This window comes from Onychomys torridus, chromosome 22 (genome assembly GCF_903995425.1).
Source record: "Onychomys torridus chromosome 22, mOncTor1.1, whole genome shotgun sequence".
In the NCBI taxonomy this organism is placed as follows: domain Eukaryota; kingdom Metazoa; phylum Chordata; class Mammalia; order Rodentia; family Cricetidae; genus Onychomys; species Onychomys torridus.
This window is the reverse complement of record NC_050464.1, coordinates 8,929,607-9,060,323: the sequence shown is the minus strand read 5'-3', so window position 1 is coordinate 9,060,323 and position 130,717 is coordinate 8,929,607. Positions and strand designations below refer to the sequence as shown.

The 130,717-nt window shown below is 48.3% G+C and overlaps 3 protein-coding genes across 4 annotated transcripts; 2 read left to right on the top strand and 1 right to left on the bottom strand.

Moving 5' to 3' along the window:
* Positions 1-12,262: 12,262 nt before the first annotated feature.
* On the bottom strand, positions 12,263-58,290 carry Mmd2 (monocyte to macrophage differentiation associated 2). 2 transcript variants are annotated; one of them, XM_036171856.1, is made up of 7 exons: positions 58,036-58,290; positions 28,910-28,991; positions 24,456-24,616; positions 24,042-24,116; positions 19,019-19,120; positions 17,321-17,390; positions 12,263-13,782 (listed from the first exon to the last, which is right to left on the bottom strand). In XM_036171856.1, exons 1-7 carry the CDS (start codon positions 58,083-58,085, stop codon positions 13,579-13,581), a joined length of 744 nt encoding a protein of 247 aa, XP_036027749.1. In that variant the 5' UTR covers positions 58,086-58,290; the 3' UTR covers positions 12,263-13,578. The 2 variants fall into 2 exon arrangements, with proteins under 2 accessions (XP_036027749.1, XP_036027750.1); XM_036171857.1 differs by lacking the exon at positions 12,263-13,782 and adding an exon at positions 16,204-16,309.
* Positions 58,291-69,892: 11,602 nt separating this feature from the next.
* On the top strand, positions 69,893-70,376 carry LOC118572735 (40S ribosomal protein S23-like). Its single transcript, XM_036172548.1, has one exon. The coding sequence runs from the start codon at positions 69,899-69,901 to the stop codon at positions 70,328-70,330; it is 432 nt and encodes a 143-aa protein (XP_036028441.1). The 5' UTR covers positions 69,893-69,898; the 3' UTR covers positions 70,331-70,376.
* Positions 70,377-85,259: 14,883 nt separating this feature from the next.
* On the top strand, positions 85,260-118,542 carry Wipi2 (WD repeat domain, phosphoinositide interacting 2). The gene is made up of 12 exons (XM_036172015.1): positions 85,260-85,555; positions 93,954-94,036; positions 106,414-106,583; positions 109,361-109,457; positions 110,462-110,559; positions 110,860-110,952; positions 112,344-112,414; positions 114,148-114,255; positions 115,583-115,747; positions 116,748-116,855; positions 117,464-117,621; positions 118,244-118,542. The coding sequence occupies exons 1-12, from the start codon at positions 85,482-85,484 to the stop codon at positions 118,354-118,356; spliced, it is 1,338 nt and encodes a 445-aa protein (XP_036027908.1). The 5' UTR covers positions 85,260-85,481; the 3' UTR covers positions 118,357-118,542.
* The last annotated feature ends 12,175 nt before the right edge of the window (positions 118,543-130,717 follow it).

Below are 130,717 nucleotides of genomic sequence, written 5' to 3'. Positions count from 1 at the left end.
CTTCCTGGTTTTCACATCACTTCATAGCCTCACTTGTTGAACGAGGATGACTAGCATAACCCGCACAATGTCGTCTCGATGATACTATGACTCTGGAGCTACACAATGAAAGATGTATCCTCGGCCCACGCCATCTCTTAGATCATTTACTCTGAGGTAACCTGACCAACATGCTGGAAAGACATGCAAGCAGCTCTGTGTGAAAAGAGGCACCTACCAACTGCCAACACCAATGCATACGTGTCTGTGAGCTGTGCCGGCTTGGATTTTCCCCTACCCAGAGTTCCAATCCCAATGCTGTAGCCCTGATTGGTAGCCCTGACTGACATTCTGGCTGGCAGTCCTGGAGCTGGATCTATAGATCAGGCTGGCCTTGAACTCAGAGATCCTCCTGCCTCTGCCTACCAAATGCTGGTGTTAAGGAGATGTGCCACCACCGGCTGGCATTCTAGCTGAAGTTTAACAACCAATTCCATTACGGATGCATCCCACCAAAAGGGATTATGTATGGAGGGCTTGGTCCTCAATGCAAGCCATAGTCAGATCTGGAGCTTTAGATAATTGACTAGATCCTAAGGGTGCTGACTTAATCAATAATTAACCATTTCTTTGTTTGTTTGTTTGTTTGTGTTTGCTTGTTTGTTTGTTTTGCATGTGAACACATTCATACATGTGATATAGGCACACATGCGCCACAATGTGTCTGTAGAGGTCACAGGACAACTCCAGATTTGGGTCCTCACCTTTCATTTTATTTGAGACAGGATCACTTTGTTGTTTTTCTGCTGAGTACTCCAGGCTGACTGGCCTGGGAACCCTTCCAGCCTCACTTCCCATTATCCCATATGAGTGCTGGGATTGCACACTTGTCCTGTGCATCTGGCTTTTACATGGGTCCTGGGGATTCCAACTCAGGGCATCATGCTTGTGCAGTATTTTTACCCACTGAACCATTTCCCCACCCAATGGATTCATCCCCTGACAGAGTCATAATACGATGGCATCATCAGGAGGTAGCATAATGTGGGAGGTGGGGTCTAGTTGGAGGAAGTAGGTCACTGGGGACATGGGACACAGTTTGAGCAAGGGAATTTACTTAATAAAAAAAGTAAAACGCCAGGTGTGGGCACACACGCCTTTAACCCTAGCACTTGGGAGGCAGAGGCCAGCCTTGTCTACATAGAAAGTTCTAGGCTACATAGTCAGACCCTGAAGAAGGGAGTCAGCCTGGGTCCCATAGTGAGACCCTGTCTCAAAAAATATGTAAAAGTTCTCCAGGCAGTGGTGGTGGCCTTTGATCCCAGCACTCAGGAGGCAAAGGCAGGTGGATCTCTGTGAGTTCAGGGCCAGCCTGGTCTACAGAGTGAGTTCCAGGACAGGCTCCAAAGCTACACAAAGAAACCCTGTCTCGAGGGGAAAAAAAAAAAGTATAGGGCCTTCTTCCTCTTTTTGCCATCTTTGTGACTACAGAGGCTTTTGGAAACCTGCTGAGAACAGGACTTCTGAAAGGCAAATATGTCTGGAAGACTGTGGTGCAAAGTCTCCAGAAATCAAAGAGAGGATGCGGATCTTCTTGAAGATGTTTATGTCCAAAATGAAACTGAATTCCACTTAGGCAAGAGATGTGCTCACGTGTATAAAGCAAAACAATAACGCAGCTGGCAAGATGGCTTAGGGGTTAAGAGAACTGGCTGCTCTTCCAGAGGTCCTGAGTTCAATTCCCAGCAACCACATGGTGGTTCACAACTACCTATGAGATCTGGCGCCCTCTTCTGGCAGGCAGGCAGAACACTGTATACATAATAAATAAGTCTTAAAAAAAACAAACAATCAAACAAAACAAAACCAATAACAGTGATCCAGAAGCTCAGCAATCAGAATAAGAGCAATCTGGGGAACAGCGACTCGGACCCATGGGAATAGGCACAGGCCACACCAAATTCCGAAGCAACCTTCCTGGACTTAAACTAATGAAATGTAAATCAATAAAAGTGGATTTGTGCTCTGGAAAAATAATAAACAAAAAACAAATAGATAAATAAAAAGAATTTAAGAATTTAATTTTTAAAATAGAATTTAAAAAAACAAGATAGCAATTGAGGAAGACACCTGGTGTTGACCTCTTACCTGCACTCACATACGAGTGCATGTGCACCTGCACATGAATGTGTGCATTCACCCTCAAACATGTACATTTCACACACACAGGCACATACGCACACATACACATCCACACTCCCAGATACATACACACATGCACGCACGCACACACACACACACATCTATACATACACATCCACACACAGGCACACACATCCACACATCCACATCCACATCCACACCCCCACATACATACACACACACACACACACACACACACACACACACACACACACACAGAGGAAACAGAATTTTCAGCTGCTATCTTTGGCCAGTAGGTGGAGGCAGATCCCTGAGACTGTCAGGCAAAGTACTTACTGAGCCCAAAGACAAGTAAGCATCAGGGTAGGCTATGTCCCCAAACGATGGACTTTCCAGAAATAAAGAGAATGAGCTCCTGGGAAGACCAGATGTCGGCAGGCACGTTCAGTTAATAATCCAGTTCTGCCTATCACTGGCAACCCCTAGGGTAGCAGGGTTACAAAGATGAGAAAGGCAACTTCCAGGGTTGGGGTGGTCGGTTGCTGGACAAGAGCACCAGCTGCACAAATGTGAGGACCAGAGTTCAAATCCCCATCACCCATATGAAAAGCTAGGGTGGACACACACACCTGTAATCCCAGCAATGTGAGGACCAGAGTTCAAATCTCTATCACCCGTATGAAAATCAAGGTGTGGACACACACACACACACACACACACACACACACACACACACACACCACATATACATGTCAGTGTAAAGAGTTCCTTATAATACAATGGGATACCAATTGTGGAGCAGTCAGCTAATGCTGCAATAATGGTGTGTGACAAACATTCAGAGGTCTACACTAAAGAATCATTATTGCCTTGCATGTTGGCAGGTGATCTGTGACTCTGGTAAGTTCGACTTGAGAATGGGTGGGATTGGATTCAGATCTGCTCTGCCTCCTCATTCTCAGAAATGCTCTTCCAGGGAACCTGACTTTCTCCCGAAAGATGGGGGAAGTGTAGGAGTTCAGACTGTACCACGGGTGTTAGTTATTTTGCGGCGCTCTTACCCTGCGAGGAAACATCCGAAACACGACAAAACCACAGAAGAGTTTTATTAAGATAGGAGAGAAAGAGAAAGACGTGAACAGGCCTGTGGGAAACACACATGGTCAAGAGGGAAAGGAGAGGCCGGTGCAAGATGGTGCCGGCTTATAAATGGTGAGCTGCACATGTGTACAGGAACTCATGTGGCTACTCCACGCATGCGTGTAGATCACATGGCTGCATGCATGCCTTATGCAACCACGCAAAGCCACGGGGTCCTAGTCACACAGATATGTTTTGACCCGGAAATGGCTATTTTGAACCGGAAATAACTAGGCGGAAGTGTCTAGGTCCTCAGGGCATGCCCAACTGTGGGGGCATGTTGTGAATTCATATCAACAGGAGCTTATGTAAAGAATCTGCTGTCAATTCTGATGATACATGCCTATGACACCTGTACTCAGGAGGCTGAAGAAGGGACTGACTCAGCCTGGGCCACAGAGGGAGATCCTACCTCAAAAAAATGAATAAATATTGCTGTATGAGATTGGCCCATCCTTGTTCCGTCATGGACAGGGAGTAGCTCATGAGGCCACACCCCTCCCTTAAATGGCACCTGCAGAGACAGTTGAAAGAGTGCAATGCAAATGGATATCATCAAAATACCCACTACACATGTGTTAATTCATCAAAAATAAAAAAATTTCTTAGCTAAGCATGGGTGTACACCTTTAATCCAAGCAGAGGCAGCTGAACCCTGTGAATTCAAGCCACCCTAGTCTACACAGTGAGTTCCAGTCCACCTAGAGCTATTCAGTGAGACCCTGTATATGTATATGTATATATGTATGTATGTATGTATGTATGTATGTATGTATGTGTGTAAGCAGAAGTTTCTCTCCTTCCTGCCTATTCCTAAATATCCAGCAGCTGCTTCTCAAATAATTGACTCAGAGGCTTAATATTATTTATAAATCCTCAGCCAGTAGCCCAGGCCTAATACTAACTAGCTCTTACACTTAAATTAACCCATCATTCTTATCTATGTTTAGCTACATGGCTTGATATCTTTTCTCAGTGTGGTCTTGCAGGCCGCAAGAATATATTATAGAGATTCAGCTGTGTATTAAAGCTATACCTTGACTGGACCAAGGGTCTGTCAAGAGGCAAGCCATTTATTATAAATATTTGGTGCTATCCAGCCTTTAATATTCCAACTGTCTTCTACTATGAAATTCTTGCGAGCCTAGACCAATTGGCAAACAGTTCAGCTCCCCAGACCTGCTGAACCTATTAAGTTACTAACTCCCCTGCTGAGCTTAGGAGACAAGCTGGTGGGAGACGCCTAGCTTTGTTTCCTGTGCTAGTGAAGCTCAGACCATCCCCTGGCCTTGAGGAGGCCTAGTGGCTCTCCAGAGCAACTGACTGAGAACAGAAAAGGTTTTTACATGTCAAGATGGGAAGTAAAATAACCTCCCTGAGGAAGCAGAGAACCCTGTTCCTAGAAAAAGAAAGGGCAGCCATTTTCTGCATGGCCAGGGAGCAAAGAGGAAGACAGAGATTCCATAGAGGGAAAGCAGATCTTGGGTAGAGTTTTCTGAGTGCCAGGAGTAGAGAGTAGCAGAGATGGAAAGAGGGTACAGAGGATGAAGATGGATGAGGCAGATGAGGCAGGACTATGAGCTGGGGAACTGGACGGAACTGTAGTTATGGAGACAGGATTTCGTCCCAGAGAAACAGAGTAGACGGATATAGAGGCTGGTATGTCTAGAGTTATTTAGATCCCTGGGATTCCATAGTGTGACATTCCCATCTTGTTTCTTCTGCATCTGGCTGGTGGGTCCTGACTCCACCCTTCCTCTTCCCAGAATTCTCCTAGTCTGCTCACCCTGCCTATACATCCTGCCTGGCTATTGGCCAATTAGCCTTTTATTAAATCAATTCGAGTGACAAATCTTTACAGTGTACAAAAGCATTATCCTACAGCATACACACACACACACACACACACACACACACACACACACACACTGTGTGTGTATGTGCACATACATGCACATATATGAGTAGAAAGTGGGTGAGGATGCAGAGAAATTGGGACTTGTACATGTTGCTGGTGGGAACACCCAGGGTGACTTGGTGACATGGTGTATTGGTTTCTTGTCTGATCGCTGTAACAAACACCTGGGAAAAACAACTAGGAAAAGGCAGGGTTCATCTTGGATCACGGCAGAGAAAGCACGGTGGCAGGAGTGCGAGGTGGCCCATCACACTGTGTTCCGGTCCAGGAAGCAGAGAGCAATGTGCTCAGCTCACTTTCTCCTTTGTATTCAGTCCAGGACCCCAGCCTGTGAGATAGTATCACCTCCATTCCAACTAACCTATTCTAGGAATGTCATCCCAGACATCCCAGAGCCTTATCTCCTAGTCAAATCTAGATCTAGTGAAGTCAACTATCCATAGTAACCATCCAGAGGCCCAGGAAAACCCATAGTTTCTCAAATGATAACAGCTTTTCCAGACAATCTAGGAACTTCCAGGAGAATGGAGACACAGTTCTACACAAAAACTTGCATACAGTGTCTGGAGAGATGGCTCAGCACTTAAGAGCACTTGCTGCTCTTCCAGGAGACCCAAGTTTGGTTCCCACCACCCTCATCTAGGTCCTCACAATCTCCTGTAACTTCAGCTCTAAGCAATCTGTCACCCTCTTCTGGCCACTTTGGGCATACATGTGCCCCATGTGCATGTATGTGCACAAATATACACACACATACAGAGACAGACAGAGAGAGAGGAGAGAAATCAAATTCAATAAAGTGTGTGCAAATGTTTGCAGCAGCAAAAGGCTTATTATATTTACCACCTATTCACACTACTAGTATGTCTATCACTTGGCAAATGGGATTGGTGAATATTCAGTCATAAAAAGTAATGCAGATCTGACAAGATGGCTCAGAGTGAAGGTGCTTGATACACAGTCCTGATAACCTAAGTTCAAGCCCCAGAACCCACTGTGGAAGGTGAGAACTGACTCCCACTATGTATCCTTTGACCTCCACATACATGCTGTGTCATCTACGTGTCTGAACTCACAGACACATACTAATAATAACAGTCATTATTATTTTCTATTTTTATTAATGTAGCAATAAAGTACTAATACATGCTGCAACATAGATGAACCGTGGAAGTATTACACTGATGTAAGCCAGGTAATGTCATGGTTTAGCTCTGAAGTGCCCTCCCCACCAAAGGCTCATGGGATCCCTGATCAGGAGAGTTCAGAGTTGGAGGGATTGAAAGGTGTGAGGGTGCTGATTTCATCAATTAAGTAATCCTCAGTTCACAGCTGAATGCGATGTTAGATGGTGGGGGTTTTGCCGGGGGGAAGAGTTATCCTAGAAAATAGGAAGAGAGAGCTCTCTCACTTAATCTCTCTCTCTCTCTCTCTCTCTCTCTCTCTCTCTCTCTCTCCTTTCCCCTACCACCCCCACAATGCTCTGCTTCATCAAAAACTGTGAGGCCAAGTGACTATGGACTGAGACCCTCGGAGACCATGGGCCAAAATAAACCTCTCACCTCCTTTAACTTGACTTTGCCCAGTGTTCTGTAACAGTGGTGGAAAGCTACTGTGTTTAGAAAGGTCAAATCTACACAGCAGTGATGGGGGAATGTCTTTCTGTACACTGTGAATATGTGTTGCTCTGATTGGTTGATAAATAAAAAGCTGAAGCCGGGCGGTGGTGGCGCATGCCTGTAATCCCAGCACTCGGGAGGCAGAGGCAGGTGGATCTCTGTGAATTCGAGGACAGCCTGGTCTACAGAGCTAGTCCAGGACAGGCTCCAAAGCTACAGAGAAACCCTGTCTCAACAACAACAACAAAAGCTGATTGGCTAGTAGCCAGGCAGGAAGTATAGGCAGGATAAACAGACAAGGAGAATTCTGGAAACAAGAAGGCTGAGTGAGGAGACACCAGCCCTCCATCCAGGGAACAGCATGTAATGGCACACAGGTAAAGCTACGGAAAACGTGATGACATATAGATTAACAGAAATGGGCTAAGTTTAAGTGTAAGAGCTAGTCAGTAGTAAGCCTGAGCTAATGGCCAAGCAGTTTTAATTAATATATGCCTCTGTGTGTTTACTTGGGTCCAAGCGACTACAGGACTAGTGGGTAAGAGAGATTTGTCCTGGCTGCAGGCCAGGTGGGACACAGGAAAACTTCAGCTACACAGCAGGGCAGAGGAGGGCTGAAAAGGGAGCTGGGCCACCAAGCCTGATGATCTGAGTTCAAAATACCATGATCCACTGGTGAAAGGAGAGAAGAAATTCCCACCAGTTGTTCTCTTACCTACACATGTGTGTCATCACACACACACACACACACACACACACACACACACACACACAGAGCCCGCCAGTGCCAACGTTGATTTAAAGCCCATCTTGAAGCCATCTACAAAGAGAAGATTGTTGGGACTAGAGGAGGGACTCGTGTGGAGGAGCTGCCACAGCCAATGGTGGCACGCCTGATCTATCCCCAATTGCCAGCTGAATAAATCCCTCCCTGTATCCAAACCCACATCTTGAGTTCTTATTTTGAATTTTTTTTATTTATTCATTTTTTGGGGTATGTATGTGTTCATGTGTATACATACAGGTATGGTTGAACACGCACATGTGAGGGCCAGGCAGAGCATGTCAGCACCTTCTCCAGGCACTCCTATCTTATCTTTTTCAATCACATTTTATTTATATTGGTCATGGGAGACAATTTTCAGATATCTTGAGGAAAGGGGTCGGTTTTTTCCCTCCATCCCATGGGTCCCAGGGATTGAACTCATGCCCTCGTCGGCATAAAGAGCTTTTACAGGCTGATCTATCTTGTAGCCTTATTATTTTTTTTGTTTGTTTGTTTTTTGTTTTTTGAGACAAGGTCTCTCACTGAACCTGGAGCTCACCAGTTCAGCCAGACTGGCCCACCAGGGAGCCCTGGGGAGCCTCCCATGTCTCCTCCCCATCACTAGGCTCAGGCGGAGCTCTAGAGGAAAGCCTTCACTGTTCATTTGCAGGCTTAGATGGAAAAGAGAGCTCTTGAGGGCCACAAGAATATATTATAGAGATTCAGCTGTGTATGAAAGCTATACTTTGACCGGCCAAGGGTCTGTCAAAAGGCAAGCCATTTATTATGAATATTTGGTGCTATCCAGCTTTTAAGATTTCAGCTGTCTTCTACTAGGAAATTCTTGTGTGCCCAAATATTTCTAGACCCACCGAACTTCTAAGTTACTAACTCCCCATCCCTGGTCCCCCACTCCCCACCCCCAGACTTGCTTCTTGTGCAAATGAAGCTGAGATCATCTCCTCACCTAGAGGTTTTACATATCAAGGTGGAAGGTTAGGGTAGAGGAACGTTCCTTAGGAGGCAGAGAACTGCATGGCCAGGGAGAAGAAGGCAGGCATTTGGGGTAGAAAACAGACAGAACAGCATGGCGAGAGAAAGGAGAAGACAGAGGTTCCATACAGGGTAAGCAGATCTCTCAGGTAGAGTTTTCTGAGTGCCAGGAGTAGAGAGTAGTGGAAATGGAGAAAGAGGATACTGAGGATGAAGATGAAGCTGGAAGCATAGAAGTTTAGTCATTAGCAGGACTATGGGCTAGGGAGCTGGACAGAACGGAAGCTATGGAAACAGGATTTCATCCCAGAGAAATAAAGTAGACAGATAAGGAGCTTGGTGTATCTATATTTATTCTTGTCCTGAATGCCTGACGGAGGTATGGCTGTATTGATGGAATTTTATCTTAGAGGAATAAAGTTAATAGACATAAGAGCATAGTGTGCGTAGATTTTTGTTTTTTCCCTCAGGTATCCCATGCCAGACATAGCACCATCCTCAGACCCTGGGAATTCAATAGAGAGCAGGGAATTGAGGGATGTGTCTGAGCTGGATGTGTCCATGCTTGGCAAGCACAGAGCCCTGGGTTGCCTCCCCAGCACTGGGTGTGGCACTGCACCCTTACAAGCCCAGCCCTCGGAGGTAGAGGCTGGAAGATTGGGAGTTCAAGGATATTCTTGGCTATGCGAGACCAGCCTTGGCTACACGAGACCCTATCTCAAAAGAGGAAAAGGAAAAGCTGGGTGTGGTGGTGCATTCCTTTAATCCCAGAAGGTGGGTTTCTGAGTTCAAAGCCAGCCTGATTAACACAGTGATGGCTATTACACAGAGAAACCCTGTCTCAAAAAGAGGTTGGGGGGGGGGCAGGGAGAAAGAAGGAAGGGAGGGAGGGAGGGAGAGAAAGAGAAGAAAAAAGAAAGGAAAAGAAAAGAGAAAAGAAAAAGAAAAGGAAGGGAGTGAGGAGAAAAATGGGGAGGGGAGAGCAGCACAGACCCAGGCAGGCGGGAAAGGCAGGGCCGAGGGTTCCCTGCAAGCTCCTGTCCTCATCACACTGTGTTGCTGTGGGCACCAGGGCCCAGCCTCAGCCTAGGCAGCTTTGGACAATGAGACCCAGGTCTGCTTGGGGTTCCCAGCACTGTTTCCTCTTTCTTTCACCCCGGGTTCCCCTCTCTTATGCTTCCCCATGAGACAGCCACCCAACCCTACTCACACTTCCATTCTAGCTCTGGCCTGAGATTGATTCAACCCTCCACCCACCCCCGTGTGTTCCAGGCCCTCCAAGGAAGTTCTCCCAGCTGTGCACAGCTGGGAGACACACTGCTGCTGTCTCCATGGCTCTTTGGGGCATGACAATAGCGGAGTACTGGCATCTTAGGTCCCAGCATGCTCTCTGCCCCCACACTCCTCCCATGGGAATCTCTTTTCCTGCTCCTGCTCCGATGCTCTGGTGATATGTGGTGACATCTGGACTCAGGGCTGGAGTGGAATTGGATCCTGGGAGACCCTCTTTCCTGAATGATGCTAGATGATGGGCAGTGTCTTGAAATGGAGCAAGGGAAGGAAGAGTAGCCAAGGCCTTTCAGGATGCTCCCAAATGTTACCCGTAGTTGAAATTTCACCATTAGTGATTTATTCCTTGGGCTAGAAATCCAGCACAGTCATCATCTTTATCAGAGCTCACTTTCCAGGTGGACAATTAACATAACTAATAGGACACAGGCTGATGCTGCATTTTAAATTACTGTGTGTATGTGTGTGTGTTGCATGAATTCTAAGTGGTCTTATAATAAAAGCCTGGAGCCAGATATTGGGGTAAATGCTGAAAGATCAGAGAGACAAAGGAACAAGCCACAGCCACTTCTCACCTCACCAACTCCACGAATCCTCAGACTGAATGTTCCTGAGTCCTCAGCCGAAAGGCTCTCTGGTTCCTGTCTCCTCACGCCTTATATGCCTTTCTCTGCTCAGCCATTTCACTTCCTATCTCAACCTTCCTAATGCTGGGATTAATGGTGCGTGTGCTTCCCAAATTCTGGGGTTAAAGGTGTGTACTACCAAGCTGAGTGGTGGTGGCGCACACCTTTAATCCCAACACTCGGGAGGCAGAGCCAGGTGGATCTCTGTGAGTTCGAGGCCAGCCTGGTCTACAGAGCGAGATCCAGGACAGGCACCACAACTACACTGAGAAACCCTGTCTCGAAAAACAAACAAAACAGAACAAAAAAAGGTGTGTACTACCACTGCCTGGCCTCTATGTTTAACTCTGTGGTTGGCTCTGTCCTCTGATCTTCAGGCAAGCTTTATTTCTTAGATTACAAATCTCTCTCTCTCTCTCTCTCTCTCTCTCTCTCTCTCTCTCTCTCTCTCTGTGTGTGTGTGTGTGTGTGTGTGTGTGTGTGTGTGTGTGTGTGTGTGTGAGACAGAAGATAGCTTACAGAAGTCCAGTCTCTCCTACTATGGGCCCCAGGAACTGAACTCAGGTCAGCAGGTTTAGCAGCAAGTACCTTCACTTCTGAGCCATCTCAGCAGCCCCACTGGATATTTATTACCCTTTTTCTTTCTTCATGCAACCCCATTTATGAATGTATGTATGTATGTATGTATCTTTATATGTGTGGGTGTTTTGCCTACATGTATGTCTGTGCCTCACATGCATGCCTAGTACCTGCAGAGGCCAGAAGACGCATCAGATCCCCTGAAATGGGAATTAGAGATGGTTGTGAGCTGCCATGTGGGTGCTGGGAATCAAACCCAGGTCCTCTGGAGGAAGTGCTCTTAACTGCTGAGCCATCTCTCCAGCCCCCTATAAGGCACTGTCTCATTTACTTTGTTTTATAGTTGGGGGCACCTGCCACAGAGGGCAGGAGATTGATGTAAACCCTTGCAGATGGGGAAGGCCAAATTTAATGACAATCTTAGCAAGACAGCCCTGGCCTCCAGGAGCTAGGTACCTGAGTGACAGACAGGGCTCTGAGCTGTGGTGCAGATAAGCACGAGGAATGAGGGGGTGCAGAGATAGCCTCAGAGTCACACAAAATCTACAGGCTCCTCAATGTGTATTTGGGCTTTGAAGGATGAGTAGGAGTTGGTAGGAGAGAGACAACATGTGGGGTAGCCATCTAGGGCCAACTCAAATCAAATGCTCAGCCCAGGGCCACAGGAGGTGGAGCTGCTTTCACCTCATGAGCTCCGCAAAGGCCATGTTGTCACTTTGAAGTGCCAAGTCAGTGTCCTGGCATCCATCACTGTTCCTGGGGCCCTCCTTGGTCCCCTTTAGCATCCTAGTGACAAAAGATTCTCTTGGTCTGACCAGTGCCACATCTGGGAGAGTTCCCACACAGCATTCCAGATGCCCCACCTCTTCCCCAATAGCCTCAGACCCAGGAGGAGGCCAGTTATGAGGGTCCCGGTCTGCAGTCAGCTGTCTCCACTGTGGTCTTCTTCTCTGAACCCTGACCCCCCAGTTGGAGGAAACATGGGGGAGTGGGGGAGATCCATGGGATAGCATTACCCAATATGGTTTCCAGGGGCTGGAGGTCCTGTTTACACACACACACACACACACACACACACACACACACACACACACACTCACACGTGTTCATACATGCACACAGCACTCATATGCACAGGCAGGCTAGACAAAACCAATCCCAAAGCTCACTGGCTCCAAAGCCATCTTTCTGAGGAATGCATAAACTTGATTTAATACTGGCTTTGACATATGGGATTCCAGGTGCTGAAGCCCTGAAATACCTTGGAATGTGCTAGAACAAAGTATAAGGCACCCTGTCTAGGCCCACCCTCGCCCACACCCATCTGGCCGGAAGTTGTTGCGTAAGACCTTGGATTTCCAGTAGCCTCTTCCAGAGATTCTGAGGTGTCAGTTCAGGTCAGGAGCATGGCCCGCAGCTCCAACACTCAGCCAGTGTCCAGGTGGCATCTTATGACGAGGCTAGCCCAGGAGTAGAGGTGGCTGAGGATAGGCCCCTGACAGCCATGTTCTTAGCTGGCTTGTCAACTTAGAGGTTGGGGACGCAGACATTCCATAAATTCTGATAGCTGAAGACCCTGCTCCTGGGCCTATCAGAGGGACCTCTGAAAGCCATCTAAGGAAACCAAGGGGAAAAAACAAAACAAAACAACAACAAAAAAAAAACCTGCTGAATGCAGCTTCATCCTTTCTCTGGGTTCTGTGAGATGGGAAGAAATAGCCAAGTAGCAGCATCCTCATAACAGCTCTCAGCTACTCCAGTGCCAAGGACCAGCCATGGTAGACCAGAGTGTTGGCAGCTGCTTGGAATGTATGCCTTGGTTTCCCTGAACTGCCTCCAAACATCCCACACCACTGTTTCCTTGAAGGTGGACAGGAGGGAATCCAAGGTAGTTGTGTCCAGAGATAAGCATGCTCCTCCATACAGTGGTTTCTAACGGCTCTGCTGTGATCCTATCTCTTAACACACCAGGCCAGCCAAGAAGTTCCATCATGAGCACAGAAGCAATTAGTAATGTCTGCATGGGGCACTATGTTGAATTCTACCTACCACTATGCAAATTCTGCAATTGATTGGTGATGTCCGAAATGGTCAGGAATATTCCCCATCTGTCATCTATAATGCTAGGTGACTTTCCCCTGCAGCAGAAAGGGAGGTTCTCAGGATCTTAAAAATTACTTCTCAAATGGTCATCCCCAATTTTGCCCTTTTCTGAAGATGTTAATGTTGGTTATAGTAAAAAAAAAAAAAAAAAGTCATTTGTCTAAAGTAGAAATACAGTACTGAATTAAATTCTTCTCCATGGAGACAACTAAATGTTTTCTTCCTTGCTGGAGACTCAAAAGGTGGTCTGGCTGTCACTGAAAGGGACCTTAGACCCTTAAAGAATTCCATCCAGGAAAAGGCAGGCAGACCTTGGCACTATGCTCTGGGTTAGAGTTCTCAGTTCACTTCCCAAGAGGCTTTGATCCCAAAGTCTAAATGACCCATGGAGTCTGGGTCATCTCATTTGGACACCTTGGTCTGCAGTGTGCTGGGCAGGTAGAGGTACCTCCAGATGGCATAGTAGTGGGTACCAGCACCAAATGCCACAAAGAGGTGCCAGATGGCATGGGCAAAGGGAATCCTCCCGTCACTCTTGAAGAACACCATACCCAAGCAGTAGAAGACCCCTCCTGTCATCAGCTCCCAGATGCCCTCAGTGTTGGGCTGTTGGAAGAAAAGGATTGGACACAAGTCAGAGGAAGAGCTAGTCATTTCCTGCCCCCCAAATGAAAAGATATGCAAGTTGTAAACAAGTCCGGAGTCCCCTAGGAAATCTCAACACTGTGGTATCCAATTTTCCCTTATTACTTCTCCAAATCTGCAATTGGCTGATGACTGTGAACTTGAACCCCAGAGACCCAGCACTTGGGAGAAGGCAAATGCAGCAGGATTAGAAATCCAAGGTCATGCCAGGTTACACGAGGCTCTGCCTCAACAAAACAAAGCCAAAATCTCAAAACCCCTACTTTCATAGGGTCACACAGCAGGTTCAAGAATGTCAGCTAAAAACTGAGACCCTGAAAAAGGGGTAGGGCTTGAGATTTGGCTGAATAGTAGAGCACTTGCCTAGAATGTGCAACACCCTGGGTTCAATCCCCATCATTGCATACACGTACCCACAGAGTCAGTTGATATACTCATATCATGGAATGTTATTTGTTACTTGGCCTTAAAAAAAAAAAAAAAAAAAAGATGACTTCTGACCCAAGCCACAGTGTGGAGGAGCTCAAAGGACACAACGCTAAGTAAAATAAGTCAGGCATGAAAGGACAGCTACCATAAAACGTGACTGTCCCAAAGGAGCCAAGTCCACAGACAGAAGGGGCCTGCCATGGGATAGGCATAGGAAGCATGTTGTACAAACCTATCCTCCCAGCCAAACTGCTGCCATCTTCAGGAGGTTTAGCCTGCTCACCAAAGATCATCACAGCTGGGCTTGTTGAATACTGACATCCCTTCTTGGAAAGAGAGGGCCAAGGAGAGTCATGGTAGACTCCACTGAGTATCCAGCCATCCCTCCCAATTTGTCCCTAATTGCACATGGCCTTGAGGTCTCTGAGAAGGGCTAGGGGCTATAGGTGGGGAATATGGGAGGGAACTCCATCTACACAGCCATGGGGAGTCATCAAGCATGGTGGGTGCAATCTTCCAGTGCGGCTGCTTGAAAGTCAGAGGGGTAGATGTTTATATCTTCTCAGGGGAAGGAATTTTAGCCATAGAGAAGAGGGATTCTTTCTCTCTCCTGACCAAAAGGTAACATGTCCGGACCTCACCTGTTGGTGGTACATAGGCCCTGGCTGAAGGCTGAGGGCCTGGCCTCGTCCATATTGAGGCGGTGGGGTCACTAAAAGGCTGGTTCAAGAGACAGCGTCCCCGGTCCCTCAGCCGGGGGCAGATCCACCACATTATGCCCAAGGACCTGGGTGGACCTCTCTCCCTCCCTCCTTCTCTCCCTCCCTCCCTCCCTTCCTCCCTCTCTCTCTCCCTCCCTCCTTCTCTCCCTCCCTCCCTCCCTCCCTCCCTCCCTCTCTCTCTCTCCTTCTCTCTCTCTCTCTGAGTGTGTGTGTATGTGTGTGTGTATATGTGTGTGTGGTGTGGTGTGGTGTGTGGTACGTGTGCACAAATGTAGAGGTCAGAAGTCCACCTCAAGCACTGTTCCTCAGGACACCATCCACTTTTGGTTTTGTTTTCGAGACAGGGTTTCTCTGTATAGCCTTAGCTGTCCTGGAACTTGCTCTGTAAAACCAGGCTGGCCTCAAATATGGAGATCTGGAGATCCACCTGTCTCTGCCTCTCAAGTGCTGGGATTATAAACCCCCAGCACCTGACCACCCACCTTGTTTTTATGAGACAGGGTCTCTCACTAGCCTGGGCTCATCAGTAAGGCTATACTGGTTGGCCAGCAAGTTCAGAAATCCTTCCCAGTGAAGGGATTACAAGGGCATGCCTCATGCCCAGTCTTTTTAAAAAGCTATTTATTTGTTTGTTTGTTTGTTTGTTTATGTGTGTGTGTGTGTGTGTGCGCGCGCGCGCGCCCAAAGAGGCCAGAAGAGGACACTAGACCCCCTAAGCTGGAATTACAGGTGTTTGTGAGCCGCCTAACCTGGGTGCCTAACCATCTTTAGGTGAGTCGGGTTCTACTATCCCTGTCTTTCTGCACTTTGAACAGCCACGAAACAAAGTCTCTTGCAAACTGGGCAAGTGGCACCTGCCTGCAACCCCAGGACTGAGCAGGCAGAGGAAGAAGGGGTTCAAGGCCAGCCTGAGCTACAGAGCAGGATTCTGTCTCGTGCACAACACAAATTAAAACAGAAAAAAAGAACTGGACATGAGGAATGTTGTTCAGCCTTGAAAAAGCCACACTATTTTACATAATAAGTTTGAGGTTAGCCTGGACTACAAAAGACCCTCTCAAAAAAAAAAAAAGTCTCTTGGAAATATTTTTAAGATTTTATTTATTTATTTATTATGTATACAGTGTTCTGCCTGCATATATGTTTGCAGGCCAGAAAAGGGCACCAGACCTCATTACAGATGGTTGTGAACCACCATGTGGTTGCTGGGAATTGAACTCAGGACCTCTGTAAGACCAGCCAGTGCTCTTAACCTCTGAGCCATCTCTCCAGCCCCTCTCTTGGAAATCTTAAAGATCCTGTGTGGTGCTTAATTTTAACCTTCAACTCGACACAATCTAGAATTACCAGAGAAGAGAGTCACAAGAAAATGTCTAGATCACGTTGTTTGGTGGGTCTGTCTGTAGGAGATTGTCTTGATTATTATAACTGACGTCTGAAGATGAGGCCTAAAAATGGGCAGCACCAGTCTCTGGATTTGAGTCCTGGACTGTATGACAGTAGAAATGGTGAGCTAATAGGCACACACTCACTCCTCTCTGCTCTTGAATGTGGATGTCACTAGTTGCTTCAAGCTCCCTGCCTGGGCTTCCCCGCAATGATGGACTGTAACCTGCAAGTGTGATCCAAACAAACCCTTTCTTTTCTAAACCGTTTTAAAAAATTATTTCATTTTTAGTTATGTGTATGTATATGGGAGGGAGGGTGTATGTCCCATTTCTGTGCAGTACCTACAGAGGCCAGAAGAGGGCATCAGATTGCCTGAAGTTAAAAGTGTTTGTGTTTGTAAGCCGCCTGACATAAGTACTGGGAACCAAACTCGGGTTGGCTTGCAGGGACAAGAAGTGCTCTTAAGCACTGAGCCATCTCTCCAGTCCAGCCCTGCTATTTGTCACGCGACAAAACATGATTCTAGAACATTTTGCATGGTATTGTGAATAGCTCTAAGGTATCTCATCAAACACACACACACACACACACACACACACACACACACACCTCAAGAGTATTGTCGCTGTATGTTAACCCCATAGTAGTCAAAACACCCAGTGTTTCTCAGCAGGTACCATGTGCCAGGCACCATGGGTCAGTGCCTTGCCTGAGCTGTCTAGTCACCTTCATAGGATATGAAGACCTAACCTCAGACTTAGGTACAAGGGAAGCTGCGGTTCCCAGGTGAGTTCTCCCTGTTCTCTGTCCCTTTAGGTAAGCACACAGACCTACTCAGCCTCGGTTTCCCCTGCTGCCAGAGGAGAGGGCTTGACTGATAGTCTCAAGAGGCAGGTCCAGCTCACACATGTGTTCCTTCCAGAAGATAGGTGTCCTCACCTGGGGCAAGTGGGACTTACCATGGAGAGGATGACCAAGGCAGGGAAAAAGCCCATCACCACATAGCAGAGCAGCTCCACAAGCTTGTACCTGGGAAGACAAATCATGTGGTCTCAGGACAAGCTTCCAAAGAGGGACCGAGCACACAAGTTTCTGTCACTGAAGACCAGCACAGCGGAAAGAGGAGATTCTCTCTGTGTGGAACTCCTCTTTTTATATTCTGCCCAGCCACATCAATGGGTAATGGGAGTCGTGTGACCTTGGGCAAATCATATTACAAGGCCCTTGGCTTCTCTGAGCCTGTTTCTGGGCTTCTAAAGTTTACACTGTAGGTAGAACATGGGTTGCAAGTTTAAGCACAGCAAGTACATGGATATCGCCAGTGTGTGGCCTATGGCAGACATTACTAATTAATCCCGGCATCTTCTCCCACGGGACCCAAGCACCCATTCTCAGTTGTGCTGAATTGCTGGATGAACTGAGCCCTATGCCATTCTGGATTGTTTGTCTCCTGGAGGCCCTGTGGGCTCGTGGTTGTAGGGCTTGGTTATTTTCTGTTGCTTCCCTGGCTTCTCTCTCCTCCACATTTGATGACTGTCATTCCAGTCCCATAGCAGGAAAAAAAAAAGGTTTCATGGTGACTTCTTAAAGCCTTTCCCCATTACCTGATAACACAGTTTAGGGAAGGCAGGTGACATGTGACCTAGGTCACTTAGTGGGTCAAGTAACCTATGATGTCATGAAAAGGGATCTAGAGAGGATAGTGTGCTGGGTCGATGGCTCAGCAGTTCGGAGCATCTGTAGTTCGAATCCCAGCACCCACAACAGGCAGCTCATAACCACCTACAACTCCAGCTCTAGGGGATCTGACACCCTCTTCTGGCCTCCTTGGGTACCCACACACATACGTACATATACATGCACACAGACACACATACTTGAAGTAAAATTTTTTGATGTGTGTGTGATGCATGGGTGTGCAGATGCACAGATATGTGAGGTGTGAGCACATATGTATGGAAGCCAGAGAGTAGCCTCAAGTGTCATTTCACAGGTGCTATCCACCTTGAGAAGGGGGTCTCTTACTGATGGGGATCTTGCCAACTGAAGTGAGACAGCTGACCAGCAAGTCCCAGGGATCCTCCTGTTTCTGCCTCCTCAGCAGAGGGACAGCGGGCACACCACTGTGCCCAGCTTTTAAAGTGTGTCCCAGGCATCAAATTCAGTACTTCATGCTTGGACAACAGGAACTTCACCAACAGGGCCATCTCCCCAACACCCACTATGAATTTCTTTTTTAAAAAAACATTCAGGGCCCAGGGAGATGGCTTCACTAGTAAAGGGCTTTCTGTATAAGTATGAAGACCCGAGTTCAGATCCCCACACCCACATAAAAGCCAGGCATGATCACACACATCTGCAACCTCATTTTCGGATGGGAGACAGAAGGATCTCTAGAGCTCATTGGCCAGCATTAAACTCTGGCCCCTACACATACACACACACACACACACACACACACACACACACACACACACACACAGCTTTAGATATGCCCCTATGGGCCATGGGACCTGGTATACAGCCATGGTCCTCAACGGTAGGATACAGGCATTTTGGGGTCATTGTGTGGGCTCACCTGCTTGAGGCTGCTGAGCAGGTGGTACTGAAGAATTAAGGAACAACTCACCAATGTGAGTCCCCCAGCCCTGACTTACCGTTCATGGAAGAAAAAGACATAAATAGTACCAGTGGAGGCCATGATCCAGACCAGCCAGCGCATGTGGGAGGCCCAGGGGCCCAGCTCCCGGAGGTTCAGCCTGGGAGAGAGAAAGCCAAGGGCAGAGCCTGAGGGGGCCACCAAGGACAATCACTACGTGGCCAGCCTGTCACAGGAAGCTGACCCTAGGGCAGCCCAGTCCCCAATGGCTGCCCAGGTAGGACAAGGACTCTCCCCACGGAGGGGCAGAATGCTGCACAAACTGGATTGGCAAAGTTGGAATGTCGTCCCAGCACTCAGGAGGCTGAGGCAGGAGAGTCACCAGTTCCAGGCCAGTATGAGTGACACACCAGGCCAAAGCTAGCCTAATGGCTGGAAGACTTGTCAGTAAAATGCCAGTCACTCAAGCATGAGGACGTGAGTTCAGATCCCCAGAACCTACATAGTCCCTGGTGATGCGGAGGTCGAGACAGGAGGATTCCTGTGGTTTCAGTCAACCTAGCTGAATAGTGAGTACCAGATTCAGTAAGAGACCCTGTCTCAAAAAATAAGGTGGAGATCAAACAAGAGAGATACCAGACCTTCACATGACCTTTGTCCTTCACATGAGTGTATATACACATGTTCATGTGCACATGTTCACAAGAACATGCATATACACACACACACACACCTTCTATAATATATATATATATATACCTTCTATTGGTTCTGTTTCTCTAGAGAACCCTGATGCACCGCCATACCCAGCTGTTGTAATTTTATACAATATTTTGAGTACAGCTAGGCAGTGGTGGCGCATGCCTTTAATCCCAGCAATCAGGAGGCAGAGCCAAGTGGATCTCTGTGAGTTCGAGGCCAGCCTGGACTACAGAGTGAGTTCCAGGACAGGCTCCAAAGCTACAGAGAAACCCTGTTTCAACAAAACAAAACAAAACACAATGTTTTGAGTACATCTGTAGGTTTTAAATTTTTTTAAACATTTATTTTGTGTGTGTGTGTGTGTGTGTGTGTGTGTGTGTGTGTGTGTGTGTGTCCATATGCCATGGCACATGTGTGGAGAGCAGAGGACAAGTCTGGGGGGTTGATTCTCTTCTACTGTGTGGTTTCTGGGGCAAGAACTCAGGTTTTCCTTAGAAGTCAGGGCTCCTCTGCAGGCACCTTTTAAAAATCTGCTAAGTCAACTTTTTTGTTTGTTTGTTTGTTTGTTTGTTTGTTTGTTTGAGACAGGGTCTTTCTATGTATCTCTGGCTGTCCTGGAACTCACTCAGTAGACCAGGCTGGCCTCAAACTCAGAGATCTACCTGCCTCTGCCTCCTGAGTGCTGGGATTAACGACATCCCCTGCTCCTGGCTAAATCATCCTTTTTTTCTTTCCTTTTTATTTCTTTAAATTTCTTTCATTTTACATACCAACCACAGTTCCCTAAGTCATCTGAAAGGCCCTATCGGTGGTCATTTTAAAAAAGAAGGACAGACTGAACCAAGGTGGTGAAATCCCCAGAAGCTATTAGTAGATGTCGGAGTCGGGAGAGCAGAGGAGAAGAGCAAGCTTGAGTTTGGAGAATTACGAGTCTTTGCTGTGCCAGCCGTGGTGGTACACACCTTTAGCCCCAGCACTGGGGAGGCAGACACAGATGGGATCCAGCCTGGTCTACCTAGTGAATTGCAGGCCATCCAGGGTTACACAGTGAGACCCATCTTCAGAGGGGAGGGGAGGAGAGACAGAAGCAGAGAGATTTGTTGCTCTTGCTGAGAACCTGGGTTCAAGTCCAAGCACCCACATTAGCCACCTGTCACTCCAGTTCAAAGGAACCTGACCCTTTCTTCTGGCCTCCACGGGTACCTGTATGTATATGGTACACATACACACCATGTCTCACACAGACACACAATTAAAAATAAGTAAACACCCATAGGATCATACATGTCTGTCTGTAAACAAACGTATGTGTGGATACAGCGTAACATGTTGAAAAGAAAACAAGGCTGCAGGCTAGGGGATGGAAAAGAATGATCGCAGGACATCGAGGTATGAAAGAGGAGATAAAGCTGACAGTTTTCCTGCTTCTAACTCTATCCTGGATTTTTGTTTTGGGTGTTGGACACATGCATAAAAATGTATTTGATGATAAAAATGTAAACTCCAAAGTGAAGCACCACAGCTTCCATTCCGGATGGCTACTCTAACTCTATAGCAGTTCATTGAGATGGACAGGCTTGGGATATGGCTAATTTTTGACATGTGATTTTATTTTTGCAAGTTATCATAATACAGTTTATAAAATTTAAAATAAAAATAATAAATCTTTAAAAAAAAAAAAAAGAGTAGCAGGCCCAGAGAGATGGCTCAGCAGCTAAGAGCACTGTCTACTCCTCCAGAGGACCGGGGTTCAGTTCCCAGCACCCACCTGGTGGCTCCCAGGGTTCAGTTCCCAGCACCCACCTGGTGGCTCCCAGCTGCCTGTGACTCCAGTTCCAGGAGATCCAGCATACAACAGACATGTGAGTTGTGTCATGCAGGCAAAACCCCAATGCACATAAAATAAAAATAAACAAATTTGAAAAAAGAAGAGCAAACGTGGTGGCTATTACTGTCACCTTGATGAGACCTACAATCTCCCAGAAGAAGGTCCCCTAGGAGCAGTGAGCAGTGACTGCTGTAGGGAGACCCACCCAGTATGGAGGGCACCAGTTTTCGCCAAGCTCCTGCCGTGAAGGGCTGTACTCCTGAGCCTCCAGCTGGAATACATGCTTTCTCCCTTAAGCTGCTTTCATTGTGGTATCCCATCTCAGTCTGAGGTGGGGGCAAGACAGCAAGATTATATTCTTTGCACACAAGGTGAATTGTGTGTAGATGCAGAGGAAGATCTGAGCCCTTTCCCTGGCAGTTTGGTTTAGAAAAAGACAACTAATAAGGTGCCGAGGAGGAAGGTCCTTTAACTCTTCTCCGGAATGAAGTCCTTGGATGAGAAAGCCTTTGTTTTATTTTTTTAAATTCATATGGGGGGCACACGTGAGAGCAGGTGCCAGAGTGCCATTGGATACCAAAGAGTATGGTGATATTTTATCTGTGTACCCCAATAAAGCTTATCTGGAGAGCAGAGGAAAAAGCCAGTCACTACAGTAAACACAGAGGTCAGGCAGTGGTAGCACACGCCTTTAATGCCAGCACTTGGGAGGCAGAGGCGGGAGGATCTCAGTGGAAGAGAGCAGAACTGGAGTTAGAGGTGGTTGTGAACTGTGACATTGGTGCTGGGAACTGAACTCCAGTCCTCTGCAAGAGCAGCAGGTGCTCTCAACACTGAAGGCAAAGAGGGGAAATGAAGAAAGCAGGAGGGTGGGGGCGGGGGCGGGGACACTCTATCAGTATCTAGTTGTCATCACAGGAGGCAGAGGCAGTCGGATCTCTGTGAGTTCAAGGCCAGCCTGGTCTACAGCGTGAGTTCCAGGACAACCAGGACTGTTACACACACACAAAAAAACCCTGTCTTCAAAAAGAAAGGAAGGAAGGAAGGAAGAGAGGAAGAGAGGGAGGGGAAGAGAAAGAGAGAGAGAGAGAGTGAGAGAGAGACAGAGAGAGAGAGAGAGAGAGAGAGAGAGAGAGAGAGAGACAGAGAGAGGTTAAGTAGCAGAGCTGGCACACACTGTAGTCCCAGTTCCCCGGAGAAGACTGAATGAAGTCAGATGATCTGTTCACAGAAGTTCCTGACCAGCCAAGGCAACATAACAAGATGCCATCTCAGAAAAAGTATGGGAGGAAGGTTGTTTACCTAGCACTTGTGAAAGAAAGTCTAAGTTCTACTTTTATCACAGTGATTTAAAAAAAAAAATGTAGTTTTCTGTGTGGAAGAAATGTGGTCATCCAAAATTCCTGATCCAAATTCCTGAAGAATGATGGAGGGTGATTCCAGATACCAACACACTTAAAACACGGACACATATGTACAACACACACACACACACACACACACACACACACACACACACGAAAAGGAAAACAGGCATGTATAATAAAAAGTATAAATAGATACTTAGCATTTTGTTTTGTTTTCCAGACAGGAGCTCACTAAATAGCCAGGGTTGGCCTCAAGCTTTGCCTCAGCCTCCCAAAGCCTGGAGTTGCAAGTATATGCCACACATGTGTCTAAATACATGCTTTACAATGTACAGTATATGTATGAAACATAGAGGGGAAGTGAGACTCAGTGATAGAGAACTGATTTGATTCCCAGCACTACAAGGAAAAAAAGATAAAAATATCTTAAAAACAAGTAACTTTTTTTTGAAACAGGGTCTCACTCTGTAGCGCTGCTGACCTCAAACTCACAGAGATCTACCTGCCTCTGCCTCCCAAGTACTGGGAGTAAAGGTATGTACTACCACACCTAACAAAAAGTAATGCTTTTAAAACACACATATAAACCAGGCACCCGTGGTGCACACTTGTAATCTCAGCACTGGAAAAGCAGAGGCAGAAGGGTCAGGAATCCAAGGCCAGCCTAAGCTATATAGAGAGTTCAAGGCTGGCCTGGGTAACCTGAGATTCTCTCTCTCTCTCTCTCTCTCTCTCTCTCTCTCTCTCTCTCTCTCTCTCACACACACACACACACACACACACACACACACACACTACACACTACACACATACACACACACACACAAATAATGATTAAAAAACAAAAACAAAACTACATGCATATCTGTATATATGTGCAAGTGAGTCTATACATCTATACAGCCGTTGACATTTATATCTGTAAATATATGTAAATATATGTTAATGTATACATACGTATTTGCATACTCACAGACGTACACATTTGCTCTTTTTTGCCTACAACATCCCTGGAAGGACACTGGTCATAAGTAGGTATTTCTTGGCACGAGAGAGAGGATGAGCATGTCTTCTCACCTACTCCCTGTCTGTGTGGTCACCAGTCACCCACCCGAAGGTAGACAGAAATTCCAGCAGAAGAAAGGAAGGCAGCCAGTGTAGCGGGGAGGGTTGCTGGCACTCACCAAGGAGCATAGGAGGCCGCAATGAAGAAGTAAATGACCATCCGGTCGATCATGTGCAGGCAGTGTTCTACCATCCTAGGGTGGGTAGAGAAGGTGGCAGGTCATTACCCCTGTGTCCCCGGCAGGCACGGGAGTGCCGCAGCACTGCCTAGGGACAGCCTTGCCTTCCCCAGTGGGAGAGAGACTGAGAGACAGAGTTGAGAGAGGTGCCCACCCCACCCTGGACTCACCCCCTCCAGCCTGAGTCCCTCCACCTGTAACGGACCAGAGCAACAGTTTTCCAGGCTGCCTGCCATGCTGGGGGTTTATGAAAGGGTCTCAGGACCCCGTTACAGGGAATGATGGCACGCCTCTGACTATGTGTGTACAGAGTGTATGCCCATGTGCCCTTCCCGTGGGTGGGGTGGAGGGTACCTGAGGTGGCTCTTCTTCCAGGAGACTGTGTGGAAAATGGTGGATACTACAAAGAGGCCACAGAGGCCAAGGCCGTAGATCCAGGCAGATATGGTCTCCCAGTCATCGTCCGACAGGAAGTAGAGGTTGGAGCTGCCAAGGATGCTGGGAATGATCCAGAACTAGAGCGAGAGAAGACAGAACAGGGCCAGCCTTTTTAAAAATAGATACATTTTCTGAAGATGCATTTTATTTTTAATGTTGTGTATATGTGTGGGGTGGGGCTGGGAGCTACATTATGAATGCAGGAGTCCGTAGAGGCCAGAAGAGAAAACTGGATCCCTAGGAGCTGGACTTTCTGATGGTTTTCACATAGCTGGCTGTCTTAAATGTGGTCTTAAATATCACCCATAACATGGGTGCTGGGAAACAAACTCAGATCCTCTACAAGAGCAGTCAGTGCGTGTTCTCAACTGCTGAAGCATCTCTCCACCTGCAAGGACCAGCCCTTTTGTGGGTTGCATGGGGGGAGTCTGTGATGTGGCACACAGCAGGCTTTTTACATTACTTATTATGGCACTGGGTTACACTTTCCTGCACATGCACATGAAGGCCAAAGGTCAGCCTCAGGTATCATTCCTCAGGCACTGTTCACCCTGCTTGTCTGTCTATTGGAAACATTTTTGTTAATTGAGTGTGTGTGTGTGTGTGTGTGTGTGTGTGTGTGTGTGTGCGCGCAGGAGCGCACTATTGGAGGTGAGAGACAGGCAGGTTCTCTTCTACCATGCAGGCCTTGGGAACTGAACTCAGGTCCTCAAGCTTGTGTAGAAAGCATTTACTGAGCTATCCTCACCGGCCAGGCTCAGGGGAGTACAGAACCCCAAGATCTCTGCACTGACTGGTTCCCTTTCTCTAGATCATGCTCCCAATACCTAGACAACATGGTGCCCACCAAGTACATGAAGGCTAACAGTGCCACTAAAGAAGTGAGACATTTCATTTTGGAGGGATGGGGTCCATTTTCATCTTTCAAAAACTTGAACTAACATATTAAGACGTAAAAACTGTACTTATTGGGGCATGAAGAGACAGCTCAGTGGTTAAAAGCACTGGCTATTCATCCAGAGGACCCAGATTCAATTCTTGGCACCCACAAGTGGCTTATAACTGCCTGTAACTCTAGCTCTAGGGAAGCTGATCCCATCTTCTGGCCTCTGTGGACACCAGGCATGCACACAGTGAAAGGACAAACATCCAGGCCAAATGCCCATCGACATAAAATTACAATTACAAATGAAAACTTGTACTTAACGGACTGGGTAGATGGTTCAATGAGTGGGGCACTTGCCATGCAAGTGTGAGGACCCAAGTTCAGATCCTGGAACCCAAATAAAGACAGGTGTAGTTGATGGGAGCCAGGCAATCCAAGGTTTTCCTGAGGCCCTAATGTATGGAGAAGGAACGTAGTTCCCTGTCTAAAACCATGAACGTGCTTGGCACAGCCAGTAATGGCCTGGGGGTTGAGTCTTGGGGGAGCTGCAATTTCCGATCCTGGGAATCTAACTCTTCCCCACTAAGGGGTTGTTCTTATCAGTCCAGGGCCACCGTGTGCTCAGTCTGCAACATACTTGAGATATCTCGTGTCCCTTTGGTGCAACATTGCTTGATTATCTCCCTGCTGACTTTGTCCCACTGTGGGATAGATTTCTGTTGACTCTGTCCCATTTCCCCCTGCAAATAGTATATAAAATGCGGTGGTGGCCTTTAATCCCAGAATTTGAGAGGCAGAGGCAGGTAGATCTCTGAGTTCGAGGCCAGCCTGGTCTACAGAATGAGTTCCAGGATAGCCAGAAATGTTACACAGAGAAACCTTGTCAAAGGAAGGAAGGAAGGAAGGAAGGAAGGAAGGAAGGAAGGAAGGAAGGAAGGAAGGAAGGAAGAAAAAGAAAGAAAGAAAGAAAGAAAGAAAGAAAGAAAGAAAGAAAGAAGCCTCATGCAGCCCCCTGATTTCAGCCTTCTGTGTTTATTTCCTTGTTCCTGGTCCTCCTCCTCAACACCACGCTGCTTTGAACCCTTATTCCTGTGGTTTGGGTCACATGGTAGCACATGTCTGTAATCCCGGCACTTCTACACAATCCTAGCATTTCTACAGTAAGATGGAAGAATTCCCAAAAACTCATGGGCAAGCTAGCCTGGCCTACACCTGTCCAACAGAGACCATCTCAAACAAGGTGGGAGGTGAGAAGCGAAACCTTGCATTCTGCTCTCCACACCTGCATCATGGCACACACGTGTGCTCACACTCTGACATACAAATAGGCACACACACCTCACACACACACACACAGAGATTTTAAAAAGTTGTGCATGTTCATGTGGTTCCATGAACATTCTGTTTGAGACAGGATTTCATGGCAGGCTAGCCTCAAACTCAACTATGTCCTATCTCAGCCTCCCAAAGGCTAGAGTCACAGGCCTATGCCACCACGCCTGGCTCCATGCAGAGTTTTATCATCATCATTATTATGTAAGTATTCATATATTAATTATGTTTGTGGGGGGATGCATTGAGTGCAGGTGCCAGTGGAGGCCAGAAGAAGGCATTAGAACCCCTGAAGATGGAGTTACAGGCTGTTGTAAGCTGTCTGCTATGGGTACAGGGACCTGAACTCAGATCAAAGACAGCTATCTCCTCAAACTTGTATCCTTGCTTTAGGATAAAAACTCCCCAATCCTTCTAGGTTTGTTTGTTTCTTGTTTGCCGTGCTGAGGGTGGTACTTTGGGCCTTCCTCATACTGTACAAGGACTCTACCAACTGAGCTACATCCCCAACTCTCTTTCAAGATTTTTGAAATGTACAGTTCCATAGTTGTGTTGGAAGAAGGCTTGTGTATCATTCCCAAAGCCCTGAGTTCCTTCCCCATCACCACATAAAGCAGGCATGGTAGTGAACACCTGTAATCCCAGCATTCAGAAGGTGGAGATTGAAGGAAGAACCTTCAGAATTCAAGTTCATCCTTAGCTACATAATGAGTTTAAGACTAGCCTGAGCTACATGAGACCCCATTTCAAGAGGAGACAGAGCAGGAGGAGAGGAAGGCCACTCAAAAGCGATAGAAAATGAACCCCTGAATCCTTTACCTTTACAAATCTGTGACCTGCCTCCCCTAAACCTTCCATCTTTCCTCATGAGAGTACCGGAAATTGTTCAACAACTGAGTGATGGACAGGTCATTCTAGCATGGCAAATGTTGTGGAATAATCTTTTTGTACACTATGAAGATGTGTCATTCTGATTGGTTTAATAAAAAGCTGAAAGGCCATTAGCTAGGCAGGAGGTATAGGCGAGACAGCCAGACACAGAGGATGATGGGAAGAAGAAGGGCAGAGTTGCCAGCAGACACAGAGGGAGCAAGACATGCTAGAGGACAGGTAAAAGGCACAAGCCATATGGCAACATGTAGATGGATAGAAATGGCTTAATTTAAATTGTAAGAGCTAGTTAGAAACAAGCCTAAGCTGTCAGCCAAGCTTTTATAATTAATAATAAGTCTCCATGTCATGATTTGGGAGCTTGTACAGAAAAATCCGCCTACAGTTCTATAGTCCTTTAGACCCACACTACTGGGGCACCTGGGATATTTTAAAAAAAAAAAAAAGTCACATGGGATGGTTTGAGAACTGAGGCGATGGCCCCATCAGCAAATTGCTGGCTATGCAATCATGAGGACCTGAGCTCAGATCCTTAGAATCCATGTCAAAAGCTGAATCCCATGCTTGGAATCCCAGTATTGGGAAGCAGAAACTGGCAGGTCCCTGGGGTCATCAAGTCAGTCAGCCAAGGATGTCAACGGAGTCAGCAAGATGATTTCATGTAAGCCTGATACCTAAGTTTGCTCCCTGAGCCCCACAGAGCAAGTGGAGAACTGACTCTGTCCTCTGACCTCCACACTTGCACACCCACACTCACACATAAATAAAAAGCAAATAATTTTAAAGAAACGAGATGGCTCATCAGTTAAAAGTGATTCGTGCTCTTTTAATTCTCAGGAACTCTCATGTAGCTCAGTCTGTCCTGGAGCTTGCTATGTACAGGCTGGCCTCAAACTCACAGAGATCCTCCTGCCTCCTCTGCCTCTGCCTGCAGAGTGCTGAGACTAAAGGTGTGCACCATTACATGCAGCTTTCAGTGCTCTTTTAGAGGACCTGCGTTCAATCCCAGCACCCACACTGAGCAGTTCACAACTGCCTGAAACTTCAGCTCCAGGGAATCTGACGCCCTCTTCTGGCCTCTATGAGCACCTGCACTCACCTGCATATACACACAGATAATATATATATATATATATATATATATATATATATATATATATATATATATATATATATATATATACAATAGATTGAGGAGAGTGCCTTCCTTATCCCCCACCCTGAAGGGTCCCCATGTCAGTACCCCTTTAAGTCAACTCACAGCATGGGTAGCACAGTTGGCTGCATGTTCATATTCTGTGGGCTGGTACCTCTTGTGTGCCGGGACTCGGTCATTCATAAACCTGCAATGAGAGGCAGAAAGAGTTTCAGAAAGGCTGGATGAGGAAGCCAGAGTCCAGATTCTCACCCACACAGCTTTCCTTCTTCTCTCTCCTTCCTTCCGTCTCGATTTCTGAGTACTACAGCTTTCAATTGCGTGTGTGTGCTTGTGTGGTGCATGTGTATGTGCTTGCTTTTGTGTTCACACATGTAGGCCAGTAGCCGACATTGAGTGTCTGCCTCAATTGCAGCCCTCCCTTATTTTTCAGACACGGTCACTTACTGAACCCACAGCATGCCATTTCAACTAGGCTGGCTGGCCAGTGAGCCTCAGAGACCCGCCTGTCTCAGCCCTGCCCCTCTTGCCACTACAAGCTCTGTCATCACATGCACCTGCCTTTTACATGGGTTCTGGGATTTGAACTCAGGCCCTCAGGCTTATCCAGCAGGTGCTTTACCTGGCGAGCCATCTCCTCTTTCCCACTAAGTGTTCCGTGTCTAATCCTCAATATGATGTTTGTTTACTGGGAACGGGGAGGGGGGGGAACAACTCAGCCGGCTGAGTGCTTGCCTAGCATGTGCAAAGCTCTGAGTACCACCCTAGCACCTCATAAACTGGTGTAATCACCGCACATGTGTAACCCCTGCACTTGCGGGGCAGAGGCAGGAGGATCCTGAGTGCTGGAATTGCAGATACACACCTGACTCTTGCAGCACTGGATGGACCCCAGGGCTTCACACAAACTATGCAAGCACGTTACCACCAACTTAGCCACAGTTCTAGACTTGAATTTCTCATAAAAATAAGAATTCCTGGAGCTAGAGATGGCTCAGAGGTTAAGAGCTCTTGTAAAGGACCCAAGTTCAGATCCCAACACCCACATCACGCAGCCCACAAGCCCTGAAACTCCAGTTCCAGGAGATCTGAGGCCATCTTAGCCTCTTTGTACACCTGCATATATGTGTACACACACACACACACACACACACACACACACACACACACATGCTAATAAACATTTGTGGTACACGCCTTTAATCCCAGCTCTTAAGAGACAGAAGCAGGTAAATCTATGTGGTTTCAGGGCCAGCCTGGTCTACTCAGAGAGTCTCAGATCAGCCAGGGCTATATATTGAGACTCTGTCTCATAAATAAATAAATATTTTAAAATAACAAGCCTTTCTTGTGTGTTGGTGTACGGAACCCTCAAAACGTCTTTGCCTCCATACAGCACAGTTTGGAGCAGAGAAGTGACATCACCAGGTGGCACAAGACTTGGTCCCAGCCCAGCTGGCTTCTGAGCCTGGATCTCCCATGACATGAGTGTGAAGGGCATTTCAGTCAGCCTGCTTGACACTTGAGAGTCCGTGGGGCCAGGAAGAGGTGTCCCAGATCTTCGGATGGAAACACCTGTACACATCTGGCTCTCAGCCCAAAAGACAGAACCAGCAAGTTGTGCAGTGTTCTGGGCAGCCTCTCACGTTTCCCCTGAGCTTCACCCAGCATCCTCCACCAGAGGGAGTCAGATGTCACCCAAAGACGGCGAGCTCAGTCCCTCACGACTCCAGCTACACAGGCTGAGGAAATGCTCAGTGGGTAAAAGTGCTTGCTGCACAACACAAGGACCTGAGTTTGAATCCTGAAGCCCTCGTGTGAAAAAGTTGGCTGTGGCTGTACACTCCTCTAATGCCAAAACTGGCGGAGGAGGAGAGAGGACACACACAGACAGATCCTGACATCTCACTGGCCAGTATACCCGAGCTTCTGCTCCAATTCAGACACAGACCCTGTCTTAAGGTAACAAAAATAGAGACTGATAGAGAGAAACACTCAGGATCTTCCTTTGGGGTCCACATGCGTGTTCGCACACGTGCAAACACAATGATTACTGTGCATTCCCCCAAAACACATGGCTCAGAACAAAGACCTCTGTGCATCATGATTCTTTGAGGTTTTATTGAGTACCTGCTGGATCAATGCAAGGTCCCCGGAACATGTATTTAGCACCTTCTGTTTGCCAGCACTCTCCTGATAGATGGAGCATTTGTGGAGCACCTTCTATATGCTGTCTGCAAGTCAGGGACAGCTCAGGGACCATTTATTGAACACCTTTTGTATACTGGATTCGCGCTGGTAAATATGCTGGAGCTTTTGATGGGGGGCTTTCTGTGAGCCTGCTCTCTGCTACTATATAGTCCACAGAGCATTTATCAGATGCCTTCTGTAGGCTAGCTGCTGGCATGCCGATGTGGCAAGACAGGGACAAAGGCTGGAGGTTGTTCGGTGCTGGTCACACAGCTTGTTCCGGTGCTCCTGTGTCTGATATAGGATGATACCTCCATGACTCCAGAGACCATGTCAGCTCCCCTGACCCCATGCTCTTCCACAGCATCCACTCTTGACTGCACAGTCCTGGTCGTGTAGTCCCACTGTCACATGGACAGGGGAACGCTGAGCTCATCAGACAGGTGAGAAAATGAAAGTCCCAGAGCTTCTGGACCATAACAACCAACTCCCAGTGTTTTCCATCCCAGGATCTGGGTGCCTTTGCAGGGGCAGATTGCAAACCAGACATGTGGGGGCTGGAGAGCTAGCTCAGCGGTTAAGAGCACTGGCTGTTCTTCCAAAAGACCCGGGTTCAAGTCCCAGCATCCATATGGCAGCTCACAGCTGTCTATAAGTCTATCTCCAGGGGATATGAAACGTATAATGCAGGTGAAACACCCATACACATAAAAAATAATAATATTTTTAAAAAAGAAAAAAAAAACCAGGCACATATCTAGTGCAGATTATCTAAGCTATTTGGGAAGCTACACAGGAGAGTCACAAGTTTGAGAGCTGCTGGAGATATAAAGTGAAGCTGAGACTAACCCTGGGCAACTTAGTGGGGTCCTGACTCAAACAAAGCACAAAGAGGTTTGGAGATGTGGCTCAGTGGTAGGGCACCCGCCTAGAATCCCCCAGTGAGGGGCTGGGGTGTGGCTCAGTGGTACAGCACCTGCCTAGAATCCCCAGTGAGGGGCTGGGGTGTGGCTCAGTGGTAGAGCACCTGCCTAGAATCCCCCAGTGAGGGGCTGGGGTGTGGTTCAGTGGTAGAGCCCCTGCCTAGAATCCCCAGTGAGGGGCTGGGGTGTGTCTCAGTGGTAGAGCACCTGCCTAGAATCCCCCAGTGAGGGGCTGGGGTGTGGCTCAGTGGTAGAGCACCTGCCTAGAATCCCCCAGTGAGGGGCTGGGGTGTGGCTCAGTGGTAGAGCCCTGCCTAGAATCCCCAGTGAGGGGCTGGGGTGTGGCTCAGTGGTAGAGCCCCTGCCTAGAATCCCCCAGTGAGGGGCTGGGGTGTGGCTCAGTGGTAGAGCACCTGCCTAGAATCCCCCAGTGAGGGGTTGGGGTGTGGCTCAATGGTAGAGCACCTGCCTAGAATCTGCTAGAGAGGGGCTGGGGTGTGTTCAGTGGTAGAGAACTTTCCTGGAATCCCCCAATGAGGGACCAGGGCATGGCTCGGCATATGCAGGACCCTAGGTTCAAGCTCCAGTTCCACAAACAAAATTTTGCACAAGAACAGTACAGAGAAGGATGACATCTAAGACAGTGGCAGGGAGAAGATGGCCTCGTGTCACAGAGGTAAAGATGGGAGCAACATTTCTCCAAGCCACCAAAGATCCCAGAACCTAGAAGAGGAGACCTCAGAACTAGAAAGAACAAGCCCTGCCCACACCTCGATCCTGGAAGTCAGCCCTCCAAGAACTGTGAAAGAATAACTCTGGGTGCCCAAGCCCTGCGTGTAGGCTTCTCTATTCCTGCGGGCAGATGACACTGGCTCACGTCACAGCAGGCATGTTAATTAGCTCTATCAAAGCCCCCAAGAAGCAATGACAATTGACGCGGCCACCAGCTGGTCTGAAGGTGGGTAGACAACTGAGGGGCCCACAGGTGGGCCAGCTCGTCACCCTCTGCAGGGAGGAGGTCCTGCACCTGTCACCAGGAGCCACCTTATCCTCTCCTGTGCCTTTAACTCCAGGCAAGCCACCCATGGTGCCAGCCATGTGGGTCCAGGGTGATGTCATGGTTGCCGTGGCGACCTGGGGCAGGCCGTTATTTATTTATTTCTGTCTTCCACAAAACTCCCCTTGTCTCTCCTTTAGGCTGTAGCTATTGAATGGAGGGTGATGGAGGAGGCCAAAAAGAGAGGCTTGAAGGTGGGGGAGCATGCCTTGGCAAAAGCCCAAGAAACCATTCCCACCACCCCAAAGACCCATGGACTTTTCTTTTAACTCCTTGTGACCCAGTGTTTTTCTTCAAAAAGCCCTAGACAGGCATTTTTAAAGAGCAACGAATTCACCTTTTGTGTTTTAATTTGTATGCAATAAAAAGGTCTCCCTATTTTGTAACATAGTTTGGGGAGTTTTAATGGATTTTTTTGATCATGAACTCGTCATCACCCTTAAATAATATAGCTGGCTATAATGATGCATGCCTGTAACCTCAGGTCAGGATCAGGACGTTAAGGGCAGCCTGAGCTACCCAGTGAATTTGAGGCTAACCTGAACTACATGAGACCCTATTTCAGAAAACCAATACAGGAATCTCAAGACAAAGCACGTTCTTAGGTGGAAGGGAGCTGTGCTTTGAATAGCAAACAATCTATGCAAATGAGTCAAAGGGGAACTTGTGTATTCACAAGAAAAACAGACCACACTAAAGGAAACCTTAGGGCTGAGGATACAGCTCAGCGGTACTGCACTTGTCTAGATAACCCCAGTGAGGGGTGCAGGTGGGGTCTGCGATAGAGCACCTGCCTAGAAACCACTCCCCCCCACCAAGTGAGGTTCTGGAGGTGCGGCTTGGCAGTGGACCACATGCCTAGTGTGTATGTACCAGGCCCTGGTTTCTATTCCCAACACTGAAAAAAAAATTCTTGTTAAAGATCATTTTGGGAGTTGGGGATTTAGCTCAGTGGTAGAGTGCTTGCCTAGCAAGCACAAGGCCCTGGGTTTGGTCCTCAGCTCAAAAAAAAAAGAAAAAAGAAAGAAAAGAAAAGATAATTTTGGTCATTTTTCAACTCTTTTGTCTCCTTTCCCCATTACACAGCCTTTAAGTCAGGCTTTAACATTTAGTATAATGAATTTTACCTGCGTTGTTATATGCTCTTTCCTAATTTTTTTAGAGAGAGAGCTTGAGACAGGGTGTCCATATGAAGGTCAGCAAATCACGGAAGTGTTGGTTCTCTCTGTCGGCCTTGTGGTTCCAGGACTCAAACTCACACAGCTATGCAAGGCAGCAAGAGCTTCTCACTGACGAGTCATTTCATTGGCTCAGTGTGTTGCTGTTTTACGAAGTGTTTTATTTATTTACTTTGTGTGTGTGCTTGCACATGTATGTAGAGGTTGATATCACACCACGTTTGTACGTGGATGCTGAGGACTGAACTCCCGTCCTCAATTGGCACTGGATATGCTAACTGAGTCATCTCCACAGCCCCTCCCCTTTTTATTTCTATTGTAATTCTTTTTATTTTGCAGTACTGGAGAAGGACTCCAAGGCCTTGTGTGTGCTAGGCGTGATGGTTAGTGTCAACTGATGAGTTGACAGAATCTAACATCACCTGAAAGATGGGCCTCCAGCCATTCTTGTGGGGATTATCTTGATTTTATTAATTGAGGTGGGAAGACCCACCCACTGTGGGTGGTACCCACTCCCTGGATGGGATCCTAGAATGTATAGATGGAGAAGGAGGCCACATCTTTAATCCTATCCTCCTGGAGGCAGAGGCAGGCACTTCTCTGGGAGTTAGAGGCCAGCCTGGGCTACGTAGAGAGTTTCGGGTCAGCCAGGTATATACAGTAAGAACCTGTCTCAAAAGTGGGGTGGAGCTGAGTGAGCAGGAGCATACAATCATCTCTCTTCATTCTCCTGATCATGGGTACAGTGATCAACTGCCTCAAGCCCCTGCTGCCTTGACTTGCCTGATGTGATGGATAGGACCCTTGAACATCAGCTGGAATAAATCCTTTCTCCTTTATGTGGTCCTTGTCAGGATATTTCATCACAGCAACAGGAAAAGATAGCTAGAAATTTCCAGTGAGACAGCCAACACCCTCAGCAGGCCTGTGATAGGCAAAGTAAAGGCGGAGGCGAAGCCCTTCTCCCCCACCTCTTGAGAACAGACTTTCCATTCTGTGGCCAGCCTTGAAGCCCCATGGCCATGTGGCTGCAGCCCCTTGGCAGGCTCCCAGACTGAGCCAGAATCCAAGGCCAGACCCTGGCAGCTGAGAACAGAATGCTGAGTCCCCTTCCCGGCCAGTCAGTCTAGCTGACTTGCTGAGCTCCCGGTTTAGTGAGAGACGATCAAAAAAATAAGATGGAGGGAAATCAAGGCAGACACCTGGAGTCAGTCTCTATCAGCACGTGTGCACATGTGCAGTCGAGCTGCACACACATAGGCAAGTGTATACACACGACGTTAAAAGAGAGTGGGGCCAGTGAGGTGGCTCAGTGACTAAAGGTACTAGCTGTAAGGATTTTTTTTTTTTAAAAAAAAAAGGCAAAGTGGGTACCTCTCAGTGGGCCCTGCCAAGATATGCCACTAAGCAAACACGCCACATGCAACAGAGTTAGTGTAAGAGGTTTATTAGGGGAGGGGAGAGAGGGAGCATAAAAGAGAGAAAGACCACGTCCAAGCGGGGACGTGGGAGAGGCAGGCAGACAGACGGACAGATAGACAGAGAAATAGAGAGAACGGGAAGAGACCAGAGGAAAGGAGAGGTAAGATGTGAGCTGTGACTGGCGGGCTCTTTCCCGGGGTGCACATGTTCGCACAGCGGGTGGTGGAAAGACACCTGGCGACAGCTGATGATGTAACTATTCGGCTGCCTCTGCAGAAACTAACCCTTGCTACCAAACCTGATGACTTGAGTTCGATTCCTGGGTCCCACACGGTGGAGGAGAGAACCAACTCCCACATGCTGTCCTCTGACTTCCACACAGGTTCCACGGCATGTGTGTACCCCCACATACAAACAAATATGACAAATGAAATAAAAGAGAGAGAGAGAACTATGGACTGTTATAGTCTGCAGCTCAGGGGAACCTCAAACACTAGGCTAGGGACAGAAGGCACAGCCCAATGAGTGGTGGCCTAGCACGCAGGAGGTCCTGAGTTCAATCCCCAGCTCTCCCCACAAAAAAAAAAAAAAAAAAAAAAAAGCTATGCTAAATGAAAAGAACCAGCTCAAAAGGCAACATAGGACATGAAACACACATTCGTATCACAGCGGCCAGATCTGCAATGACAGCTTGATCGTAAGAATTATTTGAAGGGAAGGAGGACATTTTGAGTGGCCGGGTATCAGGTCCCAGTATTGAACAATGGGGCATGTTTGGTTGGAGGGGTGAGGGGGGTGTTCTGGGCATGTGGGAGAAGGTAGGTTGGTACGTTTAAAGATGAAGTGCCGAAATGTAGGCAAAGTCAGAGCAATATACTAGAGCAGGGCAAGGCTTGTTGCAAGATAGTACACCTGAGAAACCTACAGGAATGGCCCCTAATGACTGTGGACTTTTTGTAATTCTTCTATGCACACGAGACTTCCCAGACTATCTGGAACCCCATCTCTCCATCACCAAGCAGATCACAGAAGGTGTCAGAGCAAACAGTGCATACCAACTGCCTCTTTATTTTTTTTTTAATTTTACTTTCTTTCTTTCTTTCTTTCTTTCTTTATTTATTTCTTTATTTATTTATTTATCTATCTATCTATTTTGGTTTTTCAAGACAAGGTTTCTCTGTGTAGCTTTGCGCTTTTCCTGGAACTCACTTGATAGCCCAGGCTGGCCTCGAACTCACAGAGATCCACCTGGCTCTGCCTCCCGACTGCTGGGATTAAAGGCGTGCGCCGCCGCCGCCGCCGCCGCCGCCGCCGCCGCCGCCGCCACCACCACCACCTGGCACAACTGCCTCTTTAAAACAAAATTTATTACATGCATCTCGTGTGTGTGTGTGTGTGTGTGTGTGTGTGTGTGTGTGTGTGTGTAGATAGCCTCCACCACTGGTCCTCATCTTCTGCCTTGCTGAGGCAAGCTCTCTTCATTATTTGAGATGGTGTTAGCCATGACAGCTGGCCTGGAAGCTTCCAGGGATTCTCCGGGCCTCCCATATTGCCATAGAAGCACCAAGATCACAGATACACACTACTGTGTCCAGCTTTACATGGATTTAGTCCTCACACCACCACATCAAACACTTTACCCTCTGGCCATCTCCCTGGCTCCACTTTACTTATGAGATGGGGTCTCTCATTATCCTGAAACTCCCCAAGTAGTCTAGGCTGGCTGACTAGTGAGCCCCAAGAATTCTCTGCCTCCCCAATAATGGGATTACAACACATGCACTACAGAGCCTGGCTTATTTTTTAATGTGGTTTCTGGTGCTAGAACTCAGGCCCTCATGCTTGTACAGCAAGCACATTACCAGATGACAAACTCTCCGGTCCCAACTGTGGATGATGATGTCTTTACAGACACTTCTGAGAAGTCCATTCATCAAGGTGGAGGACAAGTGAAACCACAATCTATCTATTTTGTTTTTAAATAGGACGTCACTATGTAGCCTATGGATACTTAGTCCTCCTGCTTCCGCTCCCTGGTGCTAGGGTGACAGATGCATGCCACCACACCTGGCTAGTCACACAATTTTTAAGTGGTGGGGCTACTTTGCTGACCTGGAAAAGTAGGAAATATGAGGGAAAGCCAGACCGACCTCACTGTCAGCTACACTGGGAAAAGACCAGATGCAACGAGAATGAAAGATATATTAGTTTTTAGAGCTAGCCCAGGCTGGCCTTGAAATCACAACAATCCTCTAGGGTCTGCTGCCCAAGTTGGGATGATGGGCATATGCCACCACATCTGGTTAATGCAGAGCTGAACATTCTAGGCAAGCACTCAACCAGCTGAGCCACATCCCAGCCCTATTGATTGATTGATTGATTGATGACTGATTGATTGACAGTGATTGATTGATTGTGGTACTTTGGGTAGAACTTCACACTAACTACCACAGAGCCACACCCACAGCACTTTAATGAGATTTTAAAAAATAAATTCTAGCTGAGCAGTGGTGGTGCATGCCCAGCACTAGGAAGGCAGAGGCAGGAGACTCTGTGAGTTTGAGGCCAGCCTGGTCTACAGAGCAAGTTCCAGGATAGCCAGAGCTGTGACACAGAGAAACCCTGTCTTGAAAAGGAGAGAGAGAGAGAGAGAGAGAAATCTAATAATCCAGACACATTTTACTTACTAAAATTCAGGTTTTAATCAGTGCTCAAAACCAGACAGAGAAAAAACATACATGTAGGGAGGGGTTGGGGCGGCTAAAAGTAAAAAAGGTAAAGGTGCTTTCAGCCAAGCCTGATGACCTGAGTTCAAGCCCTGAGACCCACATGGTAGAAGGAGAGGACCGACTCCCAAAAGTTGTCCTCTGGCCTCCATTTGTTAGTGTGTGTGCTCTATCACTCTGAAACAAAATGTGTCACTTCCAGTGGCAGTGTTTTACACACACACACACACACACACACACACACACACACACATACACACACACTCACACACACACGAAGGGGATATAAATGACTTTAAAAACAAAGGACCAGTTTGGTTGGTTCTGCTGGGGGTGGGGGGTGGGGCTCAGTACTGGCTTAAATCGCTGTCAGAGATCCCCTGGACGCCCATCCACGGGAGAAGGGGAATGAAAGATGAGAAGTCCACACCAGGACCTGCCAGGCCACATCTGGAAGGAATAAGGGCTGAACATAGAAATATGGTGAGCAGTGGGCAAGGCTGATCGGCCCGCACACAGTGTGTGCCCATCGACTTCAACTGTGGGAGACCAGAGTCTGCAGACAAAGGTGGGCGACTGGCTATGCTGAACAGGGTCAGAACGAATGGAGATCCAGGACGCTGAGGGGGCCCTGGGAGGCCCTGCCTCGGCTTCTGTAGGTGCTCTCTCTCTCCCTCTGGCCTGTCACTAGGGTGTGTAGGAGAAAGTTACTACAGCCATTGCCCCTCCCCCGCTGGGCTGGTGCCTGCCAGTGGCGACCCTGAGTCCCTTAGACAAGAGACTAAAGAGGTTTGCCCAGACTCCTGGACAAAGAGAGTTCTGTCTGTCGGTCCCATAGAGGCCAAGGACAGCCAGGAACAAGTGGGCCCCTGGGAGGCAGCTCTCCCTCTCTTCAGAGCCCCAGGCAGTTTCTTTGTGTCCATTCATAGATTTGGGGCTCCTCCTACAAGGCTCACAGTGACCTGGCTCAGTCTCTGGGAAAGAGACCTTGGGTTTGTGCCACCTGAGACTCCTCCTCAGGGCAACAAAATTGCCAGGCAAGCCAGACCTAAGGGTGCAGGCCTGAGAGCCCAACTACTTGGGAGGCTGAGGCAGGAGGATAGCAAGTTCCAGGCCTGCCTTGGACTACAGAGTGAATTCAAGATCAGCTTGGAGAACTTAATGAGACCCCCATCTCAAAATAAAAATTAAAAAGGGCTGGGGTATGGCTCAGTGGAGACCACCTACCTAGCTAGAATCTCCTAGTGAGGGGGGTGGGTGTGACTCAGTGGTAGAGCACCTGCCTAGAATCCCCCAGTGAGGGGCTGGGGTGTGACTCAGTGGTAGAGCATCTGCCTAGAATCCCCCAGTGAGGGGCTGGGGGCGTGAATTAGCAGTGGGTCCTTACTTAGCTTGCAGGAGGCCCTGAGTTCAGGCTCCAGTGCTGGGGGTAGCACTGCTGAGCTCCCCAAGGAACATGTCACAGGCAGTCCCTTCCTCTGCGTCCCCTGGCTCTGGGAGGATAATATGGTGTTGCCATTCTACACACAGAAACACAGGTGCACACAGGACAGCAAGTTCACTCTAACTCCCCCCAGCCCCAGCAGCTAGCAGCATTGTGCCCTACCGCCAACATAGCTCTGTTGATTTAACAGGGCACCTTGGGGAGTTTTGTTTCGGGGAAGGCTTAGGTCCCAAGCTAGTCCACACATACCAGCAGCCTCACCCACAGCTCCAGTGAGAGGGTCCGTCCCAGCTGGTCTTTGTGCTCAGCTCTGAAGACCCCCAAGTCCAGCCCCCTGCAGAGTTCAGTCCAGCAAAGGAACCCCCCGACACCATGCCACAGTACAGGTTCTCAAACCACGGCTCCAAAATACCGTGTCAGCACAGCCTGAGAGGTACATGAGATGTGGATGAGAGACAAACACGAAGAGCCAAGGCTGTGGCTGAGTGAGTGGGTAGAGTGCTTGCCAGATGTGCTTGAGGGCCACAGTTGGAGCCCACCACAACTGCTCAAAACTAGGCATAGTAGTGTATGGCTGTAATGCTAGCACTAGCGAGATACAGGCAGGAGGATCAGGAGTTCAAGATCATCCTCAGATACATAGCTAGCTTGAGACTCGTTGGGATACGTGAGACCTTCTCTAGAAGGAGGGAGGAAGGGGGAGAGAGAGGTAAGTACATTAGTTAACACAACACGCAGCGACACTTGCCTGTGATCACAGCACTCAGGAGGCTGATGCAGGAAGATCACTAGTTTGAGGCCAGCCTGAGCTACATAGTGAGACCCTGCTTCAAATAACAAAAACCCAGAAGCCAGTGAGATGGCTCAGTGGGTAAGGGAACTTGCCTAACTACCTGAGTTCAGTCCTGGGACCCACATAGTAGAAGGCAAGAATTAACTCCAGAGAGTTGTCCTCTGACCTCTACATGAATGTGCTGCATCCCTACACACACACACACACACACACACACACACACACACACACACACACACAAATAAATAATAAAGATTTTAAAATTCCAGAGTCAGAGAGTTTTCTGATACATGGTGCAGATTGTTTTCAGTCCAATTCCATTCCCTCCACAGAATCTAGGCATTGGCTCTCAAATAAGGTAGCCACAGATTCCCCAGGAGACTCACATTCTAGAGCAAACTGCTCTCTCTCTCTCTCTCTCTCTCTCTCTCTCTCTCTCTCTCTTTCTCTCTCTCTCTCTCTCTTCCCTTCCTCCCTCCCTCCCTCCCAGGGGTTCACAGAACTGTAGCACCCCCATGTCTAAGAATATCCATGCTCCAAATGCATTCAAATCGATTTGTTTTCCTCTGAGACCTTTCTTTGAAATACATTCTTGGTTTTTATCTTGGCTCCAACCCCTTTGAAATACTCAATGAAAGGACTTTAGGTAAGGGTAGTAGCAGCTGGGGAAGCAGGCAGGGCCATCTTTATTAAGAGAAAATATTGGAAAGGTTAATCAGGGAACTGCAGCACCCTAATGACTAAAAGAATTGATTCTGATCTTGATAACTAATGGCCAGAGGGACCAGTGGATGTGAGGTTGCTGGGCAACAGGATACTCAAAAAGAGCTGACCATTATCTCCAACGATCAATGTAGCATAGTTGGAAGCATAGATGTCTTGTTTCCTGTTGAGCTGTGCATGAAATGCATCATGCACTCTGCTTTTCTTTTCAAAAATGTCAATTGTGAATACCATTAAGCCCCGGGTAGTACATCTGTGCTGCTATGGAGCCACCAGCCACGTAGCTAATTAAATATGAATTCATTAAAAGTAAAAAGTTGGGTATCATGATGTCTGCCTGTAATCTCAACACTCTGGAGCCCAAGGCAGAAGAATCAGCAACCATTCTCAGCTAAACATAGTGTTTGAGACCAGTCTGGGCCACATAATAAACAATAGACCCAGACAGGCTGGCTGGTGGCTGTAATGGAAGTTCGAAGGATGGATGGATGGATGGATGGATGGATGGATGGATGGATGGATGGTAGATAGATAGATAGATAGATAGATAGATAGATAGATAGATAGATACAGTAGCACATACCTATAATCCCAGCAGAAAATGAAGGCAACAGGATCAAGTTCAAGGTCAACCTGAACTACATTGAGAGTTCAAAACCAGCCTGGGCCTTATGAGTCTCTGTCTGAAAAAGATGGACTAGAAAGACGGCTCAGATTGTAAGTGCTTGTCATGGAAAAGCTGAGTGTGGCAGGGTGTATCCGTATCCCTAGCTCAGTTGTGGGGAAGAGGCATAAAGATATGGGGAACAGACATAGAGACAGGGGGATCCCTGAAGCTTTCTGGCCAGCCAGTCCAGCCAAATCAGTGAGCTGCTGGTGCACATTCATGCACACATGAATACACACACACACACACACACACACACAGAGAGAGAGAGAGAGAGAGAGAGAGAGAGAGAGAGAGAGAGAGAGAGAGAAACATATTGAATATATTGAATTACTGACAAGTAATTTGCCAGGCATGGTGTAACTCATGCCTTGGAAAGCTGAAACAGGAGGAATGTCATGAGTCTAAGGCTAGCCTGGGCCAGTGTACAGAGTAAGACTCTGTTTCAATGAATGGATGAATGAATGAGCCTCTTCTTGGTGATAAGTGCTGAGAAAACACAGAGAGACCAAAATGATCATCATCAATTACAAAGAAAACTAAAGTTTGGACAAGAGAAAAATCAACGTTGGCATCTTCGTTACTGTTTTATTGCTGAGGAGAAACCATGACCAAGGAAGCATGTAACTGGGGGCTTGCATACAGTGTCAGAGGGTGCATGGTGCTGGAGCAGTAGCTGAGAGCTTACAGAGCCTTGTTGGAATCCAGAGAAACTACCCCACGATTCTAAATGAGGAGACCCCTTACAAAGCAATGAGCCTGAGTGCTCCCTGAATACCCTGCAGGGCTGCAGAGAGCAGGTATTGAGGAGGAGTTCTGAGCAAAGAGAGGCCCGACCGTAGACAAGATCCTGGGTCCAAGCCACACTCCTGGGAGAGACAGCTGATGGGATGGCCTTTGGGTCAAATGGTGAAATTAGGCGAGCCCCAGCATCAAGGACTGAATGCTCATGCCCCCTTTGCCAAATTCATATGGTACAAGCTGATAGGATGGCATCAGGAGGAAGAGTTCCAAGACAATGAGGTCAGGAGGGTGAACCTCATCAATGGATTCCTGCCCTCCTCAGAGGATACCAGAGTTCTCTCCAGCCCTTTTGGTACTGTGTGAGGGTACAAGGACTATTTGGACATCAGAAAGCTGGAAAACACAGACCATGCTGGGAGTTTGATGTCAAATTCCAAGTTCCTGGCACTTCAGGGGAATTTCTGATTGATTCTGATTGTTGCTGAGTTTCGCTTCCGCGTTTGAGACAGGGTCCAACAGAGCCCAAATTAATTTTGAACCTGTATATCCAAGGGTAGCCTGCCTTCAGCTCCTGATCCTCCTCAGGATACAAACTCCTGTATCCACATCCCGAGTGCTGATGTTACAAGTGTGCGGCACCACACCTGAATTTCTGTTGTAAAACTTGGTCCTCGAGTGAACAGCTACTGCCTTCATCAGATGAGCTGTGCCTGCTTGCACCAGTACATCAAGATTGGGCCCATGGATTGACATCCCCTCACCAAGGGTCACTGAACACTCACCTGAGCTTCCAGTTTCTCCCGAATTACAAGTGGCTTCTATGTCCTAGAGGTGCTAGGGAGCACAGGCTGGGAGGCTAACTGAAGGGACTCCATCTATGCAGCCAAGGAAAAGCCACCATCCATGCTGGCAAAGACTGTCCAGTGTGGGTACTTGGGGTACCCCACATTCCTGTAAGCAACCTCAACCTATGTACTGTAAGCAAGCCCAATAAACTCACTGATTTCTCTAGGGAGAACTCACGGAACCATGCTTTGGCTTGTCACTGGGACCTTATGAGAAGGGGGTGGGCACTGCTCACATTTCCCCAGGGAAGAAATTCTAGAAACAGATGTTCGTTAGTTGTTCAGTCTTTGGCATTTTGGAATAGCTGCCCAAACAGTCTGAGACAATTTAAAGATGATATTGCATTATACAAACTCCATTATGAATTGAGTATGATTCGTCCCCACAGGCTCATGTGTTGAATGTGTTGTCTCCAGATGGCCTGCTATTCTGAGAGATGATGGACAGTTTTGGAGGTGGGATCTAGCTGGGAAAAAGTAGGTCACTGGGAGTGGGTCCTTCAGAGTATATTATTCCTGGTCACTTCCTGTCTCCCTCTCTCTACTTCCTTTGAATAGCTCTCCTCCACATGCTCCAACCACCATGACATTCTGTCCAAACACATGAAGCCAAATGACTTGTCTCAAAACAAAAAAAGCCAAGACCAGCCTGGCTTAAAAGTGAGTTTTAGGCTTGGGGATTTAGCTCAGTGGTAGAGTGCTTGCCTAGCATGCTCAAGTCCCTGGGTTCGGTCCTCAGCTTCCTGCCTCCACTTCTTACACTCTGAGATTTCTACCATGCCAGGCACACTCAGCAACTGCTGATGTCACGAATACATGAGATACAGAGGTGGCTCATGCCTGAAGTACCAGCCTTCGGGAGGATTGCTGTGAGTTGAAGGAGAGCCTGGGATATACAGTGAGTTCTAGGCAAGCATGGGCTACAACGTAAAACCCCATCTCATCAATGACAAAAAGGGACTGGGTAGATTGCTCAGTGATTAAGAGCACTTATTACTCTTTCAGAGAACCCGAGTTCCATTCCCAACACCCACAGCGAACAGCTTATGACTGCCTATAACTCCAGCTCCAGGGGATCCAACAGCCTTCTTGCTTCTGCAGATACTGCACTCATGTGAACACATACACACACATAATTAAAAATAATAAATCTTAACTGGGCTTGGTGATACGCATCTTTAATTTTAACACTCAGGAGGCAGAGGCAGGTGGATCTTTGTGAGTTCCAGGCCAACCTGATCTACATGATATGTTCCAGAACAGTCAGAGCTACATAGTGAGACCCTGTCTCGAAAACAAACAAACAAACAAACAAATAAATAAATAAATAAATAAATTGTTTTGTTTTGTTTTTATTTTTTTGAGACAGGGTTTCTCTGTGCAGCTTTGTGCCTTTCCTGGAACTCACTCTGTAGCCCAGGTTGGCCTCAAACTCACAGAGATCTGCCTGGCTCTGCCTCCCGAGTGCTGGGATTAAAGGCGTGAACCACTACCACCTGGCAATATTTTTAAATTTGGGTTTATAATTGGTAAACCTAACTGTTCAGAAAGAAAATGGTGACTCTGTGTGTGTGTGTGTGTGTGTGTGTGTGTGTGTGTGTGTGTGTATAAGTTCATGTGCATGGGTGCACTTGAGTGTGCATATACATGTGTGTATACATGTGTGTATGCCAGATGTAAACCTCTGGTCTTGCTCCTCAGGAACCATCCATCTTGCTTTTTGAGACAGGGCCTCCCACTGACTGGGGCTCACCTGAGTAGGCTAGCCTAGCTGGCCAGGGAACTCCAGGGATCCACCTGCCTTCATCCAACTTGGCAACACGGGGGTTACAAACACATGCCGCCATGTCCAGATTTGTATGCGGGTGGTAGGGATAAAACTCAGTTCCTTGAGCTTCTGTGGCAAGCTGATCACCAACTGTATGGCTTAGTTTTTTGTCTGCTTGACAGAAACTAGAGACACCTGGGAAGACAGGATGAGGAACCACCTCCATCAGATTGGCCTGTGGCGTGTCTGTGGGGCACTTTCTTAACTGCTTAAGGATCAGCTCCCTGTGGGCAGGGCCACCCCTGGACAGGAAGGAGAATGGACTGAGGAAGGAAGGAAGCTAACCATGAGCCTGGCAGCAAGCCAGCATGCAGTATGAGCCTGGCAGCAAGCCAGCATGCAGTATGAGCCTGGCAGCAAGCCAGCATGCAGTATGAGCCTGGCAGCAAGCCAGCATGCAGTATGAGCCTGGCAGCAAGCCAGCATGCAGTATGAGCCTGGCAGCAAGCCAGCATGCAGTATGAGCCTGGCAGCAAGCCAGCATGCAGTGTCCCTGCATTTTCTCTACTTCTGAGTTCTTGCCTTGAGCTCCTGTGTTGGCATCCTTCAGTGATGGACGCCATGTTTAGTGCATGGGTCCATGTTTAGATATGGGTGCTCACTCACGTGCGCTGTGGAGCTCAGAGGCCAACATCACAAGTCTCCCTCCACCCTCTCGACCTTATTTTTTGACACAGTGTCTCTCACTGAACCTGCAGCTCTGTTTCAGCTAGACTGGCTGGGCAGCAAGCTCTCAGAAACCTCCTGTCTCTGCCTTGGCCCCCACCCCAGTGTGGGAGTTACAGATATGTGTCACACCTGACTTTTACATGGTTGCTGGGGATCTGAACTCAGATTGCCATGCCCAGCGAGCACTTTACCAATGAACCATTTCCCAGCCCCATAAATGTGTTTCTTTATTTATATTTATTTATTTTTGGCTTTTCGAGACAGGGTCCCACTGTGTAGCCCTGGCTGTCCTGGAACTCACTCTGTGGACCAGGCTAGCCTCAAACTCAAAGATCCTCCTACCTCTGCCTAGGATTAAAGGCGTGAGCCACCATGCCTGGCTCTAAAAATTTTATCACATCTATTTACTTTTTTTTGGGGGGGGGGGGTTCGAGACAGGGTTTCTCTGTGTAGCTTTGCGCTTTTCCTGGAACTCACTTGGTAGCCCAGGCTGGCCTCAAACTCACAGAGATTCACCTGGCTCTGCCTCCCGAGTGCTGGGATTAAAGGCGTGCGCCACCACCGCCCGGCTCTATTTACCTGTTTATCTGTGTAGGGCTGCATATGTGCCTTGGCGTGTGTGTGGAGGTCAGAGGACAACCTGCAGGAGTTGGCTCTCTTCTTCCACCATGTGGCTCCCAGAGATTGAAACTGGGTCATTAGGCTTGGCAGTAAGAGCCTTCATCTGCCAAGTCATCTCATTAGCCCCATAAATGTCATCATCACCATCATCATCATCACCACCATCATCTTCATCCTCTCCTCCCTCATCACCACCATCATCTTCATCCTCCTCCTCCCTCATCATCATCATTATATATATATATTATTATATGTATATCATCATTATATGTATATAATTATATGTATATTAGGGAGCAAAAGGACATGAGTGTGGGTGTCCCCAGAATCCAGAAGAGGGCATCAGATCCTTTGGAGCTGGAGCTATGGGCTGCCTTCTGTGGTGCTAGGAACTGAGCTCAGGTTCTCTGCCAGGGCAGCATGCACTCTTAACCACTAAGCCGTCTCTCCAGTTTCCTATGAACGTCTTCTTAATGCTGCCCCATGGGGTCAGACAACTCACAATAAGACACAACCTCTCTCTCCTTCCTCTCTTTCACCAACACTAGCCACAGATGTCAACCAAAGAAGGAATTATTGGTAATTATTAACATCCAGACTAAAGAATCTTCACAGCCCCTGACCTCCCCACTTGCCCTATTGCCCCCATGGGGCCTGACAGAATCTGTCCTCATGACAGAGTCCCAAGGCTGTGGAGGTTACACCCTCAGTCTGGGAACACGGGCAGTTTGGGCTTAGGATAGATCTGAGATACAGTGAACAGCAAAAGCTACCTTGTCTCCACAGGTACAGTGACCCTTGAACCTGGGAACCCACCTGGCTGTTCCTCTGTACACTGTTAAAATGAATGCCAAAATATAAATGAGAGCCGGCAAGAAGGTTCAGTGGATAAAGGCACTTGCTGCCAAGCCTGACAACCCGAGTCGGATCTGTGGATCCCACAGGTGGAAGAACTGATTCCTGAAAGTTGACCTTTGACCTCCACATGAAGGCCATAGCACTTATGTATACATACACACACGCACATTAAATCTAGACATAATAAATATTAGTAAAGTAGTCCCCTGTTCTGGGAGCCCCAAATCTGTAGCCACATGTGCCAGTGCATGGGTAGTTTAGGGACCAGCTACTTGAGATCAACAACCTAAATGGGTGCAGTCTATGGAACCCAGTCTTTAACCTTTGGAGTCTGTACTAAGGTTTGGGGGTCTGTTACAAGCAAATCAAGGAGTTTGGGGAGGTGGCTCAGTGGAGAAAGCACCCGCTGTGCAGCATGAGGACCGAGTTCGGATCCTGAGCACTGACATAGACTGACTCAAAGCTGGACTCAGTAATGTACACATCTGCAACCCCAGTGTCCCTATGGTGAGATGAGAGGCAGAGACAGGGGAGTTCCTGGAAGCTCTCGGGTAGGACAGTCTAGTGTTCACAGCAGAGAATGAGAGATCCCACCTCAAACAACACGGAAGGTGAGGGCCAATATCTGAAGTCATCCTCTGAACCACACATGTGTGTGACACTCATGCCACCCCCAACATGCACATGAAAACACACACACACACATACACACATTACATGCATCACACAAGCACTCACACACGTATGCATGCACATGCAGACACATATCAATCAAGGTAGAGAGCTACAGAGGAAGGAAGAAAGAAATGAATTAAAATGAGAACCCCTGAGCTGGAGAGATGGCTCAGAGGTTAAGAGCACTGGCTGCTCTTCCAGAGGTCCTGAGTTCAATTCCCAGCACCCACATGGTGGCTCACAACTATCTGTAACGAGATCTGGCGCCCTCTTCTGTATACAAAATAAATAAATCTTTAAAATGAGAACCCATGATGTGTGGGGGACTCACATATTTGGGGTCTGCAGTGTTTTGGGTCTAACTGGGCCTGGTGATACATGTCTCTCAAGTCAGCCACTTGGAAAGCTGAGTCAGGAGGATCACAACTTAAGGCCTGCCTGAGCTACAAAGTGACTTCAAGGCCAGCCAAGACAGCTTAGTAAAAATTTGTCTTAAAAAAGAAATGAGTGGGGGCTGGAGAGATGGCTCAGAGGTTAAGAGCACTAGCTGCTCTTCCAGAGGGCCTGAGTTCAATTCCCAGCACCCACATGGCGGCTCACAACTATCTATAGTGAGATCTGATGCTCTCTTCCAGCATGCAGGCATGCATGCAGGCATGCATGTAGGCAGAACACTGTATACATAAACAAACAAACAAACAAACAAACAAACAAACAAAAAAACACCTAATTAATCTAAAAAAAAAAGTGTGGTTGGTAAGATAGTTCAATAAGCAAAAAAACAAAAAACAAAAAACAAAAAACCCTTGCCATATAAGCCTGAAGACCACATAAAAAGTCACATGTAAGCCAGGCAGTGGTGGTGCATGCCTTTAATCCCAGCACTCGGGAGGCAGAGGCAGGCAGATCTCTTAGTTCCAGGCCAGCCTGGGCTACAGAGTGAGTTGAAAGATAACCTGGCCTTAGAAAGAGACACTAAGCAAAGATTGGAGGATTGCCTAGAAGCTGGCGGGCCAGCTAGCCTAGAGTATGAAACATGGCAGAAACAAGAGAGACCCTCCCAAAAGATGCCTTCAGCCACACTTCTTGCACACACACACACACACACACACACACACACACACACACAGATAGACAGAGATTTTTTTTCATGATTTAAGTAAAAAGAGAAGTAGTTTGCCCAGTATGTGGGAAATATTGGTTTCTACACCCACTTTAAAAAAAAATTCTTGAGGTTGGGATTTAGTTCAGTGGTAGAGCGCTTGCCTAGCAAGTGCAAGGCCCTGGGTTTGATCCTCAGCTAAAAAAAAAAAAAAAAATCTCAGAACTCACAGGGAGGAAGTTTATAAGGCAGGCGGATCAGATCCAGATCGTTCTCAGCAATGATGAATTTGAGGCTAGCCTGGCATACATGAGACCCTGGAGAAAAAGGAAGAAGATAAGGTGGAGGAGGAAGGAGGAGCAGGGACAATGGGAGGTGACAGAGGTCATATTGCAAGCAGAGATGTAGCTTTCTTGAACACCAGAACCACCAGTCCATGGAGGGCATTGCAGGTTGGGACATAGGGGGCCCACTGTCCCTGGCGCAGATAAAGCCGCTCAAGGGTCCTGAGTACTGGGAGTCACTGGGGATGTGACATCCACTACTAGCACAGCCTTCCATAGTCAATGGACACTAGGCAGGCCCAGGAAGAGCTTCTCCACATCTCCAGGCCCATCCATGTACCTACTGTTCCAAACAAAAGATGGCTGCATATGTAGATCCACAGAGGACTATCACTCCACTTTAAAAAGGCAGGGAATCCTGGCCAGAACGACGACATGTACTCGGGTCAGTTACAAATATCCATCCCAGGGTAGCTAAATCACAGGCAGATGAAGTAGGCTGCGTGTGGCAGTGCATACTTGTGGTCCCAGCACTACAGAGACAGAGGCTAAAGAGTTAACAGACCCGCCTCGTCTGCAGAAAAGATGGGGGTGGGTTGGGGTGGACAAGAGGGAAAAGAGAATGATGGGAGCTTGAGGCTGAGGTGAGGAAAGGAGATTCAGCATTTAATGGCTACAGAGTTTCATGTCTGGAAGATAGGAAGTTCTGGAAGCAGGTGGTAGCACGAGGTGAATGTGCTTGATGTCGCTGAGTCGTGCAGTTAAAAATGATTAAGACAGAGCTGGCATGATGGTCCCCAGGGTAAAAGTGTTTTCCATGTGAGCCTGACCACCTGAGCTTGACCCCCTGGAACCTGCCTTTAAAAAACAAACAAGCGGGGGCTGGAGAGATGTCTCAGAGGTTAAGAGCACCGACTGCTCTTCCAGAGGGCCTGAGTTCAATTCCCAGCACCCACATGGTGGCTCACAGCTATCTGTAATGAGATCTGGCACCTTCTCCTGTATACATGATAAATAAATAAATCTTTTTTAAAAAACCAAGCAAACAAAAATGTGTGTGGTGGTTCAAATATGTAATCCCAGCACTCCCGCAGTAGAGACAGAACTGTCAAGTAGTCTGTGGGGGCCAGATAACCTGCATACTCAGCACAGTGACAGAAAAAAAAAACATGGTAGAAACCACGTGCTCTCCTACAATCTCTCTCTCTCTCTCTTCTCTCTCTCTCTCTCTCTCTCTCTCTCTCTCTCTCTCTCTCTCACACACACACACACACACACACACACACACACACACACTTTTTTTTTAATAGTTAAGATGGCCCATTTGGGGAGGGGCGAGGCGTGATGGCTCAGAGGGTAAGCGTTTGGTTGTGCAAGCATGAGAGGACCTGAGTTCAAATCCCCAGCAATCACATTAAAAAGCTGTCTGAAGTCACACGTGCCCGTAATCCCATTGCTGGGGAGGAAGAAATGGGCAGATCCTGGGGCTCACTGGTCAGTCAGTGGAGCGAAATTAGTCAGCACTGGAAAGACAGACTAACTTCTGTGACAGACTCTTGTCCTGGGTGCCATGAGTGTCACGGGCCCCTGCCTGAGAAGGTGTCATGTTCCAGGAGTCCTAAGGATGGAGACCCTGCTCTTGCCCTCTCAGCCCATCACTTCCAAAAGCCTCAGTCGCTTCCAGAAGGAGTGCACACGGACGGAGTCTGTCCACATCGTAGTATTCATAGATCCCTTCTGATCTAACACGGGGATCAGAGAACCACTCCCCCTCTTCACACCAGCAACTAAGACACAGAACTCTGGGTAGAGTTGTTTCATTTCCTAAAATCCAATCATATTATCACGGAAAAATAAGTCATCTTTACTTAAATACTTTCAATACTGGCTTGGAAATAGAGCTCATTGGTAGAGCATTTGTCTGATATGCATGAGGTCCATCGCTTGCCTTTTTCAGATCAAGTCTCACTGCACAGCCCAAGCTGACCTCCAATGGGCAATCCTCCTGCCTCAGGCTCCCGGGTGCAAACTACCAACAATGATCGTCACATTGTACATTTTAATGCTGTAGGTACTTGCTCTCCAAGAGAAGTCTCTGTAAAGACTGGAATGTTCCAGATCTCAGCTATGCAGAATAGAATCCACCAGCCACAAAGCATCCTGCACCCTGAAAATGTGGCCATGGTAGCTGAGATGTAGCCTTTCTCATATTAGTTAATTAATAATTCCTATTTAAAATAAAGTAGCTACAGGTGGCTCATGTTACTTTATCTGACAGCAGAGCTTCGGTTGGGGCTGTTAACGCAAATGTAAGAGAAAATTGTGGATATAAATAACAGAATAATTTTGGTGCAGTGATATCAAGAAAAAAATTAATTAGCAGGGCATGGTAGCACAGAGCTGTCATCCCAGCTTCTCAGGAGGCTGAAGCAAGTAGATGGGGATATCCGCGTCAGCCTGGGCTACAGAGCAAAATGCTGTTGTAAAAAAATAAAGCAAAATACCAGGGCATAAGATATGTGGCTCCCCATCTGCATACTTGCTGCACCCTACAAATGTCTGGCCAGTAAAAGAGTGACTGAATTAAGGAGGTGACCTGCAGGCTGCATGTTCTGAGAGCCTCACTAATTCCCACCCAGCTCCGAACCTGATTCGGAACCCCTTTGTCTCACGGGGAATGGGGATGGGAGGTGAACACTCTCTGCTATGGAGTCTGTTCTCCCTGTGGTTGGCACTGCCATTGTGGTTGGTTGCCGTGGGTGTGATGTGCGGGGGAAGCAGAAAATCGAAGCAGCAGCTTAGGCAAACCACATGGGGATTTCAAAAATATACCAAGGCTGGGGAGATGGCTCAGCGGGTAAAGCGCCTGCTTTGTGAACCTAAGGACCCGAGTTCAGATCCCTCGAGCCCACCTAAAGCTGGGTGCAGCAGCACACGACTGTAACACCAGCCATCCTGTGGCGAGACGGGAGGCCAAGACAGGAGACTGCAGAAGCCTGGGGGCGGCTAGAGTTCTCAGTGGCAAACAAGAGACCCTATCTCAAACTAAGGCCTCCACGTGTATGCTGTGGCACTTGTGTGCCCACACGTACACACAAGCAAGTATGTACACACACACACACACACACAAAGAGGGAAACAATGTGCCCAGCAGCAGGCCAGCTAGTGAGATTAGATGGGGTGAGGTTGACAAGTGATGGATAGAGTGCCTCTCATCCAGAGCCCAAGAAACCCTGTGCAGGGCCATCTGCCACAACACAGGAGAACAAGCAAATGACTCCACCGCCCATTACCCACTCTCCATACACACAGAAACCAGCTGAAGCCCCACAGGCCTATCGAGAAGAAAGAATTTCAGACAGCCCCACTGACCTTGACAGAGTAACTTTCTACAAACTCTACCAAACTCGAGCTGAAAATAGGCCAATTGTAAACAACAGTGGCACAAACACCTCAGCAGAGCCCAGGGACTCAGCTCTGTCCCTCCAGCCGCTCTAGAGGCTGAGGCCGGAGGAGGGTTGAGTGTTTAAACCTTAAGGCCTACCTGAGCTACAGGATCAGTTCCAGGTCAGCCTGGGTCACTCAGGTAGACCCTGTCTCAAAACTGAAGTCAAACAGAGCTGGGGGCATGGCTCAGTCGGTAAAGTGCTTTCCTCACAAGTGTGAAGGACTTAAGTTCAGATCCCCAGAACCCACATAAACAGTCAGGAGCAGGGACAAGGAGATGAGATTCACAGATAACTGGATCCCTGGAGGTTCAAGGACCAGGCTAGCCTGGCCTACATGGCAAAGCTTCAGACCCATAGAGACCCTGTCTCAAATAAAGCGTAGAGGGCACCTGAGGACCAACACCAGAGATTATCCTCTGACCTTGAGATGTGCACACGTGCACCAGTGTCACCGCTCCTGACCCCAGGAATGCACAAGCCAGAAAGCTGAGTATGTGGTTGTGCGGTAGAGAACTTCTGGCCATAAACAGGGCTGTGATCTCCCCAGCACCACAAAATGAAATGAAAATAAAAGAGGCTGAAGATACAGAGGATGCTTGCCTAGCAGGTGCAAGGGCCCTAGATTGAAGGACCAGCTCTATAAAAACACACCGAAAGGATACTAACCAACACTTGGCTACACCTATCTTCATATCAGACACCACGGAAGATGTCTCACCCATTTATCTTTTGGCCAAAAGCTATTTCTAGAACTTACAGCCTTCCACAATGCCACAGTTCTGGCTGGAATATGAGTCTTTGCAGTTTGGTTTGTTAGTTTGTTTGCTTGTTTATTTGTTAGCAGAGGTAGAGTCTCCTGTAACCCAGGCAGGCCTCAAACTCAATATACATTAGCCAACAATGACTTCTGATTCACCTGCCTCCCCCTCCCAAGTGCTGGGACTGCAGGCGTGAGCCACAAAATTCAGTTTATGCAGCGCTGTGGACAGAACCCAAGGCTTCGTGCATGCTAGACAAGTACTCCACCAAGTGAACCACATGTCCCCATTGTCCATATCTTAGTGTCCTTGAGGATACCAAGGAGGCCTGAACAGGGCCACAAAGAGGACTACCAACCTCATTCAGCAGCCCCACTGACAGGCAGGACAGCCCAGCAAGGACACAGTTAAAGACCAGCTCCGAGCCTTCCCACGGACCCCTCTGTGGGACGAGCTGGAACCCTATCTTTGTCTCTGTGTGGCCTTAGGAGGAATTCCAAGTCCTGCGCAAGAACTCCACTGTGGGGCCATTTGACCCGGTCACTGCACACTGGGCAGCAAGCGGATATGACCTGGAACTTGGGAACCACATGACCTGCCTGCTCATGGCCAGAGCCAACAATGGGTAATACAGGCCATAGAAGAACAATCCCCTTAATACCGTTGCACAGATGTGCCCAGCTGCAACTACAGGAGTGGAATTTTCCAAATACCCTAAAGTGGGAGATAATGAAATGAATCATCATGGAGTCATGATATGGACTTTCAGACATACGTTAAACTGGGGTTGAAAATCAGTTGGATTTTTTTTTTTGTTTTGTTTTTGTTGCTTTATTTTGACACAGAGCCTCACGACTGAGCCCAGGTTAGCCTTAAACTCACAATTCTCCTCCCTTGGCCTCCTGAATCTGCAAGTAATTATTACATACAAGGAAAATAGCAGGTCAGATTGACGTGGTTATTTGGGTTCTTTTTATTACATTTATTTGTGTGGGGTGCAGTGGGGGGGTGCACGTGCATAGCTGTGCCTGTGGGGAGGTCAAAGAGCAACTTGGAGGAATCAATTTTCTTCTTCCATCAGGTGGGTCCTATGGATCAAACTCAGGAGAAAGGGGGCTGATTGCTCAAGCTCCTGCCTCGGTGCCCGCCATGCCGTGATAGAGCATCCCTGTGAGCTATGGCGGCGGGTGGATTCCCAGAGGCTAGACGAGATGCCTTTCCTTTGCTTAATAACAACCATGCGTGCATGCACGCGTGTGTCTGTGACCCACTAAGCTCAGAGCTTAAAGGAGAAGAAATTAAATGGGTTCAAAGTGTGAACAAGATATCACACCCCATGGCTGGCTTGAATCAACTACCGATCACCAGGCGAAATGGAGACCTGCAGCCTCCCACAGCTGTGACTGAATTGAGACAACTTGAAACTCCGTTGCTGCAGAAGGAGCCTTAGCCATGTGGCCACACGATATAGACATCTGTAAACGTTTCCAAAGCAGCCCCTGTCCCAGGGGTGAGATACCTCAAAGCTGAATCGGTCTTGAAGATCTTATTGGTCACAGTGAGGACAATATGCTGACCTCAGGGCACAGTGGTGCAAGACCCTCATCCCAGCACTAGGGAGACAGAAAGAAGCAGGCAGATCTCTGAAAGTCCAAGGTCAGCCCAGTCTACACAGAAAGACCTTGTCTCAAAAACAAAACAAACAAAAAAGCCCCAAGAACTAAGTTTCAGAATACACCCTGCTATGTAACAAATTAAAAATTGTATCTCAAACGAAAGACAGGTTTTATCATCTGCACAGACCATAAAACGGAAAAAAAATAGCCAAAGAAATGAAGCTTTGTCTGTCTTCACTATTAGACACTTGGGACTCCAAAGCAGGGGCCGTCAAGATGGCCCAGTGGGTAAAGGTGCTGTTGCCAAGCCTGATGCCCTGAGTTCAATCCCTGTAACCCACATGGTGGAAGGAGAGAACAGACACCCTCATGTTATCCTGTGACCCCCCATATGAATGCCATGGCGCACACACACACACACACACACACACACACACACACACACACATAAATGTAATAAAAAAATTATAACAGAAAGAATCCAAAACTTCTTTTCTAGCATCTCCAGATATCCAATACAAAAAAGAAAGAAAGAAAGAAAGAAAATAATGTTGTTATAACTAAGAAATACCCAATGTACCTTCCCAACCTTATATAAGTTTTCCGTTATCTTTGTGTGTGTGTGTGTGTGTGTGTGTGTGTGTGTGTGTGTGTGTGTGTGTGTTTGCGCACGTGCATGTTGAGGCCAGAGGGTCTGTCCTTCCTCAGAAGGCACTCACCTTGTTTTTGAGACAGGGGTCTCTCACTGGGACCTAGGGCCTACCTGATTAGACTGGATAGCCAGCAAGCTCGGGGGATCCACTTGTCTTCACCTCCCTGGCTTCAAAAGTGTCACCACATCTGGCTTTCTCTCTTGAGTGTTGGAGTTCAAACTCAGGCCCTCAGTCTTGAGTGGCAAGCACTGAACCAGCTGAGCTCTCTTCCCAGCCCCTAGCTCTGCTTTCTGTTGCTGGACAGAATACCTGAGACAGGCTAGCTAAAAAAATCAGAGATTCTTGGGCTAGGGAACCAGCTCAGTATGCTTGTTTACCGTACACGTAGACACTGGTTTTCACCCCCAGCATTGCATAAACTGGGTGTGGTAGTGTACACCTAACCCAGCACTCACAAGGATCGGGAATTAGAGGCCTTCCTCAGCTGTTAGAGGCCAGCCTAGGACACAGAACACAGAGGCTGGAGACTGAAACTCCCAAGTCCATTTGCTGGCTTCAGTTCAAAGGTGGTAAATCTGCAGGTGTGTGCAGAAGGGGCAAGACCAGCCTCACTTTGCAACAACCAGCTCTGGGGAGAGTTAATTCAGTCTCTGAGAGCGAGCACTCACTCAAGTGAAACAGTTTTATCTCTTAAGATCTGAGCCCTTAGCTGGACGGTGGCACATGCCTTTAGTCTCAGTACTCGGGAGACAGAGCCAGGCAGATGTCTGTGAGTTCGAGGCCAGCCTGATCTACAAAGCAATTTTCAGGACAGGCTACACAGAAAAACCCTGTCTTGAAAAACCAAAAAGAAAAAAAAAACAAAAGGCATAGCAAGATGGCTCAGCAGTTCAAGGAACTTGCCAAAGAAGCCTGGGGACCTGAGTTCAATCAGTCGCTGGAACTCACATAAAGTTGGAAGGACAGAACCAATCCCACAATGTTGTCTGCCCGCCCCCCATGTGTGCTGTGGCACACAATAAAAATAATAGATATAATAATAATAATAATTTTTCAAGGCAATCAAATCAAATCAAAATGCACACAAGATAATAAAGACTTCAGTTTTTTTTTAAATGCAAAATACCTTACAAATAATGTGTTCAGATGAACTACATCCTGAAATCATGTATACGAAGTATTAATGAAAATATACTCTTGTGAGGTGTGGGGACACCTAGCCCTAATTTCAGCACTCAGGAAGCTGAGATTGGAGAATTAAGGTCAAGGCAAGCCTGGGCTATACAATTAGATCAAGGCCAACCTGGGGTAGATAGCAACACTGTCTCAAAAAACGATAAAGAATGACCAGCGCTCCAGAGCCAGACAGATCTCTGTAAGGTCAAAGGACAGCCCGGTCTATAAAGAGGATTCCAGGACAGCCAGGAATTCCATAGAAAGACCTGTCTCAAACAAAACAAAGCCAAAAATGAAAAAAGAAACCAGGCAGGGCTCAGCGAGGACCCCAGAGACTCAGATACATAGTCAGCTCCTCCTGAGTTCTCGGCCTCAGTTTCTCCACCTAAAAAGAGGAACTATCTATTGCTCTGCCTTTCCTTGAGAGTGGACAGCAGGTGAGTGCAAAACCCTTTTTAAATGTTACCACGGAGCCCCACAAGGATAGAGCAATTCCCCCCGCCCTGCTGGCGTCGCAGAATGCTTTCTAAGGATCATCTCATTTAATCCTCCCGTGGTCCCTAACTCGCAAATGGGGAAACTGTGCTCTGGACCGATGAAGCGCCTCGCCCAAGGGAGAAAGGAAACGCGGAGAATCCGCTGTGTCTCGCGCAAAAGCAGGATGATAATTTCCACTCCATTACCAAGACAGTGCTGCCTGGTTCCTGGGTTGTTCTAGCCCCGGGCAATGGGGTCTGTGCATCGAGCCCAGTTCTCCAGGCAGTAGGTACAGGAAAGAGGGGCCTCAGCGCCCTGACCCTTGTCTACCACCCCCCAGCTCCGCTGCTCACCTTGCGTATTTGGTTTTCTGGAAATCCAGCAGCCTGGCCAGAGTGAACATCGCCGCCGTTCCATCAGCGCCCAGCCCCGGGCTGGGACGCGGGAACGCAGGGAGTCGCTGCAGGAGGCGCAGCAGGTTGGAAGGGCGTCGGATCCTACCGCAGCTCCAGGGCCCTGAACAGACCCGATCGGCTGCCCCTGGAGCCTGAGCCCCCGAGCCTGGAGTCTTGGGATAGCAAATCCCGAGCAGATGGTGGCGGGGGCGGGGCGGGGGCGGGATATGGGGCGGGGGGGGGGGGACGACGCTGCCAATCGCGCGACTGGGAGGTCCCCTCTTTCCTGTTAGCGTCTCCCCGTATCCCCTCCACCCCATCGCTTTTCCAGCAAGCATAAGACAGCTTGAACTAGACTGAACCGCCCCTGTCACCGCTTGTCATCCAGGCAGCGCTTCAGGCCACAGGGGACGCTTGGGGACCGGACCAGGTGGCACCCTCAGTCTACTTGTTGCTGGCTCTTACCCCTGTGCATCTCTGAGAAGCCTGTCAATCCTGAATCCTTCCTACTACCCAGGACTCTGTGACTCTAGGAATTGTCTGCCCACATACACACCCCGTCCAAAGACGGGGACACTCCAGCAGGTCCAGGATCTTCACCTCCAAGTCCATCTTCAAACTCCAGCTGTACTTTTATTGTTACTTTATTCCATTTTAATACATTTAATTTTATTATATGTGTGAATGCGTGCATGTCCGTGTAAGGGTATGTGCAGTGCATGTGCTTGGAAGTCTGAGGTGTAGGAGTTACTGGTGGTTGTAAGCCAAATGAAGTGGGTGCTGGGACTCGAACTCCAGTCCTCTGGATCAGCATCAAGCACTCTTAACTGCTGAGCTATCTCTCCAGCCACATTTATATATTAACAACTTGCAGCAGTTGGTTTTGTCCTAACACTGTATAACCTGGGGCTGAAATTCAGGTCTTCAGGTTTGGTGGCAAGCACCTTGACCTGTTCAACCGGCTCACCAGCCCCCAAATTCAGCTTTCTGCTTTAGGGGACCTTGTTTGGAGGACACAGGAATCCAATCTGCCTGTGGAAATTCTGAACACTCCTGAGGGAGCTGCTGAAGGAAAGATGGTCTTTTGATTTTCAACTTGATGGGATCCAGAATCACCAAAGACACAACATCTGGACATGTCTGTGAGGAGTTATATTGGTTGGGCTGAGGTGGGAAGAACTATCCTAATGTGGACTGTACCTTTCCCTGGGCTGGGGGATAGCCTTGAATAAAAGAGAAAATTCGAACTCAATGCCAGCATTCCTGTCTCTCAGCTTCTTGTTGTTGTTGTTGTTGTTTTTTGTTTGTTTGTTTGTTTTTTGTTTTTTTTTGTTTTTTTGTTTTTGTTTTTGTGTTTTTTTTTGTTTTTGTTTTTTTTTCCGAGATAGGGTTTCTCTGTGTAGCCCTGGCTGTCCTGGAACTCTCTCTGTAGACCAGGCTGACCTCAGACTCAGAGATCCACCTGCCTCTGCCTCCTGAATGCTGAGATTAAAGAAATGCACCTCCACCGCCTGGCATCTCTCTCTGCTTGACCAACAGTAGATGCGATGTGACCAGATGGGTCCTCAAGTGGATGGGAAGTCAATCCCACAGCTTCCCCAGCTTGGGTCCAGTTTCCTGATCCTTTTAGTTAATTTATTTTTACCCAGTGCTAAAGAGCGAACCCTAGCCTCAGCACATGCTAGGTGGACGCTCTATAGCTAAGCTACAACTCCAGTTCCTTTTTTTTTTTTTTTTTTTTAAGAGTTATTCCTTTATTATATATACAGTATTCTGTGGCATGTTTGCCTGCAGGCCAGAAGAGGGCGCCAGATCTCACTGTAGATGGTTGTGAGCCGCAATGTGGTTGCTGGGAATTGAACTCAGGATCTCTGGAAGAGCAGCCAGTGCTCTTAACCTCTGAGCCATCTCCCCAGCCCCTTCTTTTTTATTTTTTATTTTGAGACAGTCTGGCTAAATTCCTCAAGCTGGCCTTGACCTCACTCTGTAGCCCAGGCTGACCTTGAACTGGAAATCCTTCTATGACTTCAGCCTCCTGAGAGGCTGGCATGTGTCTGCACTACCAGGCCTCCTCCTGCTTAGAACAATGTTTGTTTGGTGTCCTGTCGATTACTGAGAAAACGCCACCCACACCCTCTGCATCCAGGGAGCCAGAATAAGAAACAAACTGACAAAAGACTACCTGAATCACCTCTGCTTTCCACATGCTGGCCCAGAGTGGGCACACACGGCCCTGTCTGGGCAGGACCAGAGGGTTAGGGGTAAACAGTGGGAGGAGATCGCGGCAGGAGTGGCAGGAAGTGGGAAGGGGGTAGGGGAGAATGAGAAGGAAGAGGTAAAAGGCGAGACCCTGGGGCACTTAGGAAATAAGGCCGGCCAGCCTCAGAGGTTAGCTTAGAAATACAAGAAGATGTCTAATGTAGTTATCCCAGCGCTTGGGATACAAAGGCAGGAGAGGCTCAAGTTCAAGGCCAGCCTGGACAATTTAGTAAGATCTTATCTCAAAGAAGAAGAAATCAAAAGAAAGCAGGGCATATTACTCCAGTAGAACACCTGCCTAGAATCCCCCAGTGAGGGGCTGGGAGCATGGCTTATCAGTAGAGGGTGTACCTAGCATGTGTGAGACCCTGAATTTAGTTTTTTGGAGGGAGAGAGAGAGAGAGAGAGAGAGAGAGAGAGAGAGAGAGAGAGAGAGAGAGAGAGAGAGAGAGAGAGAGAGAGAGAATGAATTAACAGAAATGCCACAATGAAGCTCATTACTCTTTATGCTAACTTCATAAACAAATTTTAAAAATGAAGCAGAAGGAATGGCTAGAAGGCCTTTGCACAGGTGAGGAGAAGGCATGTTTGGCTATATATTTATGGGATGAAGCTGCGTGTTCATTTGCAACTTATGGTAAAATTGAGTAACAAGGCCAGATGTGGTAGTTAATGCCTGCAATTCCAGCATTCAGAAGGCTGAGGCAAGAGGGTCTTGCCTTCGAGACCAGCCTGAACCTCATAGTAAAGAGAAGGACAACCACAAAGGAACAAAAGCCCAGAATGAGGGACTGGAAAGACAACTTAGTGGGGAAAGTTCTTGCCGTGCAAGCGTGAGGACCTGAGTTTGAATCCCAGGTACCCATATATAATCTGGATGCAATGGCATCATCTATAATTCCAGTTCTGGGGATACAGAGACAGTGGGATCCCGGGAGCTTTCTGGCCAGCCAGCCTAGCCCAGGTGGTAAGCCCCAGATCTGATGAGAAATCGTGTCTCAAAGAATAAGGTAGAGCCTTTAGTCCCAGCATTCGGGAGGCAGAGGCAGGCGTATTTCTGTGAGTTCAAGGCCAGCCTGGTCTACAGAGCAAGATCCAGGACACAGGCACCAAAACTACACAGAAAAACCTTGTCTTTAAAAAAAAAAAAAAAAAAAAGGAGAAGAAGAAAAGAAAAGAATAAGGTGGAGGGGCTGGAGATGGCTCAGTAGTTAGAGCACTTGCTGTTCTTGCAGAGGGCCGGGGTTGGTTCTCAGCACCCACATGATAGTTTACGGCCACTCCTAACTCCAGTTCTGGGAAATCTGGCGCCCTCTTCTGGGCTCTGCAGACACCAGACACACATGCAGTGCACACACTCATATGCATAAAATGAAAATAATTTTTTTTTGTTTTGTTTTTCAAGACAGGGTTTCTCTGTGTAGCTTTGTGCCTTTCCTGGAACTCACTTGGCAGCCCAGGAACTCACAGAGATCCGCCTGGCTCTGCCTCCCGAGTGCTGGGATTAAAGGTGTGTACCACCAACCACCCGGCTAAAAATAATAAATTTAAAAAAGAAGGTGTGAAGTAATAGAGCAGTGATTTTTCAACCTGTGGGTCATGACTCATTTGGGGGTTCCACAGGGATCACCTAAGGCCATCCACATATCAGATTTTACATTACAATTCATAACAGTGGCAAAATTACAGTTATGAAGTAGCAAATATGAAGTATGAAATAGCAAGCAGATAATTTTATGGTTGGGGTCACCACAACATGGAAAACTGTATTAAGAAGATTGAGAACCACTGCTCCAGAGGAGGACACTCAGGGTTGACTTGTGACTTCCATGTGGACAAGCACACACACACACACACACAGAGTGAGCCAGGGTTATGTGGCCAGAGTGGTATGGTATGATACTGGGATCCAGAGGAACCAAGACATTCCTAAGGGATACAGCTCATGTGGACAGGCTGTATGCATTTGAATCTCCTTTTCTATACCTTGAGTTCACTGTCAGACACAACTCCCAGAAACTCTAGTAACTTCTACAGACCTCCAGGAGACAAAAACCAACAGACACAGGGAGAGGTAAGCTCCATGTTGCACAGTCCTGGGCTGACCCACTGACCCACGTCTCTCCAGGTCACATTAACACCTGTCTGTCCCATCACATCTCTGCCCAGCCCTCAACTTCGACTCACAAGATCCCTGCTGAACATGGCCTGCCCCTCCCTGATAACCTTTCTCCCCAGAGAGTCCAGTCCGGATCCCAAGTGACCACTGGTAGCCACAGCTCCCAAGAGGATTGAATCAAACCTCTCCAAGGCTGTGTCCTCTTTGTCCTGGGCTGTTTGTCCACACATGCTGCTGTCCATGTTCAGGCAGGTCTTGGCTCTGTGGAGACTGGTAGGAGACCCCTGGAATAAACCGCAAGTCTAGAAATGGATTTTTCCCCCTCCATCAGCTAAAGAAGTTGAATAAAAAATAAGTTACTATTTTTACTGCTGGGATGTGGTTGTTATGGCAACAGAGGGCCTGACTCTTGCTCCAGAGTGGGGGTTAGGCTATGTTTGAGGGAGAAGAGGGAGGAGGTGGCTGGTAGGGTGGTCAGCAGCAGGGAGAGGAGCCTGAGGACCACAGGCTTGCCCTCTACACATCACAGGGACTGTTGGCCACCAAATCTACATCTTCAGAGTTCCTCGCCACTCTACTTCCTTCCTTCATCCCTTCCTCTCTTCTTTCCCTCCTCCCTTCCTTTTCTTCTTCATACTTTTGCAGTGTTGCAGATTGAATCCAGGACTTACATGTGCTACCCAAGCACTTACTGTCACAGGGAGGCTGGAGTACTGGAAGAGGAATTCTGGCTCAGTGGTAGAGCCCCTGCCTAGAATCCCCCAGTGAGGGGCTGGGGTGTGCCTCAGTGGTAGAGCCCCTGCCTAGAATCCCCCAGTGAGGGGCTGGGGTGTGCCTCAGTGGTAGAGCCCCTCCCTAGAATCCCCCAGTGAGGGGCTGGGATGTGGCTCACTGGTAGAGCACCTGCCTAGAATCCCCCAGTGAGGGGCTGGGGTGTGACTCAGTGGTAGAGCACCTGCCTAGAATCCTCCAGTGAGGGGCTGGGGTGTGGCTCAGTGGTAGAGCCCCTGCCTAGAATCCCCCAGTGAGGGGCTGGGGTGTGGCTCAGTGGTAGAGCCCCTGCCTAGAATCCCCCAGTGAGGGGCTGGGGTGTGGCTCAGTGGTAGAGCCCCTGCCTAGAATCCCCCAGTGAGGGGCTGGAGTGTGGCTCAGTGGTATATATCATATTTTAAGCCCTAGTTTTCATCTCCAGCACTGCAATAAATAAATAAATGAATAGATAGAAAGATGACAGATAGATAGATAGACAGATGATAGATAGATAGATAGACAAACAGATAATAGATAGATAGATAGATAGATAGATAGATAGATAGATAGATATTTTTAAGAATAACAAAATAGAAAGGAGCCACATAAGTGACTGGTACTTCAATTTATTTGTTGAACAAAGGAACAACCAGTTTTTAATTGCTCCAGTTATAGCATGTATTGTTTTGATTTTTGTTTGTTTGGTTGGTTTTGGTTTTTTCAAGACAGGGTTTCTCTGTGTAGTTTTGCACCTTTTCCTGGAACTCACTCTGTATTCTAGGCTGGCCTTGAACTCACAGAGATCCGCCTGGCTCTGCCTCCCGAGTGCTGGGATTAAAGGCGTGCCACCACCGCCCAACTATAACATATATTGTTAAGCAAAGCTTGTTGTCAGGCTGGGGTACAACTGGGTGGCACAGCCTTCATTGAGCATACGGGACACCCTGGGTTCCATGCCCAAACCTTCGAACAAAACCTTCTTTGTAAGGTGTCGTGTGACCCTGGAGTCCCCCATTTTGACAGGTCTCTTTGACCCTAAAGCCACCTGCACTGTCCAATCAACATCAATTCCCCAATGACTGTTCCAGCTTAGGGAAGAGAAGGAGAGACGTAGGGAGTCCACCACGCGGGCTTTCTAACTTTTCTCTGGAGGCCCTGCCAAGTCCTTAGCATAGTCTCAGAAGGCCAGACCCTGCCATCCTGGAACTTCTTACCTGCTGCGTCTCTTCTTCATGGTGGCTTTAATCCACAGTCCACAGGTTCTAAATGGGCTAGGGCAGCCAGGAAGAGGCACAGGGATGGTCATCTATAACCTAGATGTAGGATGAAAGAAAGGATGGAGACCAGGCATAATGTCGTGCGCTGGCAAATCCTGGCACTCAGTAGGCTGCAGTGGCGATTCAACTTGAGTTCAGGCCAGGCTACTTAGAGAGACCCTGACTCAAAAAGCAAAATATAGGGCTGGAGAATTGGCTCAGAGGTTAAGAGCACCAACTGCTTTTCCAGAGGCCCTGAGTTCAATTCCCAGCAACCACATGGTGGCCACAACCATCTGTAATGAGATCTGGTGCCCTCTTTTGGCCTGCAGAGACACATGCAGACAGAACACTGTATAATAATTAAATAAATCTTTTAATATATATAAAGGCCATAGGGCAATTGCAAAGAGTTTGTTCATTGGTTCAGTTAGTAAGCTTCAGTGTCTGTCTCTTACCTGGCTGTTCATATTTGTTTGGCAGTTTTGAGGGTGGAGTCCAGGGTCTGATGCACGATTGGCAAGCACTCTACCACTGAGCCACACCCCAGCCCCTCACTGGGGGATTCTAGGCAGGTGCTCTACCACTGAGCCACACCCCAGCCCCTCACTGGGGGATTCTAGGCAGGTGCTCTACCACTGAGCCACACCATCAGCCCCTCACTGGGGGATTCTAGGCAGGGGCTCTACCACTGAGTCACACCATCAGCCCCTCACTGGGGGATTCTAGGCAGGGGCTCTACCACTGAGCCACACCCCAGCCCCTCACTGGGGGATTCTAGGCAGGGGCTCTACCACTGAGCCACACCCCAGCCCCTCACTGGGGGATTCTAGGCAGGTGCTCTACCACTGAGCCACACCCCAGCCCCTCACTGGGGGATTCTAGGCAGGTGCTCTACCACTGAGCCACACCCCAGCCCCTCACTGGGGCTTTCTCCTCACTGGGGATTTTAGGCAGGTGCTCTAAGAACCCTTCAAGTACTTGTCTGCCTGCCTACAGACATTAATTAGTTCATGTATCATTTCAGCAAACGATGTCATTTGATCAAAAGGCAAACCCAGCAGTAACAGAGAGCCGTGTCTCACCCCAGCTGACATCCTACAGGCTCCAGACTCTTCCTCCAGTGCCTCAGTCTTTCTATGTGGGCAAGGTCTCCATCTGGGCACTGTTCCTTTCCTGTGCAACTCACGGGTAGTTCAGAGAGTCAGAGCTGGTGGGAGCCACCACCTAGGGGCACACACAGGTCTGAGGAGGGGAGGGACTATCAAAGATAAACAGAACTGGTGTGGTCAGGACAGATTTTAATCAGTAGCTCCTACTGCACAGGGCGAAGTCCAGCGAGGACTGAGCTCAATTTGGATTTGGACAGAGGTACCTAGGAAGCTGTGGGTTTGTTTTTGTTTTGGGTATGTGGTGTGTGTGTTCACTCAAGTATATGTGCATGTGTGTGCACACTTGTGGAGGCCATAGATCAATGTCAGAATCAATGCTTAGAATCCAAACACCATAGTTTGTTTTTATTATATTTACTTACATGTTCTGGGGAGAGGCTAGCATGCCAGAGCCCAGGTGTGGGGGTCTGAGAACAATTTGTGGGAGTTGAGTCCCTCTTTCCATAGAGCAGGTTCCAGGATTCAAACCCAGATCATTAACCTTGACGGTAAGCACCTTCACCCACTGAACAATCTTGCCCTATCTTGGTTTATCAGGATTTCCCATCATCATGGAGTCTGGCAGTTCAGCTAGTCCAGCTGAGCAAGGAGTCCCAGGCATTCTCCTGTCTCTGCCTCCCGAGAGCTAGTGTTAGGAGTGTTGGTTCCCACACCTTTCTTGGTTTACATGGGTCCCGGGGGCTCGAACTCAGGCCTGCATGCTTGTGCAGCAAGCACTGTGTGGACTGAGCCACCTCCCCAGCCCCTCACCTTCTTCGATTTATTTTCACAGAGCTGAGAGTGAAGCCAGGGCTTTAAACAACCAAAACACGCATCCCACCACCAACCTGCTCCTCTCGCCCTTGTTTTTCAAGACCCAGTCCTGCTGTGTAGCCCAGGCTGCCCTGGTACTTAAAGTCTTCCTGCCTTGGCCTCCCGAGTGCTGGGGTCACAAGGGTGGGCCACCATGACCAGCTAGCTCTGGACATTTTAAAGGTGAGGAATAAGGTACTCCTGAGATCCCAGAACTCGGGAAGTGGAGGCAGGAGGATGAAAAGTTCAAGGCCAACTTTGATGCTACGGTAAGTTCAAGGCGAATTTGTGAACTACATAAAATCTAGTCAAAAAAAACCAAAAAACAAAAACCAGTTGTTTCTCAAGAAATGGAAAGACATAAAAGTGAGCATCAGGGAAAGAGTTGGGAGGAGGATCCATGGGATTGGGGGCGGGGGGAGCAGAATTGAGGCTGGAAGAGCTTTGGCCCCATGAAACCCTATTGGTCTGCTAAAGGTTTATCAGTATTGGTAGCTGCTGTTCCTGTGGGATGGAACAAACTGCATTGTTTCACAGCCTTGACCTCTCTCTGGCAGGCCCTTTCAGAGTGCCTGGGTCTCCCAGGATGTGGCCAATGAGCTGGGTGTCCCTGTGAGACCCAGACAGAGGCCAAGATGGGGAGGGGACTCACAGGAACCTGGCTGGGGTTCCCTCAAGGACTTTTTTTGTGTCAGGGGCTGGCCTGGATGGTGAGAGATGAGAGGGAGGGAGGCGGGAAGGACAGAGGGAGGAAGAAGGAGAAAAGGAGGGAGGGAGGGAGGGAGGAAGGGAGGGAGGGAAGGAAGGATAGAGGGAGGGAGGCTGGCTGGTTTCTCTGCCTAGTTTTATAAGAAAGCTAGCCAGGTCAGGAGAAGGCAGCAAGGTGAAGAAACAGAAGGAAATGGGGTAGAAGCGGGTGCGCTGAGTAGGAAGAGGGGGAAGACAGCCTGCGAGAGCATTCAAATGAAGAGGAGATAGAGAGGGCAGAGTCGGCCAGAGGAGATGGGAGAGGGTGGGGAGACAGCTAATCGATGACAGGAAAATAGACTCAGAGAGGGGAGCAGATAGTTTGGCGGGGGAGAAGTAGAGGGCTGACGTTTCATTATGGACCTGACAAACATTCTGACTTTTTGTATATTTGCTGTGGGAGCCAAAGAAGCTATGAGTGAGTGTGAGGAGTGGATGGAGTCCTGAGTGAGTGTGTGAGGATGGAGTCCTGAGTAAGTGTGTGAGGATGGAGTCCTGAGTGTGTGAGGATGGAGTCCTGAGTGAGTGTGTGAGGAGTGGATGGAGTCCTGAGTGAGTGTGTGAGGATGGAGTCCTGAGTAAGTGTGTGAGAAGTGGATGGAGTCCTCAGTGGACTGTGAGGATGGAGTCCTGAGTGAGTGTGTGAGGAGTGGATGGAGTCCTGAGTGAGTGTGTGAGGAGAGGATGGAGTCCTGAGTGAGTGTGTGAGGAGAGGATGGAGTCCTCAGTGGACTGTGAGGAGTGGGTGAAGTCCTGAGTGGATGAGTATTATTGACAAGCACAGACGCCTCAGACCCGTGGGAATTGCCGAAGCCTCCCTCTGGTCCTGATGTTGATAATGAGTGCAAACACTAGCAGCTACATCTTTCTTCTCCAGGATGCCGGCAACCTGAGACCTCCTCTCCAGACGAGCTCACCCCTCCCCCGGCTGGACATGATACCTGAGTTTCCAGGTTGTTCCAGTGTGGGTACTGCTCCACCAGAACACGTACAGCCCACATGATGCCAGCTTTTCTGAGTGTGTGTGTGCGTGTGTGTGTGTGTGTGTGTGTGTGTGTGTGTGTGTGTGCGTGCATGCACGCGTGCGCATGTGTGTTCTTTCTGCGTTCTCTCACTGCCCCAGTCAGGTTTCCGGGACCAAGCCATGGTGGACCTACAACTTGCCTCTTTGAAAGTGTCTCACAGAGTGAAGGCTGATGTAAAACTTACTACACATCACCTCGAATCACCCTCAGAATAACAACAGCCATCCTCCTGCCTCAGCATCTCAGGGGCTGGGTTACAGGCACCAGCCTCCACACCCAGCTCTATTTTTGCCTCTTGTAGGACTTCAGAGGAGTGGAACCATGCCCGTATTGGAGGGGTTTTGTTGTTTCGTTTTGTCTAATTTTCTTTTACATTTCTTTTTTTGTTGGGTGGGTGTAATACATTTGCGTGTGTGTGCCATGGAATCAACGTGGAGACCAGAAGACAACGTTCAAAAGCCAGCTCTCTCTCCCCACCAGGTGGGTTCCAGAGATCAAACTCAGGAGTGTGGGGCTTGGCAGCAAGCACCTTTACCCTGCTCAGTCTTCTCACGGGCCCCTTGTTTTCTTTTGAGGACATGATCTCACTATGCAGCCCAAGCTGGCCTTGAACACACTATATAACTCAGGCTGCCCTCGACATTTCAGGGATCTGTTGCGGAAGAGGCAAAGATGTGTGTTACATTTGTTTATGCTACATTTGTTTAACAAAGTGAGGATGTGTGTTTAATTACGTAAAGGTGAATTGTATCTGTTTCATTTGCCTACCTAAGGCACTTGATTGGTCTAATAAAAAGCTGAACGGCCAATAGCTAGGCAGGAGAAAGGATAGGCAGGGCTGGCAGGCAGAGAGAATAATAGGAGGAGAAATCTAAGCTCAAGAAGAATGAAAGAGCCGAGCTGGTGGTGCACGCCTTTGATCCCAGCACTCAGGAGGCAGAGGCAGGTGGATCTTTGTGAGTTCGAGGCCAGCCTGGGCTACAGAGTGAGCTCCAGGACAGGCTTTAAAGCTACACAGAGAAACCCTGTCTCAAAAGAAGAAGAAGAGGAAGAAGAAGAAGATGAGGAGGAGGAGGAGGAGGAGGAGGAGGAGGAGGAGGAATGAGAGTAATGGGAGAAGGAGAAGGAGAAAAGGAAGGAGACACCGGAGTTCAGAAGCCAGGCAGCCGCTAGGCAGCTAGACCCGAGAGGCTGAAAGTAAGATATACAGAAGAAAGGAAGCCGGGCAGTGGTGGCGCATGCCTTTAATCCCAGCACTTGGGAGGCAGAAGCAGGTAGGTTTCTGTGAGTTCGAAGCCAGCCTGGGCTACAGAGGGAGTTTCAGGAAAGGGCACAAAGCTACACAGAGGGGGGGGGGGGGGAGGAAATAAGCTCTAGGGCAAAAGGTAGAAAGAGAAACGGGTTAATTTAAGTTAAAAGAGCCGGCCAGTAGAACTAAGCTAGGCTGAGCATTCAAAACTAATAACAAATCTCCATGTCATGATTTGGCAGCTGGTTGGTGGCCCAAAAGAAAAAGCCTGGTACAGTGATCTTCCTGCCTCAACCTCCCAAGTGCTGGGATCACTAGGAGTAGCCACTACCCTGGCTTAGAATCACATACTCTCTACAGTGTGGTGTCTTTGTGACCCAGCAGGCAGGAGGTAGAAGTTAGATCTTCCTGCACCGGCTCTCTCTTTCTCTCGGGCCTGTGATGCCAGCGAGATGGGTAAGTGTCGTGGTCTCCATCCTGCCAGGAAGCTCCGCAGTCACCAACGGGACCAGAAGTGGCATGGTAAACAATACAAGAAAGCCCACTTGGGCACAGCCCTGAGGGCCAATCTGTTTGGAGGCACCTCTCATGCTAAGGGGAGTGTGCTGGAAAAAATAGGGGTTGAAGCCAAACAGCCAAATTCTGCCATCAGGAAGTGTGTCAGGGTGCAGCTCATCAAGAACGGCAAGAAGATCACAGCTTTCGTGCCCAATGACGGTTGCTTGAACTTCATCGAGGAAAACGATGAAGTTCTGGTTGCTGGATTTGGTCAAAAAGGTCGTGCCATAGGTGATATTCCTAGAGTCCGCTTTAAGGTTGTTAAAGTAGCCAATGTGTCTCTTTTGGCCCTGTACAAAGGCAAGAAGGAAAGACCAAGATCCTAAATTTTGACAACGGAAATGCAATAATAAATTTTCATATTCTGAAAAAAAAAAAAAGTTAGATCTTCCCTCTCCGTCACTGGCACTCCAGAACAGGGTGCGCCATGCTGCCCTGGAGGAGCGGGTGGTGCTCCCAGACAGCTGCAAGGCTTCTTCTGAACATTTATTTCTTTGGGGTTCTGCAAAAAGTCAGAGGGTGCTGGAGACAGGAGAATGAAAGGGAATTCCTCCAGAAGCTTCCTTACAGTGTCATGTCAACTTTTCCCTGAGATGCTTGCCCCACCCGGGAAACCGATGACAGACCCAAAGTCATGATCCTGCTGAAAAGTGCCTGCGAGCTTGTCCTGGGGTTGCCATTTTGCCACTTTGTCAGATGGTTTGACCCCAGCATGCTGGAATTTTTATTCTCAAGAAATTAAATGCTCTTGTTAATGGCGTACGTGTCCGGTGGTCTTTGGGGGACTTCTCATGGGCCCTAACAGAAGCTGCCACTCCCTTCTGGGCCTCCACATGCCACATCACAGCCCCCACCCACCCAGCACCAAAGGCCAACAACACTCACCTGTACCTGGAATCAGCCTACAGGATCTTGAAGTCTGAGCGCTCTGAAACGGAGGTGAGAAAAGGTACTTTCCAAATTTGGACTGGGGTGGGCTCATTGGTAGCAGGGGTTTTAGTTTTAGGCAGATGCTGCTGGGAAACAGGTAGGATTTTTTGTTCTGTGTTAACTTTTTTTTTTTTTTAAATTATGTATGCAGTGTTCTGCCTACATGCATGCTTGCAGGCCAGAAGAGGGCACCAGATCTCATTACAGATGGTTGTGAGCCACCATGTGGTTGCTGGGAATTGAACTTAGGACCTCTGGACAAACAACCAGTGTTCTTAACCACTGAGCCATCTCTCCAGCCCTGTGTTAACTTTGTATTGCATTTAGTTATTTGTCAGGGGTAGGGGTGGGAAGACAGCTTGTTGGCACCTGTTAACTTTTTCCACAGTGTAGGCCTTAAAGACAGAACTTGTCATCAAGCTTGATGGCAAGCAATTTCATCTCAGCCAGTCCTGGTTTTCTTTTCCTTTTTATGAGATAGAGTCTGGTGCAGCCCAGATGGCCTCTGATTCCCTATGTGACCGAGGATGACCTTGAACTCCTGATGCTCCTGTATTGCAATTGCAGGTGCACATCACCATCACCCAGTTTTGCCCGGTTTCGTGAATGCTAGGCAAGCACTCTACTAACCAAGCTTCTTTTTCTGAAACAAAGTGTTGCTACATAACTCAGGCTGGCCTTGAACTGGAAATCCTCCTGCCTCAGCTGCCCAAATGCTGGGATTATAACCTTAACCATCATGCCAGGCATACATGTAATTCCCCTCCCCTTCCCTTTCTTCTCCTATTTAAAAAAAGGGGAGGGATAATAATTATTTGATTTCTGAATCAGGGTCTCACTATGTTGCTCAGACTGGCCTTGAACTCACTTTGCAGCCCCAGCAGTTCGGGAACTTGGAATCCTGCCTCCACCTTCTGCCTTTCCTGTGATTCTGGGTTTATACCGCTGTTCCTAGTTAAGCTGGGCAGTGGTGATGGCACATGCCTTTGATCCCAGCACTCGGGAGGCAGAGGCAGGCGGATCTCTGTGAGTTCAAAGTAAGCCTGGGCTAAATAGTGAATTCCAGGAAAGGCTCCAAAGATGCACAGAGAAACCCTGTCTCAAAAGAAAACAAAACAAAAAACCAAACAAACGCCGGGCAGTGTTGGCGCATGCCTGTAATCCCAGCACTCGGGAGGCAGAGGCAGGTGGATCTCTGTGAGTTTGAGGCTAGCAGCCTGGCCTACAAAGCTAGTCCAGGACAGGCTCCAAAGCTACAGAGAAACCCTGTCTCGAAAAACAAAAAACAAACAAACAAAAAACTCACCAGTCTTAGCTCCTGCTGTGTTCCGTGCTGGAGCTGTGGCTCTGTGCTTAAGAGACTGACTGCTCTTCCAGAGGACCTGGGTTTATTTCCTAGCACCCACATGTCGGCTCTCAAATATCCAAAACTCCAGTTCCAGGGGATCTAACACCTGCTTCTGACTTCCAAGAGCACATACATAGTACACAGATATACATGTAGGCACATATATAAATAAATGTAAATAATTTTTTTTTAATTTTTAGTCCTTAAAATTCTGGGAACTCCCTTCTTGGAGCTCCTGCCTGGAGCTCCAAGGTCTGGGTGACTTGAGCTACTGCCTACAACAAACCCTAGCCTAGGAGGGAAGGCACAGTTCAACAATATCCTGTGCCATGGTGCCCCCTGGTGGCCAGTAGTAAAATCACACTACAATGATGACAGATAAGAATGAGACCCCTAGTTTATTTAGAGCAGTGTTTCTCAACCTGTGGTTCCCAAGACCCTATCACAGGGGTCACATATCAGGTTCTTACATTACGAGTCATACCAGTAGCGAAATTACAGTTAGGAAGTAGCAACGAGAATAATTTTACGGTCACCACAACGTGAGGAACTGTGTTAATGGGTCGTGTGTTAGGGAGGCTGAGAGCCACTGGCTTAGAGCATCCACAGGATGGTCACCTTCAGGAATTATCCACCAAAATGCATTATATTAATCAATTTCATTATCATATCATGCAATAGTTACGTTTTTCTTTATTAAGATGTTCTCAGCAAGCCCCAGCTGGCCTTGAACCTCCGACTCATGACTCTTACCTCCCCCTACCAAGTGCTGGTATTATAGGCCTGCACTGCCAGCTCCAGTTTATATGCTGATGGGGATGGAAGCCAGGGCTTTGTGCATGCTAGGCAAGTGGTCTGCCAACAGAGCGCTATTTCTATTTTAAAGATTAATGCTACAATTCAAACCCAGGGCTTCACACAGCTAGACAAGCACTCTGTCACTGAGATAAATCCTCAGCTCCCCCCTTTGTTTCAGTTGGGAGGAGTCTAACTATGTAGCCTAGGCTAGCCTAGAAATCATTAGGTACTCAGACTAGCCTGGAACTCAGGAGCAATGCAGGCGGGCATCACAAAGCCCACTTTAGGACACCCTGCTTCTAGAAAGCCATGCCCAGCTTCCCTGTGCCAGCAGCCTCCAATCGGCACTCACCTGAGCCCTCTCCTTCCCAAATGCTTTCCCATTCCACAGCCTGCCTATGGCTCTGCCGGGCACATTGGTAACCTCCACAGCAAGCTTGGAGAAAATGACAATTACTTGTGCTCACTTCCATTCCCGTGTGTGTGTGTGTGTGTGTGTGTGTGTGTGTGTGTGTGTCAGTCAGGAGTTCAAGACCAGCCTGGGCCATATAGTGGAAAAGAGAGGGAAAGGGGCGGGAAAGTAATGGCTGTGCTGGGATGGCAAAGGCTGGGGGCATTGTCAAAAAACCCAAACACTTACTCTAGGATTTTTAAGGTGGAGATGCGGTGGGGTTTTTATTTGCTTTTAAATTCTTTTTTAATAAATAATATGACATTTACGTATGTATGTATGTATGTATGTATGTATGTATGTATGCCTTGTGTGTATGCCACAGTGCACATGTGGAGGTCAGAGGACAACCTGTTGGATGGACTCTGTTCTCTCCCTCCACCCTGTGAATACTGGGAAGTGAACTTGTAAGCAATTGCCTTTACCTGAACCATCTTGCTGACCTGACTTTGTGTTTGGGGGGGAAGGGAAGGAGGAGGGACGGAGGGAGGGAGAGAGATGGTGGCGGTGCATTGCCAACTATGAAGGTCAGAGGACGATTTTGAGGAATCAGTTCTCTCCTTCCACCTTTACACGGGTTCAAGGGACCAAACTCAGACCTCCAGGCTCCTGTGGCAAGCTCCTATGCCAGGCAAGAGAGGTCAGATTTGGGTTTTTCAATTTGGGAGGGTTCCAGGTGGAACTCCGGGCAGGTGAACAGTTAGCTGGAACATTCTGCAGCTTGAAGGGTCCAAATGGATAGAAGGAAGATCCAAGTGGCAACAAAAACATAATGGTGACCCCTGAGTACTCATGTGACCTTCTGTGAAGAACAGCATTTAATATGTGTGTGTTTCTGTGTTTGTGTGGGAGTGCACGGGTGGGTATGTGCACATGAGTGCAGTTACTCAAGGAGGTCAGAAGAGGGCGTCTGACCCTATGGAGCTGAAGTTAGAGATGTTTGCCAGCTGCCCGACCTGGGGTCTAGGAACGGAACTTGGAACAGAGCAACTTGGTTCTTAATCCCAGAGCGGGAGCCATGTCCCCAGTGCTCCTGGCTGTGAATCTTGATTGAAAGAATCTTCCTCTCTGACCCGTGCTACTGCTTCAATAAAGAACCAAGACGGAATTCAAAGCCACAGGATCAAGCTAGCTCCCTAGGGAATCCGTGGAGAGGACGTGTGACGTCTGAGCTGTGGGAAAACGGCCATCACAGAAGCTTATCCGCTGGGAAACGCTATTTTAAACACAGGAGCACATCTGTACAGTGGACTAGCAGTCAAGAGGTAGAAAGAATACAGTCAATAGGAAGGGGAGGGCTGTAGCTCACTGGTATGCAGGAGGCCCTGAGCTCCCTCCCCAGAGCGGAATAAACCAGGCAGGGAGCCACGCCCCTGTAAGCCCAGCATTGAGGAGGTGGAGGCAGGAAGGTCAGAAGCTCAAAGCCAAGTACATCGTGGTGGCACTCGTCTTTAATTCCAGAGGCTGAGGCAGGAGGATGGTGACTTTAAGGTCAGTCGGCTGGGGATAGCAAGTTCAAGGTGAGGCAAACAAGTGCAACCCCCGCACTTTAGAGGAGCAGACAGAATCAGGAGTTCAAGTCTTAGGGGTTCAGAGCACTTGCTGCTCTGGCAGAGGACCCGGATGCGCCTTCCCAACACCCACATGGCCACTCACACCATTTGTAACTTCGGGGGAATCTGATGCCCTCTTCTGGCCTCCGCGGGTACTGCACACATGGTGTATATATACACACAGGCAGGCAAAACACTCATACACATAAAATAATACTTTTTAAAAGGAGTTTGGGGTTGGGGATTTAGCTCAGTGGTAGAGCGCTTGCCTAGCAAGCGCAAGGCCCTGGGTTCGATCCTCAGCTCCACAAAAAAAAGAAAGAAAGAAAGAAAAAAAGAAAGAAAGAAAAGGAGTTTGTCAGTGTTGTATTTACATATCTATATCTGTATAAAACAATGATTATAAATGTTTGTTGAAAAAGGAGAAGTGCAAATGTGAATTTAACAAGAAGTTATAGATTTTCAACACTGTACACAAACTCCTTTGTTACAAATAAATATTTATGCTTCTAAAAAATAAAAAGTAGGCCAGGCAGTGGTGGCACACGCCTTTAATCCCATGACTCGGGAAGCAGAGGCAGGTGGATCTCTTTGGGTTCGAGGCCATCCTGGACTACAAAGGGAGTTCCAGGACAGGCACAAAGCTACACAGAGAAACCCTATCTCAATAAATAAATAAATAAATAAATAAATAAATAAATAAATAAATGAAAAACAAAAGGAGTTTGATATCATCATCAGCTACATGGGGGGAGTTCAGAGCCAGCCAGGGCTACATGAGACCCTATCTCAAAAAGAGAGAGAAAGGGAGGGTGCTGTTCACCTTTATCAGGCTGGCTGTGCTTTAGACTACTGGCGCCCCGCTGCTAAGGCCATATGGCTGTGCTGCTGCCACCAAAAGTAGCTTTAACTAAATTTCTGTTGTTCTAATGACACTCAAGATTCAAAGGCTAGAGTGGAAACCTGTGAGCTCAGAGATTAGAGTAGCCACTCGCTAAGTCCCTTAGCTGGCATCCCAGAAGCCTCTCTCCTTCCACACACCACCCCAACTAAAAAACCTACTGTGCTTCTTCCTGCTACTTCCTGTCAACCAGTTTCTAACCCCACCTCTCTGAGCCCAGGGCAACTTTATTAAATTAATGAAAATGCAACGCATCTTTATAGAGTTAAACAAATATTCCACCACAGGAGGGAGATAAAAGTGCTCGCCCTACAAGTCTGGTGATCTGAGCTTGACATCCCATAACCAACAGTGGAAGGAGAGAACTGGCTCCCCAACATTGTCTTCTGACCTCCACAGATATCGTAAACCAAACAGTAAAATACAGATTCATTCAAAACAAAAACAAACAAATCCAAAAAGAGCGGTGGCCACCAGCCCCACTAAAGGCTCCTTTGTAGAGCAAGCAAGAAAAGCCAGTCCCCAGCCCCAGCCAGGCTGCGAGTTCCTCGGCTCTGCCCGGGGACGAGGCCAGCTTTAAGGACAGGGGCTCCATGGTTTTGCCCCACAGGACTGATGTGAACTTCCGTGGACAGCTCTGGAGCTTGGAGAACAGTAAGCTGAGGAAAGTCCTTCTTGGGTCCGTGATAACACAGAAGACAAAAGAGCTACGCATTGCAGTAGGCTGCCCCAGAGATAACCCCTGCGTGGACCTGGGTCTGGTTTCCGCAGACCCAGCATCACTAGATCTTAGGAGCAGATAAATCCTCATTGAACTTTGACTAAGCCAGCGGTGGTGGCGCACACCTTTAACCCCAGCATTCAGGAGACGGAGGCAGGCAGAGCTCTGAATTCGAGGGCAGCCTGGTCTACACAGGACAGCCAGGGTTACACAGAGGAATCCTGTCTTAAAAAACAAAACCACAAAAGCTTTTGCCACTAAACCTGAGTTCCGTCCCCGGGACTCACAAGCTGATTTCTGACCTCCACAGGAGCTCCATGGCACAGTAATGTCTGTGTACAGACAAATAAATCAAGCTGTGGTCTCCAACTCCTGGGCTCAAGTGATCCTTCTGACTCAGTCTCCAATATTGCTAGGATTACAGATGTGTACCACTATGCATGGCCATTTGGTTTCATATTAAAAAGAGAAGATTGGCCCTCTGTGGTGGCTCTATCTGGAAGGAATTATAGAAGAAATATTGGAAATTGGCCTGGTCACTTCCCCATGACCACTCAAACATCTGCTGGTTTGGATTAGGGATGTTTATGCCTTAGATTTGTGAGATGTGTATAAATGGTTTTTTTTTTCCATTAACTACGCTAAGACAGTTACCACCCTGAAAATTTTTGAGACTTACACCATTACGAGTCAGGTGTGATGGTTCCCAGCTGTAGTCTAAGTACTTGGGAGGCGAAGGCAGAAGGACTAACCTGAGTTCAGGTCCACAGTGGGCTACACAGGAAGTTTCAAGCCAGCTGTGGTGACAAAGTAAAGCCCTGTCGAAACCAAACCAAATCAAGCTAGATCAAGTCAACATCATCAAACTAGGAAGAACACCGAAAGCAAAAACTGAGAAGCGGGTGTGGTGGGGCTCACCTATAACCCCAGCACTTGGGAGGTGGGGACTGGAACAGCAGGGGTCTTGGCTGCCTTGGGCTGTGAAACCCTGTCTGAAAATGAGCCATCCAACCACGTGGCCTTAGTGTTCTTACAGAACCTGTAATGGACTTCAAAGAATAATCCACTTTTTAAAATGTATGCATTAAGGGCTGGAGAGATGGCTTAGAGGGAAAGAGCACTGATTACTCTTCCAGAGGTCCTGAGTTCAGTTCCCAGCAACCACATGGTGGCTCACGACCATCTGTAATGAGATCTGGTGCCCTCTTCTGCTGTGCAGGAATACATGCAAGCAGAACACTGTAAACATAATAAACAACATAATAAATAAATAACTATTTTTTAAAAATGTATGCATTGGGTTGGGGATTTAGCTCAGTGGTAGAGTGCTTGCCTAGCAAGTGCAAGGCCCTGGGTTCGATCCTCAGCTCAAAAAAAATGTATGCATTAAATTCTATGAATTTTTAAATCATACAATTACTGTGGTTACACATGTGGTAATGTTATTACAAAATAATACAGAGAAGAACCAAGGACAGGAAGAAATAATGGCAAGTTAGAGAGAAGGACTAAAGATAAGCATGTTTGGCAAATAAGTCATCATGTGGAAGAACTAACTTTTTCATATGAAGAAAAACAATGAATAACTAGAAATGATCTGGAAAACCTGAGTTACAATTTGAGTGTCCTTGAGAACTTACAATGTTTCTGAATGTATATGGTCTAGCTATCTATGGAAATAAGTATGTATAATTATTTATTTATAAACAAACAACAACAAAATCTCGTCAGTTTTATTCCCAGGCTAGGGAAACAAGCCTCAAGTTACACACATATCCTGAGAACTTAGTTTCCAGTTACAATACGAAAATTACTTTATTATTAAACACACACACACACACACACACACACACACACAATTTGTGACTAAACCCAAAAGAGCACTACAGCACTTTGGCCAGAAAGATATGCTAGGAAGCCAGACTATTTTTATTAGATTTTTCACTTTTTTGTTTTGTTTTAAGATAGGATCTCAAGTACCTCAGGCTGACCTTGAATCTCTAGTCCTTCTCCCTAAATTTGTTTAGTTTGTTTCAAGCCAGGGTCTCCTATTGGTCTGTTGAGACAGAATCTCAGGTAGCCCAAGCTAGCTCATCCTCCTGCCTCAGCCCTATGACTGCTTGGATTCTAGACCTGGGCCACCACACCCAGCTGACAGCTAAGCTTAAAAACAGTGACACTTATGTGGCTTTAATCCCAGCACTGGGAAAGCAGAGGCAGGTGAATCTCTGTGAGCTCAAGGCCAGCCTGGTCTACAGAGCGAATTCCAGGACAGCCAGGGCTACACAGAGAAACTCTGTCTGGAGGAAACAAACAAACAAAGCAACCAACAGGGCATGGTGCAGGGCGTGAGGGGTGGTCTCAGGGGGTGGAGCTCTTGCCTAACATGTATGAAGCCTGGCTTTCATTCCTACAACGCCATTAACCAGGTGTGGTGGTGCATGTCTGTAATTCCAGAACTCAGGAGCCTGAAGCACAAGAATCAGGAATTCAAGGCCAGCCTGGGATACATAACAAGACCCCTGCCTTAAAAAAAGAAGGAAAGTGGGGGTGGGGGAGAAGGAAGGATGAAAGAAAGAAAGAAAAAGAAAAAAGAGGGAGAAACCCACGTTGAACATAAGACTTTAAAAAAAAAAAACAAAACACAGTTTACTTTTCAATTGCATCATCAAGGAAAACCCTGGAGGCCTGGAGAGGCAGTTCAGCTGGAGTGCCTGTTCTTCCTTCTTGCTCGAAGCCCTGGGTTTGATTCCCAGCACCACATAAAATCATAAAACTGGGTGTAGTAATCACACCTATATTCCCAGACCAGTGGAGGCAAGACAACCAGGAGTTCAAGGCCATCTTTATCTACATAGTGCTTTGGAGACAATCAGGCAGTAACTGAAATCTCAAAATAGACAACAGCCCTGCATAGTGGCACAGGCCTCCAATCCCAGCACCACTTGAGACAGAGATGAGAGGAGGGGAGTGTTCAAGGCTCATCTGTGTAATAGACATGCTGAGTTTCCTGGCGATGCAACCTCTCCATTAGAGAGTCCAGGCCACCCAGTTCCAGCTTTCTTGTGCCCACGTGTTTGTCATTTCTTCATCCCCTTGCCACACTAGTTAGGGCAATCCCTGCCCAGTAGTTAAGCACGCTTCACATAATTTCCAGGTGCTGAATGAGGTCGAGGAATTTATTCATTTTATTGAAAAGGCCATCTTGGTTACTTCCATGGCATCCATGGCACGATTGCACAGCTGGATTCCTCCATGTTCTATGACTTGAATGCATAGACTCTTTGATATGAATTCACAATGTGCCCCCACGTTTGGGCATGCCCAGCAGACCTAGACACTTCCGCCTAGTTATTTCCGGTTCAAAATAGCCATTTCCTGGTCAAAACTTCTCACGTGACTAGGACCCCCATGGCTTTGCATGGCCTACACACATGCGTGGAGTAGCCACATGAGTTCCTGTACGCACGCCCGTCCCACCCTTTATAAGCCGGCGCCATTTTGCACCGGCCTCTCTCACTTTCCTCTTGACCACGTGTGTTTCCCACAGGCCTGTTCACGTCTGTCTCTTTTCTCCTATCTTAATAAAAACTCTTCTGTGGGTTTGTCGTGTTTCGGGACATTTCCTCGCAGGGTAAGAGTGTCAAATAACTAACACTCTTCATGAAAAAGGTATTACCATCCATCTCTGGAGGGTAACCATTGGCAGTAGCCTAGCATGTTTGGGGCCTTTTGACTTCACTGTCCAACAACTCTGAAAGAGGTGACCCATTCCCAGTACTGGGCATTTTATTTTGAAGCCTGTGGTATTGAGTAGGACTTTCTTGCCCTGTTACAGGTTAACTCCTTTTAATTCTTTTTATATGTGTAGATCTGTATAATGCAGGAAGCTTCTACAGCAGTGAATTTCCATACAGCTTTTCCTTTGTTTTTGTTTTTGTTTTGTTTTTGTTTTTGTTTTTGTTTTTCGAGACAAGGTTTCTCTGTGTAGCTTTGTGTCTTTCCTGGAACTCACTCTGTAGACCAAGCTGGCCTCCAACTCACAGAGATCCACCTGGCTCTGCCTCCCGAGTGCTGGGATTAAAGGTGTGCACCACCACTGCCCCACAAAATTTTTAGTATTAGCCCTCCCCATATTCCCTCCTCTACCTTGAGCTCCCATCCCCCACCCCCATTTAATCCTCCCTGCTCTATTATTATTCCCTTTTACCTCTTTATACTACTGCATTTCATCTCTCCCACGAAAGCCCCACTCACCGCCCCTTACTAATTTCCTGATTCCTGTGGGTATTCCAAATGAAGCACACATGTCTAAAGATTTGAAGATAACATCCACAAATGAGAGAAAATATGTGACGTTTGGGGTCTGGGTGACTTCGGATGATTATTTCCAGCTGGGTGGTGGTGATGCACTTCTTTAATCCCCAGCACTCAGGGAGGCAGAAGCAGGTGGATCTCAGTGAGTTCCAGGCCAGGCCAGTCTATAGAGTGAGTTCCAGGATAGCCAGAACTATTCCAAGAAACCCTGTCTCAAAAAACAAACTAACTAACTTAATAAATATAAAAATAGAATGATTGTTTCTAGCTCCATTCATTTTACCTGTGAAGTTCATCATTTTTCTTTTTTTTCTTTTTCTTTTTCTTTTGGCCGGAGCTGAGGACTGAACTCAGGGCCTTGTGCTTGCTAGGCAAGTGCTCTACCACTGAGCTAAATTCGCAACCCCTTTATTTTTCTTAACAGTTGAGTAATATCCATTGTGTAAATGTACCACATTTTCATTATCCATTCATTAGTTGATGGGCATCTAGGCAGTTTTCATTTCCCATCAATTAGGACTAGAGAAGAAGTAATGAACACAGATGGGCAAAGAGCTCTGTAGTAAGATAAGAGTCCTTTGGGGATATGCCCCAGAGCGATAGAGTTCAGTCACATAGCTGATCTATTTCTAGCCTTTTGAGGAACCTCCACACTGATGCAAAGATGTGTGGCATTCTTTTTTTTTTTTTTTGGTTTTTCAAGACAGGGTTTCTCTGTGTAGTTTTGCACCTTTCCTGGAATTCACTTGGTAGCCCAGGCTGGCCTCAAACTTACAGAGATCCGCCTGGCTCTGCCTCCAGAGTGCTGGGATTAAAGGCGTGCACCACCACCGCCTGGCTAGGTTGCATTTGTTTAACTCTGTGAAGCTGTGTTACTGTGCCTGTCTAAAACACCTGATTGGTCTAATAAACAACTGAACTGCCAATAGCGAAGCAGGAGAAAGGATAGGTGGGGCTGGCAGGCAGAGAGAATAAACAGGAGAAGAAATCTAAGAGGAAAAGAAGAAAGAGCAAGAGAACAAGGAGACAAGGATGCTAGGGGCCAGCCACCCAGCCACGGAGTAAGATTGAAAGTAAGATATACAAAAGTAAGAAAAGGAAAAAGCCCAGAGGCAAAAGGTAGATGGGATAATTTAAAGTTAAGAAAAGCTGGCTAGAAACAAGCCAAGCTGAGACTGGGCATTTATAATTTTGTTGTTGTTTTCGAGACAGTGTTTCTCTGTGTAGCTTTGCACCTTTCCTGCCTCTGCCTCCCGAGTGCTGGGATTACAGGCATGTGCCACCACTGCCCAGCTAGCATTTATAATTAAGAATAAGCCTCCATGTGTGATTTACTTAGGACCTAGGTGTTGGGCCCCCAAAGAGCAAAAACTAACAACACATAGTGGTTGTACCAGATGAACTCCCACCAGCATTGAGCAAGAATTTCCCTTTCCCCACAGCCATGTGAGCATATTGTTATTGCTTTGTGTATTAATCTTAGTCATTCTGACTGGGGGTAAGATGAAATCTCAGATTTTTTTTTAAAGATTTATTTATTTATTATGTACATAGAAGAGGGCGCCAGATCTCATTACAGATGGTTGTGAGCCACCATGTGGGTGCTGGGAATTGAACTCAGGACCTCTGGAAGAGCAGTCAGTGCTCTTAACCACTGAGCCATCTCTCCAGCCCCGAAATCTCAGATTTGTAATTTGCATTCCCTGATGGATGTTGAACTTTTAAAAAAATATCTCTCAGCTGGTTTTGTTTCATCCTTTAGGAACTTTATGTTTAGTTCCATGCCCCGTTTTGGGGGCATGGATTGGGGTGTTTTTAGATTTCTGTTTTTGTTTTGGTCTGGTTTTTGTTTGTTTTGTTTTTTTAAAGATTCATTTTTTTTCTTTTTTAAATTTTATTTTAAAATTTATGTGCATTGTTGTTTTGCCACGGGTGTCGGATCCCCTGGAACTGGAGTCACAAACAGCTGTGAGCTGCCATGTGGGTGCTGGGAATTGAACCCAGGTCCTCTGGAAGATCAGTCAGTGATCTTAACCACTGAGCCATCTCTCCAGCCCTTTTGTTTTGTTTTGAAGACAGGGTTTCTCTGCATAGCCGTGGCTGCCCTGGAACTCACTCTGTAGACCAGGCTGGCCTCCAACTCAAGAGAGGCACCTGCCTCTGCCTCCTGAGTTCTAGGATTAAAGGCGAGCACCACTAAGCCAGACTCAACTCCATGCCCCATTTTAAAATTAGGTTATTCTCTTGATGTCTAGTTGTTTTTTTTTTCCAGATCTTTGCATGTTCTAGATAGTAACTCTTTGTCAGATGTATAGCTTCTAAAAATGTTTTTCTCTATTCTGTAGTCTTCTTTCTTCAAACAATGAATGAAGTCTTTTGCAGTAAAGAAGTTTGTTAGTCTCCTGAGGTTCCACTTATTAATTGTTGGCCTTAATGCCTGGGTTACTGGGGTCCTGGTCAGAAAGTCTTTTCTTGTACCAATAATGTTGGTTGGATTTAAGGCCTGCTCCACAAAATGAAACTCATACCCAGCACTATTATCAGGGTCAAGAACCTGTGGGCAGTGAGGTCAGAATCCCTAGGGGATGATCTACCACCAACATTCTGCTAAATGGACATAGTATTAAAGTGGCCCATAGTGCCTTATTGCTACATCTCTCAGCTCTCATCAGAGAAGTTACTATTTGCTGAAGATGTTGATTAACACAGAGACCCACTGGGGACTGGAAATGCTCAACCCTAAACAGGACACATATACCACACTCCTTCCTCCCAGTGCTCAGGGACCAGCAGAAGAGGAGTCAAAAAGACTGTAGGAGCCAGAGGCAGCGGATGACTATAAGAAAAGTGTTTTCCGGATACAGTGGGACATCTGCACATGGAAACTCTGAACAGTAGTGGTAGCATGCACAAACAAAACATATGCAGGTAAGCCAGACAGAATCTCATTATGAATCTGAGAGATGGGCATGACGCCCCACCGGGAAGGCCATACGACCAAAAATATATAGGGAGCACAAAATGAACTTGATGGGGTTTAAAAAAGAAAGAAAGAGCCGGGCGGTGGTAGCACATGCCTTTAATCCTAGCACTCCTGAGACAGAGCCAGGCAGATCTCTATGAGATCCAGGACAGGCACCAAAGTATAGTTTTGTTACCTGTCCTGGATCTTGCTCTGTAGCCCAGGCTGGCCTCGAACTCAAGAGATCCGCCTGCCTCTGCCTCCCAAGTGCTGGGATTTAAAGGCATGCGCTAACACACCCGGCTTACAAAATTTTTTAAAAAGACTACTTTAACAAAGCACGGTAGTGCATGCCTTTTCAGAGGCAGAGGCAAGAAGATCAGGAAATCAAGGTCAACCTCAGCTACAGAGTTCAAAGCCAGTCTAGGATGCATGGGACCTTATTTCAAAAAACACAGAACAAGGAGGGTTTGAGCGAGGGAGAGCCTGTGCCACCTTTTCCCCACAACTGTCCTTGTCTCTGGGGCTGTATTAACTCTCCTCTATCCTCTAGGACAGCCCACTGAGCTTGGGAATCAATAGCTTCTTGCCTACAGGTTCAGTTTGTTTGTTTTTCGCCTTTTGGAGCTGAGGATCAAGCCCAGGGCCTTGTGCTAGGCAAGCGCTCTACCACTGAGCTAAATCCCCAACCCCTACAGGTTCAGTTTTAACAGTGACCCGGGCGACCTGCTGTTCTTCCAGCCATCTTGTGGGGTTTCTCACCCAAACCCATGCTGAACAAAAAGTCTCGCTCTTCTCCAGGACCTTTGCCACCCGGCATTTCCACCCTTTTGGGGGAAGAGGAGAGAGGAAGGGAAGGAGGAGAAGAAAGATGCTTCTCATAAACTGTTGCATGAACTAATATATTTAAAGTAGAATCCTGTCCCGAGGACCAAAACCGCATGCGCCTTGCAAAGATCGTTTCCAGTCTCAGATCCAACATCTGGTAAACTGTTTACCGTTCTGAGCCTCGCTTTTCAAATCTGTAAAACGGAGATTATCTACAAGCAAGGCGACGCGCCACAGGTCCCCAGAACAAAGACCAGCCGACCAACGAGGTAACCCCGCGTCCGCAGACGGCGAGCTCCAGCCCACTCTCCGCCACGCGCAGGCGCGCCCTCCAGGGCCTCTTTAAGCATGCGCCATCGACCGGAAACCCCCGCCGGAGCCTGCGGTGAAGAGGCGGGGCCTCCGCAGCGGGCCTGCGCCGTACGCCTCCGTGCGTCGCGAGGGTGGGCGGGGCCGCGCAAGCGCGCTGCCCATCCCGGCTCTGGAGCATAAACAAGAGTGGGGACGGGATGAGGCGGCGGTTGGTCCCCGCGCAGCGAGGGGCGGCGAGCGAGCCTACGAGCCGGACCGGGCGCAGCTCCTGAGTGTAGCGCGCTCCCGCGGGCAGCCCGAGTTGCGCCGCGCGCGCTCCCGCCAAGGGGGTCCGAGCCCGTCGCGCGCGCGCAGCCATGAACCTGGCGAGCCAGAGCGGAGAGGCCGGCGCCGGCCAGCTGCTGTTCGCCAACTTCAACCAGGATAACACGTAAGGCCAGGCTTGGGCACCGGGCCGGGTCAGAGGTCTGGGCTTGGATCAGGTCGAGGGGTGTCTGAAGGGGGTCCTGAGCCCGCGCCGCCCCTCGAGCGCTGCTGCCTCCTGGGCCGGGGGAGGTGATGGAACTCGAGGTGTTCCCATCCACCTGTCCTCAGACCTGGCCTTTCGCGGAGTTGGGACGGAACTGTGCACGCCGGTTGGTGCCGATCACCCGGAATGGGTTTCTCGGCCGCCCCGGGCATCGCCCACCTCCCTGCTTGTGTTCATCTTCAGTGCCTCTTCTATCGCTTTTCGTGGTTTTTCGTTTTCCCTTTTCTTGTTTCTTCTCTGCCGTTCTTTCTGGCAGGTAACTTTGTCTCCTCCAAACAAGAATCGGACAAGAGAAACCCAAGGCCTTTGGTCTAGAGAGACTTTGTCCTCAGGGGGCTGGGTGCTCCAAGGGGGTGAGGGGCAAAGTGAGCTCTTCCCGGGGTAAAAGAGAACCTTCATGCAGTGCCCCCGTTTTACCAGACTCCTCTGCTGTAGGTCCCAATCTGGTTCTTCAAGGCCGCCTTGTTGGCATACCTGGGAGGTGGTTAATAGATGAGGTTTCTAAGGAAGGAAGGATGAGTTATGGGACTGGAAGGGAGAAGAGCCATCTTGGGAAGTGAGTAAGAGGAAGTGATGTAAGAGGAGAAGGAATGGGTCACTTGGCATCACACTAAGTAGTTGGCTGCTGTTGGCAGAATAGCATTAGCAAGGTAGAGACTTGAGGTTTTTGTTTTTCCTCAATTAAAAGTTAAATTGGAAAAATGGCGAGCACCTGTATGGAGGTGCAACAGGTGCTCAGTTGGACTTTCCCAATATTCTCAAGATCAGGGAGCTGTCCTGAGATTGGGAAGGAGGTGGGTCACCTGGCTCAGCCACAGATGAGACGGTGAAGTTCAGAGAGGTCTGGGCCTTTCCAGATCTTATGGTTGGTTAGCAGTGGGATGGGGCAGGAGCAGGGTCTTGTCTCCTGAGCTCTCTCCTAGTATTCTTTCCGTTCTGCCACACTGGGTCTTTTCTACCTACAGACACTGAGCCTAGCAGTCCAGTGGATCTATAAAAGTTGAAGCCACCAGGAGAGATGACACGATAGACAAAGTACTTGTCGCACAGCTGTGAGGACCAGAGTGGAGCTCTCACCACCACTAACACTCCTGAGGAGAGAGGCCATCCCTGCCTAGTTAAATGAGCAGAGGCAGTCAACTCTGGGTTCCGGGGAGAGACCCTGCTTCAGGCTATAGAGTGGAAAACGGAGGAAGACACATCACACAAGCGTATACACACTGACACTGAAAGTGTGACCTCACTTATGAAAACACACACATTCAGGCTGCTAAATACTGTGTTGTGTATGCCCTAAACCAGCCCAACGCAAGCCGACAGGACAACCTGTTGCACTTTGTCTAGTGAATAAGCTAACCCGGGTAGGAGGAAAGTAGTTCTAACCAGTAGCAATCTGGCTTCTGAGTCATTAGGATTTGGAGACTGGTAAGAAATGATAATATTACAAAGTTGTTTTTTTTTGGGGGGGGGGGTTTAAGACAGGGTTTCTCTGTGTAGCTTTGCACCTTTCCTGGAACTCACTCTGTAGACCAGGCTGGCCTCGAACTCACTGGGATCCGCCTGGCTCTTCCTCCCGAGTGCTGGGATTAAAGGTGTGCGCCACTACTGCCCAGCATTACAAGGTTTTTACTCATCTGTCTATTTATTTAAGACAGGGTCTCTCTGTGGCCCTGGCTGTCTTGGAACTTACCATGTACACCAGGCTGGCCTTGAACTCAGAGAACTGTCTTCCTCTGCCTCCTGAGTGCTGGGAACACTGTGCCTGGCTATCTGTATTACAAGGCTTTATGTCTTGCTTGAAATAGAGAATTTTAAGAATAGTTTCTATATTTGTTGAGTTACCTGTGTAATAAAAATGTCACTCTGCCCCAAACAGGATCTTCTCACACCCCTTCTTAGCCCTGAACCTGCTAGTTCATAAAGTTATTAGTTCAGAACAAGACTTGCTGTGTCATTTTTGACTTGCCAAAGAGACCTTGAAACATAGGGACATAAGTTGGAAGGAATTCCAGGTTAGGGCTGTGTTGGAGTTCAGTGGAGTGACATGATAGTTAAAGCTACAGGTGGAAGAAATAGAAAGGTTCTGTGGAAGGGCTTCTGCATCTTAAAAAAGGAACAGGGGCCTGTGTGGCGGTACACACCTTTAGCCCCAGCACTTGGGAGGCAGAGGTAAGATCTCTGAGTTTGAGGCCAGTCTGATTTACAGATCCAGTTTCCAGTACAGCCAGGACTAAATAGAGCAGTGATTCTCTACCTGTGGGTCACGACCCCTTTGGGGTCATATCAGATATTTACATTTTGATTTTGTAACAGTAACAATTACAGTTATGAAATAGCAATGAAAATAATTTACAATTGGGGGTCACCATAACATCAGGAACTGTATTAGAGGGCTGCAGAATTAGGAAGGTTGGGAACCACTGAAATAGAAAACAGTCTAAATGAAAAGAAGAGCATGGGGCTGGGGCATGAGGACTTGAGTTTGGACCATCTGCAACCCTAGGGCTTGTGTGGGCACAGGAAAAAGGAAGGTTGGTCATCCTCAGCGCTCACTGGCCTGCCATTCGAGCCAGAGTCATCTCCAGGTTCAGTAAGAGACCCTGTCTCAAAAACAAGCAAGATGGAGTACAGTAGAGGAAGAGCCCCATCCTGGTCTGTAACCTGCATGTGCACACAGACATGCATATGCATGCACATGTGCAGAGATGCCACAAACATACCACACACAATTTAAAAAACAATTTCCAGCAAGGAGTAGAACTTTGTGTGGAATCCCATTTACTGTGTTCAGGGATAGAGGGGACCACTGGACATTAAGGGAGTATCCATCTATTCTGTAGTCATTTAAATGCTCACATATTTATTTGTACTCAAACTGAGTCAGTTTCCTCCTCTCTCCTCGTAATATGATTTCAAATAGAGAGGGGTTTTTCTTCTCATGATTCTTTTTTTGTTTTGTTTTGTTTTTCAAGACAGGGTTTCTCTATGTAGTTTTGGTGCCTGTCCCAGATCTTGCTCTGTAGACCAGGCTGGCCTTGAACTCAGAGATCCTCCTGGCTCTGCCTCCCAAGTGCTGAGATTAAAGGCCTGTGCCACCACCACCCGCTCTTCTCTGATTCTTATCCTAAAGTGACTGCAGTGTGATCTGCTTTTTACCGTCTGTTTGTTTTTAAAGGAGAGAGCAATGAGGAGGACAGGAAGAGCAGCCTATCCTGGTCGCCCAGTTTAGTCTGGTTGATTCCCACCTGTGTTTTTCTCCAAGTGACAGGTTTATGTGGGAGCATTGTAGCTTTTCAAAGTTGAGCTTGACCAGTGAATAGGGTCACTGGATTCTCACGTGGAATCATCAGGACTAAGTTTTTCCAGTAGGTTTAGGAAGTCAGAGAGGTGGCTATGTCTATTCTAAGCTTCCTTTCCCAGAGGCCTGGAGTAAAGGGACTGCCCCCCACCCCGTCCCCCAGGTTAGACAGGGCCTAAGGATATTCATTATTTTCTTCCACTGAGCTTCCTGCATTGCAGGTGCCAGGCACCATTCTGGAAGGCACCACTCTGCTTGTATTTGCCTGGAAATTGAAGGTGGTTTCCAAAGCTCCTTCAGCCTTAACTTGGCTGCCCCTCTGCGTGCTTTTTGGAGCAGATAGTTGAGAAGATTGCTGCAGAGGGTGGATGGACAGTGACCCACGGAACCTGTATGATGTGTTCAAGGATAACCTAGTTCCCAGTTCTAGTGTTTCTTGGGGAGCATTGCTAGCACCCTAAGGAAATTGACCAAGGAAAGACCTCTGCTTTGGATATTCTGAAAGGCCTGGGGCTTCTGGTACAGGTCTGGGGTGGGATGGGCCAGGTTCTTTATGAACTTGGCCTGGTTGTTGTCCTAAGTGAGGCATAGTGTGACCTGTCAGGTCACTGTGGTCATGGAGCAGTCTGCTTCCTGTTTACAGAGGTGGCTTGTCCCATTCACCCACATAACCAAGTGTGACCTTTTCCTGGAGAAGGTAATGATGGGGGAAGGCCTCTGTGGACTGATGGCTGGGAAGCTGAGGGGCACATCTGCCACACACACTCGTAGTGAAGTGGAAACGGCTGCATTTAGATGTTTCAGGCTTGTGTTCAAATTCAGTAACAGCGATTATGTCAGAGTGGCAGCTTCTTGCCCATATCCTCAAAAACTAGTGGAAGGATGCTGCAGCAGGCTTGACTCGTGGGAGGGGAGGATGAGAAGAGTACATGTATGTGCCTGAGGAGGCATGCATGTCCAGTCCCCAGTGCTGTAGTTACAGGCATGTGAGTTGCCTGTTGTGAGTGCTGGGAATCGAACTCAGGTCCTCTGCAAGAAAAAAAATACATGCTCTCATCACTGAGCCATCTTTCCAGCCCAAGCAAATGCATCTTTTTGTTTATGACTGGGTGTCTTGTAGCTCAAGGCCAGCGTGGCCCTTGAACTTACTGTGTTGTGTAGCTGAGGTTGGCCTTGAACTTCAGAGTGAGAGATGGGTACCACACACCCTTTACATCTTTGTTTTCTGAGTTGGTGTTTTATGCAGCCTCAGCTGGCCTTGAACTGGAGGTCCTCCTGCCCCGCCTCCCAGGTATTCTGACGTCATTTCTTGCAGTCCGTGTTCCCCTCTGTCCATAAGGATAAGATTGAACAACCAGTGCTTGAACTCAGGTCCTTGGATACGCTAGGCGAGTGCTCTACCATTGAGCAGCAACCCTAGACCTGTGTTAACTTAGAAAGACACAAACATTTCTTTCTTTCTCTCTTTTTTTTTTTTGTTTGTTTGTTTGTTTGTTTGTTTTTTTGAGACAGGGTTTCTCTGTGTAGCTTTGCGCCTTTCCTGGATCTCGCTCTGTAGACCAGGCTGGCCTCAAACTCACAGAGATCCACCTGGCTCTGCCTCCCGAGTGCTGGGATTAAAGGGCACCCAAGCTTACTTACAATGTCATTTAATTATTTACCCTCACTTAATAAAGTTTTTAACTTTTGTTTCTTTCTTTTTTTTTTTTTTTTTTTTACATTTTTTTAAAGATTTATTTATTATGTATATAGAGGAGGGCACCAGATCTCATTACAGATGGTTGTGAGCCACCATGTGGATGCTGGGAATTGAACTCAAGACCTCTTGAAGAGCAGTCGATGCTCTTAACCTCTGAGCCATCTATCCATCCCAGCTTCTGTTTCTTACTGATAAAAGGGTACATTCCGTTTAGAAGACTTTTGGCATTAAAATTCTGGTCCAGGTGTTTATAGTCTAGTCAGTTCTGTTTATCTAGAATATCAAAAAAATTTTGCCTGCCAGGTGGTGGTGGTGCACACCTTTAATCCCAGCACTCAGGAGGCAGAGGCAGGTAGATCTCTGTGAGTTTGAGGCCAGCCTGATCTACAGAGAGAGTTCCAAGGCAGCTAGAGCTGTTACACAGAGAAACCCTGTATCAAAAAAAAAAAAAAAAAAAATTTGTGCATGGGGAATACCGCTGAGAACCAAGCTCTCTGGAACCCAGGAATCCACTTCTAGCGCTTGTAGGCAAGGACCTCCCTAAACTTATTTGTGATTTCCAACTGAACATGAAGTGAAAAGGGGATGGTGAGGACAGGGTAGTCATGAAGGAAAACTAACAACTGTCTATAAAGGTAGGCTTTTGCTTTGTTGTATGCTGGAGATTGAACCCAGAGCCTCACACGTGCTAATAGCTCCAGAAAATACTTTGAGTTATTATGGCTGGGGGAGGGGGGCTGAAGAGATGGCTCAAGCAGTTAAAGGCACTTAGTGCTCTTGCAGAGCACCCATTTGGTTCCCAGCACCCATATGCTGGCTCTTGACCACCTGTTACTCTAGTTTCAGGAGATCAATACCCTCTTCTGGTTCTCATAGTTCCTGTACACACGTAGTGTACATACATACATACGTTCAGACATAGACGCACTCACATAGAATTATATATATCTCTCATGGTCTGGCCATCTGTGGGAGACAAAACCCTGAGCCCAAAAGAATTTGCCAAAGCAGGCATATTGGTTCATGTCCCAGCACATAGGAAGATTGGGGCAGGAAGATTAAAATCCCCAGGCCAGCCTCATCTACTTAGTGAGATTCTATTTCAAATAAACAAAAACAAAAGTGTCCTTTTGTCTTAAGAACCCAGGAACATTTTCTTTGGGAGTCTAGGAAGGTGGCTTAGTAGCTAAGAGCCCCTGTTACTCTTCCAGAGGACCAGAACAACCGCAGTTCACAGCTGCCTTTTAACTTTACCTGCAGACATTCTCACACATGTGGCAGGTATTCACATATATATACTCATATAAATAAAAATCTTTTAAAGCACACAGGATAATACACAATTTAAGAATGGTTTTTGTCTTATTTTCTTTTTGCTGTTGGTATTTTTGGTGTTTCGTTTTTACTTTGAGGCAGGGACTTACTATGTAGCCCAGGCTGTCCCTGAACTCCTGATACTCTCTATTCTTCCTCTCCAGTGCTAGGGTGGTTTGTATTTTAAATTCAGAAATAGTTGAGGTAAGAGAGATTAAAATTTGCTTAAGGTAACAAACCTTATTTGTCTGGAAAATATTTTCTTGAACACAAATTTTTCCAGAAATTCTTAGCTGCTGAGATTTTACTTTTAACCTTTCTAGAGAGTTGTTTGTTTTGTTTCCTCTTTTATTTTTAATGATACATGGCAGGCCTGCTGCTTGCTGTGTAGACCAGACTGGACTCCGAGTGCTGGGATTAAAGTCATGTACCACCACAGCCACCTGTCACTGCTCCCAGTGTGTACAGATACGCAGACCTGATTCCTTGGTTGAAAGAACTCAGTGTAGTGGAGTCACATCCTGCCGACTGGTAGAGAAAGTTTATAGTCCTTTATGCTGCAAGAGAAGCTCATACCAGTGTGGTTTCAGCAGTGCCCAGAGAGCCTCTGTTCAGGTAGCCTCTGGCGGTGTCCTGGGCACAAATAGAAATCCGGTGGCAGTCCTCCGCTCTGCCATTTGTTTGCTGTTCTCCCAGTCTCTGAACCTCTCTGCTCCCTTCTCTCTTCCATCCTTTTCTGCTGGGGAAGGCCGCATGTGCTGCTTGCTCTTGCTTCCTTGGTCAGCTGCATTCTGGAGATGGGATTTTCTCATCAGGAACCCCTTCACTTGGTGTCACCAATACTGTGCTCTAAGCCTTTTAGCCAAAGCTAGGAGCTGCTGAACACAGCTTGTCAAACATAAGCCATCAAAAAGAATCCCTCGCTTCTCCATCTAACTCAACAAAGATAGTCCTCCCATACTTTCTTAGTATGTGTTGTTCTTTTTTGTTTGGTTGGTTTTGTTTTGTTTTCAAGACAGGGTTTCTCTGCAGCTTTGGAGCCTTTCCTGGAACTTGCTCTGTAGACCAGGCTGGCCTTGAACTCAGAGATCCGCCTGGCTCTGCCTCCTGAGCGCTGGGATTAAAGGTGTGCGCCACCACCCGGCATATGTGTTATTCTTACCCTACCTCTCAGGCACAGCACAGCGAATACTAAAGGCAGTCCCAGAATGAGGACCAAGCCTGTGTTGTATCTAAGTGTTTAGAGTGTAGAATGCAGCACAGCTTACTGAACTTGAAGGCTCGCAAGCGCCGAAACAGTCATGTGTGTCTGCAATCACTGGCTTACAACTGATCACTCTTTATTTAGGTCTCAAACTTCGAGTTTTTAGTCTTTTCCCAGGTTTTATTGGGGGGTAACTGACAAATCTGAAATATTTAAGGTCATAACACATATACATGGAATGACTGACTGTTGGGCTGGGAGATAGCTCAGAGGGTAAGGCACATGGTGTGCAAAGTGTGAGGGAGTTCAGATTCGAAGAACACACGTGAAGCCAGACATGGTGCTGCACATCTGCAACCCTGATCCTCCTCTAAGCTTGGTGGACAGCAACACAGGAGAATTCCAGGACCATTGGAAGCCAGCTAGCTTGGTATATGTAGCTATGATGAGATCGCTGTTTCAAACAAGGTGAAAGGGCAGGGCCAACACCTCAGGTTGTCCACTGACTCCACCTGTGCGCCATGGCATGTTCTTGCTTACATACACAGTCACCTAACGCGCTTGGGTTTTGTGTGTGATGACGGTGGTGCATCAGGTCCCAGCACCTCGTTAACTATTCTGACCATGCCATATGCTTTACAGACCTCTGCCATATATCTGATTCTGAGCTGTGAGTTAACTCGGACATGCTGGTGATTTCTTGGGGGGTAAGGTGGGCACTGGTTTGTGCATGATCGCTGTCTACGTGCCTTAGCTCTTACATGTGAATTTGGCTTTTTTGCAGGTCCCTAGCTGTTGGTAGTAAGTCCGGGTATAAGTTTTTCTCCCTTTCTTCTGTGGATAAGCTGGAACAGATCTATGAATGCAGTAAGTGCTCGATTTATTTCCCTTGTTAAACAAAGTCGACCTGTTGGACTGGAATTGGAATGCAGTCCTCCACTCCAGCACTGGGCAGTTCAAGTCCACACAGCCTTGGGCCAGTCCTCTTCCCCCCTAGCCACCTCAGGAAGTGACAACTAGGGACTGACCTGGGTGTCCTTCTAGATCTCTGGGCATTTGCATATAATACGTGTTCATTTGGGGTTGTGTTTTCCCGGGTTTCAGGACCTGGTATCTTACCATATATAATCCATCACCCCTCACCATTCCCTCCTTAATGTCGTTTAGGTGAAGTGACTGTCATAAAGGGTCCTAGAAAACAGAGCCGGTCCAGCCCTGTAGGAGTGGTTTCCTTTGGCTGCTGTTGTCATTGGATGGAGTCTAAGTGACCCGTGACTTGGGATAGCAGAGAGGCCACAAGCTGGGGCCTCTAAAAACACAAGTACTGTCTGACTGTTGGACCGTGAGCAGGACTGAAGTTAATGACTAAAACACATCATTGGAGCCGGAGAGATGGCCAAGTGGCCAGAGCACTGTTGCTCATTCAGAGGACTTGGGTTTAGTTCCTAGAACCCATGTGGTTGTTCACAAACATCTGTAACTCCAGTAGGGAATCTGGCACCTGACATGCATAGGCACCAGGCACATACATGGTACACACACAGCAAGTGCAGGTGAAATACTCACACACGTGAAATTAAGTAAGGTTTTGTTTTGTTTTTGTTTTTGTTTTTGTTTTTTTTCGAGACAGGGTTTCTCTGTAGCTTTGGAGCCTGTCCTGGACTAGCTCTGTAGACCAGGCTGGCCTCAAACTTACAGAGATCCACCTGCCTCTGCCTCCTGAGTGCTGGAATTACAGACGTGCGCCACCACCGCCTGGTGTGTAAATTTTTACATATAAAAAAAAATCTGTGTGTATGAGTGGTGTGTTTGTATGAGTGAGTGTGTAGGTCTGAAGTGACAAGTGGTCTTTTTCAAATACTCTCCACATTTTTATTTTTTGGTTTTGAAAGACAGATATAGCCCTGGCTGTCCTGGAACTCACTCTGGAGACTAGGATGCCCTTGAATTCACTGAGAGATATGCCTGCCTCTGCCTCTCGATTGCTGGGATTAAAAGTATGCTCCACCACTGCCCAGCGCCCAGCTCTGTTTTTTTTTAGACAAGGCTGAGGCTGACCAGTGAATTCTAAGGACCCCCCTGTCCTGTGCTGTGCATGTGTGCATGCATATGTATGTGCGTATGTGGGTGTGCACGAGTGTGGTGTGTATGTGTGTGTGTGTGTGTGTGTGTGTGTGTGTGTGTGTCTCCGTGTCCGTGTGTCCCGCTGGAGTTACAGACATGAGCATAAGCTAACACACCCAACTTTTTACATCAGTGTAGGGATCTGAACTCAGATCCTCTTGCTTGCCTGGCAAGTACTTTACCCACTGAACTATGTCCCCAGCCCCTATACACTTTTCATAAAAAGACCAGTCTTTATTAGGTTTTAATTGCTTAGTGTGTATGACCTTGAATGTGCACACGTAGCTCCACACCAGTGTGGAGCCAGAGGACATCTTATAGGAGTCTGTTTTCTTCCCATCAGCTGGGTCCCCGTCAAACTCGGTCTGGCAGCAGGCACTTTTACCCACTGAGCTCTCTTAGCAGTCCAGAAAGTGTATTTAAGAAGGGAGAGGGAGCCCCACTGGAAAGATGGCTCAGTAATTTAAAAAACTTATTGTTCTTGCCGAAGGCCTGGATTTTGTTCTCAGCACACACATCCGGAAGCTCGCAGTTGCATGTAACTCCAGCTCCAGGGGCTCTAACAGTTCTTTCTATTTTCTGTGGGCAGGCACACATACAACACACATTTTAAAATGTTTTTTTACTACATTAAAAAAAAAAATTGTGACCATTTGTGGTGGTGCACGCCTTTAAACCCAGCACTTGGGAGGTTGAGACAGTTGAATCGCTGAGTTCAAGGTCAGCCAAGGCTACATGGTGAGACCCTGTCTCAAAAAAAAGACAAAAATGTTGTGTGTTGGGGTGTATAGGTCAGAACACAGCCTGCGGGCATGAGGGGTTGCAGTCAGGCGTGGCGGCAGGCACTTTACCCCTTGAGCTGCTTGAGCGCTGCCCCTCCCCCATACATCACTGTCAAGGGGAAATCACTTTAAGTTGACATGCAGCCTGAATTCCTAAGATGTAACCCCTGTCAGCTATCACAGCCAGAGCATCACTGCTGTCTTTCTTCTTCACATGTGTGTTTAATTCTGTGATGTTTGAATACCTGTAGAGTCCCGTATCCACCACGATCCGATCCGACTCTTCTTGCTCTAGATCGGCGGTTCTCAATCTTCCCAACGCTGCGACCCTTTAATGCAGTTCCTCATCCTGTGCTGACCCCAACCATAACGTTATTCTCATTGCTACTTCATAGTTGTAATTTTGCTACTGTTACGAACCGTAATGTAAATATCAGTATTTTCCTATGGTCTTAGGTGACCTACAGGTTGAGAACCACTATCCTGGAATGCTTTTGAAGTTGGAAGTCAGGCACAGTGGCCCATCTGTAATCCCAGTTCTTAGGAGGGTTGTTTTCTATCAGCCTAGGTGCAGAGGGAGACCCTGTCTAGAACAAGGCAAAATAATAATTAACTAATAAATAAAAACCCTTCATGTTGACATCCCTCCCTCCCTGATTCCTCCTGCCCACTGTCTGACCCTGGCAGCCACTGATCTGCCTCCAGTTCTGGAGTCTTCCTGAGCACTGGGCATGTCAGGTTTAAAAGTTGTATTAGTCAGGTTGTTTCTGTGGTCACTACATGAAACCCAACTAGCTAGGAAGAACAAATTTATTTAGGTCAGTTCAAGAGATCCAGGGTGTGACTGCTTCGGTTCAGTTGGCCTTCAGCGCTGGCACTACAGCCAAGAGGCTGGGAGCGTTGACCATAGCTGGAGGCAGGAAGGCTAGGTGTGGGCACAACCCTTGGAACAGGTTTTCTTTTGTTCTGTTTTGCCTGCAAGCATGTGAAGGCAAGGCATCAGATCCTGGGGTGAAGTTGCAGCTGCTCAGAGCTGTGGAGTGCCAGTGCCGGGAATCAAACCCTGATCCTCTGGAGAGCAGTACTTTTGCATAGGTTCTGGGGATTCAAACTGAGGTCCTCACACTTGAGACAAATGCTTTACCAACTGAGCCATCCCCAAAGCCTGGTGATTGGCTTTTTGGTCAGCACAATTCCCTAAGAAGTTATCCTAGTGTGGCAATATGCTCCTTTTTGTTGATAAGCAACCCATGGAAAGACCCAGTGGTGGAGTCTAGATCCGGACTATTACAAGTAAAGTGGCTGTGAGCATCCATGGGTGGGGTTTTGTGTGGATATGAATTTTCATTTCTTGGAAGTGAGTGCCCAAAAGTATAGTTGTTTGTTTGGCAACTGCATGTGTAGTTTTTTCAAGAAACAGGTGGGTTGGGTGTACCTGTGATCCTGAGGCTTGGGAGGTGTGATCAGGGGTCCAGGCTCATGCTCAGCTCGAGAGTAGGTATGAGCCCAGACTGGGTTACATCTGCAGCAACAAAACAAACCAGAGACAGCCACACTTCCTGGGTGTCTGTGCCTCATTCACGTGTGTGTGTGTGTGTGTGTGTGTGTGTGTGTGTGTGTGTGTGTAAGTGTGTAAGTGTGTAAGTGTGTGTAAAAGGGGTTTCGCCCACATACTTGACTGTACCTTTCCTCTTGCATTACTCCTTCTCCGTCCACCCAGTGTCCTCTAGCCTCACTGAAATGGCACCGTGTGGTTACTGACGTCAGCTATGGGTCAGTATTCGTGACATCTGAGGCAGGACTCCTCCCCCAGGCTAGCCCACCTCGGGAAAAGGATCCCTTGGCATTTCCTAGCAGCTAAAGCTGCAGTCACTGGTGGTGTTTGTGTGCGATTTGTGGTCCTCCCTTTATTGGGAGGTTCAGTGTGTGGAGTGAGGAAGAATGTCAAAACCCAGTCCTCATTTGCAGAGACCGGAACTTCCTGCCTGGCTTTTGGTGGGAACACAGTGTGATATCTTGATAGCGACTTGTAAGTGTGGGAAGATATATACCAACCAGTGTGTCCCCTTAGTGAGATTTGATTCTTAAAAATAGATGCTGAAGCAGACAGAACATTCCAGTTTATACTCTTTCGTTTGTGTTTTTATGATTTGTGTGCTCGAGCATGTGTGTGCCAGGGTGAGTGTGGGAGATTAGAGGACAGTGCTTGGAGTCTGTGGTCTGTGAAGATGGAACCCAGGTCTCCAGGCTTGCGCAAGCACCTTGACCTGCTGAACCGTCTGGCCTCCTCCATTTAGTTACTCCTCTACCCAGAAGCTGCTGGGAGCTCTGTCTCCTCTCACACAGGAGCAGAGGACTCCTGGAAAAACTGGCTCATCTCTGGGTGGATGTTAAAGTTGTCTAGCACTCTTCTGCAGGTAGTGAAGAATCCTGCTCTATGGCTCCAGTTTGAGGTCTTGTGCACTCGTGACTCCTCGCAGTCCATTATAAAACCAAACCTTTGCTATCAGCCCTGCTGCTTTATCAAAAGAATGAGCCGAGGCAGGTCTTAGGGAACAAGACCAGCCACTGCTCTTTCTTAAAGCAGACAGAAAATAGAAGCTTTGCCCAGCAGCACTGTCAGGTCTTTGCTGACAAGGCTACTGTGATTGCAGACTTCTCGCTTAGTTTCTTAGTTGAGACAGGGTCTTGTTATGTATGTAGCCCAGGCTGGCCTGTAATTCATGAGCCTCCAGCTTTGGATTCCTGAATGTTATAGGTTTACTGGTGTCTGCTACCGTACATTATTTCAAACTCAGTCTCTCAATCTCCCCTCCCATACAGGGTCTTGTTATGTAGACCAGGCTGGCCTCAAATTCACAATATTATGTATGGGGTGACCTTGAACTTCTGATTCTCCTGTCTGCCTCCCAAGTGCTGTGATTAACGGCATCCTCCACTACTCTGGTTTTGATGCAGATCTGGGGATGGAACTCAGGGCTTCCTGCATGCTAGGCAAGTATTCTAACCACTGAGCCACTTTCCCAGTTGATTTCAAATGTAAGGAAAGTTGTAAAAACTTGGGTCCTCTGCCTGTTGTTTCTGCCCAATGTGTTCTCATCCATTCTCCCCATAGGCCATGTCTTATTCATTGTTGGAAAGTTCACAATGCATGTGGCTTTCTTCTCTTAAATGTCACTGCAACAACAGTGTCCACTATTAAGTAAAATACATAAAAGATCTTTGTAAAATGTCAGAGTTGAGAAGTGAGCCTCTCCAGATGCCACATAGGATCAGAAGTCTGTGAGTGGGGACAGCACCCATCACAAAACCTGCACTTCCGCAAGTCCATGAAGTGAGCCCATCTGTAGCTCAGTAGTGTCTGGAACCTCTGTGGCTGTGGGAGCCTTCCCTGGACACGGAGTACCTTATAGACATAGTCTATGTCCTCAGTTCTGAGAAATGATGCTTTTCCCAGCGATGGGCCATGCACCTGTCCGAATATTGATTTTGTGAGATGTTAGAGTAATGGGCTCACTTCTGCCTCCGCCTGCTGTAGTAGAGCTCTTGGCTGGCACCACTGGGTTCACCCCGTGCACAAACAGGCCTGTGTGGAAATGTGTCTCACCATTATTTAATTTGTCTTTGTTCTGCCCATTTGAGGAGCATCATTGTTGCTATGCCACAGAAGCAAACAGCATTCTGACTTAGCCCAAGTCACTCCTTTCCTAAGGTAGCCTTCTTAGACAGCCAACCTCAAGGAAGAAAGACAGATTTGTGCCTGAGGCCACCTGGAAACTGGGCAGCGCCTCTTGAGCTCACTGAAGTTTGTGTTCAGAGTTTTCTCTGTATCCACTGGGGTGCACTCTGGCATTGGTGTGCCACCTTGGGTCTCCTTCACCAGCCCGTTTACCACTGCTTCTCAGGATAGCTGCACTGTCCTTGATTGAGTGGAAAGGAGCCATACCAAGTGTGTGAGGCTCATGGATGCCCGTATGCTGGTTCTGTCAGTACTGAGCTTCGTAAGTGCAATGGGTTGGGAGAGGGCTCAGTATGTTCAGACCCCCAGAACCCATGTAAAGGCAGGTGTGGCAGTGTCTATAACCCTAGGCTGGAAGACAGGGGATAGACAGGTAGATCCTGGGAGCTAGCTAGCCAGGCAGTCTTGCCACTCTGAGCACCAGGTTCAGTGGGAGACCAACAGACCTCTATCAACAGACAGCCTTTTGTTTGGCCTGCTCATACTCACACACATATACACGTATACACGAAGTCAGCTCTTCTTGGTCAGTCAGAGACGGGGAGGAGGAGGAGGAGGAGGTTCCCCTGTCATTTGCAGAGGGCCTAAACCTTTTCCTGGTTACTGGTCCCTGTAGAAGTCAGATAAAAGATACAGATAGAAAATTGCCCCCAGAAAACCCAGTAGCTTTCAGATGTCTTCAGTGCTTTAAGAGACATCTCACATCCACACTGATGCCCATTGCCTGGGGTTGAAGGACTAGAGTCCCTGAAGGGTCTGCCTATGCTTAGCTTCTGTCCTGTCCCCATGGCCCATTTCCCCAGGTGACAATGACGTGTACTGAGATGTCCCCTGCCACTTGTGTCAGCAGCCTCTTGCTTCAGTCAGGTCTTACTATTTCAGCCAAAGTTCATGGGCTGCCTGAGGCTGCACTCAGCTACCTGAGATGGGTGTTAGTGTGATTTCAAACAACCACAAGAACAGCCTCTCTGGGATATAGTTTCTATGCCCTTATGGCTTATAAATCTGTTTAAAGTATCCAATTGAGTGACTTACAGTACATTTGCTAAGTTGAGCAGCCTACTACCATGGACTTTTCAAATGTTTTTATCGTCTCTCAAAGCCCAAGTCCATTAGCAGTCACCCCCACTCCCTCTCCGCCCTGCTCAGCTCGGCCACTCATCTCCTTTCTGCATCTATAGATTTGCTGTCTGGGCTTTGCAGATAAATGCAACTGAGTGTGGCTGGCTCTGTTCCTGTGGAGTGTTTTACAGCTCTTCCCTGCTCTCCCATGTATCAGGCCTTCCCTTGTGTCATTGCTGAGTACTGTTATACTCTCCAGCTGTCCTGTTGGGGTCATCCGCTCACTCGTGCACACGTGGGCTCTTTGCATTTCTTGGCTGTTGAGAATGGCTCTGTTCTACACATTGGTGTGCAAGCAGCGGTGTGGATGCCTGTTCCCATTCACAGAATGGACCCAGGAGTCAAGTGACTGAGGAACTTGGCCTCGGCCACTGGTGAATGAAGCTGTTAAGTAACTTCCTGTCCTTGGAAAGGTGGAGTCAACATAAACACTGGCCAGTCTGCCCTTAGCCAGGGTAGCGCCACATATGGTAATGAACTAGGTAGGATATAAACAGTAATTTGGGAAGTTGATCCTGTGTCCCACCCTATGGTAGGGGGGCTAAACTAGTTTAGCATCTTAGGGAAGGTATTGGACTGAATAAGGTATGGCTAATCCCTATGCAGGGAAAGCATCCACAATCTAATAGACTTGGATCCAAGTGAGATCTGTCTCAGGGATGTGCAGTGATTACCATTGTTGAAGATAGTGTTAGAGGTTTTTTTTTTTTGTTTTTGTTTTTGTTTTTGTTTTTGAGATGGGGTCTCTGTGTAGCCATGGCTGTCCTGGAGCTGTCCTGGACCAGTCTCTGTCTCCCAAGTGCTGGAATTAAAGATGTGTGCCACCATGCCTGGCTGAGAGGTTTTTCTTCCTCTTCCTAGATATCCGTTTTTCCCACTTTGTCCGGCCTGTAATTTAGAGATCGGCCTACCTCTGCCTGTGCTAGGATAGGGTGTGCATTACCCAGCCCCCTGCTGCCTCTCCCTAAGTTTCTAGTCCTGGTTTGGGGAGGGACGAGTTTGGCTGCTTTGTTTTGTTTTTGTTGTTCAGGTGTCTGTGTAGCCTCGGCTGAGTTGGAACTCTGTAGACCAAGCTGTCATCAAACTCATACCTTCCTCTGCCTCCTGAATGCTGGAATTAAAGGCATACACCACACTGCCTGGCTACTTTGTTTTTTTTTGGGGGGGAGGGGGTTTGAGACAATGTTCCCTGTCCTGGATCTCGCTCTGTAGACCACACTGGCCTCGAACTCACAGAGATCAGCCCGCCTCTGCCTCCCGAGTGCTGGGATTAAAGGCGTGCGCCACCACTCCCAGCGACTTTTATTTTTTTAAATACAGTTTTTTGTTGGTTTGTTTTCTGTTTTGTTCAGAAAGCTATGTTTTACTTAATTTGTGTAAGTGAGATTCCTATTCATCTTCCCCTTCACTGTTTGATTTACGGCAGACATTTTTCTGTAGGCTAATCCATATTCTAAAAAGATTTTAGCCTCCCCTCCTGAAAGTACAGCCAGCATATTCTTTCATCACTTGATACAAATTCTTACCCTAATAGTGAATTGTTAAACAGTTTTTACTGTGTAGTTATGAATGGCTTCAAACTTGTGGCGGTCCTCCTGCCACAAGTGCCTCCTGCCCCCAAAGAGCCACCTGTAGGTGTGAGCTGTCACACCTAGCCTAAACACTGGCCGTTTGTTTGCCTCTGTAGCCCTGCTGTAATTTTCCTCCGCTTGGCGAGTTTGAGCTCCTGGCCAGTGCCCCAGGTCTGTCTTGAGCCTGCCGCTGGCTGTTTTAACGTGCTGCATTTGCACTTAGGAAACCTTCCACCTCTGTCCTGCCCTCAAAGCCAGTAGTGACCCTTGCTCCAGAGGAGTCTGGGTTTGGTGTTCACAGCAGGGAGCTCCCAGCCCCCTCCCCCAGATGACCTGACCTCCTACTGGCCTCTGGACCAGCTGGGATCCTCCCTCCCGCTCGGTAAGAAGGGGGTGGAGTTCCCACAGTTTAAACTTAGTCTTGCTGGATTTTATTGCTCCTGACATTATTAAGTGTTTCAGTCTTGATACTTTGGTGACTTTGTATCTGCTGAAGTGCCAGGTTGGGTTAGCACATAAGGGCTTCTGTGACTGAAACAGGTCTGCTCTTGAAAACATTGCTCTCCAGCAGCTTCTACAATCTCTGTTCACCACAGGAGCATCCTGCAGGTCCTTTCCCACTCCCTTACCTCCCCTCCCCACTCTGTCCCTCACTAGGAACATGCGCAGAAGACAAGGGTTATCTCCCCCCCCACACACAGCTTTCTACCTGTCAAGCAGTGGCTGTAAAGTCCCCCAGGGCATGAGGGCAGCTTCTCAAATTCAGAATCTGTGATGGCTGACACACAGCTGCACGCAGAAAGGTGTTAGCTTATCTCACCCATGCTTTCATTTAAAGGGCCAGTGGATTTACATAAAATTCAGTTTTGCACAATGGAAATGACTAGGTCACTGGTAAAGTATTTGCCTTCCAAGCCTGAGGATATGAGTTCTGATCCTGAAGACATAGGTAAAAAGGACCTGTAATCCCCAAGCTGGGGAGATGGGAACTCAAAAAAGATTTGGGATGACCGGAGCTTGAAGTTGTTCTCTGACCAGTCCCTGCACCCACGTGAATGCACACATACATACACATACATACACACATACATACATACATACACACACACATGAATGCACACATACATACATGTGAATACATACATACATACATACATACATACATACATACATACATACATACATACATACATAGTCAGTTTTAGTGCTCTATCTTTAGAGTTACCTGTAGTTGGAATTTTCTTTGGTCCACCAACCAGCTCCCAAATAAAGTTGTCATGAATGCTCGGTTTTAGCTTACGCTTATCCCATTAGCTCTTTTAACTTAATCTAGCCTGTTTTATTCACCTACATTTTTCCTTGGGGCTTTTGACCTTTCTTTCATTCCATATGTCTGTCCTGCTTTCCTGCTTCCTCCGTGTCTGGCTGGCCCCTGGCATCTCTTTCTTTTTCCCTCTCCCCCAGCCTAAATTCCTTCTCCTCCTTTACTCTCTCTGCCTGGAAGTTCTGCCCATCATCCTCCTCACTATTGGCTGTTAAGCTTTTTATTAGACCGGTCAGGTGCCTCAGACAGGCAAGGTAGAACTGCAACACATCTTTACATTGTTAAACAAATATTCCAAAACATAAACAAATGCAGCATATCTTTACATAGTTAAACAAATACTCCACAACAGTTACCAACGCTATAAACTAATCCTTCCTACATCTTTGAGGCTTTTGAAGCCAGTCCTCATTCATGAACAGCAAGAGCCAAGAGGAGACAAATTCTGTATAGGCAGCTAGTCCTAGCTGGCTTGAAGCAGTATGCCCTCAAATTGACAGAGAATCTCTGGCTTCTAGTGCCACTACAGCTGGCTTTTCTTTTAAAATTAGTGTGTGTTGGGGTGGGGGGCAGTCATGTGCAGACCTGCTTGACAATTTAGTCCTCCGGACTAGCTAGCCATTGAGCTGCATGGGCCCTCATGTCTCTGCCTTCCCAGTGCTCCACCACATATGCTTGCTTTGTATATGGGTGGTGGGGACCAGGTTCTCATGCTTTTTTTTAAGATTTATTTTTACTATTTTAGATTAAGGCTGTGTTGTGAGTACAGGAATGTAGATGCCCTCAAAGTCAGAGATGGAGTTTCAAGCAGTTGTGAGCCACCCAATGTGGGTGTTGGGAACTGAACTCAGGTTCTCCATAAAAGATCTTCACTGATGAGCCATCTCTCTAGCCCCAGCCTTTTTTTTTTTTTTTTAAAGAGGGTCTCACTATGTGACTGGCTAATCTAGCACTCTGTGTAAATCAGGCAGTCTCAAAATCACAAGAGATCCATGCGCCTCTGCCTCCTGTGAACTGATAGACTTTTCCACATTGTGAGTGCTGTGATTACAGGTACATACACCTTGCCCAGATTGTGTTGCTGGAAATCATCCCAGGGTTTTGTGTGTGCTAGGTACCATCAAAGCGCCACACTGTGGTGCTCTTCCTACCTAGCAAGTTTATCATGATGGTGTCATTGGGATTTGGGGGTTTTTTTGTTTTTTTGAGACAGGGTTTCTCCGTGTAGTTTTGGTGCCTGTCCTGGATCTCGCTCTGTAGGCCAGGCTGGCCTTGAACTCATAGAGATCCGCCTGGGATTAAAGGCATGCACCACCACTGCCCGGCAGTCCTTGGGATTTCTTGAGGGAGGTTCTTTGTGTTACAGATAGTTGATAGTTGACATTCTGGATTTCAGGTCTGTCTGCCCAGCTTGGTTGGCTGTGCCTTGAGTGCTTGTCATGTGCAAATTCTCTGCCTCCTCCAAGAGCCAGCAGTGTTCCCTGTGCCCTTTGTTGCCAGGCACATCTGGGCAGCCTTGGCACCTATGCCAGCATGCAGCTGGACAAAGCTTCTGCAGCATAGGAGCCACCTTCTGGCTCCCACCCCTCTGGCCTGTTCCCCAGTGGTGGCAACCACTTGTGTCTTGATCCTTGAAGTGAAAGCATCCTTGCTGCTCTGGAAAAGAAGCAAATGTAGCTTGTGTCATCGGGCTAAAAGTGCCCATGAATAAACTGTAAAGAACTTAGGATCCTGCCTTAATTTTACTGCCTGTTCCATTGTGGGGAAGAGTACATTCTCACACTTTTAGCACAAATGGGTGTGTCCCATTCTAGCTTCCTTCTAGTGTGTTAATGCACAAATGTGAAGTCAGGCAGACATGATGAAACCATGTACTTACTTAGAAACACAAATGCTCCTTGACTTACACAGTGGCAAACAGCTGCATTTACCAGCCCACCTCACTTAATGTAGCACAGTTCCTTCCCCTTGGATCACAGGGCTGACCGAGCTGTGGTTCACCGACCAGTGCCACGGCAGCTGTGGTTTGGCGCTTAGCCTGCGCCCCTTGCAGAATCATGTTCCTTGACCCTGTTTGAATAGGTATGGACCAGTGAGATGGCTCAATGCTAATGGCATTTGCTGCCAAGCCTGACAACCTGAGTTGGAACCCCAGAATGCACATGGTAGGAGGGAAGAAGAGACTTCCCCAAATTTTCCTGTGGCACACATGCACACCCATGATATATAAATAAGCCAACAAATAAATGTAGTGAGTGTGTTTTGAAGTCTTGCCAGCAGCAGAGCGTATTTAAAGACACGCTTTTATGATTCTGCTTTGGCATCTGAGTTTGCACATAGGGTGTGATCTGTATTTATAGTGACAGCAGCCATAGCTACAGATGAGGAGACTTTCCACACCCACCCCCCCACCCACCCCCGCTGGCCTATGATTCTTGGGGACATGTCAGCCCATGTGTCCCTTACAGTGTTCTGTGGCATGTGCCTGTTAGAAGTGCATGCACTTGTGTCTATGGGCGGATTGGATGTGTTGACTGGGAGATGTATGTATCCACGCATGTGTTTTTCTTCTCTGGTTCCAGCTGACACTGAAGATGTGTGCATCGTAGAGAGGTTGTTCTCAAGCAGCTTGGTGGCCATCGTCAGCCTCAAAGCTCCCAGGAAACTGAAAGTTTGCCACTTTAAGAAGGGAACCGAGATATGCAACTACAGTTACTCCAACACGATACTGGCTGTGAAGCTGAACAGGCAGGTGAGCAGCACCTTGTGCTGTAGGCAGCTCAGTTGGTAGAGTACCCACCACAGCCCAAGTCCTGGGTACCATCCCAAGCACACATAAAACCAGCTCTCGTGGTGCACACCTGTAATCTGAGCACTCTGAGAGGTAGTGGCAGGAAGATCAGAAGTATGAGAGCCTGTCTCAAAATACGAGGAGGGGTTGGGAAGATGTTGATGATAAGAAGTCTTGAGGACCCGAGTCTGAATCCCCAGCGGCTGCATAAAAAGCCAGGCTGGCCATATGTACCTCTAACCCTAGCGTTATGGGGGGCAGAGGCAAGAGGATTGTTGTAGCTTGCTGGCCACCTGCCTTAGCTCCAGGTTTAGTGAGAGATCCTGTCTCAAGGGAATAAGGCAGAGGATAATAGAGCTTCTAGCCACCATTTCTCACAGATACACAGATGCACACACATAAACACCACCAAACAAGGAAACCAAGTGTGTATGCCTGTCATCCAGTGTTCCTGCCATGTCTCACACTGTTGGGCTTTTGACCCTGGACCACTACCTCCCCAGCCCTGCACCATCATCTCCAGATCCCTGCATATGTCTTTTCTTTGAGTTTTTGAGACAGGGTCTCTGTAGTCCTGGCTATCTTAGAGCTTGCTATGTAGCCCAGGCTGGCCTCCAGTTCACAGTGATCCATCTGCCTCTGCCTCCATAGTGCTAAAATTAATGGTGTGCACCACCCTACTGGCTCTTGAACACATTTGCTCAGCCAGACCAGCAGCCCATTCTCAGCAGCTTTGATCAGGTAGTTCTATGCATGACACTGGCTTCCTCCTACCTGCTCTGTTGTCCCCAGGACATTAGTCTCACTGTCGGTTACTGTCTGCCCAAATGCAGGTCCAGGGATAGCATAGGCTTTTTTATGCAGTGCCTTCTTTTGCTTTTATAAATGATTCTTCCTCTTCTTCCTTCTTCTTTCTTCTTCCTCCTTCTTGTTTTTCAAGACAGGGTTTCTCTGTGTAGTTTTGGTGCCCGTCCTGGATCTCACTCTGTAGACCAGGCTGGCCTCGAACTCACAGAGATCCACCTGGCATCTGCCTCCCGAGTGCTGGGATTAAAGGCGTGTGCCACCACCGCCTAAACGATACTCTTAATAAATCTCTCTCCTCTTTTCCTTCTTTCAGTTTTACATATAAGACAAATTGCTAAACGGTCTTATTAATAAAAAAAAAACCTGGAGTCAGATATTGGGATAAAAACTGAGAGATCAGGGAAGCAGGTTCTTACCAATAGAAATCCTCAGCCAAGGAGAGAGCTACTTCCTGTATACCCACGCCTATATACCTTTCTGTCCCTGCCCTCTTACTTCCTCTCTCTGCCCAGCTACATTCCTGTCTATGCAGACCTCCAGACTTCATGGTTAGCTCTGGGATTAAAGGTGTGTGCCACCATGCCTTGCTCTGTTCCCAGTGTGGCCTTGAACTCACAGAGATATAGTAGATCTCCTGAATGCTAGTATTAAAGGCATGTGCTACCATTGCCTGACTTCTATGTTTAATATAGTGGCTGGCTTTTTCCTCTAACCTTCAGATAAGCTTTATTGAGGTACACAAGTAAAATATCACCACAGTTAGTGTGACATATATTTTCCCCCAAACCAAAAGGACAAGCTCACGGGGCACAATAGTGTGGAGCCTTTGAGTGTGCTTCCTGAGAGCACTGGCCTCTGTTTGCACACAGGTAGCCACTGCAGCATGTACATTCTGCAGGGAAAGGCGGTCTCCCTTACTGTAACTGGCTCCAGGGCGATCTCATGCCCTCTTCCCACCTCCCCAGGAACTAGCACACACAGTACACATGTGTACATGCTAGCAACACACATAAAAGAAAAAGTAAGACTCTATAGCAGAATAACCTGTGCCCACAGTCACGTTTTCCACGTCTCCTAACTCCCTGTGCTTGTAGTTGTAGTTTAGACAGGCCTCATTCCCAGAGGTTTGGGGCTTTGTAGGGGTGTTTGTAGTGCTCAGGGTGAACCACACGGGTGTGAGGCAAGTGCCTTGACCGCTAAGCTACATCTCCAGCCCATTGTTACTTTTTATTTTGTGATGGGGCCTCAAACTTGCCATCAGTCTCTTGCCTCGTTCTCTGCAGTAGGTAGATGATAAGAAGATGGGCCCTGAAGCTGCACCCAGAGGTGCACCTGGCTGGGCTCACCATGTTGCTGTTAGATTTGCATGCATGTGTAGCATAACACATGTAGAGGTCAAAGCTCAGCCTCAGGTGTCAGCACGAGCTTTCTGCCTTATTGGAGACAGGGTGTTGTGCTTGCTACTATGTACACCAGGCTAGCTTGCTAATGATCTTCCAGGAAATTCCCATCTCCACCTTCTATCTTGCTGTAATGGCACTGGCGCATCTGGGGGTGTGAACCCCTGTCCTCACACTCACACAGCAAGTGCTATTATCCACCGAGCCATCTCCCCGGCTCTCACCATAGTTTTCTAAGCAGTTTGCCTTTCTAGGTCTTCCTGCCATCACCCAAGCACGTGGTACTGAGTTAAGTCACCCTGTTAGAATCCGTAGCACACTTGGTGTGTGTAGTTACGGGCGGAATGGAAATGACTCTAGCACCTGATTGGCAGTGGAAGGCACCTGCACACACTTGAGCTCTGTGCACCACCTATGTGGTGTCCTAGGAGTGGAGAGCATCTTGATGCAGGAGTCAGCTCAGTTGGAATGTGGCACGTGCTGCCCCGGCGCTTCTTCACACTTGGTAGTCCTTGTTCTCTCTCTTTGTAGAGGCTCATCGTGTGTTTGGAAGAGTCGCTCTATATACACAACATCCGGGACATGAAGGTACTTCACACCATCCGAGAGACGCCCCCAAACCCTGCAGGTAAGCCGTTGCTGAGAAGCTCCTGAGCTGGTGAGATGGCGTGACAGGTAAAGGCACAGTCGCCAGGCCTGACTACCTCAGTTTGATTCCTGGAACCCACATTGTAGGAGAAAACCAACTCCTGCAACTTGTCCTCTGACCTTCCACCTGCACCGTGGCCATGCACGTGACCAGCCACATAGATAGACATGCACACAAGCAATCCAAAAATAAGGACTTTTATTTTATATGCACCGATGTTTTGCCTGCCTGTATATCTGGGTGAGGGTGTTGAGTTCCCTGGGACTGGAGTCATAGATAGCTGTGAGCTGTTATGTGGGTTCTGGGCATTGAACCCAGATTCTCTGGAAGAGCAGTCAGTGCTCTTAACTGTTGAACCATCTCTCCAGTCTCCTACGATTTATTTTTTTTAAAAAAGGGAGATTCTGGTTTCTTTGGGGGCTTTTCAAAGATAACTGGGCCAGTGAGATGGCTCAGCAAGTAAATGGGCACTTAGTGCCAAACCTGAGGCCCCGAGGGCCACTCCTAGAACACATGGTGGAAGGAGAGAACCAGCTCCTTCAGTTGTCCTCTGACTAACGCGCACCTTGGTACATGTTGCATACATGCTTAATAAACAGAGGTAATAAAGATAGCCAGCCGTAGGTGGGAGTTTCCTCTCTGCTCCACACATGAGGCAGGTATAAAATGTGGCAGGTGTAAACTGAGCAACCTTCCCTCCTGGTCCAGTCCTACTGAGCCACCTTCCTAGTGGGGCTGTCTTGTGAGCGTGTAAGCTCATAGGTTGGATCAGCTTTAGCCCAGCTTGCTAGTCATTCCAAACCAAAGGCCTTTCATCTCTGAGTGGTACTGGCAGACAGGGTGGCCTGGGGTGCAGAACTTGAGAGTGTAGAGAAGCTCTAACTGCTCTTTGTATTGGTTTTGTTCCAGAAATGTGAACTCCGTTCTAACACTAAAAGGCATCCTAGATTCAATATGCATTCAGTTGTCATATGTTTCCACAGGCTTGTGTGCACTGTCAATAAACAATGACAACTGCTACTTGGCGTATCCAGGGAGTGCGACCATTGGAGAGGTGCAGGTCTTCGACACCATTAACTTGGTGAGGTCCTTGCGAGGCTCCGGCACGTGTTTTGCTGGGAAGGCATGCAGTGCATCCTTGACCCGGCAGCATGGCTTCCCCTGGTGCTCTCCTAGGGCAGCAGAGCAGAGCCGAGCTCCAGGGTGTGCTTGCTGGTAGAACCCAGCACACGGGCTAAACTGCCCTGCTTGTTGCGGTCTGAGTAGTGTTTCCACGGCCCACCCAACTCGTGGTGCACTACTCCTGTTGACCTTAGTAATGGTGTCCTCACAGCAGCTCTTGTTGTGTAACAATCATGTTCTCTTGATTTCCCCTTTTCAGAGAGCTGCAAACATGATCCCGGCTCATGACAGTCCCTTAGCAGCCCTGGCTTTTGATGCAAGTGGGACCAAGCTTGCCACTGCTTCTGAGAAGGTATGTCTGCCGTAGCTGGGGAGCCTGGGCCAGTGGCCTCCACAACCCGAGTCCCCAATGCACAGAAAAGCAAAACGAGCCTACTGTGAGGAGATACCACAGTATAGGTTGTCTGCACTGTTAGCTTTCCACCCTGCAGAAACCTGCCTGAGGGAAGCTACCTGTGTGGAGGACAAAGGAGTTAGTTAGTGGTCAGCAGGCTCTGTCACTTGGAGCCTGTCCCATAGCCAAAGCTGCTCGTGTGATAGCTAGGAAGAAGAGAGGGACTGGGCTCCCCATAATCCAGAGACTAGATGAACTTCTTCTAGGCCTCACCTCCTGAAGGTTCCACAACCTTCCATTGGTGCCACAGGCTGGAGACCTTGAAACTGTAGCAGTGTGCCATTGTTTGATGTACTGCAGGGGCCAGGAAGATGGTTCAGCAACTGTACATGTTCATATACACACAGGTGCATGTACACACGTGGAGAAGGCCAGAGGCTGACATATGACCTGAGTTCAGTCCCTGAAACATGGTAGTAGAGAACTGACTCCTGCAGGCTGTCGTCTGGCTAATGTGCACTATGGTGCATGCACCCACAAACATACACATATATACCCAAAAAAATACAATTACAAAAAAAGAAAAAGTAAATGCTTGTTTGTGGCACAAAATAGGAAGACATTGGGCCTGGTACTGATTTAAGAAGCAGATGGGTCTCTCCGAATTCAGAGCCAGTCTGGTCTATAGAGTGAGTCCCAGGCCAGCCAGGCACATAGTGGGACCTTGTCTAAAAAACAATGGCCAGGTATGGTGGCACACATCTTTAATTCCAACACTTGGAGGCAGAGGCGATCGGATCTCTGAGGCCATCTAGTCTGCAAATCAAGTTCCAGGACAGCCAATGCTGTTTAACACAGAGAAACCCTGTCTCGAAAAACCACACACACAGAACAACAGCAACAACAAAACCACTTTAATAGCTATAATATTTTAAAACATCGCTATTTTTGAAACATTGGTATTGTCTCTTGCATATTGTTATTGCAGGTAATGGTGCATTTAAGTCATGTGTAAATCCCAAGTATGTGTGTCTAATTATTAATGTAAGTGATTCCAGTAAGGTCTCTGAGTTAAGGTGTGGCACTGTAGTATGCTCCACATTTGGCTCAAGGCTGCTTGTGTCCAGATCAGTAGGCTGACTTCGAGCAATGTGGTGGTGGTGAGCAAGAATAGGATACGACATTCTGGTCTGTGGCAGCACGGTATGTTCTACCCTAGAGCTGGAGCTCAGGGAGGAGGCCAGAGCTGCCCCTAGGAACAGATGGGATGGCTTATAGAATGATGGGAAAAAAGCAGAATGGTCAGCTGAATGCCTCTCTTCTTCCCCCTCTTCTCTCTGTTGACCCAGGGGACTGTGATCCGGGTGTTTTCCATTCCAGAGGGACAAAAGCTGTTCGAGTTCCGGAGAGGAGTGAAGAGGTGAGTACACGGGTTCCGGGCTGGTTACAGAAGTGCCCTATGGATTTCAGTTCCGTTGCCTCTGGGCAAGCAAGGGAGGCTTGGAGGACGCCTGGGAAGGCCGGTAGCTCAGTCACAGCACACCTCCTGAGCTGGTCTCAGAAGGATGGGACAGGCATTGCAGTGAAAGCTGCTTGGCTTCCCATGACTGTGACCCTGCCTGAACCAGACAGAGGCTGGGAAAGCCTAGCACCAGGAGATTCAGGGTGCAGGACAGCAGCCTTACCTGCTGGGCTCCTCCCTCTGCTCCTGCTGCTGAGGTCCTGCCCAGCTCCTCTCCCCTGGCAGATACCTTGGGCTATTCTTAGGGGTGAGAGCTCCCTCTGTGGCCTTCCTGCCCATAGCATTCTGCATCTGTGCTTAGCCCTCCCTCTCTTACTGCTGTGTAAGGCAGGTGCTGGAACATGGGGCAGGACAAGGCTGGGGTGTCTACTCACTCTCTGGCCTTTGAGCCGTCACTTTGACTGTGACAAAGCAACAGCATGTCCCTTAGCCTCCAATCTTACCTCCCTCCCTTGTAATGAGAATACAGTAAGGTAACTGCCCCACCGGGGCTGCATTCTGAGAAGTGTTTTGAATTCTGAGAAGTGTTTCGGAATGCTTGCCTATGCTCTTTAGAGGACTTGACACTGTCTGTTGTCACCTTCCTTTTCTTGTCCCCAGAGATAGAACAGCCACACCTGTAATCTAGCACTAGGGAGACTGATGAGCACTGTGGAGCCGCTCACCGACCCGGGCTGTGTAGTAAATAAGGCTCTGTCTCAAAATGCTTTAGGAGGAAAGCCACAGTCCAGATGCTGCAATCCTTCAGGGATGATGCTCCTGTGCTCCTGCATGGTGTCCTGTGTCCAGTGTCTGCAGGAGCCTCTCTGTACCCTCACTGTACCCCTGCATCCTTCCTAATCATGCCATCTGTGTGTGCTGCTGAGCCAAGTCTGGGGGTGGGGCCTGAGTCTAAACATGGGGCCCGGCCCTCCTGGGGTAGACCTGCCATCCCTGCCCATTGGCAGGCACTCGGACAGCATTCCAGAATGCGCCACTTGGTGCATATACTCCATCAGTATGGGGACTTTGGAAACACACTGAGACCACCTGGTCAGTTGCTACAGTTGTATCTTAATCCACTGTCTTAGGTGTGTTCTGTTCCTGTCGAGACTCCATGACCACAGTGACTCTACTTTTTTTTTTTTTTTTTTGGTTTTTTTAGACAGGGTTTCTCTGTGTAGCTTTGGAGCCTCTCCTGGAGCTCACTCTATAGACCAGGCTGGCCTTGAACTCACAGAGATCCACCTGCCTCTGCCTCCTGAGTGCTCGGATTAAAGGCAAGCACCACCATGCCCAGCTCAAATGATTGCAATTTCAAAGCCAGGCTGGTCTGCATACTAAGTTCCAGGCCAGCCACGGTTACACAGTAACACTCTGTCTCCAAAGAAATGGATGGACGGACGGACGGACGGACAGATGGATGGATGGATGGATGAATTAACTCTTAACTGGTTTTATCACAAGCAGGTTCCTCTCTCCTGAGGAAGTGGCCAAGAAGAACAAAAGACTTCTGTAGGGTCAAGTGTGTCTCCTCTGTGGCCACAGTTAGAAGTCCCTGGGAGGCACTGCTGTGCCCCCACCCCCAAACTGTTGCTAGTGTGTTCTATGATGGCAGAGCTGGGCCCTCTTTCACACCCCCTGTTCCTCAGGTGTGTGAGCATCTGCTCCCTGGCCTTCAGCATGGATGGCATGTTCCTCTCCGCATCCAGCAACACCGAAACTGTGCACATCTTCAAACTTGAGGCCGTGAGGGAAAAGTGAGTTGCAAAGACAAGCTTGTCATTTTTTTTGTTTCATTTTTCAAGGCAGAGTTTCCCTGTGTAGCCCTGGCTGTCCTAGAACTCGCTCTGTAAACCAGGCTGGCCTTGAATTCAGAGATCCAGCTGCTTCTCCCTCATGAGTGTAGGATTAAAGATGTGTGCCACCACTGCCCAGCAGAAAAACAAGCTTTTCTAACATGTATTTTGGGACTGGGAGGCACTGAGGATCAAACCTTGGGTCTCAGCAATGTGACAGGGACATGCTGCCACTAAGTTAGCTGGTCTCTACTTTCAAGGGTTGATAAGACAGCCAGTGGGTAAAGATGTCAGCCGGACAACCTGAGTTCCATCCCTGGGAACCAAGGGAAGTTGGAAGAGAGAAGTACTCTCGTATACATTGTCCTCTAGCCTCCACAAGCATATGTGCACGTGCACACAATAAAATCTTAAGTTAATTTAAAAATACGAAATATTAATAATTTAAAAATAAAAAGCACACAAAATTGTAAGCTGTCCATTCAGTAGAAAAGCATGGCACAGAGCCACCCTGCTCTGTGGCACCACTTTTGGGTGCAGACATAGTCTGGCTGTAGAGTGGGCACGACACCACCAAGTCCAGCTTCAGCATGAGACCTCTGCTCAGAGAATGCTCTGATGTGCTAAGGTGCTAAGGTCTGAGGCCAGGAGTCAGGGTCCCAGTTTGTCTTCTGATCAGTGCCCGTGCGTCCCCACTCCGCACCCTCTATACTGGGGCCTCTAGGATCAGCCAGCTGCCAGAATAAATATCCCAGCTCTGACCTGCCTATAGGTCATCAGGGAGATGGGTGCTTCCATCTTAAACTACAACAGATGCAGAGACTTCTTGTCTCTTCCCTCCGCACAGCCAAGAGCATCCCGCTGGGGCCAGTATTGATGGGAGCTTATGTCCCATCCAAGAGTGTTGTTAAAAGCATGCTTAAGACATACATCAAAGGACTGCACAGCAGCCAGTGAGACACCCGAGTGTGACCCCAAGGACCCACATTGCAAAATCAGGGACCTGGACTCCCACAAGCAGTCCTGACCTCCTTCCAGTCACGCGTGCACATGCTAAAGAGACATACGATAGGACTTGAATAAGTCTGGGGGGTATGCTGCTACTCCAGACATTCTCCTGGCAGTATGCTGTTGTGGCCACAGCGACTGGGCAGGGAGAACACAGGATGCTCTGTGCTTTGCACAGCTGGTCTTTGTGAAGTGTGGAGGGTTGGTCAGTGGATCTGAACTGACTCTGTAGTTCTCAGTAAGGATCCAGCCTCACGTATGTGATGGTGTGTTCTTCCAGACCTCCAGAAGAGCCCACCACCTGGACTGGCTACTTTGGGAAGGTGCTCATGGCATCTACCAGCTACCTGCCCTCACAAGTGACAGAAATGTTCAACCAGGGCAGGGCCTTTGCCACTGTCCGCCTACCATTCTGTGGCCATAAAAACATCTGCTCATTAACCACGTGAGTACAGACTGAGCCCATGACCCCACCTTCTCCCCATGCACATCAGGGCCAGGGAGCAGAGTCACGGTGCTTGTTGCCAGGTTGCAGAGGTGTGTATGATCCTGTCCAGCCTGTCCAAGCCTGGGTTCCATCAACTACTGCCTAGAGCAGGAAGACCCCCAGGCCCGATACCTGGGTGTCTTCTGGCATTCTCACCACAGAATTTCCTTCTTTGCATTTTGCAGGGTGTTTATGTTGATGGGATACATTAAGTCAGACAATAGGAGGTGGACACTTTATTTAGTGGCAGCACCCAGGAGCACACGGGTCCTGCTTGTGCGGTTGGGACTGTCAGCCATGGCGCACTGGAAAGCTTTTGTCTGTAAGATGAGTGACAGCACAGCTCTGGCTCTGGACATTAACAGTTTTCCAGCTTGAATAGCTAAAAAGGCTGTAGTTCAGTGCTCTGCTGGAGTGTGCACAAACTTGTTTGAAAGCTTGTGGACACGCCCACCCTCAGGCCAGGAGGTGCTCAGTGGGCATCAGCTCTGTCCTCAGCACCCACATAAGAGCCAGGTGTGGCCACACCTGTTTCCAGCACTCAGGAGGCAGAGACAAATGGGTCACTGGGACTTGCTGGCCGCCAGCCTACATCCAGTTCACTGGACTAAAGCCCAGAGTGGTAGAGCATAACATCTCATACCCTTGCCCTTCCCCATGGGCATGTATAGGTGAGTACGTGTATATACACACACAGGAAAGAGAGAGAAAGTACCCTCCCTTAGTGACCAGAGACACTGACAGCTACCCTGCTCCACCACGTGCGCTTTGGGACTCAGTGTGTGCTCACACCCAGGCCACCCTTGGCCTTGCCAGCTTCACTCTGAGGAGCCCCAGGTACTGTCTTCATCTAATGCGCTGGCGGGTTTCTTCCTAGCCCGACTGAGATGTAGGATTAGTCAGATGCCTTTTGTGAAGAAACAAAGTCTTCCTTCTAAAATATGGCTGTTTTCTTTAGAATTCAGAAGATCCCACGGTTGCTGGTAGGAGCATCAGATGGCTATTTATACATGTACAACCTGGACCCCCAGGAAGGCGGCGAGTGTGCCCTGATGCGTCAGCACAGGTGAGGCTGCTCTGCATGGCAGTCTGCAGCTCTGGGCATTGTGATAGGTCTGTGCATTCTTCCTTCAAGGCCCATGTGCTGACCTGTGTTGTTGGCAAGCATTGTCTCCCCATTGAAATTCACTTTTCTGGTGCTAAGAGCCTCTATTTGCCCTTGCTGGCCACAGGATGCCATTCAGGGCCAAGAAGGAAAGGCATCTGAGGCTGTGATGGTCTGTGTGTGATGACTGGGTGAGGGTGAGACTCAAGAGCTTACAGTGAAGTGTCCTGTGGGGGGCCTGCCACCCCACCTCAGGATGCAAGTGGGGAATTTGCAGTTGGTGATTGAGATGTGACTTTACTAGGCTTCCTGTGTGAAAGTCGCTGTGGAAACCCCGGGGAACAGATTCTTGGTGTGGTGGCAGTACTCTGTCTCCTTGGCTGGCACCTCAGGCCCCAGGGTGAGCTGCTCTTCATAATATGGCCATCTGCCCCCTGGAGCAACTTGTTTGAGAGTCCTGCTCTGCAGCCATGGCTGGCCTCAACCTCCCAAGTGCTAGAGTTTTGAGAATGAGCTACCACACCTGGCTTGAAACAGTGAGTCTGACCTTGTTCATTTCCTGTTTCTAGACTCGATGGTAGTATGGAGACGACCAGTGAAATTGTAGATTCTGCCTCTCATGACTGCCCCTTAGTAACACAGACGTATGGCGCGGCAGCTGCCAAAGGAGCCTATGCGCCCTCATCCCCAACGAGACTTGGTAAAGGGCAGGACGCCAACCTAGAAGGTAATTGAGAATAGCTTCGTCATCTGTGTTGTCGCTGAGTGACCACTTCCCGCTGAGCTATGGGACAGAGCTTCCTCCCAAGGCTTGTGGAAGTGAATTTATAGACTTCATTCTGGGGGGAGAATGTTATAGCCAGTGACTGGCTGTGTGTGAGCCCACCCTGCCTACCACCTCTCTGTAAGTAGCGTGTCCTTCATGCCTCATGGGCAAAGGCCACTGATGCTGACATCTGGGGTCCCTCAGGTGTGGCCCTCTCCGTCCATGACTTTCCCTAAACTCAAGGGGTTTGCTTGCAAGAGAGGTTGTGCCCCCATGTTGTGAAGCACCCTTCAGCCGCACACATGACCTGTGTCTCCAGCTAAAGTCCTTCAAAGTCTCCTTGATCACTATGTTACCACTGTTTACAGGGCTTGTGCTGTGCTGGTGCATGCTGGGAAATGGGTGACATCATTTGGCTCTGCCTGAGGCTGTAGAAGCCTCACTCTAATGACCACGTGGGGAAGGTCTTAGTGTGTCATAACTTGTAACTGAGTGCCATCTCCTGGACGCAGCCGATCCTTGGGGCCACAGGATCAATCACTGGGCTCAGCTCTGTGAGGATAGCACTCTTATCTCTTTGCAGCCTATACAGATGACTTGGGTGCCGTGGGGGGCACATGCTTGGAGGATGAAGCCAGTGCCCTGCGCCTGGACGAAGACAGCGAACATCCTCCCATGATTCTCCGGACTGACTGATCCGGACCTGTGAACTCTGGCCAAGGAACAGAGAGCCCTGGCCTGGCAGAGGACTTGTGCATTGCTGCTATGAACTTTGACCTGGATTGAGGGAGAGGATGGCAGAGACTTTAAAGCAAAGAGGTTGTAGTTATAGCCTATCCATACTGTTGAGAAAATACACTGTTCTCACTTCGGCAACTTTGACCCTGCCTATGAAGTTTAGCTTTTTATTTTCTCTCACTCTTTATTTTATTTTTTATTTTATTTTATTTTATTTTATTTTATTTTATTTTTGCCAAAATTAACTGTTTGGTGAAGTCTGTGGTCTCCTTGCTTTGCATGCGTGATGTGCCAAGCCAGCATAGGAGAGTGAGTGGTCACTCCGTAGCAGACCACAGTTGTTAGGTCTCATGGCAGGGCAGGAATGAAGAGAGCTCTGTGTGCAGTGATTCTGCAGGGACAGGGCCCATCCGCCCACTGAGACAGCCAGGGTACCAGTGGACAGTGGCCTCCGTCAGGAGTCCTCTTGCCCTGCAGCCCCACCCGGACCATTGTCCCCAACTTACTAAACTCTTTCCAGAGTGGAGCATTCTGAGACTAGCTTCCTCCGGGGGGACTGTTGTTTGGGGTCTTGTTCTCCGTGGGGATCTTGAGGGAGAGGCGGTTTCTGTTCTGTGCCTTCTCTTCTGGCTGGTGAACTTGGCAATGCGCCGGGGCAGCTCGGAGCCAGGGAAGGCAGTCCCGTCTGTGACATTAAATGCACTGTCTCCTCCTGTCCCCATCCGACAACTGTGACTTGGTTTTCTGTTGTTGTTTCAGGAGAGTCTAGCCGCTCCCATGCCCAAAAAGCACAAAGGTGTAAGATGCTACATCAGGCATCAGTCTGCTGACCTGATCTGTCTGCCAGAGGCTCCCCTGTCCCCAGAGTTAGCAGCAGCAGCAGCGACAGGTAGAGAGGCCCCAGTGGGACAGCTCCCTCCGCAGGGTGACCCTCCCTGGGGTGACGTGCCTTTTCTATCTCAGTCTTGAAGTGTGCAGGAAAGTGACATCAGGTTTCAGGGCTGCACTCACTCTGTTTGCTTTCGACTTTTTGGTGGCTTTGGGGGAAGTTCAGATTCACGTTATAGCCCAGGCTGCCCTGGAACTTCAAACTTAGAGCGCCCCCCTGAGCGCCCTCAACTTCCTGAGAGCTGGGATTACAGGTACCACTGTGCCTAGCTCCTTTCTCAGCTCTACAGAATGAAAAGTTCAGGTCCTCAACTCTGCATTCTAAACACAGACCCTAGGGGTGGAGTTAATAAGGTGAGGGGTGTTGCTTCTTCATGAACGTGACTTTAGGTCTGAGCAGGGAATGAGGAGGATAATATCAGGGTGCCAGCTTCTGCCAGCCTGCTCAGGCTTCTAGACAGGAGGGGTCGTAGGGAGCTGTCTTAAGTTTAGTCTGTGTGAGTCTGGTAGAGTGTTTCTACAGAGTGCCAGTGGCTAGACATACCTGCTGATGTCTCCTGCTCTTGCTGTTCCACATGGGTGGGGTGCAAGGGGTGCCCACAGCTAGATCTGGCTGCGCCTGTGCCCTAAGCATCCAAGTAGCCGAACTCTGTACATTTTATAAGGCAGGGATGGAGCTGGGGGTACTGAACTTTAAACTGTGTATGGCTGTCCTGGACCCTGATAACATGGGACCCCAGCCCTGTGGTCTGCCACAGTGGGTGCTTCTTCAGGAGAATGAAGTGGGCCTTTGCAAGACCAGGCACAGTCAGGGAGTACCGACCAGAAGAGCCTGTCAGGTACACAGATTTGACTGGGAGCTGGGGTTTCCTGGAACCAAAGAGTGAGTGTCTGGATTCAAGTGTGACTTGTGTGCTGACCCTGGACTCAAATACTGTGTAGGTTTGGGGCTCAGCTCCATCTGCTGAGATTTCTTCTCTCTTGGAAGTTAGTGTTCCAAAAACATGTTGGAATTTGTTTCTCCCTTTGGGCCCAGTTCCCTCACTTGAAAATTTGGTCAGAAAAGGCAGCTTCCGGTGTCCAGGGCTCTCTGCCCTCACTCCATGGTCTTGCCAGGCTGAACAGACTCAGTTGCCACCACCTGCAGGCCTCAGTTTTGAGGGAGGGAGGGAGGGAGGAGAGAGTAGCTCTCTGAGGTGGGCACTCATTGTTGGGACTCACCACTGGTTGAGCCCATTAAAGGGCTGAGTCAATAGAAGACACACTCGAGTGATTGCTGACCCCCAGGCCTCACACTAATGGTCATTTTTAAATTTTTAATCTTCCAAAGTTAAGAGAAAATTTTGGAATCAGGTGTGGCACACCTGTAATCCCGGCAGTCAGGAGAGTGAGGCAGGAGGATTGCTGTAAGTTGTAGGCCAGCCTAGACTGTGTATAGTTCTGGGCAAGCCTGGTCTACAGAATGAGAACCTGTCTCAAAAAACCAAAGGATGACAACTTTAAAAGGGGGGGGAATGAGAGTTTAAAACCCCCAAATTTTTAAGATTTGTGTGGATTGGGACCAAAGCTTTTGTATTTTCTAAACAATGAAGGAGTCCCTTGTCCTGCCTCCACTAATGGTGTGAACTAGGGGCAGGTCTCGGGGCCTCGGGCTGGACTATACAAGAAGAACCCTACCTCACAGGGCTGTTGTGAGGTGTGTGAGGGAGCCCCAGCACAGGGCCTGGCCAGCAATGGACTCCAATAAACACTAAAACTGAAACATCTCACAGAGTAAAGTGCATGGTTTTTGTTCTGCTCTGCCTGCCTGCAAAGCTAGGTGGAAGGTGGAAACACAAGTGTTGCATTGGAGGATATGTATGGACATCTGCCCTGGCCTGTCTTGCTCTTTAGTACCAAGTATAAAGGGAGAGTTAGTATGGAGTCTGTCTTGGGGGTTGGTGGTGTGGAGACCTCTCCCCTGCCCCCCCTCCCCCACTGGGCATCAAGCATGGACCATGCCCTGCAGGGGCCCCAGGGCTGCCATCCCCCTGCATCAAATGCTCTACCCAGACAGGTAGAGCTCCCTCTACCTGGAGCTGCCCAGTTCTGCCCCTCTTGGAGACCCTGGAGCTTTAAAGCTGCAATCCCTGCCAAGTCAGGCTTAGTAACTCCATTCTCACAGTTTGACTTGGAGACAAGACTCAACAGCAGGTGGGCTGCTTGGAAAAGACTAGAATATTTTGGTCACAGCTCAGCTGAAATGAGAAATGTATTCCTTGCTCAACTCCAATATCTGTGGTTCTTTTTGTTCTGTCTTTGAGATGATCTTACAATTTAGCCCAGGCTGCACTCAGGCCAAGATCACCCTGCCTCTGCCTCCCATGTCCCGAGGTTACGGGCACGTGCCAGCACATCTGACTCAGCCATGCTTTTTGTCATGATGTTGACATCAAGATGCATGGTTCTCCTGCCCCCTGCCCCAGTCCTTGTAGCTCCTGCCCTCTGCATGCTGGGAATGACCAGATCACTTGTTCTGAACATCTGGTTCCTATCCCGTGGGGTCCCAGGTGTGAGGAGGGCTGGTCCAAGCTGGTGGTGGCCTGTGTGGGAAGTCTCATGGGGGTGAAGCTCGCTGGAAATGCACACTGATAGCTGCTTGCCAAGCACATGCATTTTCCTGGTCTTGCCCCTTGGCGTCTTGTACATCGGCATTCTGTGGGTTTGAGAAGCACAAGGGACAGAGAAGGAACATCTGCTCTGGATTTGGAGGCAAAATCAGCTCTTCTCTGGGGTCTGACAAAGACAAGCCCTTAATTTTGAAAAAAATAAAGCCCTTTTAAAGCTCAGTTTAAGGGAACTGTCCTGATCCTCACCTGTCTCATTCTGTACTGAGATACACTTGGATGCTCTCTTTTTACATTTCCTTCTAAGGGAAAACTGGCAGATGCTAACACTGTGTGTCTGTGTCTGCAATCAAGCCACCGAGGTTACAAATCCTGTCAGAGCTGGATGGATGGTGTGGTACATGCCTAAGATGCCAACGCTAGGAAGGTGGAGTCAGGAGGATCAGAAATTTAAGGTCCTCGGCTGCACGGGGAGTTAAATGTCAGTCTGGGCTGCATTAAGACTCACTTGGTGGTGGTGGCAGACTCCTTTAATCCCAGCACTTGGGAAGCAGAAGCGGGTGGATCTATGTGGACAACCTGGTCTACAGAGCAAGTTCCAGAACAGCCAGGGATATACAGAGAAACCCTGTCTCAATGGTCTGGAGATGAGTCAGTAATTAATAGCACTGTCTACCTTTCCAGAGGACCCAGGTTAAATTCCTAGCCCCCACATGGCAACTCAGAACTGTCTGCAAACCCAGTTCCAGGGATCTGAAGTCCTTGTTTGGCACCCGGCACTTATGTAGTACACATACATACCTGTAGACACTAGCACCTATTTAACAAAACAAAACAGATCCTGTCTCCCAAATGGACAAAGCAGGGCTGGAGAGATGGCTCAGTGGTAAGAGTGCATACTGCTTTTTAAGAGAACCGGGGTTCTGTCCCTAGCACCTACATCAGGCAGCTCACAGGCCCAGAGGATCCAATGCCCTTTTCTGGCCTCCATGGGCACTGCACACATGTACACAGGCATACATGCAAGCAAAATACCCATACACTTAAAATATATATGTATTTTAAATCAAGGCCAATGTGGGCTATGTAATGTATTCCAGGTCTTGTCACCAGAGGTCAGACCAGGGCCATTGAGCTGACTCAGCAAGTAGACACTTGCATGCAGGCCTGGCGACTTGAATTTGGTCCCTAGATGCCACGAGGCAGGAAAGGAATGACTGCTGTTAGTTGTTCTCTGGCAGCCACATGTGTCCCATGGCCTGCACACATGCGCGTGCTCTCGCTCGCGCGCACACATACACACACACACACACACACACACACACACACAGTTGTTTTACTGTTTAAAAAGGCAAACCAATAGTAAGCTGGATCTAGGGTCTATACCTGTAATTCCAGGTACTTGGGAGGCTGAGGCAGGAGTACTGAAAAGTTCAGAGCCTGCCTATGCAACCTAGTGAATCCCTGCCTCATGAAATGAAGAGGCTAGAGAGCTGGCTCAGTGGTTAAGGGCACTTGTTGAACTTGTAGACGACCAGAGTTTGGTTCTCAGCATTCGTGTCAGGTGGCTCACAGCCTCCTGTTAACTCCAGCTCCGGGGAGCCAATGTCCTCTTCTGAACCCCAAGACCACCCACACAGACCCATGCACCCACTGGTACACACACATATAATTACAAATAAATCGCTATTGAAAATATGAAAAGGCTGGGATACGCCTCTGTGGTAGGGTTATGCCTAGCGTGTGTTTTGATTCTTGCTACCATCAAAAGAATATTAAAAGGCCCTGGAAGCTTCCCTGATCACCTATATCTAGGAAGAGCCTGCAGTAACAGGCTCTCCAGCCAGCCTTCCCTTTGGACTAGAACACTCACTTCCTGTGAGTGTGGACAGACTCCCGGCTCCTCCAGCAAGGCCTTGCAGTCCACCTCTGTCCCAGAGCTCAGCCATATTCTTCACCACATGATAGAGTGACAGTCACAGGTATGTAGGTCACATGTGCACATATACTCCATAGACACACACATTTTAAAAGGTTTTTAAAGATGACGGAGCTGGAGAGATGGCTTGATGGTTTAGAGCATTTGTTGGTCTTGCAGAGGACTCCCAACACCCTACAGGATGGCAAATGGTAACTTCAGTTCCTGAGGATTCAATGCCCTCTTTTGGCTTCCTTGGGCACTGCTTGCAATTGATGCACAGACATACATACAGGCAACACACGCACATTAAATAAAACATTAAGAAATAATTATGGGCGAATGAGATGGCTCAGTAGGTCAAGGCACTGAAGCCTGATGAAGTGAGTTCAAATCCACATGAAGAATCCACTCCTGAGCATTGTCCTCTGACGTCAACACACTGCGGGAGCATATGCACGTGCACACGCAAATGTCATAAAATTTTGAATAGTTAAAGCATGTTAACATCAGGAAGTGGAGACATCTCAGGCTAGGGATCCTGTATGCTCATCACAGCCTGTCCTCGAGGTTCTGTGAAGGCATCTCTCCCTATTGGTTGTGGCTGAGTCCTGAAGCCGGAGAGGTCGCCCATAGTCACTAGGTACACTGCAGGAGGCAGCCTGTGAACTCCAGTGCTCCATGGCAGACTGGACAAGGACTGGCCTTGCTGTTCTCACAGCCACTAGGTGGCACAAGTCTCATGACTGCCTGTGTCTGTGGGGATTAACAGAGTTGCTCATTAAGGGGTCCTCTGGCCAGAGTGGGGCATCCTTGTAGCTAAACAGTTAGACTCCTGGATCCTCAGTGGGAGCTGGTCTAAAAATTCCAAAGGCAAATATGGCACAAAACAACTCCTACTTTGTTTTTTTAATGTTTATTTGGTGTGTGTATGATGTATATAGGAGGGCACCACAGCCCTCAAAAATGACTATTTCTGCTTCCGACATAGAGTGTGTCTCCATTACATCAACACTCACCTTGGGTGCTATCAAGGGGGTGTTTCTCGGGTACCTTGTCCTCCGGAGAGAGGTGGGAAAACAGGTTGTGGTGCTTCATCCCACATTGTGGGATGAAATGTCCCAACAGACTCAACATTTGGTCCCCAGCTGGTGACCGGCAGTGGCAGAATCGCAGAGGCCCTTCCTAGGCAAGGAGAGAAAGACAGTTACTAAGTGGAGCCCCAAGTGCAATGTCTGGTTAAGAGCGGGTCTAAATGCCCATTGCCCGGGAGAATGGAGGAGGTTGGGAAAAAGAGCCAGCATACCAGCCAGAGAACCTCTGCTGGGTCTCCGAGGCTGCCATTATAGTGGGTAGCCATCCCAGCCTTGGCCTGGAAGTTCCAACCCCCATTGAGGCTTTGGTAATGGTCACGCCCACAAGGCGGGGCTGAGGGAGGACGCTGAAGACCCAGGATCCAGATGAGAGGGATCTCTTGGTGCTTGGACCCTGGACGCTGGAGGTAGACCGAGCAGAGTTCTCCAGAGAACACCGCCAGACTGCGCCATCCCTTTCCCAGACCCTGCAACCTACCCCTTCATTTGTAAGTTACCCCACAAAATAAACCTCCCTTTTAACTACATGGAGTGGCCTTAATAAATTCACCAATATGCCATCCTGGGATGTGGACCACAGTGGATGCAGCAGGAAGCCAGCCTCTTGCTCGAATCACCCTGACCCTTCAGGTGGCTGTAGCACTGCCTCCCACTGTTGACATATCACCCACACGGGCCCAGAGCCGTCTGCGACACCCCTAAGATCAGGCTGACAAATGGCTCCTGGACATGGCCATGGAAGGACAGCTCCAGCTGTGCCCTGTGTCTGTCCCCTCTTGCTTCAGGTTGCTTCTTGTCAGCAGGCATTATTTATGCCCTCAATTACATCAGCAGATGAAATGTGGTGTCTCAGTGGCCAGCAAAGTCAATCTTTCGCTTGAAGTGGACTCAGCAGGCAGTGGACCATGATGGGTGCCGCTTCCCATGGGTGAGACCCGATCTGTTCAAACAAGCCCTGTGTTCTGAGTTCTAGGGAGGCAAGTTCAAGGGGCCACCCGTTCCTTTCATCTCTGGGGCAGGGCTCAGCTTTTGGGGATCTGAGTCCCACAGATAGGAGGTGACACTGTCCCACGTGCAAGAGAGAGCAGGATTGCTTGTCTGTCGTGTGATCCTGGGGACTGAACTCAGGGCTGCTTCATGCCTTTTTTATTTCTTCCTCTTTTTTTCCCCCCTGGATCTCACTATGTAGACCAGGCTGGCCTCGAACTCACAGAGATCCACCTGCCTCTGCCTCCGGAGCGCTGGGATTGCAGGCGTGCGCCACCACCGCCCGGCTTATTTCTTTCTTTTGGTGTCTGTGTGGCTAGGCGTGAGGGCACACATGCATGGCACACGTGCGGAGGTCGGGACAACCACTAGTGTTGGCCCTTAGACACCTTCCACCTTTTGTTTGAGACAGGATCTCTCACTGGCCTGGACCAGGCTGGCTGGCCCAAGAGCTTACAGCAATCCACTGGCCTCTGTCGCCCATCCCCCATCACTAGAGACACAAGCACACATGGCTGTGCTCTTTTTCTTAGGTTCTGGGGATCTGAATTCAGGTCTTTATGCTTGCAAGGCAGACACCAACTGAGACGCCTCCCCAAGCCCAATGCCCTTTAAAAACTTTGTTGTCATTTTTTGTTATTGTTGTTTTGCTCTTTTTTCTGAGACAGGGTTTCTCTGTGTGTATCCCTGGCTGTCCTAGATCTCGCTCTGTAGACCAGGCTGGCCTCAAACTCATGAAGATCCACCTGCCTCTGCCTCCCAAGTGCTGGGATTAAAGGTGTACATCACTACATTGAACCATTTCTGTTTCTGGAGACAGGTTTTCACCATGTAGCCCTGACTTTCCTGGAACTTTTTGTATAGACCAGACTGGCCTCAAACTTGTGGCAATCCTCCTGCCTCTCACTGCCTTCTGATTCCCGGGAAATGTAAGTGTGCCACGCCCAGCCTCTCGGATCCAGAGTTCCTTTGTCAACTTGACGAAACCTAAAGTCATCTGAGAGGAAGGAAATCTCCATAAAATCAGGCCGGAGGCAAACCTGTAGACAGGAGCGCATTTTCTCAGTGATTGACGTGGGAGGGCCCAGCCTATTGTGGGTGGTGCCCTCCCTGGGCTGCTGGCCCTAGGTTGTATAAGAAAGCAGGATCAGCAAACCAGTAAGCAGCTCGCTCCCTCCATGGCCTCTGCATCAGCTCCTGCCTCCAGGAACCTGCCCTGCTTGAGTTCCTGCACAGACTTCCTTCAGTGATGGGCTATGACGCTGAAGTGTAAACCTAATAAATACTTTCCTCCCCAGCTTGCTTTTGGTCATGGTATTTTCTTTCTTTCTTTCTTTTTTTTTATTTTTTTTTGTTGTTGTTGTTTGTTTGTTTTTCGAGACAGGGTTTCTCTGTGTAGCTTTGCGCCTTTTCTGGAACGCACTTGGTAGCCCAGGCTGGCCTCGAACTCACAGAGATTCGCCTGGCTCTGCCTCCTGAGTGCTGGAATTAAAGGCGTGTGTCACCACCACCAGGCTGGTCATGATATGTTCGTCACAGTAATAGCAGCCCTGACTAAGACTGTGCTTATGCTGCATGTATATAGGTGTGTATGTATGTATATATGAGTATGTATTGTATCTGTGCAGTCAGGTTCACAAGTGTGTGAGCCTGCATGCCACTGCGCACATGTAAAGGTAGAGGATAACTCCACAGAGCCAATTGACTCCTTCCTCCTTTGTGTGGGAACTCAGGCCACTAGGGTGGCTTGGCAAGTGCCTTTTCCTGCTAAGCCATCTCTCCAGCCCACACCCAGGTTTTTTTTGGGGGGGAGGGGGCTTTAAAGTTTTAACAGTGCTTCACACCCTCTGTGATGGCCACAAGTGCACAGCAGCAGTAAGTGCTAGTGAGGGTGTGGAGAGCCTGCCCCCCTTGTGATAACGCACAGTGGCCAGCCACTGTAGGGTTGGTTCCTCCTGTGCACTCAACACCAGACCCAGCGATTCCATTCCGGTGCACTTATCTGAGAGAACAGGGAACAGGACCAAACTCAGGCTTATACACAAATGGTTCTACAACATTTAACAGCCACAGCCCTGTTAAACAACAGAAAACGGGGTTCATCTGCATGAGGGAATATTATTTAGCTTTAAAAAGAGAATGAGGTCTTGGCACATTCTGCAGAGGAGATGGACTGTACAACTGAGCTGAAGCCTCCAACAAAGCCTGTGTGTTCTGTGGTTCAGGAAGAGCGAATCCCTTAGCCCCTTAGCACAGGCAACCACCGGGCAGTGGGCACCCGTGTCGACAGGTGGGACAGAAAATGCCAATGGGTTCAGGGTTTCTTCTAGGTGAGGGAAGGGCTTTGGGACAGGTAGAGATGGTGGCTGCTCACTGCAGTGAATGTAGTATTTGTTTAAAAGTGTAAATTGGGGTTGGGGATTTAGCTCAGTGGTAGAGCGCTTGCCTCGAAAGCACGAGGTCCTGGGTTCGATCCTCACCTCCCCCCCCCAAAAAAAAGTGTAAATTGCAGCTGCGAATGTGTGCTTGTCTAGCATGCAAAAGGTCCTGGATTTGAATTTCAGCACTCGGGAAATGAGAGCAGGAGGATCAGGTCTAGGTCGTCCTCATCTACATAGTGAGTTCAAAAGCAGCCTGGGCTAACACATCTAGGGTCAGGGGAGGAAAAAGAGAAAAGTGGCTGGAGGTTAAGAAGAAGCAGGGGTGGGGCTAAAAACCCCATCAGCAGCGCTGACACGAGTTAATCCCGCAGTGTGTGTATTCTGGTTAACTTTCCTGTCAAGGCAGATTCACAAACTGATTTCCTAACCACGGGAGCCTCCACAGCAGTTTCTGTTCTCCCGGCATTATTGATGAAAGTCTTTTTTTTTTTTTTTTAAATACTCCCCAGAGACAGGGTTTCTCTGTGTAGCCCTGGCTGTCCTGGCACTGGCTCTGTAGACCAGGCTGGCCTCGAACTCACAGAGATCCGCCTGGCTCTGCCTCTCGGGATTAAAGGCGTGCACCACCACTGCCTGGCTGAAAGTATTTTTACATCTCCCTCTCCCATCTTCTCTCCAACAAATGTGTGTGTATTGGACAAAAAGGCCTAAAGCCAGGTGTGAGGCGCACAGCTGAGACCTCAGCACCCAGGAAGTGGAAGTAGAGGAGGAACAGAAATTCAAAGTTAGCCTGGCTACTTAAGTAAGTTTGAGGCCAGTCTGGGCTACATGAGACCCTGTCTCAAAGGAGGAGGGGGAGGGGGCGGAGGAGGAGGGGGAGGAGGAAGAGGAGGGGGAGGGGGAGGAGGGGAGGAGAAGAAGAAGAAGAAGAAGAAGAAGAAGAAGAAGAAGAAGAAGAAGAAGAAGAAGAAGAAGAAAAGAAAGAGAAAAAGAAAACAATCTAAATCAAAAGTATGTGGGTATGTGATGTGGCCTGGGAATGATGGAGACTGAGTGGTGGGGTGTGGGTGCCCTTAGAATTTTTGAGGCCATGGACAGAGAAGCCGTGGGAAGCCATGCAGAATGAACCTGGTTGAGAAGGACCAAAGCACACAGGCAGCACTGGGGGGCACACATGAGGGCCTGGTGTGTGGCTCATGTGTGTTTCATGGGCTATTTGTGTGGTTCATAAGTTCATGTATGTCTTCAGTAAATGTAACATGTGCATTGTATGTACATAGTATGTTTTCATCCAGGCTCCTGGGAGAGACCCAGTACCCCCACTCCTGGGTAGGACCCAATACCCAGGCTCTCGTAGAAACCACTCACTCAAGTTCCTGTGGGAGCTCTTTACCCAGACAGGCCTCTGTGGGGAACCCCTCACCCAGGCCTCTGAGGATGATCCCTCACCCAGGCCTCTGTGGAGGACCCCTCACCCGGGCTTCTGTGGGAAACCTCTCACCCAGGCCTCTGTGGGAGCCCCTCACCCAGGCTTCTGTGGGCGACCCCTCACCAAGGCTTCTGTGGGAAACCCCTCACCCAGGTTCCTATGGAAAACCCCTCACCCAGGCTTCTGTGGGGAACCCCTTACCCGGGTTCCTGGGTAGCATCTCTCACACTCCTGGGAGGCCCCCAGTAAACTCAGTGGTTCACAAGCTACCCTTGGGTAGAGTGATTTCCTTAATTCTTGTGTCCTATTCCGAATGAATAGACATCTGTTCATATCACCCCAGGAAAAGCATGTGACATGGGTCTGGGGGACATCCCTGAGTCATCTCTGTCCCCGAGATGGTGCTCCAGGGCCAGAACTCTCACATGGTGAAGAAATTGAGACTCTCTACTTCTAGACACACAAATTGGAACCCCTGATCAAATCATGTGGAGACAGAGAGGCCGATCTCTGTGACAATGACCTTGGCAGGCCTTCACAGTGGCCTTCACAGGCAGTCATGATGCCAGCAGCTCCTAGGAGATGACCCTCCAGGTACAGGACCTGGCCTTCCTCCCTCCCCCCAGCAGGCAACAGAATCAGACAATTTCCTCTCCGCCAGGCCACGGGCAGGTCGATAAAAAACTGTCTTCTCTAATTTATCATTTGCTTAAGCATCACCTAGCGGGGCTCTCCTGGGAGACACCAGCTGTGACCACAGCTACCTGCTTGTCACAGATGGCACAGCAGGCAGGCTGCAGCCCTGTGGCCTAGACCGAGCCCTGAGTGGGGAAAAAAACCAGTCTGGATGCCAGCCTTAGTCACTCACTCACCCTCAAGTCCTTACCCCCCACTTCTCCCTGTCAGCAGACATGTCTCCTGGCTAGGTGGCCAGGCTGCCGTTTGTCTCCCAGCCTGGGCAGCTCCTGGACCAGAGTGCTCCCTGCCTGTGTAGCCCGGGATGGCCCACAGAGCCA

Excerpts from the sequence above, each read along its gene's own strand:
- Mmd2 (XM_036171856.1), bottom strand. The coding sequence starts at position 58,085 with ATGTTCACTCTGGCCAGGCTGCTGGATTTCCAGAAAACCAAATACGCA. Across the intron at positions 24,117-24,455 it reads TGGAAGAAGAGCCACCTCAG|GATGGTAGAACACTGCCTGC; the intron begins GTACCCTCCACC and ends TACCCACCCTAG. Across the intron at positions 19,121-24,041 it reads GCGGCCTCCTATGCTCCTTG|GCTGAACCTCCGGGAGCTGG; the intron begins GTGAGTGCCAGC and ends TCTCTCTCCCAG.
- Wipi2 (XM_036172015.1), top strand. The coding sequence starts at position 85,482 with ATGAACCTGGCGAGCCAGAGCGGAGAGGCCGGCGCCGGCCAGCTGCTG. Across the intron at positions 85,556-93,953 it reads AACTTCAACCAGGATAACAC|GTCCCTAGCTGTTGGTAGTA; the intron begins GTAAGGCCAGGC and ends GCTTTTTTGCAG. Across the intron at positions 110,560-110,859 it reads TCTTCGACACCATTAACTTG|AGAGCTGCAAACATGATCCC; the intron begins GTGAGGTCCTTG and ends TCCCCTTTTCAG.
- LOC118572735 (XM_036172548.1), top strand. The coding sequence starts at position 69,899 with ATGGGTAAGTGTCGTGGTCTCCATCCTGCCAGGAAGCTCCGCAGTCAC.